This window comes from Antedon bifida, chromosome 4 (genome assembly GCF_963402885.1).
Source record: "Antedon bifida chromosome 4, ecAntBifi1.1, whole genome shotgun sequence".
Lineage (NCBI taxonomy): Eukaryota > Metazoa > Echinodermata > Crinoidea > Comatulida > Antedonidae > Antedon > Antedon bifida.
The window spans coordinates 2,267,776-2,389,671 of NC_136229.1; the positions used below are offsets into that span (position 1 = coordinate 2,267,776).

Genomic DNA, 121,896 nt, shown 5'->3' on the forward strand with positions numbered 1-121,896 from the left:
ATAACACACAGCTGGTCAAGATTGAAAGTAACAGAAGAATATTGATCCAGCCCGAGGTATTCCTCATTACCGGGAAAATGTAGAACGTTAACAAGGCTATCAAGATACTGATGATGGACAGAATAGTGCCTATCAAAGTTATTACGTATGCCACGTCACTATACGCAGCTGTTACGCGCAGTTCAATTGATGGCGTCGTATCCGTATTTGGTGATATGGGCGTTTCTGTGTAATTTTCAAATAACGTTAAATTATCTGTTGGTAATATGGCGTCGTAGCCACTAGTTTCAACGTTATCATCAGTGTTCTTTTCTGAATTAGTTGGGTAAACTCTGGTTAAACCTCCGGAAGAGTCGATAAAGATAGCAAAAGATGGTTTAGTAATATGATTTGTACTAAATACAAAAGGACAGAAGTTATCGTAATTGGTTGATGGATCAGAACATTTCTCACAATGTGGGTTAGAGGAGCAACCCGTAATCCCTTGGTAAGCCAAACAAGCCCTGGATAATTCTTCACTAACTTCAACCTCACAAGCGTACCTTATACTTTGACATTTACTGTACGTGTTCAAAGTAGGAGGTAAAACATTCTGTTGATCTTCTTTACTAATCGCTTTTTTTGCTTTCGGTGTCTTATTTTCTAGATCCTCGTCAGTAAGATTGATTTTATTTCCTACATCTACCATCTTTACAAACGGTGTAATGTTTTTAGGTTCAACAAAATTGCATATTGCACAGTCACGATTGCGATACACCAGTTCTGAACCGGAATCGTAAACAAGGTCATAGCCTCCATCCTCACACTTTGTAGCGCGGGAAAACATTTTATCACACGTCTGAATTGTTAGAATCTTAAACTGATAACAAAATGTATCTCTGCAATCCACCACAAGAGCATTACACGAGAATTCATCAAGGTTTTCCTTTCTACTCATAATAAGAGTTTCAATTTCTCGAAAAGTTGGTTTTAATGTTTCTACATCCAATTTCTCCTCTTCGTTTGATTTGACAGCACCAAAGAATTCTAGCCAACCGTTAAGAGTGTTAGTGGTAACCAGAGAAGGTGATGTCAATACAGGTAGTGTAGATGAAAGCCATATCTCATAATCAAGACAACATTCCTGATGTTTGATACAAAATTGATCACATTCGCAACTCCTGTCAAGAGGATCAGAAAAGCAGGAATCGTTGCCAGAAAATTCCACAGTTGTGTTGAAAAGTTCGATCTCAATAGAAACTGTAACGAAAAGTTTAAATAATTCACTTTTTTTATAGTTCAATGTTTTTTATGTCATATACTTATGCAAATTAAAAAGCAAATACACATAAGTGCCTACGCGGTTAGATGACGTTTTCTTTGTTTTCTTTATGTGTTATTATTATTATTATTATTGAAGGTAAATTATTTATTAAAACAAAATTGTAGTGGCAGCAAAGTGTTATATATATAATAATAAATATTTACATTTATAAAATATATAAAATGAATAAAATATTAAAAGTTATAACAAACATTAAAAACATATTTAAAAATCGAGAGTGATAAAAAATAGTCTCCTTTTTATTCATTTGTGGAGCCAGTTTTGAATAAATTTGTAATTTGAAAATTCAAAGATGCCTCCAAAATGGAGAGAAGAAAACATTACAATAAAATACAATACAATTCCTAAATAAAAGACTAAAATCTAATTTATAATTAATCTATGTTTTATTAGAATGAACAATTGTATTATTTGATGTGTGTGGAAAATTTAATAAATAAACAAACCAAACAAACAATATGTCCACCTCTATGACGTCAAGATTTAGCCTACTGGCCTAGTTTAACCTATACTTAGTATACTTAAATGTCTATACTTACCAATAATTACAGGGAAGAGGATCATAAAACACACAAATAAGTCAACCAAATGTGCCATGCTTTCAAGTAACGCATAAGTTCCACTGAAAATAAACACAATCATTTACTTGAAATAAGGATATGTATATCCGATGTTTTTAGCTTCAGCAACAATGCAGCTAACAAAGATTCAAGATTCAAGCAATTTTATTGGTCCACTTTAAAATGGAAATTCGTTTTGCTTGAAAAATACATCAAATTGCAAAAGGCAATGTTAAAATACTATTTATAGGCCTATGTTAAAATACTGTTAAAATTCTGTTAAAAAACTATTAAAAATGCAGATTGCAAAAACGCCATAAGCCCTGTAAATACTGTAAATAATGTTACTGTAATAGTATAGTAGCTCGTAGGAGGAAAACATTTTTATTCATGCCATTTCCCCTTATTACAATATTTAAATAAGGATAGAAAATGTACTAGTAAGTAGTATATTTAATAGACTATCTAGTGTACGGCTTTATGACGAACTGTGTCATGGTACATAACACCCCTAAATTAAGTCTTACCTGTAACGTTAGGCCTAACCACTCTGCTAACTTGATGTTCATACTGACAACTTCAAACATCGAATTCACTTATATACCACGTTTGTTTATCCAAGGGCTTGCCTACGACAGTTAATTTATCCGATCCGAGAGAGGGCTTGTACACGGTTTCATCCAATCCCAGCAGTGATCGATAGCTTGGCATCGTGCGTGCATTCATAATGATGGTTTACACGAATTCATGGAAAAACTACATCACTTTGTCAATAATTCAGCCTACATCATGAAAACCTCATCCCTTCAGTATCAAATAATGGAAACCGATTGATGGGCCAAGTCACGTAGTAAAGCTTGGTTCCCACTAGAGAAGGACGTAGACGCAACGCAAGTCAGTTGACCAATGGCAAGCGACAGTACGAATAATTGCGATTGGTCAAATCACTAATGATTGGTTCCCGCTCAAAACGCAACACAAGGACGTAACGCAACACAAGGACCAATTACAAGCGATGGATTATTCGAACTGTTGCTTGTCATTGGTCAACATGGTTGCGTTACGTTTACGTCCTTGCGTTGCGTCCTAGTAGGAACAAAGCTTTACGTTGTGCTTACGTCCTTGCGTTGCGTCCTAGTAGGAACAAAGCTTTACGTTGTGCTTACGTCCTTGCGTTGCGTCCTAGTAGGAACAAAGCTTTAAGCTTGGTTCCCACTAGAACGTAACGCAAGGACGTAAACGCAACGCAAGCGTTTTAACCAATGACAAGCGAAGTTATAGACAGTTAGCAATCACAAGCGAATAAGCCATCGCTTGTGATTGGTCAATTCACTTGCGTTGTGCTTACGTCCTTGCGTTGCGTCGCCAGAAACCAAGCATACGTTCATACAACACTTAATGCATTATGCGTGGTAACTTAATTCTATACTGCTTTTTGCTAGAATGCGTAACTCATCATTAACACATTTCAAAATAATGTTTGCTTAACGTTTTATCTTCAACAAGCACAAAATGACATCACTGAAATGTTAAATCATTCACATGGTAATACAGCCGCTTACTTATTGCTTTGCCATTTAATTACGTTACATTATATACGGTACATCAGTTCATGTTAATGACATTCCTACATTTGAATGTTTTCGTAACCAAACAACGCAACGGCATAAATGTATTAGTCCTAATGTTTTGGTCTTCTTTAACGGTTGTTAAACATTCTGTAAATTGTATTATATAGCATAGAGATATATTCATTCTCACAAATTTTCTTCATATCGTTTCAAAATTAATTAACTAATATTCAGTATATCACCGAGTGGGTTCGAATTTATTCTGTGGCTGTTAATTATTAATATATAGAAAATAAGAAAGGATAGTGTATACAAATGCCAATGTAGCACAGTGGCGGATCCAGGATTTTGAAATAGGCGGCGGGGGCAAGGGCCTAAAAATTGTGAAATGAAAGGCTGAGCTTAATTTAAAGGCCAGGTGCGGGCAAAAAATTTCTATTGATCATACATTCCAATAATTATCGATCTATAGTTTCCCCTATGTTTCATAATTTTTGGGATTTTATTTGTGTTACACAAGCTTTTTGAAAATTAGCACTTTCTTATCAGTGGGGGGATAGTTCAAATTACACAGTAAAATCTCTATTCTTTTGTACACAAATTTTGGAAATAGAGAGGCATTTTAAAAAGCTATGAAAAATAAATGGTATGGTAAAAAATGTTATCAGATGACTAAATATAGGTAATATAACTTGAATTTTACATTTCTGGTATTTTTATTCAACTTCAGAATTTTATTTTCATGCTATAGCAAAAATTATCCACCGTATATCCACTATCTTTTTTCACCTTCTAGGGAGTCACCAGACATGTTATTACATTATGTTAACTACCTAACTACTGAAAAAAAGTCTTCCTAGTTTATTTGGCAGAATTTTGCCAAATTTTGTATTTGACCATATTAGGGGAAATTCATGTTTTTTCGTCTTGATTTCTGTTACAAATATTAGATTTATGTACAATTAACCAGATATTATGTTTAAAATTCATGCCTGTACCTGAGCTTTAATGTCCTATCTTTTGCATTAACATTTGCGAAATTCTTTCAACTTGGATCCGCCCCTGTAGCAGCATGTTAAGAGAATGTCGGCCTAAAATTCTTCTCTGGGTATCGGAACTTTAGTTGCATGCATTTGGCGCGCCATACCGTACCGATAAGAATCTACATTTTTCCCAACGGCGGTGCGTATATCCAAATGAAAATCTATCTGCTTCACGCGGAAAACCAAAAGAAAACTCATGAATACGGGGAAACTACTTTTAAATTGTCATGAACCAATTTCTAGGATTGTTTACCATGGTTACAGAAAATATTATGAGATGCATTTCCACGGCAAACCTTTTAGTAAACTAGCTCTTCCACTGGGACAACAGATCACAATTTATTTTAGCAATTAGTAAGTTGGTTGAAGGGGCGTTCGACCTTCGCAGTTCTTGATGTTACATTTCAAATAATCAACATATCTGCCGACCGAGAATTGTACGTGAGCTCCGAAGCATAGTATAACTTACATTATAATATATTAAAGCATTCATTTTAAATATTTAGAACGTCTGTAAATGCGATTAAAACTGAAATGTATATAATGACACCAACAAAAATTTGCTTTTTTTTTAACACTGAACGAATTCGTTAATTGTCAATGTTTATATACGCGCGTTAATGGGTAGTTCCGGTTTAAAATGTTGTTTATTATGAAATTTACACATTTAACCTGTCTTCACTATCAAACTAGTTTGACAAAAAAGTGTGATGTGCCCAAATATGGTAGTGATATGCCCAAATATGGTAGTGATATGACATCACCATGTCCATATATGGGCACATCACATTTTTTGTCACATAGAGTTTGATAGTGTAGACAGAGCTCTACAACCACATTGATTATAACCAACCCCACTGGTTTTCCGACCGCCGCGGTGAAGCAGAACGAACATCGTGGGGCTACATGACGTTTTCGGAGTTCCCCTTTAAGTATATGTTTCTGGTGATACTAATATACCAGGGAAGATGAAGATACAGTGAAGATGTTCCATTAGTGACCTCTAAACATATATGATACTTGGCTTTTACACCATCGGATCGACTGGCATGTGTTCTATGACATGTCGCATATAATATCATTTACGTGCACACGTACTCATAACCGTTTTACAATGCCGGCGGGGTTGTTTTTGCTCAGCAGTGTAAAATTAGGTATAATGTGTTGATAGCAGACGACACACATATCAGGCGATGATGAATGACGTGTGCCCACATCTTGTGTGATGTGCCACCTTAAGCTCTGTCTTCAATATCAAACTAGTTTGACAAAAATATGGTAGTGATATATGTCCAAATATGGTAGTGATATATGTCCAAATATGGTAGTGATGTCCAAATATGGTAGTGATATATGTCCAAATATGGTAGTGATTATTATATGTCCATGGTAGTGATATGACATCATCATGTCCATTATATGGGCATATTTTTTTTTCAAATAAAGTTTGATAGTGTAAACAGAGCTTTATAGGCCTACTAATATAAAAAAAAAAAATCAAATTGGCTGCCCGCCAATGTTTTTTTTTTGATAAATTTCTTATTATGTCTTTATAAGTGAAAACATTATTAGTATTTTTTTCAACGTTAAATAATTAACTACAAAAAGTCTGATATAATAATCTTTATTGAGTGTAGCGAAATAGGGTATTACCCTCCAATTCTGTAACAAATATGATTATATTATGAGTGATGATGCGGTTGATGAATTATTATATTTTCTGACGATGCCGTCGTTAATTGAATTATCATTTAATGTATAAGGTTCTCGATTGTGTATCATGAATTGAGATGGGGAGTAGGCACAGTATATGATAATCATTGCAGCATTGTGTTAATACAGAAAGAAAGAAAGAAAGAAGACGATAATGTACTTTGGCAATCGATATCAAACTAAGATATAATATAAACGACTTTTTTTTAATAGGATGATATTTCAATGTAAAGTACAAAAGTTCCAAGGCGATCGTGACAACGGACGATCGGACCCATAACGATCGGGGCAAATGAACTCACTAACCACTAAAATAATCAACATACATGTAACTCATAATTAAGCTACCTAACTCTTTAAATATACTGAAACTAACATCTAATTCTTTCACTGAGCAAATTCGATCGTCAACAATCTAGGTCTTAAAAACTACGTGGTCCCAGTCGTCTTGATAGTGCGTGGTCCCGGTCGTCTTGATAGTGCGTGGTCCCGGTCGTCTTGATCATCCGTGGTCCCAATCGTCTTGGTCGTGCGTGGTCCCAATCGACTTGATAGTCCGTGGTCCCGATCTCATTGATAGTAGTGCGCGCGTAGTCCCGATCTCTTTGATCGTCCGTGCTCCCGATTGTCTTGATCGTCCGTGCTTCCGATTGTCCGTGCTTTCCGATCGTCCTGATAGTCCGTGCTCCCGATTGTCTTGATCGTCCGTGCTTCCGATTGTCCGTGCTTTCCGATCGTCTTGGTAGTCCGTGGTCCCGATCGCCTTGATAGTGCGCGCGTAGTCCCGATCGCCTCAATCGTGCGTAGTCCCGGTCGTCTTGATCGTGCGTGCTCCCGATCGTCTTGATCGTCCTTGGTCCCAATCGTCCTTTTTTCATGTCTTTCTCTGAAATTCAACAATCTGACTTAATCTAATTTAATCAACATACATCACACAGATGCAATATAGATGGAATTAATTACTCATTGTTTCATGTATTTACCTTCCGGACATAAACTAATATTTAATAAATATTATATGCGATAGGTACTCAAGGGACTATTACCCAACCGGATAATAACATTCTCCGTTATACCGAAAACCAGAATGGGATTAACTGTGTGATACAATAGACGGGTTCCGGTTGTTGGTCAAAATACCGGTCATTTAATAGAGGTAAAACATTATGAAAATGTGACATCATTATTATTTTACTCTGTTTGTTCATATATTGATGTCAGATGATGATATTGATAACAAGATAATGACGATTAAAGGGTATATTAATGAAATAAATGTTACACCTACCCCCAGCCTGATTACAAAATTACAAAGTTGGAGAGCGACTTAGGCCTAGTATTTGATTATTGCTTACAACCATAAGGTTTCATTCATTATATGTGATCACGTTCGAAATTAAGTTTTAGTAAGACTAATATTGCGATAAATGAATCGTTTCGCAGATTTTCAAGTGCAAAAGCTGTTTTTAGTCGATAGAACATATAACCACAAAGCGTTTCAAATAATGTCTAGTGTTCAATATAGTAATCATTTTATAATTACAAATTAAACAGATAAATGTCGCCAGCTTTATCACGTGGATTGTTTTTACTTCATTAGTCATTGTCATTCGCTGGATTCATGTTATGTGTTCGAATTTGGTGCAGAGCCTTACTATTCGTCCCGTTTACTGTTCGTGTGACGTGTCAACCTCTGCTGTACTTTATTCGTTCAGTTTAGTGCTAAAGTGTCACAATGTGGCACTCTTTCCTGTACTATTCGTCCCATTTTATGTCATTTGCTTTACTATTACTATTAGTCCCGTTTACTGCATGCATCACTCTTGCTGTACTATTAGTCCCGTTTAATGATCGTGTGTCAACCTCTGTACTTATTCGTTCCGTTTACCGCTAGTGTGTCGACCTTTGCCTTACTATTCGTCCCGTTTACCCCTAGTATGTCCGACCTTCGCTTTACCATACATCCTGTTTACCCCTAGTATGTCAACCTCTGTACTTATTCGTTCCGTTAAGTGCCAGAGTGTGTCGCTCTTTGCCTTAATATTCGTCCCGTTTACCGCTAGTATGTCAACCTCTGTACTTATTCGTTCCGTTTAGTGCTAGTGTGTCGCCCTTTGCCTTCTATTCGTCCCGTTTACCGCTAGTGTGTCGCCCTTTGCCTTCTATTTGTCCCGTTTACCGCTAGTGTGTCGCCCTTTGCCTTACAATTCGTCCCGTTTACCGCTAGTGTGTCGCCCTTTGCCTTACTATTCGTCCCGTTTACCGCTAGTGTGTCGCCCTTTGTCTTACTATTCGTCCCGTTTACCGCTAGTGTGTCGCCCTTTGCCTTACTATTCGTCCCGTTTACCGCTAGTGTGTCGCCCTTTGCCTTACTATTCGTCCCGTTTACCGCTAGTGTGTCGCCATTTGCCTTACTATTCGTCCCGTTTACCGCTAGTATGTCAACCTCTGCTGTACTATTCGCAGTGCAACAGACCCTCTACAGCATTCGTGTAGTACATTGGCACAAGTTTAAATTCATATTCCATCATTTTGAACTTTATTCAAAGAAACGATAAACAAAAAGTCTGCTTAAACGATTAAATTAAGTTGCACGTGGATGTCATATCATTAGCATTGTTACATCTCTTTTAATAAAGTCGTATATAGGACAGTTGTAGTATTCAGCATTAATATCCTGGTTTTATGCAATATGATACTTTCATGTGTTGGTTATTTAATATTGGATATTGGATTGCCATTCCCATTTCGTCAGACACCACGAATAACTCAGTGACGTAACGTGACACATACACTTAAAATAATAAATAATAATAGTAATTGAATAAATAAATTAAAAAATAATAATAGTAATGTTAAATGATTACAATACAAGTTTATTAACATATTTATACAGGAAAGAAATTGTTTGTATATAGATAAAACAAAATTGTTAATATTGGATATTGAATTGCGATGCGAGTCCTATTTCTTCAAGCACCACGAATAACCCAGTGACGTAGTGTGACACATACACTTAATAATAAATAAAATTAAACATATATATATAAAGCTTTGTCTAACACTATCAAACTGTAATTGACAATAAAATGGACATGATGATGTCATATCACTACCATATTTGGGCATATGACTACCATATTTGGGCACATCACACTTTTTTGTCAGTGTAGACAGAGCTTAAGACAGGTTGAACACCTTCCACCTCAGAGTTTCTGTTGTCGGTGATTACAACTAGTCTATTTTTTTAGACACACGCAATGGGCCTATTAAAGGCTATACAAACGTATGGTCTATTCGACAGTTGTTCTAATGGCTATAGGTCCCTTGGGATTTTGTAAATGTCATCAATTGGGAAAAACGATACCGTCACGTGACCAACTTGTATCTATTTCTTCAGTGTTGTGTTGTCTTTTATTTCGTAGCGTCGAGTGGGATGATACTCATCGATGTAGTGCGTGCACACAGGGGGTGGTCCTATGGGATGTGTGGGGGAGGGGTGTACACACAAACTTGATATGTGCGGCTCTAGTCTACTAAATCTACTTAAGCTCTGTCTAAAGCATATATATATTTGCCTACAGATTATAAAGTATGAGTGCCTACTATACTAAAAAATATATATCTAAAGCTCTGTCTACACTTTAAAACTTTATGTGGCAAATACATGTGATGTGCCCATATATGGACATGATGATGTCATATCACTACCATGTTTGGACACATCATACTTTTTTTTCAAATGTGTTTGATAGTGTAGACAGATAACAGGTAATATACAACAATCGAAACGCCGACTGGTGGATAATACACAAGAAGTAGGCTAAAATAACTAAAGACTTGGGGAAAGTCTAGTGTGGCTTCCTGCCTTCTATTCTGAGCTACCAAATATTGATGAATAGGTCTTTGTGTATTTTAATCGTTCTGTCAGTGAGTAGTTCTTTCTGAAAAATGAAGGACTTTCCTCATTCCACATATTTTTCGCATAATGCGTGGTTATGCTAACCAAATGAATTACATTTGTTATCGTGTAGAATAAATCACATTAGATAAAAGGTGTCATTTTCCAATCTTAAATAATTCCAAATTACGGAAGCTTGAAATTGAAATATTATCTGGAGACAGCGTACAATACAACAATAAATGTTGAGATTAAGTCACAATTACACAGGCAGACACGAATAATACACGCGTGCGCGTCAGTAAGTCACGTGACTGGTATGTAGTCACTTGACATTTTGTAAAAATTTACTCTAATATTGAATATAATCACAAAAACAAACTGAATTCAAATTCTATTAAATAAATTAATTTATTAATTAACTGGAAAATTATTATTTGGTTCCAACAATAAAGTAATAATTTTCCAGTGAATTCAAATTTTTTTAATTGGAAACACTATTGATTTGGACTTAATATAAAGAATTTTGATATAAAAAAATCGCCTGTAGATATTATGTAAATATAAGGACTCATTAGCCCAGTCGTTCAACTGAGCGAATCGGCAAATAGGCAGCAGACGATCATTAGAGTTCTCATAATCTGTATTGCGTTTACTAATCTCTACTGAAATTCTACCGGAAAGCCCCGGAGGTAATATTTACCATACTAATAAACACAACGAAATATGAAATGAAAAAAAAAAGTTTTATTGAAGATAAATCAAATATAGTACGATTCTCTGACAGGGTAATTTCTAAGATTAAACGTTAAGATTAAATCGTTCCAAAGTATGTATTTCATCTTCTAATGAATCGACCTAAATAAAGATATGAGATTTTGTACATACAGTATTCCAGAGTAGGTTCTAACATTCATCAAGAAAGTTAGCCATTGAAATAGAATATATAGCCGACCACTGAGTGTCATTTCAACTCGTTAGCACAGGGGGTTCTCTCAGGACATTGCGGCGCCGGCGGACAGAATTGGCTCGCGAAGAGACTGCTAAATAAAAGTGAATGTTAACAATGCGGTCAATAATGTCCTTAAAGCGAATGATATAATAGGGTTTTGCCCCATGGTCCTCCTCGACGTAACCTGTGATATTGTACTATATGCTCTATATCTAGCCCGTACAATTATTTTTTAATCCACAATCTGGTCCACGGTAGAAAGCTATTGGGAACCACTGTTCCCTTTCAAAAAGCAGGCCTAACTCAATACATATTTCAACACATCTAGCATTCTATAGCAAGTGTGTCTTTGCTAGTTCAGTTCAGCTTTTTGTAAAAAAAATTGAGATTGTGTAAAATGCAAGATAGGTTGGTGAGTCGACTCTACATAGATATTTAGTTTAGTCAAAGTATGTATACTGCTGATCATACGATTGTTTATATTGACGGACGGATACTAATAATACGTGCTCAGTTGTTTACGACTACACTAATCAAGGTAGAGGGCGGATGACCCAGAAGTTAGCAGAGACCATAGAGATAATAAAGGCAGTCTATAATACCTCAATGGCAGGAAAGCTTTTTCAGGGATCGGAGCACATAATATGAAAAATGCATATGAACAATTATAGGGGGCGCTAGCATGGAAATAGGACTTCTGTACTCTTTACACATTGATAATAATTTCACCGTTAAATTTTTGAAAATATAGGAAAACGTTGAAACTAGTTTGTTGCTCCTATACTTTACATGCATTAATGGAGACAATTTTGACACAATTTGCTCTAGTGTGGATCACGTGACATTAACCCAATGTCGTAACTCTTTATATAATATGGCTCTGCATAGGACCAAATAGGACCTGTTATGTCAACATTTCTTGTAAGCCGGTTCTAAAATATTCAACGTGTGCAACTGGAGCCCTCAAAACCAGTCTACCTGGTTAGGTAGAGATTATTTAGACTCGGAAATATCATATCTAAATAGGGCGGGGGGGATTTCAAGAGTTCGAACTCTGAATCTGCCTATTTAAAATTTATTTTATTTCCTTTTAAATTTTTTAAATAAATGCTTATATAATATACATTATAGATATAGCCAGATAGAATAATTAACAGATATTTATTGCAGTCCAGAAACGATGACGACACAGAACTTAATAGCTCTCAATAAAACACCTGCAAAAGGAACCCGATTTTGGTGTCGATATAGAGGGCGCACTAACTTTCGAGATAGCAGAGCCATATAATAGGGAAATCTTAAAAGTACAGATTTACCTTTAGATAGATGTCGAAGTGTCGAGCGACCTCAACTTGTGCATTCGGACCTCGTCGTCTAGCACTTCAACGTTCCATACGATGCTGATGAAGAAGGATCCATAAAATGATAAATACATATCATATTATTGTCGTAATTTTTAAATGTTAAACTATCATTTTGATTGAAAATTGTGTTCTAAGAAATACTCATACATGTCACATGATTCAATTTATGATTTTAAAAAATTATGATTTTAAACCAAAATTTGGTATTGGTTCATGATGAAAATTGGAAAGTCAATTTTGGCAATATCAATTAAATGTATAGGCCTACTGCGTATATGTATAAAACAGCACATTATGGGTTTATATTTAAGATGATTAAAACAGATAGGTCGTATACTTAAGAAGTATTATTTCGGAAAGGTAACATAATATTCTAATTTTAAGAGTATTTTTAGTAGTCAGCAGACGCCGCCGACCATTACCAAAGGATAATAATCAGCATTAGTCTGTCTCCACTCTGCTTTGAATAACTAGAAGTCGTGTAGGTAAATAAGTTATTCGTTTTAGCACTACCTTTCGATCAAAAGCAATTCCGCGCTAGTATATAATGTTATAAGTTAGCCCGTAAGTGTATCTCTGCCAATTGAATTGTTTAGTTCATATCACGTGTTTAGCTTTAATTTCTCACATCCTCTCATGAATGGAGTTACTACTGCACACTCGGCTCTTTGTAAACATTTTGTGAGTTTTGAGCAACGCGAGGCTGGTGTCCAACCTGTTGTTGTGTGCCGTCTATTACTGTCTAGTACTATTTATTAGCTAACTACGAATTACTGACTCCTATGCTAGGATTACTACTGTACTTACTGTCTCCACAGCCAAAATCCGAGCGCCATTTTGAAATGGTCTAACAAAACATGTATGCGTTCGACATTGATTATTCAAAATGGCACCGGAATAATATACACACATTTAATAAGGATACTATTTTCAGTTGTCTGACTGTCGTTTAACATGGACAGTCATTTGACCTTTCAACTCATGCAAGTATTCAACCCATTCAAACATTACTTGTATAATTCCTCCATGTGTGCGCATAGGGGTGTCATTTTGGAACCTCGATTAATCATATGATTCTTGATCTATATTCTATTTAATTGGTACGAAACAATTATATAACTTAGAAACAAACTACTTCTAAACAAAAACAAATCCGATTTATTATCCATATTTCAGCTTTGTATAATCTGCACTGTAAATATTAATGTACAGCAATACACTAATTTAGTATCTAACTCTTAAAACCTTCATCAAAGACTTAAGCTCTGTCTACACTATCAAAATAGTTTGACAAAAAAATGTCATGTGCCCAAATATGGTAGTGATATGCCCAAATATGGTAGTGATACGACATCATCATGTATATATATATATATGGGCATATCACATTTTGTTGTCACATAAAATTTGATAGTGTAGACAGAGCTTTATATACTATTTATACAACGTTAAACCTAAGCACGTAAAGCTAGCGAATAACAAATCCTTGGCATAACATAAAGATTCAGCTTTGGTACATGATATAATAATAATTGCAAGGCATTTCATCTCGTATCGAATATATTACGCACGCGTACGTAGTGAATATTGCGCATACAATTATTGATGATTATAAGAACAAATGTGCTTCTGTGTTGTCTTTGTGGTATCACCGAATACAAACGCACCCCGTACCTTTTGTTTTTTGTGTGCACACAGTTATAACATGTGCATATGTTTTGTTTTAGATTATTTAAAACTTAATTTAACAGCTTTCTTTTAAAAGCTTTCTGATTATGTATTCTATGTACATAATATATATAGATTATTTTATCTATCATTAAATTATTATAATAAACTTATTTAAAGAACATATTCAACAATACTGTGAAGGCAATTTCATAACATCAAGTAACTTTTCTTCCTGACGATGACGTTGTACTAAAATGAACTATTCTATATTCAATAAAATATTTTTAATTCATCATTAAATGTAATAAAATGTGATACTTCATTTCAAGAACGCTTTTAAATCAATTGCTTAATTCTGCGAATACGTAATCAGTTATAATAATTATATGTTAATTTTAAGAGAATAAGCAACATACGATTCAAGAGCTTTACTCAAGCGTGACGAACCATCGTGACGTGTCAGAATGTATTATTATATTGTTTCAAGCACGTGGTATGCCAACGACGTGATTGGTCGAAAGTTTTCTAATTCTCAGAATGGCGCCTCCTTACAATCGGCGCACACAATTGCTTCTTGTCGTCTTTGTGTCACATCATTTGTTTTCATAACTGACCTTTGAACTCCGAGAATAGCTGTATAGCAAAACTGCAGACGAATGCTTTGATTCTCCAACTTTTTATGAAGTTCACGAATCATCTTTTTCAGACGATCACGACGATGAAGATTTAATTGTTGTCTTAGTTTTTGTTTCTCCATTCGTCTGACATTATCCTCAATCTGCGCCTGTTCAATTTTGGCGCTCGTTTCTTCTTTCTCCTCTCGCAGACGTTTCACCTTTCCTTCTAAACTATTACGAATATCTCTCAATGTTCTAAGGCTTAAATTGGTATACACGGTAGAAGTACATTCCAGGTCTTCAGAAGCTGATCGATGCCTTGGGATTACACCTCTAGTAGCAAACATGCCTACGTTTGGGTTACATTCACCGCAACCAACGTCTGCCTTCATTTTACTGTCTGCAAACTCCGGTGAGCAGCTTTCGCGCGAACTGCATCCGCACGAGTTCAAACCGTCTGACATTGTTCGTTTTTCGCGCTCAGTTTCAAGGTATAATTTCAGCTTTTGTGAGGTCTTTGTGATGTTTTTATCTCCTTCGTTGTGTATATTCGAATGTGACATCTTAAGTAATTCTTGTTTGAGATGAGTGGCGTTGACAACACGCCTGTCAGTCATAGATCCATCGGGATTCAGTTTGTGTTCGGTTTCCTCTAGAACTGTTTTGGATTCTACACAATATTGAAGTCGCATGGTGATGGATGAAGATAAGACACGCAATTGCCGGCTGGGAGACTTACAACTATCTAAAATAGAATAAGAAAATATCATTAATGTAAAAGTAATTTCATTAATTTTTTCCTTTGTTTGATTACTTTATCTATAAACTGCACACTTATTACTAGTCTGGGTTTCAGGCGGAGTTTTGCCTTAATAATTAGTAAAAATATAAATATTTTTGCACATATGGCGTTTCATACGTGTACTACTTGTGCTTGAGAAACTATTTCCAGACAAAAATCGAAACGTCGACTCCTGGACTATAGAAGACAATAAATAAATAAATACAGATTTGGAGAAAGTCTAACTTATTAACCATTACAATCATTTTCATTTAAATATTTCAAAATCAGCGCGGTTGAAAGCAGTGCAGTGAAATAAAAACACTATTCAATGGCAAAACACAGCCTCATCTCGCATATTGTTTTGTAGCAAGAGATTATGGTTTAACCCATCAAACCTTAATGGTCTAAATCTAGCAAATCAATATTGAGGATTCCCGAATCACAACGTTATCATCAATTTGAGTTGAGTAACTAAATCACAAACGTTTTATCTAGTTATCATTAGCATTAATTAGAGCGCATGATGACTCAATTACAAACAGTAAATCACCGCAAATGGTTATAAGACGAACTCTAGTGAACTTCTCATCGATTACATGTAGATAGGTAACATAAATAAGAACCGATTATTATTGTTGACGCAATTGTCAGTTGTTGACGTATTTTGTTATATTTGTTGACGCATTATTCACAGCTAAATGTAAATAAATCGTGGTATAAATCGAGGTCAGCTGATTATAATCCGTAAAAGCTAAACAGCTAAATTACATTATTTATGGCATTTCAAACAATTGAATCCTTAATTATCAATTTTGCGTCCATCCCATTCAATTACTATAGGGTAGTATCAAACAGAATTTATGAATTGACTTTTAATTTGAAAATACTTTGCATGATAATTAAATGCTTTGTATTAAGTCATCCGCAGGCACACACGCGATGATGACGTAAAGATGACGCGGCATATAGCCTATATATCATGGATAATACGTAAATATTGTATCCATGTCTATACACACAAACATACACAGGTTTATTCCCGCCTTAAGCCGAATACCACTTTATTGGTCAATTCAGGTTTTATAATGGACAGTGTATCTAATCAGATGCACATACGGATGTGCATAATGTGATAGGCCGAACAAGCAAAGCAATTACATTCGTCATCTAACATAGTAATGGTTACTGTCTGATCACAGGCTTTGCTCTGGTGACAAATATTGTTTCGACTAAAGAGTGTGCTACTTGCACTTAAACTAAAGCTCTGTCCACACTGTCAAACTAGTTGTTGTGTCACATAAAGTTTGATAGTGTAAACAGGGCTTTAAACATCTAAAAGTACCTTAATTTGCAGTAAAATTAAACATACGTCAGTCGGGGTGACGTGACGTATACTGCTTCGGTGTCGATAGATTGATACAATTGGATATAATATGAAGCTAATACTGTTTATAGTTTAAGTTAACAGTGGTTGAATTGCTAAACAGCGGGACAGATTAGAAATATTAAGTTAGTATATAAAACATGTCCAATGCTACACAACATCGGAAACGATGACGAAACATGTTGAAGCAGCAGCAGAGAATTCATAATTAATAAGATTAGATTCTGTTGAAAACGGACAGTGGTGATAATGAAATACTCTTCAGATAAAATAGTGCATCTACTAATCAAGCAATGGCTGCAATTTGTCATAGAAGCACTTAAACAAATTAAGCTCCGTAATATGTCAGGTGGCATAGATACACAGGGATGAACGTTGACATTTCTCATGGCAAGATCGAAAAATGGCAACAAAAAGAACATATGCCGCTTGGTGAACACCCACGTCATTGTATATTGTAAGAAATTATATTTATGTTTGTGTATAAATGAAGGGAATAAATGTTTTGATTGATTGATTGATCGCAAATAATGTTTATTATAATAAAATAATAATAATATAATATAACAATTTATATAGCGCACATATCCACTAAAAGTGCTCAAGGCGCTATGTGTTACTAGTATTCTTTGTAATATGTCATATTTAATAATTATAATAATAATAGGTAGATTTATATAGAGCAAATAAACGATGTCTCTATGCGCTCGACAATAAAGAGAAAGAGTGGAAACCAAAAGGAAGAGAACAAACAGACAAAAACACCAAGCTACCACCCAAACCGGAGTATGGGGATACACCATCACCGCTAACTGGGGATCAGTGTGTAAGTACCCCAGTTAGCATCGGTTAAGTCTTGATCTTTTCATGGATCCTGTGCCTCCTAGCCTAGTCAGAAAACAACAACAGGCAAGATATTTCATTTCATAACTCATCATTAATGCAGAATAAATTACCATCCTTTCTCCTTCTTCTAACCCTCACCACACAACCCTCCCCTCTCCCCACCCCCCCCCCCCCCCTTTCACCCTCACACCCCACACCAACATTAGCAGAGTGATGATACAGTAACGCACCCAGGGTTTTTTCTTTACATCAATTGTAATATTAAATCAATAATCCCCAAGGCTCGTATATCATCTCTTATTGAACACGATAATTAGATTATCAACAATAATTTTGGTTACGGTTGCTGGAGATATGGATTATTATTCCCTGGATCAATTTGATAATCAAAATGCAAGTGCATGAGGTAGGCTACTCATCATGGAGACTCTAACTGGAAGGAGAAATGTCACTAAACTAATTCACTATGGCTATTGTGTTAGACGATCAGAAGGTCATGTTTAAAGTGAATTAAACGAACAGGAAAAACTATCGATTTGGTAGCCCCAGTCACAATGTCTTCAGCAATATTATGGCTTAACAAGAGAACAACACTAATGTTAATCTAACCTTCCTTGATACAGGGAACTCATGTTATACACATGTGATGATGTATTAAGGAGTTTGTCTATGATACTGTACACAAAGGCCTATTGTCACGTATATGTGGATACAGCATCATACAGATACACCATCATACAAATAGCATTTAGCCTTTTCTATTTTTTACGAATATATGAAATTACATGTTGCTTGACAAAGTGATGATCTCAGAATGAATAATGTAAAGAAAACATCACGCTATTCAAATAATAATAGTGACGTCAGCAGATGTCAAAATAGAGCGGATTCTGGACAGAATAATGGGTATAGACACGTAGTCGTTTAGGCCTATCAGTATCCACGTTAATGTGTATTAACTCAGTGATGCTGCGAGTTATTTTCGACCCGAGTCGTCTGCGTTGAAATCATCTCCTTCAAGTATCTCATTATCGCTGTTATAATGTGAATGGTTTTTTTTTATGACAAGAAGTCCGCCATGTTGTAAAATGTTTGGGCTGAGACTGTTGGGTGCATGTTCCATCATAATTAATCCAATTTAAACGTTTTAAAAAAATGTTTCAATTCTAGGTTCCTGTATCACATAGGCCTACAACCTTTTTGGGTGAGAAATCGATTTTTGTGGACGACGATTTGGGACAATAATTTAGGTAAAGCTCTGTTTACACTATCAAATGTGACAAAACAATGTAATGTGCCTATATATGGACATGATGATGTCATATCATTACCATATTTGGGCACATCACACTTTTTTTGTCAAACTAGTTTGATAGTATAGACAGAGCTTAAGTCCTGGGTCCCATGTCTTCGCAAATCGAAAGCTTCCAATATCACGAATGATGACGATTGTTGGTTGATGAACATAACTGAAACGAGGATGATGCGTTGTAACGATGAAAGGCGTTTAACGCGTTCACAAAATATAAGCATATCGTCCAATTACATGAATAATGAAGGAAACGATGTTATGCGGCATAAAAACGATAAAAATAAAGATCGTTATGATCAGCTAACGCGTATGGATCAGATATCTAACGCGTTATGATCAGCTAACGCGTTATGACCAGCTATCTAACGCGTTCACAAATGAATTCCTGACTTGAAGAATATTAAATAAAGCCTTTTCTAATTATTTCACCTAGCACGGTGCATCGAAATAATAGTGTCATTGCTATGGGGAATTCTGTGATCAGTGTTCCTGAATAAATGCCTTGCAACCTTTGAATAACTAATGATGAAAACAAACATTATTCATCTTGGTAATAACATATAGGCCTACTAACTGTGCGTGAAGACGAACCTAGATATAGTAAACTGCGTTTGGATTGTGCAATGCTGGTATGGGTCCGGAACATCGTAAAATTACAAACGATTTATTCATAAAACAGAGTAGATTAATTGAAACAATATAAAATTTCATTTTGCTGCAGACTGAAGCTACCGCAGCTGATTATTTTCGGCGCCATATTACACATAGTTACGTAAATCTAGTACTTTACAGGCTGTCTAGTCTGATATGCTTCTCTTTATTATACTTTATCGTTTGAAGGTTTTTAATCAAAGACGTTTTTATCGTTTGTAATTTCTGTCGAAGATATCGGAATAAGGAAGAAGATGATTTTAACTTTAGTGGGTTAATCAAATTGATGTGTATGGAAATGTTAATGAAAATAAGGTACTGCAGTAATGATGTGTTTTTAAAACATCATTGCAGTAACTGTAGTTAGGAAAAGAGTAGAGTATGTATTTTTGGTTTTGGTTACATTTTGAGCATGTCAGGACATAGCATACCTAAAAAGTAACGTGAGAAAGGACAAATACAAAATAGCCACCTCTTTGTTTTCATGACGTGACACTACAAAACTGTCGAGGCGTAAAGTCATTCTAAGAATGACTGTTAGACTCAATAGCCGCGTAGTCGTAAAAAACTAAAGATCGCTGGTATGTTTTTTTACCCGAGTGTGTCATCTTAATAAATATATGGCATGAGTATTACGTTTGTGTCGAGTAACAATACTGTATATTAAAGCTTGGTTCCCACTAGGACGCAACGCAAGGACGTAAGTCGCAACGCAAGCGAATTGACCATTCAAAAGCGATGGATTATTCGAAATGTCGGTTGTGATTGGTCAATTCGCTTGCGTTGCGGCTTAATTTCGTGCGTTGCGTCCTAGTGAGAACTAAGCTCTAGAGAGGAACTGCGCGTGCAAGTAGTGAGTATTTATTCCGGATCAACCCAATATATACAGCGTTTTAATAAACCGTAAATAATTAATCCAGTTATTCCCAACGTTAATCATTCGTATAAATAAGCAAGTCCGTCGTGAGGCTTCAAATGGCAATAATCACGGTAGTTATATTGACTTAACGATACATGAATACTTAACGTTTGGCATGATGATTAAAATATACATTTCATTAAAAAGGGGAAATTGAATCTCTAAATTTAGTTGCTAAAAATAATATAAAAGCGTCCGTAATTGATTGATTATTGAGTAGATTTTTAAACTTTACATTGCTAAAATGTACGCGCGGATAATAAGTTGTTTTTGCTTGAGTCTATTTATGAACTAGGAAGCGATAACATATTATATGTATTAAGTTTAATCTTCCTCTCTGAAAAAGAGGCACAGAGGTTGATGTTATGCTTTAGGTAGATTCATCATCACCTACGTAGTAGGTTACGTTCACATACAGATGTATGTATGTGTGTATCTATCGGCTCGTCATTTTTCCGGGGGTAAGTTTCATGGGTACTTCACGTCGTAATCTATAATTCGTCGCAATTCGCGTATGGTACCTACGCGTACATTTCTACGTACGCGTAGCCTACGTCAACACGTCAGATAGTATTTTAAAACATTTATTTTATTCATGTGTAATGACAACTGTATATTAAGATGTAAAATGCAACTATATTCGACTAAGTGCATTTTTTAGCGTTTTATGTGAATATTTATTTATAAATTAACGTAAATAATATCATTATCTTTGTAATAAGTCGTAAACTCGAGTTGTAAGCTCATTTTAATCAGCGAAGCCTTTGGCGATTATTTGCGTGAAATAAAAACATGAATAATTTGGCAGGCTGTTTCAGGATCTTAGTAATTCCATGGCAATGATTAAATAGCAGATTCTGCAAGCTTCGAATTTAAGATCACAATAATTGTTTACGTTTTTTCCCAAGAAAAGTAGAAGTTAGTTAAACACGGGCTTTAAAATCGAAGCTGGAATCGTTGAAATCCAAAACTATTTTTACAAAAATCTACACCATAATAACGTATTTTTGAGTATACAATTATATGCTGGTCCTCGCGTGTAAATGATCGTGCGCGCAAGTGCACAGTCAACTAGGGATAGCACACGCGTGGTACACGCGAGCAATCGATCTGTTTATCAGCAATAAAGCAAGGTGACTCATTGGATAATGTTATTCGGGTTTAACTTGTTATATCGAATCTCATCTCATGAAACCAGATAGTGAGTTCACTTATAACATTATGCTGTATGCATACTATCATGGTTAAGGTTATGTCAAAGTGATAAATGACTTTAATGTTATAGAATTTACTACAATTACTGCAGTAATTATTATGAATACATGAATTACTATTGATGATTATGTACGCGTACCAAGCTATATTTGTTTTGATAGGCCACATGTAAAGTATACATAATATGTGAAATGTATGACATAATACAACATACTATTTCCTACAGTTACTGCAGTAATTATAACTTTATATTTATCATATATACAACGGGCCAGCACATAAAAGATTTTTACCCTGGGTTCCACATACATTGACTATAGTGCAATCGCATTAATCAAAATGGTCCGAAACATTATACATGAATTACTAATGATGTTTATGTAGGCCTACCAAGTTACTTATTTGTTTTGATAGGCCACATGTAAAGTAAACATATTATGTGATAATACAACATACTATTCATTTTAAGTACCCCGGGCCTATACATAAATAATTTAACTGCAACAAATATTCATTAAAATATAGGAATCTGCAATAGGCCTACATGCAAAACATATCTCAAAATTGTAAAACTTTGACAATAAAGTAGACTTGTATCTTGTATATTGCTAGCATAATGATAATGCTCTTCAGACTATGAATATACATAACCTATGACTAAACTACGCCTGGCAATTAAAATATAATATAATGATTATGTTAATTACAGAGCCTGACATTTCACACAAGAATATCAATTGTATACAGTAGTACAATATTAATAATAATAATAATAAAAATAAACAACGTACCTGCTAAACATGCACACAATTACATGGAAATGCTAGGGGCAGACGAATAGGCCCTACCTATTGTAAGGAGAAGGGGGTATAAACGCCACCGTATCGTCGCCGTGTAAACAGTCAGACGCGTTCGAGTATCATCGGGTAATATCTTTGAAGGGCGCTGAGTAGGCTATAAAGATGCAGCGTGACTATAGAACCGGATCGATATGAACACTACTACAACGTCGTCGTAGTCAAAGGCGCTCTATCATCATAATTTTCTATGCGATGATTGGAATGTTCCACTGTAATAAATAGGTGTTTTGCTTTTTGTTTTGATGCATAATTTATTGTACTTAGCCCACTCAGACATTTAAACATCAGTGTAAATTCACTAACCAGTATACATTTTACGACGAGACATAATTTAAACGCGTGCGTAGCTATAGCATACGTAGTGACACCAAAATAGCCCTAACGGAATTGTGTATCTGATTGATTTTTCAATAATATTATAAACGTTATAGATTTTCACATTGAAAATATAATGTCATCAACAATAGACCTATGCCTACATTACCATTGTATAGAGTTAGTAGGCTCAGGCTCTCTAAAACGACTTAAATGTAGTATAATGTAAAGACATGTAAGAAAATACAATACAATTTACGTAGATTAGATACTAGATCAAGACTTAAATACTGTACGCACATACGTACACGACACACTTCGTATAAAAGAAGTAACTTCTACCCAATCATCAAACGCCGTCGCGCCTCCTGGTGGTACGTGGCAACAACTACAAGCAGTAGGCCTTCCATCGATCATCAACAATTTTAAGTTGCTTAATTTTTCTTTTCTTTTTTTAAAATAAGACTATGTATGAATCTAAAAAACTACGTAGTGTAAACTTAAAGTTTAATTATACGTCATCCAATCTTAGGTCTTTTACCCAGACCAAGAAGACACTGTGGATTGGGGTGAAGGGGTGGGGGAAAGTAGGTGCATCTATCGTGATATTTACAGCAGCTAATTTGCATAATGGTTCTAGAAGTTCAAGCATGCCCTCTATATATTGCCGGGCTTTCAACTTTATTTCTCATTGTTGGAAAGAAATTGTAAAAACGATAAGCAAAATATTTCACTAACGAATTGTTTAATGAGAATAAAAATATAAAATTATTATGCAACTTACATCAAATGCTATGAAGAGTTCACAGGTCACGTGTTGCGGATGTGGAGATGGTCCATCAAATGAATATTTCGTAAAGGTGTCTACACTATCAAACTTTATGTGACAAAAACATGTGATGTGGCCATATATGGACATGAAGACGTCATATCACTACCATATTTGAGCATATCGCTACCATATTTGTGCACATCACACTTTTTTTTGTCAAACTAGTTTGATAGTGTAGACAGAGCTTTAGAGACTGCATCAGAAAGGACATAATATGAAATGATACTATAATAGCTGTCAGCTGTGATATTCTGATAAAACTATCATTTCAGTAGTTTTCTCAAAAATAACTGTAGCTACTAGCAAAGAACTTATAACACAAGAATCTCCTGTTCGTCCGAAGCGCGTAACAATTTCGAAAGGCATTGTGGGATAGAATAGAGCTATGGGTGGCGCCATTGTGAGCCATGGAGTAGGGCGCCCGCATCAAATTAGAAAGTCAAAATCATAGAGGGGATCTGCTAATACTCTAGGGGGGGTCGAGTAATTGACTGAGGAGTAGGGCGCCCGCATCAAATTAGAAAGTCAAAACCATAGAGGGGATCTGCTAATACTCTATGGGGGTAGAGTAATTGACTTCCTAGTTTGGAGGGGGCGCTTCTCCATGCTGTGAAATGGCGTCGCCCAGTTTGACCTTTTAACCCTGTACTTCCGATACTGTGTTTTGAATGCAAATTGAAGAACAGGAGATTCTTGTGTTATAAGTTCTTTGCTACTAGTTGTAGGCAATGGGCAATTACAAAAACTGTGAAATGCAGGTAATGTATAAGATGCCAACTGCCATAATTTCAAATTATACACAAAGGTCCAGCGACGATGATGTAAAATGTTAATAAGTTAAAACTTAATAATAAAGTAATGCATACGCATGGTACAGTAAGTTTTTCCACAAGATTTAGTTTTGTCAGCGAAATCACAAAGAAACACAGTTGACATGGGTTTACAGAAAAAAGCTGTAAAGTTGTGTCTGATATTACTACTATACCATTGCAAACTATACCGAACTTTGAACTTTTGTCTATTTGAGGATCACATGAAAACAAAAAGCATCCAAAGACTGTTATTAGATTCAAAAACCTCTCAGCAAATTAGCAAGAATGTGCAAAACATGTTAAACTTCCGCGAACTCGTATTCTGCAATTTTCTGAATTTTACTAACTGGTCAAGCAAACTTTTGCCATTTTTGTCTATTTAGAGGATCACGTGACTGCAAAGCGCCAAGAGACTGTCACTTGATTCGCTGAATTCACAAAACGTCACCAAACTAGTTCGTCAATAACGTGTACAACCAAACTTCTGCAAACTAGTTTTCAGCAGTTTGCTGACGTTCACCATCTGGTCTAGCAAACTTTTGTCTATTTGGGAGCATCCCGTGACTGAAAAGCAACCAGAGACTGTTATTTGATTCGCTGAATTCACAAAACGTCACCAAACTAGTTTGTCAAGAATGTTCACAACCAAACTTCTGCAAACTAGTTTTCTGCAGTTTGCCGACGTTTACCAACTGGTCTACACTTGGGAACTGCAAATGTGCTTGCCAAAGGCTCGGAATTTGCTCCAGCTTGCAAACAAAAGTTTTATGTAGACTAGCTTTAGGTTGAGAAGACAGTACAGTAGTGCAACGGCTTCTTCCACCAAAACAATCGCTAAAGATTGGTTCCCAACAACAAGTACGTAACGCAACGTAAGTGATTTGAATAATCACAAGCGATGAAATATTTAAACTGTCGCTTATCATTGGTCAACTCGCTTGTTGCGTTGCGTCTACGTTCTTGCGTTGCGTCTCTAGTGGAAACCAATCTTTAAGATCTATCTCTTTTTATTGGTAAAACCACACGTCTTAGATTAAAGGCGAATTAAAAAAAATAAAAAAGAATTGAAAGACAATAAGGAATATACTTTGTTATGTATATTTGTTTCCGTTATCTACAATATATAACACGGCATTACGATTTCTGAAATATACCTCAACTACAGTCTAATATTAATCAACATTATAGTCACGGCAAATTCACTTCTGTACATATAACACAGTCAACAACATAAATAACAAATATGAAAAGATAGTCTATTATCTAGACTTTCGAAAGATCTTTAAGATCGTAAACACGTTTTTGACGATATAATTATATAACTTCATACAATATATGAATAATATAATATTTGAAAGCTACAATGCAATGAAGGATATTCAAACATAATTATAAAGGATTATGTACATTTTGGATTCTGTAAAAAAAATCTATTAAATCATTACCGTAAATCATCTTTGTCAACATATTCTTCAAAATAAACCTAATGTTATATAGATACTTCCAACAGTATGCCTTTATTAAAAACACAAATCTTTGAAAAATATCGTAAATATTTAAAACCAAGCAAACACATCTCAAAATATAAATTAAATAAACATAAAATGGCTTGAGTATTTTTTTTTCTGTACATTTCTCTGTTTACGCTTACATACGCGCATGATACTTTTTCTTTTCTTGTTCTTTTATAAAACTGTATTTTTGTGTAAACCCTGTTACCATATTTTTAAAATAAAAACAAATTTGTTCAATTCCCTGATGGAACTCCCTTGTTTAAACTACATTCAAGGTGAAAAATAGACGTAAAAATGCTAAATATGAATAAAACCAGGATAATATTAGAAGCAACCATACAAAAACGCTCGAAGTTACTACAGTAGCATTATCATGAACTGCTATGACAAAACATTGTGCAGTAAAGTATTATACCAAGTTTTTTTTTTCATATGATTTGAATTGGGAAATGCTACACTACAAACTCAAGTACCACCAACAAGTTGTTCAGCAGTACAAGCCAATCGAACAACAGGATGCTGCACTCCGGAGATCAAAGGGTTTATCTGTGGCTGCGTTCCACGCCCATTAACAGACCCAGAATATGTACATTGTACAGTACTGTTAGTATTTGTCGCAACCAGACATAAGATCAAAGGACTATTACGAGTTCCTATCTTGACAAAAAGAGCTCAGTGTCCTGTTGTTAGATTGCCTTGGTCAAGCAAATTATTCATTGGTTACTTTTAAGAAGTCTTGACTAGGAAGCTGCATTGGTTTATTCTATAAGGTGTAATAGTCCATGGGCTGGAGGGGGTTACCGTGCACCCCCCCCACAGTTAAACTTCTTTGGTATCATTTTCTTCCCACGGACATATAGAGTGAAAAAATCGATGTTAACAAGAAAAATATAGGGATGCATTGTATGTACTTGCGTCATTTGTAATGATCATCAGTGTTTTATCTTCAAATATTTTTTGGGGTAGGGGGTAACATTTATCCTAATAACCCAAGAATCCAACATCTAATTAGTATTATCTTAGTAACATTGTGTAGCATACATCTTTTAAAATCTTTTAAAATTTAAATAAAATTAATCGGAAGATTATTAAGGTCAGTAGAGGTCAAAAGGTCATTGACCTTTTGCAAAATGTAAATTTTTCCCAAAATATAGATAAATTTCAATATCGTATCTACAATTTTCAATATTTTTTATCTTAATTGTGTTTTACTTGTGCTTACTGACATATTGAATAAGAAAATATATGTTAACAAGATAAAAATTGCAGTTCATTATATACAAATTGTTATTTTTTATTGTTAAAAATTGCAATAAAAATACATTTTTTGGGGTAGGGGGTAACAATAATAGCAATAACCCAAGAGTCAAACATCTAATTAGTATGATCTTGGTGTCGTTGTGTAGCATTCATGTTTTTTAATCATATAAAATTTGAATAAAATTAATCGAACCATTTTTAAGGTCAGTAGAGGTCAAAAGGTCACTGACCTTTTGCAAAATTGCAAATATTTGCCATAATGAGATACATTTCAATATCAAATCTCCAATTTTCAATATTTTTTATTTTAATTGTGTTTTACTTGTGTTTACTGACATATTGAATAACAAAATATGTGTTAACATGAACAAAATTGCACTGTATTAATACCATTATCATGTAATGTTGTTATTCTTCAAAATTACAATAAAAAGACATCTTTGGGGTAGGGGGTAACATTTATCCTAATAACCCAAGAATCCAACATCTAATTAGTATTATCTTAGTAACATTGTGTAGCATACATCTTGTAAAATCTTTTAAAATTTAAATAAAATTAATCGGAAGATTATTAAGGTCAGTAGAGGTCAAAAGGTCATTGACCTTTTGCAAAATGCAAATTTTTCCCAAAATATAGATAAATTTCAATATCGTATCTACAATTTTCAATATTTTTTATCTTAATTGTGTTTTACTTGTGCTTACTGACATATTGAATAAGAAAATATATGTTAACAAGATAAAAATTGCAGTTCATTATATACAAATTGTTATTTTTTATTGTTAAAAATTGCAATAAAAATACATTTTTGGGGGTAGGGGGTAACAATAATAGCAATAACCCAAGAATCAAACATCTAATTAGTATGATCTTGGTGTCGTTGTGTAGCATTCATGTTTTTTAATCATATAAAATTTGAATAAAATTAATCGAACCATTTTTAAGGTCAGTAGAGGTCAAAAGGTCACTGACCTTTTGCAAAATTGCAAATATTTGCCATAATGAGATACATTTCAATATCAAATCTCCAATTTTCAATATTTTTTATTTTAATTGTGTTTTACTTGTGTTTACTGACATATTGAATAACAAAATATGTGTTAACATGAACAAAATTGCACTGTATTAATACCATTATCATGTAATGTTGTTATTCTTCAAAATTACAATAAAAAGACATCTTTGGGGTAGGGGGTAACATTTATCCTAATAACCCAAGAATCCAACACCTAATTAGTATTATCTTGGTACCATTGTGTAGCATACATCTTTTAAAATCTTATAAAATTTAAATAAAATTAATCGGACGATTAGTAGGGTCAGTAGAGGTCAAAAGGTCATTGACCTTTTACAAAAATGCACATTTTTGCCAAAATATAGATAAATTTCAACATAGTATCTACAATTTTCAATATGTTTTATCTTAATTGTGTTTTACTTGTGCTTACTGACATATTGAATAAGAAATTATATGTTAACAAGATTAAAATTGCAGTTCATTATACATAAATTATCATTTTTTATTGTTAAAAATTGCAATAAAAATACATTTTTTGGGGTAGGGTGGAACATTAATAGCAATAACCCAAGAATCAAACATCTAATTAGTATGATCTTGGTGTCGTTGAGTAGCATTCGTGTTTTTTAATCATATAGAATTTTAATAAAATTAATTGAACCATGTTTAAGGTCAGTAGAGGTCAAAAAGGTCACTGACCTTTTTCAAAATTGCAAATATTTGCCATAATGAGATACATTTCAATATCAAATCTCCAATTTTTTCAATACTTTTTATTTTAATTGTGTTTTACTTGTGTTTACTGACATTGAATAACAAAATGTGTGTTAACATGAAAAAAATTGCAGTGCATTAATACCATTGTCATGTAATTTTATTATTCTTCAAAATTGCAATAAAAAGACATTTTTGGGGTAGGGGGTAGCATTAATACCAATAACTCAAGAATCTAACATCTAATTAGTACGATCTTGGTATTGATGTGTACCATATATGTTTTTGTAATCATGTAGAAATTAAATGAAATTAATCGACCGATTACTAAGGTCAGTAGAGGTCAATAGGTCACTGACCTTTTGCAAAAATGTAATTTTTTGGCAAAATGAGATATTATATTACCCGCTACCCCAAAAATGTCTTTATATTGCAATTTATAACAATTAATAATTGACAATTTTTATACAATGTACTGCAATTTTTTATCTTAACACACATTTTCTTATTCAATATGTTGGTAAGCACAAGTAAAAGACAATTCAAATAAAAAAATATCGAGAATTGGAGATCTGATTTTGAAATATATCTCATTTTGCCAAAAAAATTACATTTTTGCAAAAGGTCAGTGACCTTTTGACCTCTACTGACCTTAGTAATCGGTCGATTAATTTCATTTAATTTCTACATGATTACAAAAACATATATGGTACACATCAATACCAAGATCGTACTAATTAGATGTTAGATTCTTGAGTTATTGGTATTAATGCTACCCCCTACCCCAAAAATGTCTTTTTATTGCAATTTTGAAGAATAATAAAATTACATGACAATGGTATTAATGCACTGCAATTTTTTTCATGTTAACACACATTTTGTTATTCAATGTCAGTAAACACAAGTAAAACACAATTAAAATAAAAAGTATTGAAAAAATTGGAGATTTGATATTGAAATGTATCTCATTATGGCAAATATTTGCAATTTTGAAAAAGGTCAGTGACCTTTTTGACCTCTACTGACCTTAAACATGGTTCAATTAATTTTATTAAAATTCTATATGATTAAAAAACACGAATGCTACTCAACGACACCAAGATCATACTAATTAGATGTTTGATTCTTGGGTTATTGCTATTAATGTTCCACCCTACCCCAAAAAATGTATTTTTATTGCAATTTTTACCAATAAAAAATGATAATTTATGTATAATGAACTGCAATTTTAATCTTGTTAACATATAATTTCTTATTCAATATGTCAGTAAGCACAAGTAAAACACAATTAAGATAAAACATATTGAAAATTGTAGATACTATGTTGAAATTTATCTATATTTTGGCAAAAATGTGCATTTTTGTAAAAGGTCAATGACCTTTTGACCTCTACTGACCCTACTAATCGTCCGATTAATTTTATTTAAATTTTATAAGATTTTAAAAGATGTATGCTACACAATGGTACCAAGATAATACTAATTAGGTGTTGGATTCTTGGGTTATTAGGATAAATGTTACCCCCTACCCCAAAGATGTCTTTTTATTGTAATTTTGAAGAATAACAACATTACATGATAATGGTATTAATACAGTGCAATTTTGTTCATGTTAACACATATTTTGTTATTCAATATGTCAGTAAACACAAGTAAAACACAATTAAAATAAAAAATATTGAAAATTGGAGATTTGATATTGAAATGTATCTCATTATGGCAAATATTTGCAATTTTGCAAAAGGTCAGTGACCTTTTGACCTCTACTGACCTTAAAAATGGTTCGATTAATTTTATTCAAATTTTATATGATTAAAAAACATGAATGCTACACAACGACACCAAGATCATACTAATTAGATGTTTGATTCTTGGGTTATTGCTATTATTGTTACCCCCTACCCCAAAAAATGTATTTTTATTGCAATTTTTAACAATAAAAAATAACAATTTGTATATAATGAACTGCAATTTTTATCTTGTTAACATATATTTTCTTATTCAATATGTCAGTAAGCACAAGTAAAACACAATTAAGATAAAAAATATTGAAAATTGTAGATACGATATTGAAATTTATCTATATTTTGGGAAAAATTTGCATTTTGCAAAAGGTCAATGACCTTTGACCTCTACTGACCTTAATAATCTTCCGATTAATTTTATTTAAATTTTAAAAGATTTTAAAAGATGTATGCTACACAATGTTACTAAGATAATACTAATTAGATGTTGGATTCTTGGGTTATTAGGATAAATGTTACCCCCTACCCCAAAAAATATTTGAAGATAAAACACTGATGATCATTACAAATGACGCAAGTACATACAATGCATCCCTATATTTTTCTTGTTAACATCGATTTTTTCACTCTATATGTCCGTGGGAAGAAAATGATACCAAAGAAGTTTAACTGTGGGGGGGGTGCACGGTAACCCCCTCCAGCCCATGGACTATAAGCTGTAGTTTTAAGTACTGACATGATTACACTGTAACCGAATGCCCTTAATATTCTTCAAGATTAAGCCCACTGGGCTTCTTTCTTTCGAAGTTTTACGGTATACTGACGGTGTACTAGTGAACTTTGAAGATAGAAGTACATTGTTAGCGAGGTAGTGACGAAAAATGTCCATGAAAATAATATACAGCTTCCAAAATATAGTAAAACTTTTTCAATTGAAAATAAAATAACAAGACTTTAAAAATCTATTGAAGATCTCTTCAAAATCTAATATGCATAAAATAGAATTAAGATTATTGATCTAAAATATTGGTTACTGCAGTAGTCTTTCTAAAATCTTAATTACTGCAGTAGTAGTATTAATCAATGATGGATTTGAATGTTTTAATCGATTGTTCTAAAACAATAGTCTGTAAACTGAAAAAATTGAAAGCTAATTATAACATTAAGTATTTAAAAAAAACCAATAAAACAAGAAAGTTAACTATATAATTCTACAGAGTCGTTGCAATAGACCATTTTCTGTTAACTATGTAACAATTGATTGATTTTAAAAATAATGAGAAAAATAAAATAAATTGTTTAGTTAACAGCCTTTTTGACTTAATGACTTAATTTGTTATGGTTATGTTTTGTTTCTTTGGACAACATATAATGAATACAAACAGATTCTTAAATACATCAAATAGTCAATAGGCCTAGCCATACATGTATACCATAAAGTAACATATGTTATATATATATTGGTTTAAAAGAAAACAAATAAACTATTACTTTTAGACATTTCTCCCATATACATATATATTATTATATTACTGTACTGTACTTTTAATATTTATATACTTATATTACTTTGGGAGATACCGTGGATTGGATGAACACTTTAGTACATTGTTATATGCATAAATTATTAAATAATATTTAGTATTTCTTTGGTGGGCATTGAACTGACATATAGTTTTTGTTGATCTCATACCTTTCAAATTATTTTTAAAATTTGAATCCATTAAAACTTTAGTTATACATCTTCAGCTGAATGAGTACAATAGTTAATAAATCAAACTTAAAAATTAAATTATAATAACTTTTAAAATACTGTAGTATTGTTTGTATGCCAATATATTTAAGTATATCCTGTACTCTATATATGATCTACCTTTTTTGTAAAATCAAAGTATTTTAAACTTATCTTTCTGGTCGTTCCAACCTTGTATTGTTTTACAAAAACACATAGGTAGAAAATAAACATTTTCTAGTATTTTATTGTTGGAAGATTAGCACATCCTAATACCTTTTGAAAGTTGAATAAATAATAATTGAAAATAAATTTAGTAATAAGTGGAATGATATAAGAAGGAAGGTAAATACTAATCAGAATGATCAGGTTGGTGGATGTATTCAACCTGTTGGACATGTTCTACTACAACTTTCTCATGTTCTCCTTCACTGGCACTATCGGTATTCTCATCCTCATGATCATCCAGCCTGTCGTCTTTCGTCGGTGATCCATCCATACTTCCTAACCGATGTCGCGGCGATTTCCCTTGACGTTCCATTGCCATGATGTGTCCTTTCGAACGCAGGTGTTTGGCAAGATGTCCGGGAATTCTAAATGCGATTGAGCATTCTTTACATTTGAAAGGTCTCGGATCGTCCGCGTTTTCAGTTGATAGTTCGACCGCTTCAACATGGGAGAAGTGAATGGGAGAACGCTCATGTTTTTGAAGCAGACCTCTTGTGCGAAATGACAGTGAGCACTCTTCACAACTAAAAGGATGTTCGTCCGCGTGAGTTCTCATGTGGATGCGAAGTTGACTAGGTTTTGTAAAATCCTTCAAACAAACATTACATTTGTGAAAACCACCTCTTGTGGCTGTGGGTGACGGAATGCCTTCAGCATCACTGTTATCAATTTCGATAATTCTTTTGTGAGCTGTGTCCGTTGATTTACTAACTTCACCAGATGATGAAGATGGCATAAATTGTTTTTCTTTGTAAGACTCGAGTTGTTTGTGTTGCACTAGAGGGGCATTGACCTCTGAAGTGGTCAGAATCGTCGATGGTAGTTGAGACATTCTTGAAGGCGTCATTGGAGAAATTAGAGGAACTCTTGATACATTGCTGACATATGAAGATGTAAGTACTGGTGAGTGATGGCTGGATAATTCTGGGAGTGGTGGTGGTATAAACTGAGCTTGCGGAGCTTCTATAATATGGTGAAGTCCAGATTTTGACAGAGAGATCCTTGAAGTGTTCACTAATGATTGCAGGTCGGAGTTCATGTCAGGGTTACCATATTTTAACCTTTTCAATGTTTCATCAGGTATTTGTTCATGGCGTGCAAATGCAGATGAGATATTTTCACTGGCCTGTAACCGTTTTCTTTTCGCTACTATTCCTGAAAATGGCATTTTATGAAAACCATGGCTTCTTTCATCTGTATTGTGTGAAGTGGAGATCTTCGTTTGTGCTGGTGAAAGGTCACTCGGTTTTGCCGATAGTATCCTTGGTGATGAACTTTGAACTTCCTGGATTAATATAAAAATAATACATTATTAGTATGTAATAAAGTAAATTTCAAATCCCCCTAAAAAAAATAATTCTTGACAAAATTTTTGTTGAATATGCCATTTTAATGTAACATAATAGTTATCCACTTTGACCAAAAATTGGGGGAAAAAATGTATTTACCTGAAAAAATTTAATTTAAAGCAAAAAAATTGTCAAATTTGCTGCGTGCCAGCCAATGGGTTTTTGGTTGAATTTGTAACTTGATTAAAACTACAATATTCAAAGTCAAATTTAATTAATCTTCATTTTTCATGTTTTTGAGGGACAATACATCTTTAAGATTTCTCAAAAGCTGCTCATTGTACTCTTTATAGTGAAATCTAAAAGGATGCAGTACAAAGGATCTGTATTCTGTTATCTTTTGTGTTATATATATTCAAAAAAAATATTTAAAAAAAGTTACCTTTACTTTTGCATGGTGACTTGGTAATACAACATCAGGCTCAGCAGAACTTGTGTTCGGATGAGAAACAGGAAATGTGAAAACAAACTGTCCCGAGGAATAAGGTGCCGTTGTTGGAGGAATGATGCCGCACTGGAGAACAGAAGACACAGGAATATAGACTGATCCTACACTTCCAGGTGGAATTATTTGAATGCTTTCTGTACCTGGTACACTCTTCAAAGGCACCTCTGAATGTGCTTTGAATCTGTTGGGTTCTGCTGATGCAGCTTCCATATGTGTTTTCTGAAATGGTGTGTGCATTGGGAGGGCAACGTTTTTTCTGGTAGCAATGTCTGTTTCTTCTAATTTTGATACTGAATTTACCTGTGAGCTCTCAAATTTAGCAGCCTCGTGGATCTTTGCCGATATCCTGTAATTTGATCCCATAGGAATGGAATGTGCCGGCTCTTGATTCCCAAAACTTGGAAATCCAGAATTAATATTTAAGACCGACAAACCGTAGGTTGGTTGGAATGTTGGCATTGGCAGGATTCCTGTACGTGGCAGAGGTAACTGAGTAATATCAAATGATTTATTACTACCACTTTGCATGTTCTGAGGTGTCACCAAAGGCTGGCTCTGAGTTTGAGCTCTTAGTTTTTCTAGGTTCTTATTGGTTAGATGTTGTGTAAGCTTTCCAACGACCTCTGATCTTGTTGGTTTTCGTTCTTCTGCTTTGCCAGATTCTACAGTAAAATAATTGAAATGAGATTTCAAGGAATCTTGAAGATTGTCGGATTTTCTGATTTTATCTAAACTTTCACTGTAAGACCTTTTCAAAGAACGTCTAGCTGGTATTCCATCAGATGAATCTGAGTTTTGTTCTGCTCTAGTTGAATGAAGAGACGGTAAACTACCTGCATCAATAGATGAAAAGTGGTACTCACTACTTCCAGCAAAACCAGATATGTCTGGTAAAGAACCATGACTTCTTTTCCTTCTAAGAAAAGAATGTTCTAAAGCTCTGGGTTCCACTTCATCATCCTCTTCTTCATCATCTTCTGATGAATCTCCATCAGCAGAATCAGTATCCTCATTCTCATCTGCATCAGAGAACTGATGATCATTATCATAATCATCTTCATCGATTCTGTCATCATCATCATCTAGATTACCAAGATCTGCATCATCCCCAGTTGAGACGGTTTTTTTGTTGTGTGCTTTTGATTTCATGTGCTTTGTAAGATTTCCTTTGGTTTTGAAAGCAAAGTTACATATTGAACACTTATATGGTCGCATATCTGTGTGTGTCCTTATATGCTTTTTAAGCATGCTAGGCTTTTTACAACGAATTCCACATTCTTCACAAACATACTTTCCTCTTCCTCTACCTCTGACATAAACATATTCCTCATTAGATTTAAATCCTCCTTCAAAGATTGGAACTCTTAAAGGTTCATGCTTTCCTAGATCTTTCATTTTCCTTTCTTTCGATTTGCAATCCATCACAGCAGACTCACTTTCTGTTCTTCGATGGTGTGTTCTGCCGTGACGAAAGAGTTTATGAGGAAAGCTTGCATTAATTTCTCTTCTGGAGGACGACTCTGTTTGCTGCTGTTTAATATTTGGAATGTGATGCTGGTTTGTGCGATGGTCTTCCCTTCTCCACATGCTAGAATGCGTCAAGATACCATTTTGATCTTTCGATAATGGAGACACCATGTAAACCATTCTTGGTCTACGGTTACGACTGGAGTCATTAAGTCCTAGATGAGCTTTCCAGCTCATACCAAGTGGATGCAGGCTGTTCGATCCAGATCTCCAATTAGAATACATGGACACTTTGTAGTTTGATTGCTGTTTTACATACATTGGCTGAGTACGATACAAACAAGTAAACATAGGTGTTGTATTGCTATGACTTCCGATTGCATTTTTATACAGGTACTTGAGAGGTGTTGGAATAGTTTTAACTCCTTCATTGGTAATAACCGTTTCATCGATCTTATGTAAAGCACTTGTCCGTAGTCTGGGCTTTGTTTGGTAAGTTGGTAAACCATGAACAAACGCTATTGTTTGACCTTGACTTGAACGACTTGGTTGAAAAGATTTATTGATAACTGTGTGGTATTCAGTCTGTGGCACTGTTGATGATGAATGTGGAAGGATTGGTTGAGATCTCATTTTTGGTGAAATCACCTGCGATGATGTCGGGCTTGTGTTAAATAAAACAGGTGGCTTCTGAGGTGTCTGTACAGGAGTCTGAACACTAACTGAAGGAGATGCAGTTGAAAAAGTTGTTATAACTGGAACCTGTTTTTTCAGTAATAAATTATCATATGGTGAAGGAAAACCAGGATTGTGGGTTTTCGATGGAGATGGTAGAACAAAGAATTGTTTTTGTGGTCCTGATGTAGTTGGAGTTGTAATAGGTCCCACAACAATAGATCCTTGCGAAGTAGTCATCGAAGGAATCATTGGACTCAAAATGTTTTCCACCTTTCCTCCAGCATTGGCAAAAGCAGCATGAGCAGCTAGACGTCCCAATTCTCTTGCAGCCTCCACTGGTGTAGTAGGAGTACCATCTGGTTTAGTTTTCATGGGAGATGCCAACTTAACTACAGATTGTGCGATTGAAAATGCCTCTGGTGAAAGTAAAGTCTTTGCAACATACTCAATTGGTGTTGTGCATTTACTAGCCTTGGTAACTGTCGGATGTTTCAAGCTTCCAAAGGATGGAATGTCTAAGGTAAGATTTTTTCGACTAGGTTTTGATCCTAAAGTTGGTCGGCTCAAACCATCTGATCCCAACTTCGGCCGACTCAAACCATCTGATCCCAACTTCGGCCGGCTTAAGCCATCTGATCCCAACTTCGGTCGGCTTAAACCATCTGATCCTAACTTTGGCTGGTTTAAACTGTCTCCTCCTAAGTTAGGTTGAATTAACCTTTCTGACATTTTTAATAAGCCAGGATGAGGTAAAGCTTGTTTAAGTTCAGGACTAACAGTTGATTCAATGTTGTGTCTTGCATTCTTGTCATCTCCATCTCCTCCTGATCTGGGTGTCATATCAGAGATTGGCATAAGAGGTCTAGGCCTACCATAATCTTGTGTTTTAGGAGATACACCTCTTTGTCGTTTTGGCCAACCACTTATTGAAGACGATGGGCCAGGAAGTGGTGACTGGAGGCTAATTGGATGATATGTTGGAACTTCAGGTGTCCTTGAAACCTCTTTTACAATTTTAGAATAGTTCTGAACTCTTGCAGAAACTCCTTGTGTTCTTGATGTTACAGTTGTAGAAATGTATGATGTATAAGGTGCACTCTGAACAGAAGTAAACTGCGTTGTCCCTGAGAACATTGATGATGGTGTATTCGAGCGAATATTTGATGATGGTCCGGGAATTGAGAGACTTGAAGAGATTCGTGTATTTGTATTAATTACAGAACTTGAAGGGGAAGGCATGGAATGTCTAATTGATGCATTATCCAGTGAAGGAAAATGTGCAAAATGCAGAGATGAAAGCATTGGTGTCTTGACTGTTGTACCTGCTGTTGATATAGCAAGAGGACTTTGAGGTACTGGTGGAAGTGTCGGCAGAAATGGAACAGGTGCCATGGGTCTTGTTGGTGTAGGCACTCTATCAATTGCAATTCTTTCATGCTTGGGCTTCCTTCCACGTTTCTTCGGAAGATTCAACTCAGAAGGCATCGAGTCTCCTTCAGATTTATACTTTCGTCGCTTGAATAGTTTTGGTTGTGCTGCCCTCAATGCTGCTTGAGTTTCTTCCAATGTTTGATACCTTGAATAACTTTGGTTACTTGTTGGTTGTTGCCGAGAACCTTGTGAAACCATTGTTTGTGGCAGAAGAGTATGTTTATTTGTTCCTGCTAACAACAACGGTGAATTTTCATGTGGCAGAGTTATAGCAGGATAAATTTTGTAAGGAGGTTTATTGTGACTGGAATGAGAAAAAGATTCAGTCACTTTGTTTGTAACTATACTTGAATCTAAACCAGTTTTATTGTTCTTTGTTTCTGAAATGCTTGGAGAATATTGTATAACTGGACTTGAAGTTGCTATCTTTCTTGGTGAGATTAAGTTTGTTTTTGGTTGAGGCCACATTTTATTACCCTCAAACATACTGCTTGCAATAGTACCATGTTGTCCTAATTGAGAAGTTACAACTGAAACCTGAGAAAATGGTGTTGTTGAAAATGGCAGGCCCTGTGAACTTCTTGAATGTGGTTGAGTACTCATAATAATGCTTTCCGATATCGATCTAGATCTTGGTTGAGTTTGGCTTTCATTACTTACAGTTCTTAAACGTGAATCTGTTGATGTATAATTAAATTGCGTTGTTTTCAATGCGTCTCCAACAGAAAAAAATGGCAGATGTGTCTTAACTTTATTTGACACAATTTTTTCAGCTGGTGTTCTTTGAATTATTCTTTCAATGTCAATAGAGTCTCTTTTCTCATGAATACCAGAAACATCTTTTGTTTTATCTGCTAGTAAATTCTCGGATTCCTTCACAATAGCAGACTCTAATATTCCCTGGACTGGTATTTGCACATGAAACTGACCACCTGATTTCACAATGCTAAAGTTTGTAAGTGGTATCATTAGTTTTGCAGAGTCTATATCATTATTTGCTGAATTATCATCAACTTTTTTTTCAGGATTTTCACTAACTGCATCAGGTTGATCCGAGCTACCAAGTTGTGTATGAAGTATAGGCATTGCACGTCCAGTTTCCATGTCAATTCGGAATCCAGCCACATCCTTTGAGCGGAGGTTATCTAACACCTGTCCACAACCTGTATCTCCTTGCGATTGCTCTCTTGATAACTTATCACTGTCAGTTTTACTTCCTTTATTTACAACTGGTGAAAGACTTGTACAAGGTGTGCTTGACATGGTTAATAAACTCTGATTTTCAGTAACTGAGTTTTTAATTATTCTTTCTCTGTTCATATAGATTTCCCCTTGCATTACTCGTGCCTCTGAAGGTGATGGATTACTCAATGGAAACTCTTGTGTCAAACGATGTCTTCCAATCGTTGCAGGTGTGTGAGGTGCCTCACCAGAGAACAATGATGTTTGTCCAGGAATGCCTGACAAATTCTTCCCAATATATAGCGATTCTTCCACAGCAGCTTTAGCTATATTTTCAAAGTGTTTACCTTGATGAAGTCTTTCATCTAACTCATCATTTATTGTATCGACTCCTTCATCAATTTCCATTTCATCTTCGCTTTCTGTTTCTTCAGAGTCATTTTCATCATCCTCAATAACTTTAATGCCTTCAAGATTTGGAGTGATTCCTGCTTTTATTGCATGAGCGTGCGACTTCCGATGTTTATAAAGATTACTTTTTGTTTTGAAGGAGAATCCACAAGGTATACACGGATATGGTCGTTCTCCAGTGTGAGAACGAATGTGTTTTTTTAACACACTGGGCTTCAGGCATCTTCGCCCACAAAACTCACAAACATGTTTTCCGATGCGTTTTCCTTTATCTTTGTCAAACTCTGAACAATCGGTATCTTGTTTATCGAGTGTAATAACAGATTTAGGTCTATTTGGCCTGTAAACACCATAACTAACTGGATTTAAGTCGTAATCAGCTGCAGTTGGTGCAGTGTAGGTTAATTTTAAACCTTGCTCTTCTAAAGAGTCTGATTTCAATTGGTATTTCACACCAATTTCTGTTTCATCAATTCTCAAAACATTGCTAGATTCTGAACTAGCATTTGTTTCTTGTTCAGGTGAATCAGCCTGTGTAAGCGGAACATCATTTTGTTCCTTGACAGGCTCTTTGTGCTCAGTATATTTTTGCTCCGTTTCTACTACCTGTGGTTCTTTTTTCTCTTGAGAAAATGAGTTCAATTCGACACCAGATATATGAAGCAGAGCTTCCAAAGCTTGCTGTTTGTCTGCTGCTTCTTGCTCAGTGTCTTTCTGCACAACTGCAGTATTTACAGCAGCATCTTTATCTTTTTCAATAAATTGTCCAGTGTCTTGTGGAAGATCCAGGCTTCCTTTCTGAGGCATAATAACCTTATGATGTCCAGTTTTAATAGGACTTTTTTTTGGAGAGTTTTCCTTCGGGTGAGTCTGTTTTGTTGTCCGTGCACTCCTCTCCTTTATTAAATCATACTTGTCCTTCTTAGCAGGTTCAGTTGATAGTTGTTCAATTAACTGTTGATTAACATCAGTATCTTTGGTTGGAATCTGCATATTATTGTTTCCTTTATCTTGTAATTGCGTCACATTTTTGTCAGTGCTCTTTTTTTCTCTTAATCCATGAACCATTCTTTTGTTTTTAGCTTTTCCAGAAACTTTCATATGCTTGGTTTTTCTCTCTCCGGTATTCCGATTTTTTGTTTTTCTTTTACCGCCAGATGAAGATGGTTTTCCAGTGCCAGATTCTATATAACAGAAAAAAATATTGTTAGAATTATTTTTAATTTGTATTTACTTTGTTTTTACTTTGTTGTTGGGCTTAAAGCAAGGGCTTATATGCCCCTCTGGATGTTCCTTCCCACATTCTCCTGTACGCATTACTTTTATAATAAAATCTTAATAAATGCAATGGACTATTAATTACTAATAACATAAAAATGAAACATGAATTTTATGTTTAATAACTTTAAGATCCAGGAAGTTATGAATTGCACTAATGGATGTCACATGACATGTAGCATGACATTCATACATGCTGCTTTCTGAATCTCTAGGGTAAAACATTGTAGCTACTGCACAGTGTAATTAAACGAAAGTATAGGAAGTTGTAATTACTGTCTGTAGCCATACGGTTAGGGACAAACTGACCACAGGGTTCTCCCAAGCAATGATAACCTACATATAGTTATGGGGTTACCATCGCACCAATTATAACCCATCAGAATGAGTGTTCTGAGAAGGATAAAAAAAGTTAAACCCGGTTTTAATTAAGTGAAAGTATTGGGTCCCGAAAGACAATTTGTATCCATTTTTTTTCTAAATTTATGACTGCCTAGATGGCAGACAAATTCCAGACAGCAGGAAAAGACACACTCTATTGAGAACAGACTTAATAGAAAGGATCAGCCTTCTGTACACTAGGTGCAATGACAAAAATGTTTAAGATTTTTGAATAAAAAAAGCTTCTTTTCTTCATCTCATTACAGTTCTGAAATTCAGATCGGAGTATGGTACTTGTTTAATTTATTTTTTAATAGTAGACCTCATAGTCGTTGAAATACAGTATAAGTGATTTTTTAAAAATTAACATTACTTAAGTTTAAAGATGTATTGTCCTCTGAAAAATTGGATTGAAAAGAAAATGTATTCGCCTAAAATAAAAAACTGTAATTTAAATAGTCAAATTGGCTGCCAGCCAATGGGTTTTTGGTTTAATTTAACCATTTATTGTGTCATTTTATAAGTGAAAAAAAAAATTAACTAAAAAAATATAAACTATACCAAAAACCTATTAAAACTACAAAATAATCTGTTCAAAGTCTGACTTTATTAATCTTTATTTTACATGTTTTGGGAGACAATACATATGTAACTGCCAAATTGTCACTTGGACACTATGTACACTGTGACAAATGCTGGTGTGACTTCACAGTGTATTTATAGATATGATTCTATATTCTTAATTTTACATTGAACTCTGAGTACATAAACTTTGACTTAATAATATCAATTTGTCTTTAATACTATACACAATCACAATAATATCATTGGAGATCACTGAAGTGGTTCAACTACAGTTAGGGACGGATTCAAGGGGTGGGGGAGGCCAGCCGGCCCAGTTCCCTCTAAATTTCACAAATTGTAATGCAGTTCAGTACTTCATTTCACTACGTTTAGGCCCTGGGCACCCCTATTTCAAAATCCTGGATCCGCCACTGACAGCATACCCTCATATACTGTACACACAAATTAATACCTAAGTACAGAATACCATTTTTTATTTATTTTGTGGATTTGAAATTGCAATAAAAAGTGAGAATAATTGCTAGATAGGATGAGACTTTTCGTTAATTCTAATTTTAATAATAATATTACATTAAAAATGATTTGAGCGTCTGCGAACTACTAGAAATGTATTTATACTTGTAATCCTGTGGAGCCATACTGTATAGCTTACTGACATTATAAATAAAGTTGCTACGAGATTTAAAATTAGATTCGCACTGGTAGATCAAATGTCATTATGATATTTCTGTCAATACTCATAACTCTATAATCATTATTTTCACGCCATTTTGGTGCCATTTTTTTGATAATAAATACATTCTTCATTGGATTTTTTATTATAAGAGTATTTTCCACAATTTCCTAAGGATTTGTGTGTCTTTTAAAATCAAATTTTTCATGTTTGCTTGTCAAAGCAGGTGTATTTGGGTTTATTTCTTAATTCATTATTTAATTCCTGTCAATTATTCTGTCTGTATTATTTTTTACTGTAATTTTAAAGATAAATATTACTTTAACTGTATTTTATATCTTATCTTTAAAGATGCATTTTCCCCCAAAAATATGAATTGCTTTAAATTACATTTTGCTTTCAAGTAAATAATTTGTTTTTCGATCCAATTTTTGGTCATAGTGGATAACTGTATGTGACATTAAAATGGCCTAATAAAAAAAAATTTGAAATAAAAAAAATGTTTTTTAGGGGGACAATATATCTTTAATGACAATAATATCAATATTAACTGGTGAGAAAAAAAATACTGTACCTTGTGTTGATGGCCCATCTTTAAGGAGCAATTTCACTTCTTCTCGTTGCTCTGAAAAATAAAATTATAAATAAATTTAAAACAATGTTTTTAAGATTCAAAAGACCAAAATAAACAGAAGTGGAAATTCGGTAAACCTAAAAAATAAACAGATTAAACATTAATGTTATATATTGTTCGCTTAATTAATTTTATCCGCAAGTTGTCGTCTTTTCACTCTTTAAAATTGTTATATTTCCTGAAGTCCAACTTCCTTTGCATCGTAAGCCCTTAATTAGGATCATTTAATTGATTCAAAGAGCTCCCGCATGTCAATTCCAACATCAGTAAACAACTCCTTTGGCTTAACGGAAGCCTGTCTGTCAAAGCTGGCAACTGGCCTAGCTATTCTGTCAAACTTTGACGCACAGGCAGAGGGTAGAATTACATACCGTAGGAAGGCATGATTTAAGTAAATGCTTGCCAACAACGGAATAGAAGTTGCCACAAGACATAGGACATTGTGTAATACAGTAGCAGTGTATAACATATATACAGTTTAATAGGTTAAAACAACGTAGTTAGTAGAACACAATAGTTAGTGTGACTACAATAAGTTTATGACTAAGTAGTATAATTTTTACATAGAATTTGGACATTAAAAAACTTGATTTGGCTCATTTTATTGTATCGTGTTTCTAAATTTCTCGTTATAATTAGTTCTTTATTTAGTTACTGGCAAAATTGTGTTTTAAACACAAAAATCGTTTCCACTGCTTGACTATGTATTTGGTATTTTACCTATATGGCCTCCATCAATATCAATATTTTCTTTTTTCAACTAATCACAACAATTACAAGAAATATCCATTAACGATTGTGATTTGGGAGAACACTGAAAGAGAACACTGAAAGAGAACACTGAAAGAGAACACTGAAGGAGAAAACTGAAGGAGAACACTGAAAGAGAACACTGAAAGAGAACACTGAAGGAGAACACTGAAGGAGAACACTGAAAGAAAACACTAAAAGAGAACACTGAAGGAGAACACTGAAGGAGAACACTGAAGGAGAACACTGAAAGAGAACACTGAAAGAGAACACTGAAAGAGAACACTGATGTTCACAAACTTTTTTGCTTTGTATTACATGGAAATGGGAAACATTTTACCTACTAGAACAAAACTACATTCCAGTCATTTGAAATTTGTAAAAGCTTGCTGCCAGAATCAATATAAGTTGTAGAAAGAAGAATTAAATGAATAAAACTTGTTTAATTTTTAAATTAAGATTTTAATTCAAAGAATTTGCAGCAGGAAAACCTGATTCATACATTTAGAGCAAAGAAATGGATTAACACTTCGAAATGAGTCAATAAAATAGGTCATTAGTGGAAATAGTGAACAGAAATATTTTATACAAAACATTCTTACTTTTTTAAAATTTATTTTTGTATTTCATATGCATTCAACAGCGAAAAACTGTATAGATGATGGATAAACTACTTTCTAATTTATCGTGCTTATAAACTAAGTCTCATTTGCGACTTAGGGAGTGGCGTTGAAAGGGTTGTGAGTTACAACCTTGCACTAGGTCAGGATTGAACCCTGGACCTTGGGATTGGACGGAAAGCATGTTAACCACCAACCTACAGCTTCACTACTACTTTTTTAATGTTATTGTTAAGCAACAAAATATAATACTGTATACATACTTAAAATTAAGATAGCTAGGATATAATAATTAATAGGTACTAAGTTTTCCTACTTTTCTAATTAATTTTTATTTCAGAAAGCTTGTTTCATAAGTTAAAGTTCTGCAAAATATTATTTGCCATTTAGAAATTGAATGGGTAGAAAAAACATTTTTAAACTTAAACTAACCAAACTAACTTTTAACTTGAAAGAATTATAAATGTTACCAATATTATCAGAAAAACTATTCCTTCATACTATTCTAAACTTAAACTCACCAAACTAACTTTTAACTTGAAAGAATTAGGAAATATAATGTTACCAATATTATCAGAAAAACAAATTATTTAAAAGACAAAATGTCCTGACAATTATAAATTATAAATATAATATAATATATAATACTATACCTACAGTAGTAATGCAAACGAACTGTTAACACAAGGCTAGAAACACATTTCCTAAAATCCTAGCAACTGTCGATCTACTTTCATAAAAGGCTTCCGTAGTGAAAAGTGGAAATGAGCCCCACGCTAACACAGATTATAAACAGCGTTCAAGAAAACCCCACGGAACTACTAAGCGAGTCATGAACACGCACTGCGAACAGCACACAGACAACGGTAGACATGCCCATCCGGAGAGTATCGGCAAATCTTTGCCTATTTCTCGTGAGATAACGGAATTAAATTAGTTATTTTATAAATTCCTGACCAGAAATTGAATTTCCCGTTATGCATGACCTTACTACTGTTTACGCGTAAATATCAAGTACTAGTAAACAAACAAATCAATGATAGACATTTTAATATTACAGTAAGTATCAAAGCGTAATCAGATGGCTGGGTTTACCCAGAGGGAATAAAGAATGATCAACAATATTTAAATTGTTCCTACAGTCTGCTAATCTGACAGTTCATTTTTATATTAATTTTTAAAAACAAATTAAATTGCATGAAATTACTTTAAACATATTTTATTAATTTTGTTTAGTAATACAAAATAACAATCAAAACAGAATTGGAAAAGCAGATTAACATTTCTCTCACCACTTTTATTCAAAGTTCAAACATTTATAATTATTCATTTTGATATCTCACAAAATACACCAACAAACAGTGGTGTACCACTTTACCTAAATAAACCGAATTTAGGTCTTCTCTTCCAAATAAAAGAGAGAACAATACAAAAAAAAGAGTTTGGCAATGTAACTGGTAGAACAAAATATAGTAACTGTACTAGTAACTTTACTTACGTAAAACTTGGACTAACAATGGAACAATCCAGATATAAAGAGTCTACACCCTATTTGATGCGTGCAATGTATGCAAATAAAAAAGACGCCACTTACGTCTAGATATTAGTGTCTCCGTGTTTTCTATTTATTTCATCTAGCAGTACAATGTTGAATAAATATCTTTGAATTTAGTAATATTACGTGTAGTGTACACTACTATTTTTTATCAAAAATATGCATACTGTAGTGACATTATATTATTTCAAATCATCATACAACAAATAATAGTAGACCAAAATAATGTGTTTGTTTTGAATAATATGCCCTTACCTTGTAGACATCCAAGAAATTCAAATTAGAATTTCAGAGAAAAAAAAATACATGGCAATTTAGAAGCAATGTGGAAAGCACTGATAAGACTAGTGATGATGAAGTTAGTTGAGCGCAAACGGACACCTTCTGTGATATCAAATTTAACGTTTACGTGAGAAATCAAAATATATTCCTAAAACCTAGACTTTCTTGAAAAAATGATTGTGAAAGTTCAATTAAATTAGGTCACAGAAATATTTAAATAAAATAAACTTTTTTAATAAAAGGATTCCACATTTATGTTTATTTTCTATTTTTTGTTATTATTTGTTTCTGTTTTAAGAAGATGAAGTTTAACTAACTAACGTCTTGTTTTCACTGACATTCATTAGCAAACAAATTTATTTTTTTATTTATTTATTTTTTTTATAATTATTCAAAATAAAATATATAAATACATATATATATAATTTTAATTTATAAAGAAGTCCACATTTATGTATTTCTATTTTAGCTATTATTTGTTTCTATTTTAAGCTGCCATCTTTTTTCACTGACTTAAGTACTTTCATTAACAAACAAATTTTAAAGCAGTATCTTAAAAATGTTTTTTTTTTATTTACTTTTAAAAACAACAGATTATTTGATTATTAATATCAAGTAAGGGTTTGGGTTGGTTATACTAAAAATAGATTTTTTAAGAGAAATCCTGCAATAAACTAAACAAGCTACAAGGACATGTTGTAAACATGAAAGGAAATATATTATAATTAATTAAGCTCTGTCTACATCATCAAACTTTATGTGACAACAAAATGTGATGTGCCTATTTATGGACATGATGATGTCATATCACTACCATATTTAAACATATCACTCCCATATTTGGGTACATCACACTTTTTTTGTCAAACTAGTTTGATTGTGTAGACAGCGAGCTTTAGTATGTCTAAAAATAGGATTTAACTTATGTTTAATTAAAATGTAATAAAAAACTTGAACTTGAACTTGATTAAAATGTAATAAAAACATCACTATAATTGTGGACCTTTCTCAGAATCAATGCACATGATTATTACAGAATTTAAACATTTCCACAATATTGCAGGGACGCAAGATGTACTTTCAAATGTCCAGGATACTGAATTGCAAAAGACCTTGATTAATAATTTTTAAAAATCCAAAATTGGCTACAATATTTGAAGAAATTGTTTGAAGGAAGGGGGGGCAATGAAATTCTTAAGAATATTGAAGCACAAATGAGATACTAATTTACATACTGTGTTTTCAATAAGATAGAGTGAAGCATCATGGGTACTGTGTACGTTTAACAGTGACAATCCAAAATTAACTACAATATTTGAACAAATTGTTTGAAGGAAGGGGGGGCAATGAAATTCTTAAGAATATTGAAGCACAAATGAGATACTAATTTACATACTGTGTTTTCAATAAGATAGAGTGAAGCATCATGGGTACTGCGTACGTTTAACAGTGACAATCCAAAATTAACTACAATATTTGAACAAATTGTTTGAAGGAAGGGGGGCGATGAAATTTTTAAGAATATTGAAGCACAAATGAGATAATAATTTACATATTGTGTTCTCAATAAGATAGAGTGAAGCATCATGGGTCCTGCGTCAGTTCATCAGTGACAATTCAAAATTGGCTACAATATTTAAACAAAATGTTTGAAGGAAGGGGGAAATTTTTATGAATGCTGAAGCGCAAATGAGATACTAATTTGCATATTGTGTTCTCAATAAGATAGAGTGAAGCATCATGGGTCCTGCGTCAGTTCATCAGTGATTATCTGCAGGAAGTTCCTCAGACTCTTGTGATACAAGGCTAACAGTTAGTTTCATTTCAAGCAATAAAACATGAGAAAAAGCCAATATTATTCACATTTATTACTTAATAAAATTTCATTAATTAATTAAACTGAACTCAGCAATATTTATAGTTATAGTGTAATTATATTTTACGTTTTTTATGGGAAATTTATTACATTTCTTAATACTGTATCTTCATTGCATTCTGAGACAGCATTTATTCTGTAACAAAAATAGCTAAATATATATATTAATATTTCTGCTTATGTTTACATAATAATACCAAAGGATGCAATTTATATTATATAGTATGCACCAATCAATAATTACTTATAATTGCATATTTCATATAATCCTACAATTTTAGGATTATATGTTATATGCACAATATCAATACTGAGCTATGGCTATACAACGCAACAACAAATAAACAATTACATTAACATATCTGATAATAATTTTACATTGCGTACAATGCTATTAATCGGCATTGATGTAAATCAGCCTTGGTCATTAACGTAACATGACGATGATAACAGATCTGTTGAACCATATTAAAACTTGGTTCCGATCCAAGATGTAATTTGAAATTTTAATTACGGTAGATCCTTGCGTTAATTTAGTACGAACTAAGCGCGTAATTAAAGGTGCATTAAGTAATGTTTACCGACCTGATCACACGGTAGATGTCGTTGCTGTGCGTTCGCACTTAAAATAAAACCTAATGTTTACTTTGCCAAATATATTGAGCTTGTGCTGGTACGAAGCATTTCCCTATTTAAGTTTCCTGGTTAAATACACAAATTTCCTGTCATCAATCAGACTTCCGAGCGGATCCCTGAATACAATCATACTCCAATAATATTTGAAAGAATCATAACCATCACAGGGACCATCTCATACAATTATATTTAATACTGAAAGTAAATCGATCGTATTTCAGTATTCTTATCATAATTTAATCATCAAGGATTGAAAGCGAAGTACTGAGAATTTAAAATGTGACCTATAATAAATATTTCTTGGTTTCAGAGTGGTTGCCAGATTGTTTGTAAATTCTGAAATGTCTGGTCGAGTGGCAAGATGATCCCTGAACTATGAAACAATTCCAGGAAGTTCTGGAGCGATGCTTTGGCTGCTGACACATGAATACATGATAGAATACCAGCTTGGAATGTCCATGTCTAGAAAAACCATGTGATTACATAAAAAGGTTATTTTTGCACAAAACTGAGATCCTTTTTGTGCAAATAAATCAAGACAAATGAATGTAAAATCAAAAATACCATCAAATGCATCTGCAAATAATAACCACTACAATTTACGATTAAAACTATTTATCTACAGTATACCATTATTTTAAGTCTTTTCAGAATCAGATAAGGTCTTAAAACTCGGCCGTTCCAAGGCAAAACAACGTAACTACAAAATGTTGCCTTTCGAGAAAAATTGAATTGAAGTTTGAGTGTTTGCATTTCAACAACAAATTATCGTAATGATGTGAAATTTTGCATGAGTATATATAAATAATAATTATTATTAAATACAAAATGTTAAATAATTTAATCAATTTGATCAAAAGTTATTACCACTTTTAACAGATACGTTGTTTTGCCTTGGAAATGACGTGTATAGAATGAAAGTCATTTCTAAGGCAAAACAACGTAACTGTGATATTCTGTGGCAAAAAAACGTAACTGTGGTCATTCCATGGCAAAACAACGTAACTGTGATGATTTTAAAAACAATGGATTGAAACTTTTTTGAACAACAGGGAGGGCTGCGATCACTAATGATGCCTACGAACTAGGTTGTCTTAACAAAGAGTGCATTTGAAGCTAGGCTTAGCCTTTTGGATCTACTATTTATGATATAGACTTACTTACTTACATTATTATGTTATAGCCTACCCCCTAGCCTGCTACTAGAAGGCCTATGTACAACAATGCAAAGACGGCCGTCCTACTAGGCTAGGCCTAGCCTAGTTCCAATGACAGTACTGGGGTACTAGGCGTAGGCTAGATTAGATAGGTCTGTCAAAAATAATAGCCTAGCCTAGTTTCAAGCTTGCCTGAACTTTTTCGTAAATATAGTTAATTCTTAGAATAAATTTTAATACATTAAATTAGTTGTCTAGCCTAAATAAGCCTAGTATTGTTTAATATATCTTTTACTTTTAGTTAAGATCGTTGCTATGCATATCGTCATGCATCAGCGGTTTCTGTCTCAAAATTACGTAACTTAGCTGATTGTGAGAATTTAAAGTGAAAATCGTATGCATTTCCGTGGCAGAACAACGTATCTGGTAGATACGTTGTTTTGCCTTGGAAAATACCAGAATTATTTGTTTTTTGCTTAAAGATACGTGGTACTATCTCTAAAAATAATGATCTCTGAAACCTGAAATTTTTACAGGTTGTTCATAAATTTGTAATAATTCCCCAAATGTAAAAATCTCAAAATTGACAAAAATGCGAGTTACGTGGTTTTGCCTTGGAACGGCCGAACTGGAGATGTCCAGTGTATACATCTGGCTTGTGTGCACATCATAAAACCCATTGCATCTTTGAGAAGAGACCAGTAGTGGTCTACCTCAGCCCCCTGCCTTTTAATCATGGTAGGCACTGCTGCCGTGGGTCTGTAGAGGGCATAAATCCAAATTTCCTCAATTGAGGACAAATGATGTAAAACAAACAAATTTACTAAAATGCTAATTTAATAAAGCATAGTATTTTAGAAACAAAATAACTTTTAATAATACTGTATTCCATTTGTGAACAGTCCCTTTAAAGCAAAATTAAAGAATTACTTTAATAAATGATTAAAGATACAAAAACAAAATAAATTGTGATTAACTGCCTGAGTTTGTTGAATGAATTAGAATAAGCCATGGCAATTACAGTATTTTATTATGTGTGAATTTCACCATAGACTATGGTCAACCTTTGACCCCATTAGTAATGGTCAGGAGTTAGTGAATGGATGGGTTATCATGTCATTGAATCCAGCAGACTATTATCCAATCAACCAATCAGCATTCCTTATCTGCAGCAAAATCACAACCCATCAAAGGGTATTCCACCATGTACAGTATTGTACAGTATTTAAAATGTGTCTACGTCCTTGCTGTACTACAGTACAACTAAAAATCCCGTACCCACGTTCCAGCTTCGTGGCTACTTTGTGGCCACGTGTGGCTACGAGGTATTGTATATATAAAAATTCAGGCGACAAGAATCCATTTTTAAGAGGGAGGAAAGTGGTGGGAGCATGGAGCTATAAATTCTAATTCATAGCTCTATGGTGGGAGGAAACGCAAATGAACAAAATTAATGAATTATTATTTTTATTTATTTATTCATGGTCATAATTAAAAATCTTTTTTTTATATATTTCTCAGTCACATTATTTTATAAATTATGTGCAATGCAGTTGAAATGTTACTAAAAAAAGAAAAATAATGTTACCTTTAAAAAAAGATATATTTACTCATGGTCATAATTTAAAATGCAGAAAAATTGAAATCCACATCAAACGGTGATTTAAAACAAATTCCTTAAAAACTATCAACATAAGCTCTGTCTACACTTATCAAACTTTATGTGATGTGCCCATATATGAACATGATAATGATATCACTACCATATTTAAGCATTTCACTACCATATTTGGGTACATTTTTTTTGTAAACCTAGTTTGATAGTTTAGACAGAACTTTAAATATGTTGATAGTTGACAGTTTCACAAAAAATCATGAAATAAAACCTGCTATGTATTGAATTTCAAAAGTATGAAAAGCTGTCATTTTATTAGCATCAAAGGTGTTTGTCACGGTAAACAGTTTTCAATGGCAAAATTGTTATTTATAACTTTGCTATAATTAACATAAGAATATTGTATGTACTGTACGCATTTATTCTTTAGTGGAAAAATGCAACCATAATAGCCTGACACCCACAATGCATTGTTATTTATAGGAAATACTATCAATTGTGTCTGACTGTGTAAAAGGTAAACCTTGTATTGTACTCAAACTTTATAACATGGTACACTGAATAATGTTAAAAGGTAATATATTGACAGAATTATGATTTACTTGCATGATCCAACAAATATAGTTAAATACTATGATTTTGGGTGTTTCAAAGAAAGACAAAAACTATGACTGTGACACACATTGTTCCATTCCAAGAACCGCATCACAAACACTACATACACAATTACAGTACATTTATACTGTACAAATAATTTCATAATGTACATCATAGACATCATAGTAATTGCTACAATTGAACACATTAGTTCTGAGGTTGAAAAATATAGTATGGAAAATACAGTATTATTCCCAGGTCATCAAAACACTGTGGTTTCAAAATACTGTATACTCTACATACACAATACAGTACATTTATACTGTAAAAATAATTTCTTTTTCTATGTACAGCATAGACATCATAGTAATTGCTACAATTGAACACATTAGCTCTGAGGTTGAGCAAACGGATTCCCAGGTACTGTATATGGAAAACACTATATTATTCCCAGGTCAGGAAAATGACCAATTTCTGTATTTTCCCAGTTTTCAAAACAATAGTGGCTATGTCTGGAATATCCCCAGGTAGTGATGACAACACTACACAGGTCTGAACTCCATGCCAAATACTTCTATAAAGAGTGAATTCTGCATTGTTCCTATTTAAAAAAAGACTATTTTGTCTGGATTATTCCCAGGTAAGGAAAACACGGATTTAATTCCCAGGTTCACAGACAATAGGATAATCTGCAATAGACCTTGATTAAAAAGATGAGTGACAAGAATAATGATGATAGTATCTTGGCTGTACACTAGAAGAAGGTTAAGGGTGCTTTTAGGAAACCACCACTAGACAATGTACAGCAGACAATAATGACTAAACTGGTAGATAATGTATACAATTTAAAAGCAGATGGGAAGGCGTGGGGTGCTGGGTGGATGATGGCTGCCAAGGTTAGTTTCACAAATGTTGACAACTAGCGTTCATGACCCCAACAATACATACATTACATTCATGGAAGTACTAAATGAAGAGAGCCTACACCAGCTGCAAAAGGAAATTGTTCTAGCTGTAGTAGTTATCCTAATGATACGGTACCAGTGCCACGGTACTAGTGCCACGGTACCAGTGCCACGGTACCAGTGCCACGGTACCAGTGCCACGGTACCAGTGCCACAGTACCAGTGCCACGGTACTAGTAGTATGGTAGTACTGTAGTTTTTCTACTGGTACAGTATTATTAGTCATTCTAGTGGTATGGTACTAATAGTAGTACTAGTAGTTATCATAGTGGTACGGTAGTAGGTATCCTAGTGGTATGGTAGGTAGTAGGTAGCAGTAGTTATCCTAGCGGTACAGTAGCAGTAGTAATAGTATCCTATCGGTACGGTACGGCACTAATTATCCAAGCAACAGTAGGACTGTGGTTATCCTATTATTCTGGCGGTAGGTAGTAGTAGTTATCCTATGGATGTATGGTAGTACAGTAGTTACCCTGGCCTAGCAGTCAGGAATTATCTACGGTATTTTGTTGTACATGAGACTTGGAGTGGTATTGCAGGCTAGGCTTCAACAATACAGCAATTGTAATGTTACTTACAAGTTACAGTTTATACAGTATTTAAAACCAACCACAACTACAACACTTACCTCTGTGTTTTAATAGTACTGTAAACTACACAAGGAAACCACATATTCATCAGAATGTAGGAGGTTCTACCTCTACCTTGATACTGATTGTACTATCCCAAGTGAATTGTGATTTATGACAAACAATGTGATTGGTGTATACAACTGTTTATAGTTTCCACTAAACCACAATCTGCAATATGAAGTCAGCCCATAGGAGGACTCTACCATTCTTTGCATGGGTAACCTAATTATGTAATGTTGTGGTTGTGTGGCTTGGTGTAATATTTATTCTTCCTTGGTATTCACAAGCAAGATAAGAAAATAAACAATCATGTGGAGTATTATAGGAAGTAATGTTCAAGGAGGACAGAAAAAAGAAAGCAAAAGTCCATTTGTATTTGAATGAAAAGTTTTTTTTTGAATATTTTAGGGAATACCTGAATGAAACAAACAAAAATTGCTGATAAAATAAAAGAACAAAATGCTATAAAAAAAAATTGCTGATACAAATCTAGACAATCTATCTAGAAAAACAAATTGCAAACAGAGATTTTTCTTTTTTAAATGGTCACATATGATGAGGAGATCAAAACTTGAGAATCACAACATCACACCTCTGTTACTCATCCCGATATCAACAACAACAACAAATCAACATTGATGTGAAACTACAGGGTCACCATCCCAACATTACTTTGCAAAGCGATCGAATGAAATTTAAACTAATGAATGACACTATAACTAATTGTATGAATCTCAATTTCGAGATCAAATATTGTATTATATAGTCTATACTATTTACCACAAAACCAAACATACTTCAAGATTCTTCAAAACTATACTTTTTCTAAGTTCATAAAGTTAAAGTACTTAGAAAAAAATCAACATTGATGTAATCTAACTGTTCCATGCAAACATGTTCTAATGTTACTGTGAACTTTATAAATGTTATCAATAAAACATTTCCTAATGATATCTTCCTACTAGGAAAACTCGCAACAGGAAAACCCATAACAGGAGCTTTAATCGTCCTATCATCGTCATACGACCATTCTTTAATCTCCATAAGGAATGATCCACCACAAGAGTCAAGCATATCCTGAGCACATATCCTTCCTGAGTCCTGATGTTCTAAATGCCTCTCCATGGAACCAGCAATCCTTGACTCGTTTGACCTTCCTAGATTTGGTTGACCTTCCTCTTACCTTTTATGTATTTAGCATCTTGCTTGTTAAGTCCCCTTTTGAACAACTATTTTTCTAGATCTCAACTAGCTAGCACCATGACTAATCAACTATAAATGACAGACTTTAAAATATAAATACTGTACGGAAATTTCATAAATTTTTACATCTGGTAAAAATATATATTGTACCAGGCTACTGGAGTAGTAACTTTACTTTTTTTTTACATTGTTAAACTTACAGACACACTACTGTATCTTTATTATTAGTATCGTTATATACTGTGCTACTTTTTTTAACTTTCTGCAGAGCCATAGTATTTTTTTATCTAAACTAAATATTTAACTGATAGTATTCATATATTTTTTTCTTTTGGGTCATCCAAAAGAAAAAATTATATGAATACACAGAGATCCAGATGAACCTTTATACAGTACTAATATTTAACTGAGTGATACTTATCACACAAACTTATACTGTATTTACTAATTCAAGATTTAAACAACTTTATTATCCTCCAAAAGAAAAAAGAAAATTCCTTTTCTACTGTATGTAAACTGCTTTCAACCACTACACCTTTCAATAAAAATATAATATATGTCATAGTAAAATACTTCAGCTTTGTCAACAGTTTTTGTCTCATCCTAATCACTTAAATCAATTACCACTTGTGGTGACAAAATTGTACTTTAGTTTGAATAGAATATAACTACTTTACAATATTATTTATTTTAGTTTGAATATTTGGAATAACTGTATTTGATTTTGAATATTCAATTTGTATCAATAATGATTTCAAAACCACAAACCAAAATAAACATTATTTAGTAAGTTTATTGTAAACAAATCTCATTGAAATTGCTTTTTAAGAAAGAAATCTGTTATTTTATTATTAAATTGAACGAAAAATATAACACAAACGCTTATATACACTACTACAGTACAGAAAAATAGGCAAATCTAAAAAAACACTAACTTGAAAACTTGGAACTTGATAGCAACATACAGTAGTAGGTACAGAACAGTAATACAATCAGGGAGTTGTACAATAGTGTAGTATAAATGTACCTATTCAGTCGTGTGATGGTCTTCTAACAATAGTATACAGAATTGTATTGTATAGCTCAACAGAATACAAAATATGACATGCATGTCATCAATAAAGAAGTGCAATATGGCATGTGATGACACAGGTACAGTAATACAGCTCCAGTGTTCACCTCCAATAAATTGGGCAATTCCATTCATAAAACAGGTACAGTGTACTAGAATAACTTTTTAAACAGTTTCACATGCTAATAAATTAGGTAATTCCATTCATAATGGAGGTAAAGTAGAGTTTCACCCTTCAATGAATTCTGCAATCCCATTCATAAATCCAAACTTTTCTTGACAACAGATTAGTTATTACTAAATAAAATCTGCAGATTAGATTTATTAAAGACTGGCTTTAAATTAATTCAATAAAGATAATACTACTATAGTGAACTTACAATCATATACATCGGTGCTTAAGTCTTATGTAATGTTAATACCATTGTGCAAATTTATTTTTTTTTGTCAAAAACTTAAAATATTCCAGATTAGACCAACTACAGATAACATCAATTGAAAAATTTACAACACCAAAAATGATGCCAATTACTTTTACTATAATATTAGTGACCAAAAAATAAACTAATTAATATAACAGTACTGTACCTCCAAAGCCTGCTTTTTTATTAGGTGATCATTTAGAATTCTAAATGATCACCTATTGTTATTGTATGAAATCTTTATTTTTTTTCTTTTTATTGTTTCTGTACACTATTTTGTGTAACAATTATCTCAAAAAGTTTAATGTCAATGATTACAAAAATTTCAGAATATCTTTCAAATAATATAACTTAATCCTAATAAGCTTTCCAGCGTGATCACTTATCCGTGACGACATTTATACGCCATTTTGCGAAATCACATTATCAATCATATCTCCATAATTCATTATCACATATTAATGAAATTCACTACACGTAAACTTCAGATCAAGGGTAAAAATATTAGCAAATAAAAACGCACGCGCACGTAGGTTCATGCGCGTGATATCGCGCGTTAAAAATTTAAAACGCTCAAAATTAAGTTTTGATCAATTTAGAGCATGAATTAGGCCATTTGCGTGTTTCAAAAAATTACTGCGCAAAAATGCGTTTTTGCGCGCGCGATACTTAAAAAGCGTAAAAAATATGAATTTTTTTTACAAATCTCATTCTACTCACCATCCTTAGTACATTCACCAAATTTGAGTCAGTTCTGACTTAAAATAACGCTATACGAGCACGTTAAAAATGACAAAATGCGCACATTAATTTTACAAAAGTTCTGAAAATGGTGAAAAATAGGTCTTTTTTAAAATGAAAATAATTCTTCAGAATGCAAGATGACCCCCGATTTTTTTAACTTATTCTGGAAGCCATTGAGTTGTAGATATGAATTCATGTACACATTTTACGTACAAAATGTTTTGACGTCATCAAATGGCCACTTGAATTTAAAAATTAGGATTTGTTATCTTTTTGTGTAGATTATCACATTCAACAGAGCGCATCTTGGTTATGTGTGCTCGAATTTCGCACAACTTTCAGTATGTGCTTGCTTAATTAATTAGCTTTATCATGAGTTGACACTATCTTCATTTTAATGACGTCATCACGCGTAAAAACTTGAATAACGTAGGCCGTGTAATTTCACCTTCGCAGTAAATTTGAATATCTTACAGCTCTTCAGAATTGAAGGTTACCTTCATGATTATAATTTATTATGAAAGCTGATGAAATGTAGATATTAATTCATATAAAAGTTAAGCCTATCGGATGTTGTGACGTTAACATATGGCCAGTTGAAGTGAAAAAGTAGTTTTTTCATATTTTTCGTCAAAGTTATACACAATTCAAAGAGCGCGCACAGCGCTTCTACGTGCCAAATTTTTTTCCAAATCTTATATTTTTTTGCTCAATTAATTATCTTTCGAAATTGTCATCTTAAAGTTTAGTTTGATAACGTCATCATGCCAAAAAATTAGAACATGTGTGTCCCGTAATTTCACCTATGCTACACTGTATATAGATATACAGTATATACTGTACATATTGTATATGGCATATAGGCACAACTCAGCACTATAAGCATATAATAGGATGGCATACATCAACATTTTCCGATCGTATGTTAACGTACGTGCATGTTTAAAAAAAATTAATTTCAGTAAAATGATAAAAATGATCACCTATAATTCGTCAAAGTGACGAATTAAATTCTAGTTTTTTAGTTGTTTTTATAATTATTGTTATCTATCTTAATACTGTAGTTCCATTTTAAGATTAACATGAAATTATATTCATATACAGGTAGTGTTTTTATAGATGTATTATCAATTAATTAGGGAAGAATGTTATGTTCATATAAAAAATCTTTATCATAAAAGCTATGATGTTTTCCACGAAACTGCAGTATGTAATTATGCATACTCTACAGTATTTATGTACAGAGTTAAAAATGCACTAAAGTATATAGAAATTCTGACCACATATAACCATGACAATGTTGTGCCTCCCAGTTCATTCTTGCTAGTCAGAATTAATCAGTTATCAGGATGGCTTTTGTAAACACTTACAACAAGAGAGAGTGCATTAATATCTCATAAATATTACAACTTAACTGAAAGTAAAGATTATATTAATTCTTAGTAAAGCAATAATACAGATCTCACTCCAAATTGGATCATAAAGAACAATAAATTATAATTAATTAAATAACAAAAAAAGCTCAAAGAAAACCAGAAACTCTCCGAATCTACAGTTTTATTTAAAGCCTTAAACCAGATTGCAGAAAAAGAAGGGCTTTCTGGGTCAACCCAAGCTAAGGCAAACAGTTGAGCTTATTAATATTAATAATTTTATAAAATGAGACTTTAAATACTGTAGGCCATTTTGCAGTTTTAATAAAGTTATTCACTTCCGTAAAAAAAAAAAAATTATTTCGCTTATTAAAAAGACAAAAGAAACGTTTAATTTTATTCAAAAACCTTTTCTGACAGACAATTTATGTATTTTTTGCTTTAAATTACATTTTTTCAGGTAAATCATTTTTTATTTCGATCCAATGTTTGGTCAAAGTGAATAACTATTATATGAAATTTAAATGACATATTAAAAAAAAATTTATTTTTTATTTTTTAGGGGGACAATATATCTTTAACATTTTTAAAAACCATTTTTTAAATTATTAAAATTTATCAAAGGTTTGTTTTCCATATTCTTATTTAATTTCATGGTGAATTGAATTGAACCGAAGCCAAACAACAAGTCAGGCCAGATAATTGGCATTACAAATGCTCTGGGAGTCCAAGAGGGAATTCCCCAAAATTCACTGCAATATTCCGTAGGTTGAAATTCTATATAAGTACTGTAGGTTTTAAGACACACTATACTATGTATCTTATAAAATTAATCATTGGTAGCAGTTACTAAAGACACTGACAACAAAATTAAAGATATATTGTCCCCCTAAACAATTTTTTTTTCACATTTTTTGTTGGATATGCCATTTTAATGCCACGTAATAGTTATTCACTTTGACCAAAAACTGCATGGGAAAAAAATTATTTACCTGGAAAAAATATATAATTTAAAGCAAAAAATACTTAAATTGTCTGTAGTGTCAGACAATGGTTTTTGGTTAAAATTAACCATTTCTTTTTACTTCAAATCATTATTTTATTGTTTTTTCTATGGAAGTGAATAACTTCATTAATACTGCAAAATGGGCTATTAAAATCTGATTTTATAAATCTTTTTCATGATATTTGTGGAGATTATGCTAATTGTGATCATGTTTTTGTTAATTTCATTTGTGTACAGCTATAACAAAACAAGTGTTTGGTGAAATCATAAACTGGTACTAGACTACTACACTCTATTTGGGCTACATGTCACCACTTTTTTATCCTAACAACACTCATTGGTATTTAATCCCTCTTTATATAGGTTTATTATACACACAATGTAGTATTATAATATAAAAGAAACCACAAAATGAATGGGTCGGATTTGTGAACGCACAATGGTTCATAACAAGGACAAACGATGAAGAATCTGTTGTAAAAATGGGTGTTTATTATGTCTCCTGCGATTCTTTAGAGTCGTGAGCGGATATGAAGCTTTGAATTTGTTATTTCTTTATACTGGGTAGCCTCTTCAGTCAAAGACTGGTCTCCAAGAGGGTCCAGTTATGATCAGTGGCTGTGTGTGTACTAATACACCAGGGTAACCCCCTACTTGTCTCGAAAGATGTACTAGGTTCTTTAAATTAAAGTGCATATGAGCTAGATGTGCTTTGACGTACCTTTCCCTTGACTCACTGCTCTGTAGTACTGTAAGTAGTAGTATACAAGAAGTTCACTTTTGGGGTGCCCTATCTCATGTTCTGGCTGTTATTTATTATGTTTGTGTATTTTATTGTTTTGAGACGAATAAATGAAATGAAAAAAAATGAAATATACTAGATTTTTCTAGCCTAGACTGTGTCTTACATCCAAACCTATGTGCTGTTAAATGGTAACTAATCATGTAAATGTACTGTAGGCCTAAGTATCTAGCTCACTGGGACTAAGCAAGATAAAGCTAGCTATAACCTGTATTTACTGATATTCTACGGTAGCTACTACAGTACACTAAATGTGATGATTCTATTTGTTGAAATAACTGATTTCCCGTTTGAATTAAAGATGAGTGAAAAAGATGGTAATTTAAATTACAGATAGTGCTTGATTACCCAAAAAAAAATAAATTTGACAAACGACAAGAACGGTTACATTTTTTTTGCCGCCTAGGATACTGTTTACTAATTAGGTCTTGAAATTTCATGAACAAACTTGGGATATAAATAGTGTGTGTTAGGATATCATGCGAAATGCACTCTTTATAAATAGCATGTATTAGGATATCATGCGAAATGCACTCTTTATAAATAGCATGTATTAGGATATCATGCGAAATGCACTCTTTATAAATAGCATGTATTAGGATATCATGCGAAATGCACTCTTTATAAATAGCATGTATTAGGATATTATGCGAAATGCACTCATCTTAATTTGCCAATTAGGTAAGTAATAGACATGAAAATAACATTGAATCGACGATATGAAAATAATCCAAATGTAGATGCCTGCCGTGAATTTGAGGACAGCTTTCATAAACAATTTAAAAATATTGGAAAGTATTTCCAAAAATGTGTGTAAACCCATGTAAATTTGTCTATGGTAAGTTTAAACCGTCCTGCCCAAAACAGAAAAATATAGAAACAAATCGTGGAAAGTGTAATGTCGGAATGACAGAAAACATTTCAAGGGAAGTTTAAACTTGTCCTGGAAAAACTAAGAGCATTAAATTGCCTTATTCCTGTATACAAAACACTACAAATATTGATTAATTTGTACACTGTATTAAACTAGAATTTAAAAGAATATATTACTGGAAAAACCCAATGAAAATCGTTAAAAAGCATTATACAGTAGGCCTATTAGAATGTGTATATACTATAGTACTGAAACACTGGCAGTAGTAATAGCTAAGCTTAGCATATTATGCCTTACTTTTCTATTAGTCACCTGAATCAGGCTTAGGGATTGCCTCGGAAGTTCATTATTTCCGATTGAAATCCTCTCGTAGACACACACAGCTTTGTATGAGAGAGAGAGGAAACTACATGAAGCGATTGAAGCATTGTGCAATACCAATTCAGCTTTATGTGTACTCATTTAATTGCGGCTTAAGTAGACACGCTTGAATGCTTGCTATGGCAGCATACGTTCGTTTACGTTTAATGACGTTCTCTGTTTTGTTTGCTGGAACTGTCTCCAATTGAATTTTTAATTCTTTTTTCTCTGTCTGTTCTAATGTTTCGTGTGCAATAACACTACTGTTTATCAAAATATATATACTTTCTTTTAAATTCTTTATGTCAATGTTTCAGTGTACAAAATTGTAATGTTCATTTAATTATTTTGACAATATGAGTTTGATATTTGAATTTACTTTTTCACAGCATTTAAAGTAGTATGAAAAAGTACAGTATTAAATTAAAACAATATGTTTTTTTATATAAAACTGAATATCTACACTCCTCTTGTAACTTTAAAAGATTGATAGCTATTCGTTTATATATTAATAGAAAAACCAAAATGCAAGCACATATTAAACAATTATATTTTACAATTATGACATAGAATAAACATTTTTTTTAAATAAGAATGATTAAAAAGTAAAGCTCATTTCACATGCTGTGTTGAAGTTAAAGAACAACAGCCGGAGATATGTACATTTTATTATATAATTAATAATACATTTAAAATGATGACATAAATACAATCAGTATATTGTACTACTACTGTGGTATGGATAGTAAAACCATATGGCGTGTTTGGTGGAAACCTACTGTAGCTAGATATTCACCTGAATAAAAATAAGGCTTGAAAATTAAATTCTCAGCCATCTTAAGCTCTGTCTACACTATCAAACTAGTTCGACAAAAAAAGTGTGATGTGCCCAAATATGGTAGTGATATGCCTAAATATGGTAGTGATATGACATCATAATGTCCATATATGGGCACATCACGTTTTTCACATAAAGTTTGATGGTGTAGACAGAGCTTTAAACCTAGTAAGAGTATAGATAGATCTTAAAAAGTCTGCACTATCTCATTGGTATACTACTGTATATAGGTAGTACTGAGAGGTGAGTGAAGTTACCAGCCCAAATTGCTTACACTACAGTGTAAAGTTTATCACAATATTTACCTACTTTGTACAGTAGTATGACAAAATCAAGGAAACCACTTTACAATCACCTAGTATAAACTGACTATACCTTGTCAACAGTCACTGAAACAACTGAAATATTACCATCACTGCTTCTACTGTACTACAGTATCTTTATCCAATACTACAGTACTTATTGTACTGTGTCGTTACCATAGTAATACTAAAGTGTACTTATTATAATAATGTGACTTCATAAATAAGTTTATTTCCAATGTCATTAAAGAGTTTTCATCAAACGCACGTCGAACAATGACGTTGAGTCGATTTTCTATCTCTTTTGCAACAGAAGGCGCTTTACAATAAAAAATTTGTATAATTACGAAATCAATGACTACGGCAGGATCACGCGAAGCATTCAAATTGAGAAGCTAAACTAAAATGATAATGTACGATGTTAATACAAGGCCAGGCATTATCTTCTGATACAGCTGAGTATAAGTATTTGTAGTACTTGAGTTGGAATAATAATTTATGATTAAATCTAAAATACATGTTTTACTGTGCATCACTTTCTCCTTCATTTAATGGAAAAAAAATCATCATCTGAATTAAATTTCCGAACATGATGTGCTCAATGCTCATAAGAAATGCGCAAACATGTTCCACATGCAGCCATCTTTTTACAAAAAAACAGTAACATAGACAACTGACATTGCTTTAATTGACAAGAATAAAGCTCTGTCTACACTATCAATTTCAAACGAGTTTGCCAAAAAAGTGTGATGTGTCTAAATATGGTGGTGATGTACTCAAATATGGTAGTGATATGACATCATCATGTCTATGGGCACACCATATTTTTTTGTCATCTAAAGTTTGATAGTGTAGATAGAGCTTTAGTGTGTGTACAGGAATTATTACTGATCCAGTGTTGGCACAATATTATTAAAACATTAAAATACATAACATACAACAATACTAAAAACACTATAGAAAATTTCATTTAATTTTTACAATATTCAAAAGAATGCACATATATTTGAATCTTATAATTATGTGTGACTGTGTGTATGTATGCTAATGCTAAAAAGCCAGATTGTAAATCTAAATATGAAGATAAAACCAGAAAGATAAACGTGGGTGTACTCCCACAAAAAATTGAAACTGTTATCTGGTTAATATTAATTGATACTGTTGCGTATGTAAAAATATGACCAGTATTGTACTAACATTACATTAACATCGACAAAACATAACAAAAGTTGTTTAATGACAATAATACTACTGTACTAATAAAACTGTGTTGACATTAAATTAACATAAACAGTAATTAAACATTCATAAACAAAAGTCAACACTTTTTTTTAAAATTTACTAATACTAACCTCAGTTGTTTTAATGACAATAATACTACTGTACTAATAATACATTAAATTAACATAAACAGTAATATAATATAACATAAATAAAAAGTCTGCACTTTTGACTAATACAAGTTGCTATAATAGTATAGCACTGTTGACATTAGATTATAGCATGGCGCTTGTTTGCACAATGAGTGAGGTCATCCTATCAGTACAAACACAATTACTACCAGTTTCATTCAATATCCTCCATAAATTGTATACGCCTAGAATTCTAAAAGCCCTGAGTAACGTCGTCGCTTTAATTAAACGAATTCACTACAACTACTATTCATTATGTTCAATTTATTGTATAGAAACTGTTTTGCATTATAGATTATTGGGGGTAGATACGGTATCATCTACTTTCTATGTGGGGGTGTTTCTCAACCGGTAAATTATGTGATTAATTAAAATAAATCTAAATAATCAAACAATTACGTTAAATAATGTACACAACCGATGCATTTACCTTACTAGGTTTAAATTTACCATATACTTGGTTTGGGGTAGATACAAGAATGCAATCTATTTTTTATGTGGGGGTGTTTCAACGGATAAATTAATGTGAATTTGTGATTAATTTTAAATAAATTTTAATTATTGAAAAAAAGCATATTAAATAATGCAAGTACAACTTGGATTTTTCATATAATTCAGTCTGAATTTAATTTTAACTTGGTTTGGATTTATCTTGGTTTGGGGTAAATGTATAGATAAGAGCAACATCTATTTTCTACTGTGGGGGTGTTTTAATCAGGCAAATGAAATGTGAATAATATTAATTATTAGAGTTTGCCATTTAAAGTTACATAAATCATGGAAGTATAAAATATTAATGTATTGTATGTACACCTACCATACACTTGTAACACATACAGACAGTATGGTTTGAAAGAAATGTTTATGTAGAATACAGTACAAGATTAAAACTAACTTGCTCACATCATCTACAGTATTTTAATTTTCAACCCCAAAACAACAGTGAATTAAATCTGCTACATTTTAAAATAAATTGAGACAATTTTCATTTTTCAATGATATTAAACTATGGTAAAAATGATAATAATAATATTCCACAATATAATTATAATTATTAAATAAGCTTTATATATGCTATGTATATGCTATATGTTAGGCCCTTACTAATGGCATTTTGAGTTGATTTATTAAAACATATTTATTCCAACAATTTTAGTACACAATTCCATATCCATCCACACAAATATTTAACTTTCTTTTTAAAGAAATTTGAGAATTAAACGTTTTTGACACTCGGAAAACGCCCCTCCGATTTTGCAAAAATGGAATAGCCCAAGGCTTCCCCAAATTCCGCAGGCAGCTTGGAAAATGTGTATGTAGAATTTCCCCTTCATATGCATAATAAAAACAAAAAATTACACATAACAGCCAACTAGTTTGTCAAATGATATATAATCTTGAAAACTTTACATGTATTAAGTAATTAAAGGAATGACTTACTTGTGTAAAAAACAGGAAATGAGAAGGCTGAAACGTGAATACGTAATGAGGGAACCCCTAAACATGGACGTCTGCTCCGGTGAGGTATTTCCCCGAAGATTCGTGTTTCCCACATAAACAAACTTTATTTTTCATTAAATATAGATTATTTACAAAAAAGACCACAGTGGGAACATTATTAAGTATTAAGTAGTGATTCACAAACAAATTTGCGGTGAATTTAAAAGAAATACTTACGTTTTAGCGCTTTCGGATTGGATTGTTTTTGACGTGGCATATCTGTCCGTCTAGCTGTTGTGTGGTAGTGCTGGTGGTAGCCCCTGTCCTTGTGTGCGTAACACACTACGACAACATAAAAATAACTCGCAGGAATGGATAGCTCAGACAATAATTTCTACGGCCTCTCGATAGAATTTCTTCGTGAAGTAACACAATTCACGTGTTCAGCAATTTAAATATAATACTTTGAATTTACGAACACATGAAAATACGTCTTCTGTAAATTATCATATTAATCGAAGAAATCCCTAACACTAACAACAGAAACAGGCTTTCTATCGCTGTGAAAATTATAATGCTGCCAAACCAACCAAACACAGCGTTTGTAAATGACGTCATCGGAGCTCAAAAGGCGCGAAAGCGAGGCCATTTGGATTTTCCCAATAGTATGGCTACAAAACGAACTTTAATAAATTAAAACATAAATAAATTATAATCAGTATTTCAAACAGTATTTGAAAAAAATAGCAAGTGAAGGATAAAACACTAAAATTGATAACTTTAAAAAAAATGCCTCTTCCGAATCTAGATATGCCAGAATTTACTAATAGACTAGAAAAAGAATGAAAACAAACATAATGTCATTTATTAATTTATTATATGCTAACCTTTAAAACTTTAGTTTCTTAAAATATTACTATTAATGTGGACCAATTATTGTCAGTAACAATATTTTCCCCGAAGATTATTTATTTTACACTACATACTTCAGTAGAGAACCCAAAGAAGGGTAGATATTGTAATACTATATACTTTTTACTTTTAATTATTTTGTTGTTTTTTTTTTCTTTTATTAATATTGTTTTTATTATTATTATTTTGTATTATTTTTAATATTATTATATATTCAATATCTGGAAAAATTCGATGTGAAGAAAATGTTGTCTAGCGCCATCTCCAGATTCAAACATTTTAACAGATAGGTGGCGCTCGGTCTCTTCTTACCATAAGAATTGAAGACCGTATACATAATTTTATTCATGAGGCAACTTCCTGCATATAAATAATGAAACATTTTTAATTGCATTTTTTTCGACGAAGTAGATATAAAATGAGACAATTTACATAATGAGCATATGAAATCCATGTGAATACAATTTAATAAATGTAAAGTTAGCTATTTGAATTATACCAATGGAGCAAAATTCAAAATACTTTGTTGGGAAACAGAACTCTTACTTCTTTTGCCTACCTGTCTGTTGTTTGTATGATAAGAAGAGACACTCTTGGCAATCGCACACGGTGGGTTTAGCCTTTAGGCCTAGCTTTTTCAAAATGGTCCATAATAATTCAACTCTAGTTTTTTCTACATTGTTCCATTTACTTGGATTTTCTGTTTATGCATATACATGGTATTATGATCATATGTACGTACGTCACAAACTACCACATCAGCATGAATATGGAGGAAAATTCAAATTTCTCACCATTTGGTGTTTGGTAAGTTTGCAAGTGCTTGGCTGGTGATTTTGATGGAGAGAGTGTCGGGACCTGCAGTGGACGTACCTGTGGGCCGCCCCCGATTAGGCCTAAGCCGGCTAGGCCTAGCAGCTAGCTGTTATGCACAAATTAAATACAATTGCGCAAGGTTAAATTTGAATTTTGGCTAGACCTAGACATGATTTCAAAATCGATTTTGACAATTTGACAAAGTAATATAACAACAATTGACAAGTCACAAAAAAAAAAAAAAAAAATTAAAGTAGGAGGCTAGGCCTAAGCCAGGCCTAACTAGGGCAGGGCAGACAGGGATTGCCCCAGACAGTAGGCTTATGGATGCCAAAAACAAAATACTAAATAGCCATAAATTATAAATAAAATAGAAAGTGGGAATCGTTGTAATTCACTCTACATTCTGGCTGATCGCACTTTTCTTGTCAATGTTAGCCATACAGTAGATACAGTGGATGCTAGTCAAGTCGCCCCATCGCAAAGTCGCCCCATACAAAGTCGCCCCTTACACAGTCGCCCCATCGCAAAGTCGCCCCAAAACAAAGTCGCCCCGACACAGTCGCCCCATCGCAAAGTCGCCCCATCGCAAAGTCGCCCCAACGCAAAGTCGCCCCATCGCAAAGTCGCCCCATCACAAAGTCGCCCTATCGCAAAGTCGCCCCAAAACGTTAAAAAATAGTTTACAAGTGCGTAAAATGTCGCAATGATACACAAAATAACACGGAACGTGTATGCATAAAAGGGGAAGTCCCGCCATGTAGTCTCAGGTTACACGATCGTCACGCACCCCCATCATCAGAGAGGAAACCCCGACTAATCACTCCGCGGTCGCACTAACGTGCTAGCTTACCAGAGGGAAACCCCCGTAATTACTCCGCCGTTGTCGCACTACAACGCATCATCTGAAGATGGGGAAACCCCGCCGGAGTTTTACGATATCAGTCGCGTTCGAAATCGGTCGCGTTTAATTTTGGTCGCGATAAAATGATGTTATACGATCTAGATTATTTTTACTTTGGTCGATGAATATTTATTATTATTAGGCCTATATTAATAATTGATTTTTGTTTTTATTTTACAGGTCAGTATGATGAGAAAGATGTGTGCCTTAAAAAATGACAATTTGTAAACATAGTTTAAGATTATAGTATTATCCAGCATAATGTAATGTCATTTAACAGTACACTACATAATTATTTAAATGTGAAATATTTTATAGGAAACGTAGGCTGCGTCTGTGTCTTTTATTTTATATGCAACAAATTACGTAAAACAATTTATTTATAAACATTCAGTTTACTATTATATACATAGTATTACAATGAACATTGATTGTAAGCCTGGAAAGGCAATCCCATCATTATATCCATTATAAAATTGCATCATATCACCACTATATGTCGTAAATGATGACGTGCGTGTGTGTATTCGTCGTACGTCCGTGTACGTATTACTCCGTGCCTCTGTCTTGTTTAATTTAAAATTAAATAAACACCCGATATGAGGATATTTATTAGGCATGATAATTAGAATGTTCTATAACCAAAAGGGTTGAAAAGAATTTCTTCAGTAAAATGATCATTGTGCTGTTGAATAAAAGGCGACTCGCCATCTGAAACATTCTCTGAAACCAATCGGAGCTGCGCCTTCTGGTATCTGTTTCCTCACAGCTGCTACGTCTTTCTGCTGACCGTCGGGGACTCCCCTTTTTAAAAAACACGCACACGATACTGTACGATGGTTTTTCCATTGTCAATATGTAGCGTTTTAAATTTTACTAAAATACCTGCATGTAAAACAATCATATCGGCGATGAAATTTTTTTTTTTTTTCTTCATTTTGAAAAGTCATAAAATTAAGACACATAACTTGTCAATAAATGCAAAATGATTAAGTAGCCTATAACACTCATTGTCTTACAACACTGTTATTGTTTTAACTACTGTAAATCTATACGAAGGCCTACTACACATTTATACATTTATTATATTATCCTAAAAAATGAGCTGGTATCCACGCGTAGGTTGAAGAAAGATTCGTAATTGTGGCTCTGGTAACTAATTTTAAAATCATATTAAATTAACATTTTCGAAACTATAAATCAGGGATAATCTTTTTAGAACTTTCAAACAAGGGAGTATTTTTTTAATGATTTTTAAAAGCACATCACTCCATTAAAACCTGTAAAATAAAAATTAAAACACAAATTATGTATATAATAGGATAAACATTATAATGTATGCGACATTTAGCGCGACCAAAGTAACAACGCAATCGATATCAAACGCAACCGATATGATTAAAACAGCGTACTACTAGCGGCGGCGCTTCATAATCATACAGAAATAAAACCGTGGGCGACTTTGCGATGGGGCGACTTTGCGATGGGGCGACTTTGCGTTGGGGCGACTTTGCGTTGGGGCGACTTTGTAATGGGGCGACTTTGCGATGGGGCGACTGTGCCGGGGCGACTTTGTTTTGGGGCGACTTTGCGATGGGGCGACTTTGTATTGGGCGACTTTGTATGAGGCGACTTTGCGATGGGGCGACTTGACTGGATCCCGATACGGTACCATCCAACCATGGAGGTACCTCCATGATCCAACCGTCTTGCATCGTACGGGTGGCACCCAGCACATTTCAAAGTGATTTTCTTAATTATCACTATTTGGCATACTGTATGTAGTAATCACAATTCTTGATTTATTTTTAGTTTTTCCAGGCAGCATATTTTGCTTTTGCTACAGTAACTGATCTAGTACAGACATCAGGTCCTACCATAGTTGGCAGAAAATGCTGTGATCTCCGAGATGGGTTTCTTGCAAGTATTGCATTTCCTTTTGCCGCAGTAAGTGAATAATTTTTTCCCCTTTTTAACTAAATATGATCACTGGTGTTCAATTATAAATATACAGTTATTACCGTTTATTTCCTATTACTACCAGCTTGTGCAAACTGTGTTTTGGAGTCTGTATGCCGTCGATCGAGAACTTATTTTTCCAAAATGGTTGGATGGCATCTTTCCCAGTTGGATGAATCATGCCATGGTAAGTACAGTATTCCTTCGCTAAAATTACACAATTAATAATTTTATAAGCAAGATACCATTACCATGAAAATGATGTAGCCACAAGAAATTAAGTGGTGTGGTTGTCGCAAGAACAATCTCTGTTCAAGTCACTCTGTTGTCAAAGACTTCCGTGAAAAGTGTCCTTGATTCTTCAGGAATAATTTAGAGTCCTAGAACTTGTCATGCCATGGAGCCTTCAAGACTGACTTGGAGTCCTAGAACATCCCCTGCCATAGAGTCTTCTAGATTGATTTGGAGTCCCTAAAACTCTCCATGTACCGTTCACCTTGCCATAACAGTTGGAGTCTTTATGGTTTTCCTGGAGTCATCAATCAAGATTGCTACATGTTTGATAAACTTTTTTATTTTATCCAGCATTCTATCATACTTCCGATGCTTCTCGTTGAAATGTTCATTGTCCGGCATCACTACCCATCACGGAAAAAAGGAATTGGAGGCTGCCTTGTGATTGGTTTGTCCTATCTTGTATGGTAAGTTCTTATCTCGCCAGTGAATTGAAAATATGAATGGTTTCATACTCTCTCAATCAGCCAATCATATTTAAGGTATCCAAACATTAAAAAAAACCTTACATAGATTTTAACTAAAAAATGCTAGATCATGGGAAATATGCTTCAGAATTGGTTTTTCAGAATTATGCCACATTAGACTAGATTTTCCAAAATTATAACTAGCATAAATGATGTCTTAAAATTATGCTAGATAGCATAATTATGCTAGATTTGGCCACTATGAACCAAACCAGTAGACAGAGGTGTTTTTACGATTCAAAAGAACCCTTTTTTTTCTGAAATGCCCCTTCCAAAAGAGAGGATAAGCGAAAGTTCTAGTAAATAGGCCAAACGCATGACAATTTTGTCCAATCCTATACCTAGCCAGCAGACCAATTTCTTTCATCTACTAGACTAGACCTAAAATTTATCTTATTCAGTTACTTTATGCTTATGCCTCTTTTTGAGGAAAAAGAATTCTCTGTAAAAATCCTGGATATGGGCTTGACTGTGTGACATGAATAATGATGAATATAACCAGCAAAACATATAATAATTTGCGTATTTGGGTAACCTTTATGCTCAACAGAAAATCTACAAAACAAAACTCAACCGTATTCGAATGAATACTCCAGCATAACGTATACTGTACTGTATTTGAGTTCTTTAATTTAAATCTCTGTCTACACTACACTATCAAACATTTTATGTGTCAAAAAAGTGTGATGTACCCAAATATGGCAGTGATATGCTTAAATATGGTAGTGTCATGACATCACAATTTTTGTCACATAAAGTTTGATAGTGTAGACAGAGCTTTAACCTATTAATAACTCGTTTCAAATTTTCGTGCATATTTATTTTTAGGATCCTATACCTAGGCTTTGTGATGGATATCTGGGTATATCCTGTGTTTCGTGTTTTATCTGGTGCCGGATTTGCTGCATTTATATTGATTTCTGCATTCGTCCTTCTCTGCTTTTATTCAATTGGACAAATGATCACAACCAAATTATGGAGTAAGTATAGTAAGCCACCATATCTATTTAGAAATATAATTTTTAAATGGCAATATATAAGTTGCGAATGTCTTGAATGTAGGTATATATGACTTATCGTTTATAGAAAACAATCGCATTTATATGCTCAACATTCTGAAACGTATCCAAAGTTAGGCATGAGTGAGTAGGGAGGTGTGATTTGAAACTGTCGTATCTGATTGGCCATTTGATGCAGCCATGTACAATGGGCTCTCTCTCTCTGCTTTTTCGCTTTTTGAGCTGTGATTGGGTTCGACTATCTTTACTGATGACTAAACATAAAAGGCCCTACAGAGTTCAAAACTTGTATTGGTCTCAAAGTACAGTAACAAACCCCCACAAAAACAGTATAGGAACCCATAACTTTGTTAGGCAATTTTTTGAGAGTGTGTGTTAACTTTGAAGTAAATTTCCCTGTAGGATGAACTATTATCAAATATTTACATGACATGCACTTCTGAAGGTGTAATGGAAAACAAAATTATTACAATTGTCCGCACATAGTTCCTTGTTTAATAGTAATTTCTTACCCATTCTAGTGTAACCTCTATATGTACTGTTAGTATGTTACAGATAACTTTGTTTTATCTGTAAAACAATTTATCCTCATACACAGAACTTCCACTTATTATCAAATCAAATTGTTCTGCATTGAAAACAAAGATAAAAATTAAAAGAAAATTAAATATTGATAAAAAAGTATGAATTTCAGAAGTCTAATAATACAAAGTGCAGGCTAAGTTCAGTGTAAGAAATGCATTTAGTTAGATATTGGCTTGCAGGTGCTGCTGGAGCTAGATGCTACTGGTATCTGAAAAACCGTGTACTTTCACTTTTACACTACTGTTGAGGTTACGAAACAGGGCCACAACACTCCTTATTAAGTGCATGCTCAATATTGAAGGCCATTTAGAGGTTAGCAAATCATAACTAAATATAGAGCTATTGCCAGCTATCTGAAATATTGGCAACTATGATATTTCACGAAAACCCCATTTGTTTACTGTCAGCGTTAGTCACAATGTGAAATAACCCTGTTTTTCTATGTAACAATGTCACAAACTGCCGTTTATTGCTAGTGACAACTTCACAAACCCCGATTTACAGTTTGTGACAATATTTTCACAAACCCCAGCTTACAGTTAGTGACATTACTAAAAGTTGATTGTCATCGTTGGCAACGTGCCACATTTTGTGAAGGGACAATTGCGCTAATCAACCCTGTGTCTTCCTTTTTATAAAATCTATTGTCAGTAGATACGTTCATCACTTAACCAGTGACATGATCGGTTCAGATGATTGAGTATGGCCGCGTAAATTGCGCAATCCCGAATTTGATACGGTAAACAAAAAGTTAACTCAATTTTACATATTTTTTTTGTTGCAAAAACTATGAACTAGCAAAGTGTGTGATAGTAAAACGTGGATAAAGAACTATAAAAAAATTAAATTTGTTTAAATTTTGAGAAATCACAAGCCCTTTACAAATCAGGTCATCTCCCATATGTTATGAGATCACTTCCTGTAGAAAAAATACCAGGACAGGTGAAGAACGTGTGACAGGCAAATCTTCCCCACAAGTGTTGCAACCATCAATAAATCCTGGGCCTAGCCTCTGTTGTGCAAAATGAGTAAATTGCTTGGATACAACGTAATGTTAGGATTAGTAATGTGGATAGTTTAGATAAATGATTTCATATTTTCAAAACGTACATGGTGGGCATGTTTAGCGTCAATCGTGAATGGGGGTTGTTTATTGAGGGACTCTATGATTGGATAAATGTGGACAGCTGGACAGTTAAATTAGGTCAATTTAATAACCAATATTGTGGATTCATTTTAATATGAGTGTTCAATATTAGAGCTCTGAACTGCACGTATAAACTGCTGGTGGAATAATGTTTATTGAGTGTATTTATAGTTTAATTGCTGTGCAATTTCCAACAAGTGGTGTTGTTGTTTAGCAATGTATGACACACATTGAGAGTTATTTATTATTACCCAATCATAGAAAGCCTATTTGCAACCTTAAGCCTTATCTACACTATCAAACCTTATGTTAAAAAAAAAATTTGATGTGCCCATATATGGACATGATGATGTCATATCACTACCATATTTGGGAACATCACACTTTTTTTGTCAAACTAGTTTGATAGTGTAGACAGCACTTTAGTGAGAATCCAGCCAACGCTGGTTTGGTCTGTGTAACATTTATGAAAGTTGTATATATTTATCTTTTAATAATAATTTCATTTTATTTATATTCTTGCAGGTAAAGTTCCTGAAGAAAATTTTAAAATTGACTAATCTATTCTCTTCTGCATATATCAAGTGTAAGCAATACATAAAAACAAATAAATAAATAAAAATGAAATAGAAATGCAATCATTATAATTTACAATTAAAGTACGTTACTAAAACATTCCTTTAATTTGAACAAATATGGATTAGATGTTAAAGAATTCTTATTATACAGATATTGCCTGCTTAGAGGTGAAATATAAGATTTGACATCCCCGAGGGAATGATATTATGTTCGAGGGAATATATATATCCCGAAGCGGCAGCTGAGGGATATATATAATTCCCCGAGAACATAATATCATCCCGAGGGGATGTTAAATCTTATATTTTACCGATATAAAAGGCGATATCTGTTATATTACATAGCCAAGAACAAGTCTGGGTCGGGTGAAGCTAGGCTAGGCTATATCTAAGCCTCCTTGTTGTATTGTATGTAAACAAGCTGCCTAGACACCTTACCTTGCGAAGAATAATATACAGATAATTACTAATTAATGATTCCTTGGCAATAAAATATTCACTAGCCTAGGTCGTTTAAATAATAACAGAAGAATTTCCATCAATAAGCCTACATTAATAATAATGTTGAATAATGATGTTCAGTTGCGAGTATCGTGCGTCGCGCGCGTACCGGTTACTACTGTGAGTATTAACCAATCACAAATGGTCTTTCATCACATCTAGGGAGGACTAATAACAAATGAGGGCGCTATGTATGCATAGTTTAAATAGTTTAGTTGATTAATTTCTTCAAGCAAGTTCCGTGGCGCAGTGCGTGAAGCGTTGTCTTGTGATGGAGGTGAATTCCACCGCATTCCATCGCAGGTTCAAGATCCAGTAGATGACTTTTGTTTAACGCGAGTGTTGCCACACGAAAATTACACAGTCAATATCATCGAACTCGAGAATTTATATGATTAATGACAGGGACACGATAATTACGCGAAAATTACTCAGTCAATATCATCGTTCTCGAGGATATATACGATTTACGATCCTCGCAGTGGTTGTCATGTGATGCAGTTTCAACCAATCACGTTCACGTATTTACATAGGCTATGTAATATAAGTTGCTATTAATGCACTGTTTGCGTGTCATGATTTGCAACAACCTACAAATATGTTGATCCATCAAAACTGTGTTGAAGAATCAACTGAGGGAACACATCACATGTCCATTGCATGCACACATAATGCCATAAACCTAAAATAACTAGTTCCTAGTTTTTCACTAAATCGAAAGTGCTTTAATATGAAAGTATAATACGGACATACTTACATCTTAAGCTCTATCTACACTATCAAACTAATTAGAAAAAGTGTGATGTGCACAAATATAGTAGTACATTTTTTTGTCACATAAAGTTTGATAGTGTAGACAGAGCTTTGGGATGCAATATTTATTGCATGGAGTCAGTGGCGTAATGCAGGGGGAAAGGCCCCAGGTTTAGCACTCCTAGGGGCCCTCCCACACGTGGTTAAGCTCTTGAAGCCCCATGGTTTAGCCACTGTTCATAGCCGTTACACTGTATGTACAGTATTATACCTTTATGCTTTATGTTTTAATGTTTTAATAATTTTAAAGCATTTTAGACCTAGACCTAGTTCATATGAAAACAATTAAAGTACTACCTCTTGCAGACTGGACTGCAGACATGGCTATTATTAACATCTGTATTGTGTAATTACTGTAATGATTAGGACAGTACAGAATTGTGAAATATATCTACTGCCACCTATAGTTTATACTAACTTAACTTTAATTAAGCTAACACCTAAATTATTGTACTACTACTACTACTTACAATATATAAGCATGTCCAATTTGTTTGAAACTATTATTATTTACCAACTAAAAAAACAACATATCTATAAAGGATATACTTACCTTCAATTTAATCCGATAACTTACTTGAAATAAAATGTGAAATTGTTGATACTGTTTTAGTCTAGTCATCCAATTCAAGTCAATTCTTCTTTTAAATGTTTGGTTTACAATGTCAATGCCTGTGCTCCTGAAAAGTATATAAAGGTTGATAAAATAATATTTAATTTCTGTAAAAGTAAACTTTAAAAGTTAAAAAATATGTATAACTTTATGATCCACAAAAATCATAATATATTCATTTCAAAGTATTTTAATTTATAAATACAATTATTAAACATAATGAAAGCTGATAATTTAACATTTTAATGATTGACCAATTTTAGACATTTTTATATGTTAAAAAATAAATCATGGGATAAAAATTTGTAATACATTTTTAATGTATAAATGTATTTTCATTATTTAAAAAATATACACTAATATGGTACAATTTTTATTTTAAATATTTACATTAGGAAAAAAAGGAAAAATTTCAACAGAGAAATGATTATGTGTAAAGTAATTATATAATATAAAAGGAATTACATGTTGAAAGAAGAATAAAATAACTATCTATAATATTGTTTATTTCTCTTGCATTTGTGTAGAAAAACTTTCAAGTTCAACATACATCCTTGTTCTTTAGAATCAAATCTCATTTAAAGTATTTTTACCTTTCATTTTTGTTTCCAATCCAAGGTTACAGAAATCAACTGGATATTTCCGAGTTTCTAAAAATTGGAAATAATGTACTTACACTTTTAAAATTGCAAGTTTATTTTTAATAAGTGTTTTTCTATACACGACTATCTCTATTTTCACTGTTCATTTTCTAACTCTCTAAGGGGTTATCCAATGGCTCATTGACTCGATATTTTTTCAACGAGCGTTTCCCATCGTTTCTATCACCTGCTTATTGTTTTTCGTTCTTTCCTTTGACTAATTTATTGAATTTCATTTAACTTCCTGTCAAATTGGTCATTGTTTTTTTTAAGTGATTGGCTCAGAAAAAGTGATAAGCCATGTGATTGACGTTACAGGTGTTTCATGGCTTATGGCACCATTATGTTACAGTTCCCAAACATGGAAGGTGAAACCCTGGACAGGTTGTACCGAGGTTGGCCCTTATTAGCGCTACCCAGCTTTCATACATGTTCGTAAACAGACTTTGTTCTCAATCTGCCGTAGTCTGTATAAAGGTTTGGAGATCTGTTGATGTCATGATTTCATTACAAAGTATAGCTGCTATAAAGAGAATTAATTATGGAGTAATTGATTATCTTCATATGTTAAATTAAAATCAGATAAAACTTGTCCACAAATTAACTTGTTTGTCTTTTAATACAGAGGCCATAGAAAGTCTAAAATAAACCTCAGACAACAAATCCAAATACAAAATTAAAAAATGTTTTTTTATAAAATATAGCGTCTGTAGCATTAAAAGGACCACCTGACAAACGTGACAATGTTTATTTGCGAGAAAATGACGTGTTCGACCGTGTGACAGTTTCAATGTACTGCTGGAGAGTCGTAACGTACATTATACTTATACGTGGGTGTACCAACAGGTGGTAGCAACCAGACTTTAAATGTCGAATCATCAAATTATCTTTAGAGCTACCAATCCTAGGTGCTCGCTGACTGTCCTTCAAAACCTGGATACGAATGCTTACTCTGCTGTCTATGACTTAAGCTCTGTCTACACTATCAAACTTTTATGTGACAAAACAATGCGATGTGCCCATATGGACATAGATATATATGGGATAGATACAGGCTCTATGTGGGACTCGTCTGTGTAAATTGGCATTAAGCAATAGAAAAAACTGAATACACGTTCAGTGTGAACAGACCTTAAGCAATAGAAACACGTCAATAGCACAGATTACATAGTGAAAATCACTTTATTGGGTCATCAGAGTTTAGTACAAAATAAATTATTTTTCAAAGAATGCCAACACATTCTTTGACTATTCTAAAAAATGGAAGATACTCCTATATTAACATTTGCTAATTGCACCTCTGAATGTACATACAGAGCACTAATACCATTCACCAACTGTACCTCTATTCAGTGTACTGTTAGCTAGCCATTCTCTGCCTGCACCTTGCAAATACAACAATTTACCGAATGGTATTTAAAATAAAATGTCTAAAAGCTATATTGCTCCTTATACAAGTGAAATAAAACTTTCTTTTTCTTCTTCAAATATAAGCACTTTATTTACATATATTATCACCGAAAGCGCAATAGTTTTAAGATTTAAAAAGAACAATTACTATTCACAAATAAGTTGTCCAATGAAGTAGAGTATATTCAGTGATACTCACCAGAAAAATATTGTAAATTGTAAACTAAAACCCTGTCAAACTATTTTGCACAAACAATACGTTATTAATTGATTTGAGGAATTTATAAATAAACAGTAAAACAGATTTTGTTCTATCAAATTTTGAGGACTGCATTAAGCTCTGTCTAGACTATCAAACTAGTTTAACAAAAGAAGTGTGATGTTCCAAAATGTGGTGGTGATATGCCCAAATATGGTAGTGCTATGACATCATCATGTCCATATATGGGCACATCACATTTTTTTGTTTTATCACATAAAGTTTGATAGTATAGACAGAGCTTTAGTTTGTTAAAAATTTAATTGTAAACACTTTAAATGATGTATTTCTTCTTGAACTTGACTATGATGAAGTTTATATAAAATCCTTAAGCATTTGAAGATATGATCTGCCAATGTGTTCAACTGGATATATGTTTCAACACTTAGGTTGTTATAACATTAAATGTTTCCAGTTGTACAATAACAGTCATCTTCATAGAATGCATTAAGCTCTCTCTACACTATCAAACTTTATGTGACAAAAAAATGTGATGCACCCATATATGGACATGATGATGTCATATTCCTACCATATTTGGGCACATCACACTTTATTTGTCAAACTAGTTTGATAGTATAGACAGAGCTTTAGTTTATAAAAACTTCAAACTATTTGATACAGTATTATTATGATTAAATATCACAGTAGAACCCCTATTAAGGGGACACCTTTGGGATTCACCAAATTCGTCAGCGACACCATGAAGGGCAAAAACAATATGGTAATTCGATATAAATACGTGTTTCGCGAAAAATGTGGTTTAGTAGAGCTTCACGAAACACATAATTTTAGATTAAAGAAATTTTCATTGATATTTTTTATTTACATGCCTGAAAAGCTAGACAATTCAGCTATTAAAAGGTGTAGTTTTATTGTAATCTTGTTAATAAATGAACTAGTATGTTAAGGCTAAACATTGGTGTCCCTTTTGTGAAAACGCAAACTCAATTTCACGTGCGTAGTGTCTGTAGCCACTTAGTGTCACTTTATGGCGTCACTGACGAATTCTCCCCTTAATAGAGGTTTATATTGTATTTAAATACATTTTTATTATGAACTTTGACCTATATTACATCTCTTTAAACATTGTTCAACTAACTATAAAACATAAATACATGATACTAAATGTATCTGTTACAAGAACATTAACAAGAGATACTCATCTACTCATCATCTATCTACATACAAACACTTACATTCTACAAAGATGTACTTAAATTATTTTACAGCTTTTAGAAATAATGATAATAATATTCTACTGCAGTTACTGCAGTAATTCTTCATTCTTTTGGTTAGTTTTTTATCATATTTTGTTGCAATTTTATTATATTGTATAAGTTGCATATAATCTGGTCTCATTTGACCATAGCTTCTAACTTTGGAAGTGGTTTTTATTGAATAAAAGTAAATTGATATTATTACTGCAGTAATTATATTGAAGTTGTTGCAGTTACTGAAGTAGAAAATCTTGACATGCTTATCTACAATGTATACAATAATAATTACTAATTATCAATATTTGATATTTATCACAAAAATAAATAATTTGTATTTAATTTCAGCACCATTTAAATCAATGACTTGTAAAATTCCAACGAATTCTACTTATATAAAATTATTTTATTAAATTTTTCATCAAAAATATTTTGCCTATAATTTCACAGAAAATACATCTCAGTTTAATCATATGTATATTCATTTAAAAGTATGTTGATGAACTTAGCAGCAATTATATTAATTTTTTTTATTATAAATTTCTTTTTATTATTTTTTATATAATAGCACAAAAAAAGTATACTTTGTTTTAATTAATAACTTTTTTAAATTATTGCTATACTTTAATAAATTGTAAAGTATGAAATAGAATAAATATTATTTGAAATGAGAGGATTTATTGTAAAAAGATTTATAACACTCAGAATTTGGTCGCAGTTTAAAGCTGTTATAGACAGCATACACTAGAAGTTGGTTTTCCTTACGTGAAACATTCACCAACCTTTCGTTGCACAACATTTTCAAAATGTTTACAAAAAGTTGAGTGTGCAATAGAAATATTAATTAGAATTGTTACCATGCAATAGAACTAAATAATGCATGGCACATGATACAAATTTAACCAATAAAGATAGTAAGGATATACTCAGGTGTATTATAATTAAAAATAATCCACCAATCACTCAATCAGAATTTTAGCACCATTGTTTATTGGTATAGAATATACAGTATAGATTACATAGATTTTGTTAGAAATTAATTTTAAATAATTGTCATGATATTTCAATCAATATCTATCCATTCTGTATTTACAACAATATACTAAACAGATAAAAAGTTGCACTATCTATTTACAATACATAAAGTTAAGATTCATTTTACAAATTGGGTTCATAAATTGATATTAATAAATAGTGTTGAAAGAATGTAGAAAGAATTAAACAATAAAATACAAAACTGTTTTTCAATAAAAAAAATGCAGTAATAAATATATGGTTCAAATGTATGAATCTATATATAATAATTGTAGTATAAATGTTAAGGTTTTTTATAGCCTTTTATCTTTTAATTAATATAGAATCATTGTTTTAATGTTTTAAAATGTGATTACAGTTTTCTTGGACAGCTATTTTATTTACTATTTTAAGCTCTGCTGTCGTACACTATCAAACTAGTTTGACAAAAAAAGTGTGATGTGCCTAAATATGGCGGTGATATGTCTAAATATGGTAGTTATATGACATCATCATGTCCATATCACATTAGATTTTTTTGTCACATAAAGTTTGATAGTGTAGACAAGGCTTTACATAACCAAATAAGGCCTATATAGTTTAAAAAACCATTTGAATTTAAATTTTAAAATATGTTTTAAAGATCGGTTAGCTTGATGGGTATCATAGATTAGACATGGGTAGGTTAATTTATTTGGGGGAAAGCAAGTGAATGATAGACACTCAATAGCCACATTAAGGAAGTGATCATGAAGTATAACTTCCCTAGCGGTAGGCCTACACTATACTGCCTGCTGGCCACCATGTCTGACGAATATAAATGTTTAAAGTTATTTTGGCCCATAAAGAAAGTAAGTAAAATAAAATTTGAATAGGAAAGTGTGAAATTAAATATTTATATAATTTTACTCTTCCCTGGTTTGTTACAAATTCCTGGTTTGACTAAATCAAGATTAAAAAGGGGTAATTCTGTTGGCCCTTAGACAATTAGATTGACTGAAGAAATTGAGAGTTTGTCTTTAAAAAGCTATCTAATAAGAAATCGTACAAAACACATGGAAGCTACCACCAGGAATAGAAACAACATTAAACTCTTCAAATTTCAAATACGGAGGTGATTTGGATAGGTTTGGCTACTTGAGGGAGTGTCCACCATCAAGGAGTTTATCATGAAAAGAATCCTATAGGAAGTAATACAAACTACATGGAAGCTACAAGTAATAGAAATAACACTCAAGCTACCAACGAAGGTAGCAACTTTGGATAGGTTTGGCTACTTGAGGGAGTGTTCTTTACAAGGCGATTGTTTTATCTTGGAAGCAATCCTTAAGGAAGTCGTAGAAAACACATGGAAGCTAATAGCAATATTATAACTATGCTAACCTTTATTGAACACAATGAGCACACCTTTATCCGTAGGTGTGGATAAGGATGTATAGACTAAAGTACTACAGGTCCATTATAGATAAAATATCTTTTATAAACAATTGGATTCAGACAGGAAGACCTCCTGTGTTTTCAACCAATATTTCCTTTGCCTGTTTCAAGAACATGGTTCTTTCCCTTTTTATTTAAAAAGAATTTTTTACATATTTTTACAACTAACTAATTTTACGTAATTATTTTTTTATAAAATATACAATTTATTACAATTATTTATAATCATAAGTTTTGATACTTTCGCTTATTAATTTCAAATTATTTAATTATAATATGTATTTCACACTTTTAACTCATTTTAATGGTATATTCTTTCAAAATCATTATTTTAAAAACTGTTCACACAAACAGTTTTTACTCCCTCTATGTAGGCTAAACTAAAGTAAACATTAATACTTAAATCTACTGATTTTTATACTAACTTATTATCTCTTCATAATTTTAAGTAAGGTAATCGCTCCACCCACCCCGACCATGACAAAACCCTGAGTTGGAATGCATAAAATGTGTCTTTATCTTATAGACGCTCATGGAATTCTGTGTGTGAGACTGTGACGCCGCAGATCGCAATTCCGTCTGAAGACCTTGCCGCAATGCTCGCAGTTGTACGGTTTGATGTCCGTGTGTGTCAGTAAATGCGTTTTAAGATTGCTACGTTGGTTGAATGTCCGACTACATGTCGGGCACTTGTGCGGCGATTCCTGCAAGTGTAGCGTCTTGTGAACGGCAAGCGTCCGTGACTGACAGAAGCCTTTGCCGCATTCCTGACATTTGAATGGCTTCTCTTTTGAGTGGATATATCTGGAAAAAAATAAAAGTAAGTTGATAGTTATTTATTTTTTTTTTATATTTTCAAAATATCATATTAACAGTAGTTTAATAGTTTTAAATTTATATAGTGCAAAATACAAATAGTCTCTATGCACTGTTTAGCAAAAATGAAAAAGATGATGTAAAAATAAACCAGGAAAAAGCCTAATAAACCGAAAAATTGGACAAGACAAGTAGTAGTACTCAGCTCTACACTATCAAATTTTATGTGACCAAAAAATATGATGTGCCCATTTATAGACATGATGATGTCATATCACTACCATATTTGGGCATATCACTACCATATGGCTCATTTCCCTACATTCAGAATGAATACAGGACTCACCTCTACCTTTGCTTCTACAAGCTAAATCTTGATCTATCTATTCGTCTATCTATGTGTCTACGTATCTATGGATCTGCATGCAAACTAATTCTGACAAATTTCGGATAAAAACAGACATTTTGATTGTTCCTTCAGAACAAGACTACTATACGTAGTATGCACACACTATATATATATGTTAAACACAGTGGCATAACGGCTATGAGCGCTCACTGGCTAAACCCAGGGGCCCCGGATCTTATGGGGCCCCTCAGTAGTGCCCAGAGGAAAAACAGGCATTAAAATATGTCCAAAAAGGCTAAGAACGCCCGAGGCCTCCAGCGTTGGAGGGCCACTTAGGGTTCTTAAACCAGGGGCCTCAGGCCTATGCGTTACGCCACTGATGTTAAACAAAAATACTAGCAAAAATAAAATGCAACTTAAAAACAAACAATTAATTTCTATAAATTTTTGACACATTTAATCTGGTTTTCGAGGACACTTCTTCGAATTAAGTGCTGGTCGAAAAAAACCAAGCCATAAACTTTACACTGACCAACTGTGTATTAACGCATCATCAGTAAGCATGCCAGACTACTACCAGCATACTGTATTAAGTACGATCTAGTTTCAGCAACAAACAATAACAAAATAAGTGGTATGAAATAATACAAAGGTTACTGATACTAATAATTACATAAAACAATACAGCCGTGTTGTCTTATGCTTCATTAAGACATCTAGGAGCCAATTAGGAAATTGATCATTATCTGGGTAAACTTTTACTTTGTAACTTTTTTGTTATGAAATTGAATCTGATAAGATTTCTCATATCGTATTACTGTAAATAATAAAAATTAAAAATAAAAGAAACATGGTAATGTTAATGTTAACTCAGATGCTTATTTGATGATTATTGCTTGTTTGAACATTTAAGCTCTGTCTACACTATCAAACTAGTTTGACAAGTGTGATGTTCCCAAATATGCACAAATATGGTAGTGATATGACATCGTCATGTCCATATATGGGCACACCATGTTTTTTTGTCACATAAAGTTTGATAGTGTAGACAGAACTTTACATGTAATGAAATTTAAAGCAATATGTTCAAATGATACCACATGATATTTTAAATTAAAAAAAAAAAATATTCCATAAAATGTTGAAACTACCCATAGCAAGTTTAATCATACACAATTTATTTATAAAAATCAAGAATGAGAATTTTGAAAAAGTTGAGGCTCATGGATACTGCAAGTCACGTTTGGATGTCGACTAACATGAATATAGATTTTCTATTTATAAAGTTATTATATAATAAATATTATTATATAACTAACATATGATTATGATCTATGTTGATTAAAATTTAATTCAAATTCTAACATATTTATATTATTTACAAATAAATATGATAAACTAATATTAAATTATATTATCGGGTTAACCTTTGTTTTAAATCAGTTTATTTAGCTTTGATCATACTATAACAATAATGATTGTACGACAATGATCAGATTCTTAAGCTGTATCACGTAAAATATCTGTAATCAGAAGACAATTGAAATCTGTATACTTTGCCACGAACACCACAAAAATATTCTATGGGTCATTCCAAATATTTAGAAGAGGCAAATAAACACTTGAGATATCATATATTCTAGCCAAACTTAGAAAAGTGATGTTGACATAAAACGACACAAGTAAAGCCAACACTGCACATCGGTGCGTTAATATACAGTGGTTGAATGTAGCATCTATATGGAATACGTGACCATGCATTTTAACAACGTATCAGTCAATCCTACGTACGATCATCAACCCATCTGCCTTCGTTTATCGTGCGGTTTTCTCGTGACGTAACCGTTACCAAGGGTGTGGTGATACTTAAGCTTCTGTTCTCAATGTTATGCTGTTTATTTGCTTTCGGAGGAAGTGACCAAATGATAAAAATAAAATTCCTATTATAGCAGTTTGCATGGCTGTTAATATGCCGATGTGCGTGTAGAGATGAATCGATATTGTTTCGTGTGGACAAGCAAACTAAATGTCAATATGAATACCACATAAGGTCAAAATGTCAAATCAGCTGCAGAAGAAGTATTAACATAGGTCAGAAAAAAAGAATAAGCCTACTCAAATATTACATTTACTAAATTAACATAGGTCAGAACAAAACAATAAGCTTTTCAAATATTACTAAATTGGTTTCAAAGATACCAAGAATATTTATTTTAGAATTGAATGAATCTGTGTGTAAAACACTTTCTATTTTATCTATCCTTTTGTCCACAACGTAATACATGTCTCCAACTCAACATTTCAAAGATAATTATGTATTTTGTCCCTCTTGTAACCATGTCATTTTTCTAATAAATGTCATGTTCGCCTTGTTGTGGTCATAACAATAGGAAGAAAAAGAAGAATCTGCCCATAAGCCAACTAAAATTTCAAATTTAAGATTTAGGAACACTAAAAGATATAGCAAAGGATAGGAAACACTGTTTGTGGATCTTCATCAAGTTGAGCAGCCGAAGCGCAGATATCGGAAGACTTCTTGGCGGAAAAATCATTTAGCTGAATTCCCTATGGCTGGTCACAAGGACGATTTAAGTCTTTTCTAGGTTGCTCTATGATGTTAATAGAATATTAAATAATATTAGGCTTTATATTTACCATGCTATTTAGTTTTACATCTTATTGTTCGTTGGCAGTAACAGAAGCAGTAGTTATTTGATTAATACCTTAAACTTTTACGAGGATAAGTCACGGTTACGATGTTTAAATGTTACGAAATAATCTGAACAAAAACTAGAACATTTCGAAAACCACTTTTTATAAATCCTTTAAAAAAACATGAAACAAACATGAATAAGATTGGGGCCTGGGAATAACAAATGTCACAAATCTCAATGATTTCACAAATAATTCACTGTAAAATTTCAGCGGGAACATCTGTAAATAGTTATAAAGACTAAATATGAACGTGAGTCATGGGGAGTAATCTGTATAGAAGTAACAAATAAAGCGCGTTTGATAGTTTTGAGATGAGTGGCGATTGACTCTATTATCTAGTAGGCTTAACTCCCTGCCACATCGTATCAGCTTCTGCCGGCCGATGCTTTGTCAAGATGCAACATTTAACATTCAACCAAAAGAAAAATCACCTCTGCTGAACATGACACCGATTTCAGCTGTAGTATAGTATAGGGATTGTTCATACCTATGAATTTGTATTATATGTGCCGAATAACTCCTGAAGGTCTGAATTACAGAAAGATTAGCGGAATACAATTAAATGCTCCACTAGTGTGAACAGCTTTAAGAAGATAAATCTCAAAACATCACTACAGTATATGCTAATGTTTTTTCAATATGATACCATGTCTGAACATACAGTAGGGATTGTTCAAACCTATGAATTTGTATTGTAGGCCTATGTGCCGAATAATAACTCCATTGGTCTGAATTACAGATAGATTAGCGGAATCCACCTGTAGTTAATCACTAGTGTGAACAGCTTTAAGATAAATCTCAAAACATCAATATATGTTTTTTTCAATATGAAACCATAACTCCATAGGTCTGAATTACATATAGATTAGCGGAATCCATCTACAATTAAATGCTCCACTAGTCTGAACAGATAAATCTCAAAACATCACTATATGCTATTTTCAATATGAAACCATAACTCTATTAGGTCTGAACATACTCTTAATATACCAGTTTATTGTAATCAGGTTATATCCTATAGGCCAAACACAGACATTGAAATATACCAGTCATTTTTTAGCAATTTGGAAGGTAACACCCTTTTCTAAAGGTCTACATTTGGTCCTGTCTTTATAGACTGTAACAAAGAATTATTGCTCATTTTATCTTGATTTTCAAAGGAATGTTTATAATATAGACACAAAGAAGGAAAACCTCCCTATTAAGGGAACACCTTCCGTGCCCAACCCTGCATATCTCATTAATACGATTGTCCTATAAAAAGTATATTATACCTCATTGTTTCACAGGAAAGTATCATCTTGACAAAGATGTTCCCGAAATAGGGGTGTCACAAAAGAGGGGTTCTATTTTACAGAATTTATAAATATATATCAAATTAAATATCCTAGTAATTGTAATTGGATTGTAATGTAGTTACATTGGTATTTATTGTCCTATTAGTTGCTATCTGTATGAATGCCATTGAGTTCTACATAAATTTATCATGAAATAAAGAACTATTAATTTCATAAGTAGATCAAAAGATAATAGATTTCACGCTTTTCATAAAAACTTCAACTTCATTGTTGACAAACGGCGTGGCATTCAAGTGCCTAAATTAGTTGCTCGATGATTATCAATAATTTTCCTTCGCAAACAATTACAATATTTCAGCGATTGTTTGTCGTAAACTTATTAATAATTTTCTCAATAAACAATCAAATTTGTGAATGACAAACCTGCCATTTCATTGTTGAAAAATCGTAAATATTCGAGCCACCATGTCACGCACGTCCAGACGCGTTATCTAGCAACGCTCTAAACTCCCACTCAATCAAAAACTGCCTACATGATTCCAGTTATCATTAACAACTCTTGAAAACAAAAGCCTTGTCATGATAATTTTTGACTGACAGATGATAAGAGACGAAGAACTGTTGTTGGTGTAAATATGATGATGTCAAACTATGTGAGAAGTGCCGTGACAGAGGGTACACAAAACGTCAAAATCATTGTGATCGCCAATCAGCTACTAATATGACAGGTGATATGCCTATCACAGTTATGCTAACTTTCTTTTAATTAATCCAAAGCCAGCTTCCGGTACTTACAGTTCCTGATAAGTTGATAACGATTCAAGTATGAACATACTTCTTTCTCTTGTTGGAATATTTATCATATAATGATTGATATATCAAATATTTTTTTGTTATTGAAATTATCGTAGACTCGGGAATAAGCCCACACTACACAAGTATAAGCTCACTTCCATATTTAGAATAATTTGCCTGCAAAATGATCAATGTATGTACGTATTACAAAAATGTAGACTCAAGAATAAGCCCATACTACACAAGTGTAAGCTTACTTTCATATTTGGAGTAATTTGCCTGCGAAATGATCAATGTATATATACATTGCAATCCTTGCATTAATAATCAATAAAGATTCTGCAAAAGTTTTTCTTAATAATAAAATTAGAGTATGTGCTACAACATTATATTTTCCTACAAAGTTTGACCTGCATCAAGAATAACGTGAGATTACTTTGACAAATATCTTTAAAAATCATACAATTTGACACATCTATTAGAAAAATAGCATCCTGTGTCAGGTACTATACTGTATGATCATCATTTACGTGTCAAACACACGAATGGATAGATACTCCAAAATCTAACATGTGGTTTTTATTTTTAACAGTGAAGTATTTTAAATCGTTTAAAATTCTTGGATCCATGTATTGTAAGGTTAAGAAGATTCTCTTTTTTTTTCAGCATAAAAATATAATACAAAAAGCAGTAAAAGGATTAGGGTTAGTACATATATTGTATCATGTACATATTAAAAATAAAGACTAGTATTTGATAAATGCCAAAAACAGAATTTTGTTTACAGTTTATTTTTTGTAATAGATAGTTGTAATGTTGCTCATATGGCACCATGGTGTTAGGATTCAGACTCTTAATGTCACTAGAAATAAAACTTGTCGCACCATCTTTATTTTATCATCAGGCAAGATGCTTTATTATTTCCGCCATCCTCCCACCCCTCTGTGACTAGTCCTTTTGTTCTAAATTTTGTTGTAACTATTTGGTAGAATTCGGTACATTTTAATAAAAAAAAAAAGATGGGATGTCCTCCACGTGATCATGGTAGTAGAGTTTGTAGAGTAAGTTCCAGTTATGCCAATAAGGACGGTCCATATAGGCATTTACATTTAATTAATAACAAAGCACTACACAATATTACTAAATTCTGTTTTATGTGATAGTTATGTAATAAAGCCCCCCCCCCCCAACCCCACCCACCCCTTCCCCTTGTGTTCAAACAAAAGCAGATGTGAAACTAAAGCTCTGTTTACAAACTTTATGTGATGTGCCTATATATGGACATGATGATGTCATATCACTACCATATTTAAGCATATCACTACCATATTTGGGCACATCACACTTTTTTTTGTCAAACTAGTTTGACAGTGTAGACAAAGCTTAAACCGTTGTGGAGCAGATCTTAAGTATGAGAAAATAAGATGTCATCAGATAATAGTAATGTTTGTTCAGCTTAAATGTTTGTCAATATGACGAATGGTTCAGGACACACCTTCAACACGTACTGGTCAGTACTGGACAACATGGGCTGTCATGGTTACCAGAATTAAAGATAACATTCCATCCGTTTCAATCCATTCTTAATATAGAAGACTTTTGATCAATGTTTGCTCTATCAAATCCCATTGTCTTATTGGTTTAATCTTTGTCTGGTACGGTATATTACTAAAACTTATATTTCTTTAAAGATGTATCGTCCCCCTGAAAAATTAATTCTTAAACAAATTTTTGTTGAATATTCCATTTTAATGTAACATAATAGTTATCCACTTTGACCAAAAATTGGATCGAAAAAAAATGTATTTACCTGAAAAAAATGTGATTTAAAGTAAAAAATGGTCAAATTGGCTGCCAGCCAATGGGTTTTTGGTTGAATTTAACCATTTATTTTGTCATTTTATAAGTGAAAACATTTTTTTTTTTTTCGTTTTTTTTCTATGAAAGTGATTAACTTTATTAAAACTACAAAATAACATATTCAAAGTCTGATTTAGTTAATCTTCATTTTTCAGGTTTTTGGGGGACAATACATCTTTAAGCATGTTTTGAACAAGAAAACTATGATGATGCCATATGTCCTTTCTGAACATTACATGGTTGTCATACCTGCATTACTTCCAACCCAGCTAAACATTACAACGATATGTTCATTGTTCTTACACACAAAACCCAATAAAAAGTAAAGGTATATTGTTCAAGTGTGATCATATGGTAGAATATAATATTAACAATATTGCCATCTTCTCATGCAGTTTTAAAGTCTAACTAACTTAACAATGAACTTCATAATTCACAACATTTATGAAAAGTCTGCAAGGGTGTGCTGACAAACCCGCAGATAACTTGATAATTAATAATTTCATAACAAGTTTTTAATGGCTGTTTTTTGTTTCTCCAGAATAAAAAGATGTTGTTTTCATTTTATTTTACTAACTTCAAAACCATAGTTAATTTTTTGTAAATACTTGAAAATTGGTAAAATATTTATATAGCAATTAAAATTCCTTTGAAAAAGGTGTACAAAGAGTATTCATAACTTAAAAACTTTTTAAAACAACTAAATGTTTAGAATTGTGATCATTAAAACTAAATTAACTACTGTACTCAACAAGTCTACAAACTGTGCGAGAGCCTCAATCTTGTACCTGATTTTATAATTTCATAATATTTAGTCTACTTTTAATAATTAATTAAGTAGTTAATGTTCTCTATTGAACCACTTTGGAAATCAATGCTTTAGCACTGAAAGTGTCATTCAGTATAAAGACAGAATAAATAAATAAATAAAATAAATAAATAAAATAATAATCGAATAAACCTTTCTTTAGGCCTATCAGCACTCAAATCTTATTAAATCTATTTCAACAGAAATTAAGTAGTGAGCATCATCCTAAGCTGGCACTTAGTACAAACCTGGCTTAGTACCTAATCAAACTAAGCAGACGACCATCATTCATTGGGCGGTACGTGTGTAACATCTCTCTCGACATGCTTGTTATATGTGGCGATGGGAAATAGCTTGCCAATTAATTGTTCCTATGTGTGTATTTGATACTTTAACAGACAGCTGAGTTGGGAGTATAGTCTGTATCTAAGATTTCACTACCAAATCTGTAGTTTATGCTAAACTTTGTTTACAGTCAAAAAGTTTTATTTTAATTTAATTTTAATTCATTAATAGAACTTTTCTAACATTATAATTATAAAAAGACAAAATAGTTTTAATTTAATTTTAAAAAAACCATTAACTTCCAGACTATTTTCAGTTCAAATTAATGGTTTTATCAGGTAATTTTTTTTTTTTTCGATCCAATTAAAATGCTTAAAACTAAATTTAGATTTCTAAATGTACTTGAATATACTATAACATATTTCTATATTTCTTTGTAATTTAGTACAGAATGGTGTTAGAGTGAAATAGCATAAAACAAAACAAACATTGACATTCTTGTAAGGGTAAAATAAATGAAAATAATTAAATTACCCCCCTTCTAATAAGTTGGAAACATTCCAAAAATCATACCTACACTTTTACAGGAATTAATTCGCTAAATTGTAGTGAGTTTACTGTTCAAGGGTAGAGGTAATATTGTCCTCTGTGTTTAGTCATAAAAAAACAGGAACTCAAGGGCTATACAGAATAAACCTTGATATATGTAATATATATTGTTATAATAATAAAAAAATGAAAACTAAATTAAGACAGTGATTACATATTGCAATTACCATACCATTGCTGGAATAAGCCCATCTTCGTATATAAGCCCATCTTTATATATAAGCCCATCCATGTGGGTATTAGCTGATCTACTCCAATTATTTTTGGATACAGTTTTAGCCCCAGCACCCCATAATGTTCTATTATAATGCAGATATATATCTTTTTGGGATTCCTTTCAACTCCCCCCCCCCCCCCTGATTTATTGTTATTTGTCTATGTATGTTTGAAGTGTATGGAACAGCTTACCAGCAACAGTTAAATGCTCGACTAGTCTAAACAGTTTCAAGACCAACCTAAAGACGTCGCTATTCGCTGATGTTCTCGCACGTTGTTAATGCACAAAGCGCCATGAGCGCCACATGGGTGGAGGATACCGGCGCTATATAAATTTTCATTTATTATTATTATTATTATGTCATTTTTTATTTATTCCATTAGTAAATAAATGTGATTTTGAAATTTTGAATTGAATTGAATTAACAGTAAAATTCAAAGATATCGGTCAGAATTTTACAAGGTGAGAGGATAATTTAATTACAAAAGAAAAAAAATCATATTGAAGAAAACTTTACCTGTGATCCCTTAGATGGTCCTGTCGCCTGAAGGCTTTATGGCAGATATCGCACGAGTACGGTCTTTCATCAGTGTGGGTTCTCTCATGAATCAGCAAATTGTATGATTTAGTAAAGTGTCTACCACAATATTTGCAGATGAATTCTTTCTTCGCCCTCGTCGGTCCACGCCCTCGCTTCCGTTCTTCTGGTCGGGAGACATGTGGTATTTTCGTCGAGACTGGGATCAATAAATTCTGATCAGCATTGCATGGCTTCGTCGCCGAATCCGCAAGGTTAGCAAAGTCAAATTTAGGTGCCTTATTTTGTGGCGCTCTGAAAAGCGGTACTACGGATGATACTTTGGATTTTCCCGAATCTATCTTTGTCGTTATCGTACCCGGGATTAAATCTGATGGTAATCCTCCAGGAAGCGAGCCCGGTATAACGGGATACCCCGAATACCCGTGGCTCCAAGCTGCGCTCAGTGAGAAAAACGGAAGTTGCTCGGTTGATTTTTGAAGGCCAGGTGGTGAGAAGCCGAGGTTACTTACTGGAGTGAACGCTGACGAAGCTAGCGCTTGACTCGTTGGTGTCAAGGGCGGTGTTGGTGGGCTCTGTCCTTTTACTCTTTTTAACTCTGAAAGATAAAGAACCAAAATGCAAATTTAAATTGAGAAAAACTATTTAATCTTCACTACAGTTTTATCAAAAGATATTCATTCATATACCAAGTTTAGCTCTGTCTACACTATCAAACTATTTTGACAAAAAAGTGTGATGTGCCCAAACATGGTAGTGATATGCCCAAATATGGTAGTGATATGACATCATTATGTCCATATATAGGTACGTCACATTTTTTTGTCACATAAAGTTTGATAGTGTAGACAGAGCTTCATATATCCTTATTACCATAATAGAAAAATATATTTTTGTCTTAAAGCGAATAAAATTTAGGAGTGAGATTATACTAGGTATACAAATAATTATTTATAATATATAAAATCATTCTATATTGAAATATTATGATTATTGAATTTTTTAAATTGAATACAGGTTTTTTTTTTTGCATCATAAATAAATAAATAGAAAAACAGCATTGATCTTTATAGAGATTTTTCAACTATAAATTACTAAGTCATTGGAGCAAAATAGTTTAGTTAAATTTTATTGCGTAGTTTGAATACCAGCTTTTTGTAAAAGAATGAAAACAATACGACTATTAAAGAAGCCTGAAAATGTACAGAAGTCACACTTGACATTAAAGTGCAGTAGTACTCTAGCAGAAAGTACAGAAATAGGTAGCACTTTTCCAGAAACTACAAATTTCTTAATGGTACAGTATATTAAACATAAATCGTCTTCACAATAAAACTAAATTGCAATGCAAAAATGTACAAATGGATAAAAAACATGAGAAAATACTAAAACACTAACAAAAAACAAATTTTAATTTGTTTTAGAATGAATTTCTCAGGAGTTTTGGATATTAAAGTTTTATCATTGTATTGTATTCCTTTTTGGACCATCTTTTCTTCTTTGTCTTAACAAATGCACTATAAACTAACTCAAAAAACATTTTTTTTTAATCTATTATTAATCGTTGGCTATTACTAAAATTGATAAAAAGTTCTATCCACATTATTTACACATCATACTTCATTCTACGTGTTTCTGTGTTTCATATTTTAATATGTGGTATCGCAAAAATAGCATTGTTTTTAAAATAAATGTTTATTGAATTTAATATAAACAGGATATATATATATATATAGTTGATCCATATGCATTCAAAACAGATTCAAAATTAAAAGGTGCGGTCAGTAGCAAAGAACTACGGAAGCTAAATTAAAATGCACGTTTCCGCTTTCGGGTAAAGGGCGCAGCATAATCCAGCAAACTTAACCTTTCGAAATAGCTACCGAGGTAAATTATATCGTGATTATTTAACGTACATACGTTACCGCGACCTATGTACAGAGAGCATTGTCCACCGATACATAATCAGGAAACAATGAGTTTGGAAATAAAGCGTTAGCAGATCTTGATGAAATAGATTAAACAAGCAATTCTATGCATGGCAAACATCTTTAGCAAAAGGTACACAGATGGAAAATTGTCTAACGGTCGGTACCACAAACGTGGCTGAATATGCAAATCGATTGTAATCATGGTGTGTTTGTGCTTGTCATCATCTAACCTACTACGGACGTGATGTTAGAATTCAGGAGACTTTAAGACTGGTAGCTCTCTTTGAACCGCCGGTGACTTTAAGCCAATATCAAATAGAAAATGGACAATGACGTTCTTAGTACAATTAACTCCAACTTCACCTTGTGAATTCAACAAATAATGATCAGGAATTCTTAATTGCTGATCAGCAGAGTATCTGTTCAACTTAATTGTGAACCAGTAATAAAAGATATTTAATTTTACTCAAATATTTATTATTAAAATATTGCTATTTTAGGTTGCCAACTATAAAACAAATATTTCAAATTCTAAATATAAATTTAAAAAAATAAGTAAATAAAAATAAACTTAAATATGTGTCTATATATAGTTCCCTCTTGTGTTTCCTGCCACTTACTTTGTAGTTGTTTGTTTGTTTGTTGTTGTTGATTGGCAATAAAGAATAAGAATATTTGAAAACAGTGAATTCAAATGATACATTTCTCAGTTCTTCTTCCATTCTCACATAAAACTTTGTGTCTATATCGTTTTTGGAAATGGTGTGAAAGTGAATTTAATTTAAATAAATGTCTCAGTTCTTTTGTCATTCTCATGCTGGTTATAAAATGATTAAAATACATACAGGTGGGGGATGTTCCACAGTCGTGGCTTAATAAAGTTAAGCAAACGTTTATATATGATACATTTCTGCTGGACTTGATTTTAGTATGACTGTTCTAGGGTTACACCCTCCCCCTCGCCTCCCGACACATCAGATCCAATACACGCCATAATATCCAACATATCACAGACTCTACCATCACCTGTAAAGACAAACTTTTTGTTTTTACGAATCATGACAGTCAGAAACAACTGGTAGGCTACATTTGTAAGGAGAGGGTAATCAATCGGCCGTGGTTACTCATCACGTGAACGTGACACGCTGATCACGCAGGAAGCTAGATACATATGAATAGCAGTAATTCAACTAATCAACAACATCAATTGCTCGAAATATTTCACGCTAAACGCGCCTGTCTTATTTACCTCAATCAAAATTTTAACTAATTGTATCTCACAGGTTAATAGTCTATTGGTTACAGAATATCTTCCGTGTAACATCAACGGCGCGCTACTTACTCAAACAGTTCCTGGTAAAGTTAATCACTGCACTATTTTTAACAAAGAAATATTTATATCATTATAAACATAAACAAACTACATATTTTTCCCCAAACATTTATTAATTTTTTAGATAAATCATGAATGATTCCACCGAACTTACGAGTTAAAATAACTATAATTATTATTAATTTATTTATTTTTAAACAATATTGTTTACACCATTTAAAAAATAAAAATATTTTGATTCTTTAATCATTTTTATTATTTATTTAGATGCAAATAAAAGTTTAAAAGATTTCTTGAACTATTCTAAATTTAAAATAAAAATGTGTAGATAATGTTTAACAGTTTTCCTCATATGTTTAATAGGGTATATCTTATTAGTTAGATAGAAATAGAATTATTTTATTAAAATGAAAACATATTTATATTAAATTTTCTGATAGCACAAAACATAATTTAAATCTAATTCAGCACTGTAGGAATATACACTGCTACTGTTAGCATCCAAAACCAACAGATAAACCATACAAAAAGAAGGCACTCAATGAGTTTTAAGTTTACTCTTGGTTTTAAACTATTGTATGGCACGCAACTAGTTGAAATAAGATATCTTGGTTTTAAACTATTGTATGACACGCAACTAGTCGATACGATATCTTTATATTTTATCAGATTCCACTTATTTTTAACGATATTTTCTTCACTTATTTCTAATTAAAAGAAATTTCACATTTAATATTCAAAACAAATTTTTGTTTTGGAGAAGTGACTTATAACAATTTTTTCAACTCAAAGTCTAGAATCCAATTTGTTAGTTTTAGAAATTTGCCTGTTTTAAAATTAAGTTTCTCCTTTGATATTATTATATTATTAATATTTTAAATTGATTTTTGTTTTATTATAAATATTTTATAGAATTAAATATATAAATTACTTATAATTCAATTTTTTCTTTTTTTTTTAATGGTATCTTTATTTTTGGTTTCTTCTACACTATATCAAACTTTATGTGACAAAAAAGTGATGTGCCCAAATATGGACACATGATGTCATATCACTACCATATTTGGGCATATCTCTACCATATTTGGGCACATGACACTTTTTTTGTCAAACTAGTTTGATGGTGTAGACAGAGCTTTAGTGACATTGGTCTGTGTTCCTTGGCCTCATAATGAGTAACACAGTCAACGACTCATCCAACAAATGTAACCAAAATAAAATAACACCACATCTGTACAAACTACACATCTAAAGCTGTCTACACTATCAAAAAAGTGTGATGTGTCCAAACATGGTAGTGATATGCTTAAATATGGTAGTGATATGACATCATCATGTCCATATATGGGCACATCACATTAAGTTTGATAGTGTAGACAGAGCTTTAGATAGGTTTGAATTTTAATCTTGGTTTTTCTTTCTTCTGAAAACTTAACACATACTCTTCAACTTAGGCCTATTCAAAATACACAATCTTTTATGGGATTTTAATCTTTTACGTTTTAAATCTCTATAATAAGTATTGTATTTCAGTTAAGATTGAAAGTGTCTATTTACTGATTATAATCATTAGTTCAACTAAACCATTATTGAACACTTGCATACACAATTAAATCTGTATAATACATAAAGAAAAAAAGAATCAACCATAATAATATTTATCTAAGACTTATTCACTTTTAAGTTGACTTTTTAGCCCGAACAAAAAGTGTTCACAGAGCGAGTGATTTCTTTTGTTGTACGGTGTTTAGTAATCTTTAGGTCAAACAAGAAGGTAGTGCTATTTTAGTTCAAAGTGTTTGCCTTTCTTTGTGTAGTTACGCTACTGTACGTGGATTTACTGGTATTTTTAAAGGCATAAAAAAATTAAGGGTACACAGTATGGTTGACTTGAAACAGAGAGATATTTCACTATATCGTCTCTATGCTTGAAATAAAGACACTACTATTCAGATTATGACCATTCACTAAAACAATGGAGAAGTAACCTCCTATATATTTAAGCTTAGAGTTTGCAAATTTTCTTTTTCTGTTTGTACATTTGTTGATATGAATGAAATTTTTCCGAAATTAAAGAAATTGAATAAATTTTTACTTAACAACTACACAAAATTCATATAATAACTAAAAACAATAAAATATTAAAATTATGATTATGATATATATTTCTTTAGTTTACCTGTTTTACTTTATTGTTTTGATTTAGCTTTTTGCTTATTTTATTTTGTATCTCCATTGAGATCTAGCCACTGATACTCACAGCATTATCATTTTTTCAGTAATTTGTTGAATTTATATATTTCAATAGTGATAGATTAGTTTGGTTTTTTTCAGTATCCTTTTATGATTATAATGAATGTCTATTATAAACAGAAAAATAATAAGATATCCCTATGTTACAAAATGATTTCTTTTAATTTAAGCTGGTTAGAAAATTAAGTTAAATATTGAATGAAAGATGTGTGTTATTAGATTGTAGATTTTAAAATGTAGTGAATTGAAAAAAAATGTTGGGAACTACTAGATTGGAAACGAAATGACATGCCTCATTACACGGCAACTGTCATTCATTTATATAAGTGTGAAAACAAACCTGGAACAAGATCAAACTTAGTCTACTGAGTTTGTGGTATCAACAAAGAGATCAAACTTAATGACCACCGAAATATTTCAACTAATCAAAACGATTAGTTCTTAGCGACTTTTGTAAAGGTCAGGGGTCAAAAGCGGTACTTCCATACGACATGTGGACTTGGTTAATCTCAAAGACTCATCTTCATCTTTGTGATGTGATGTGGAAAATCAAAATGATCTACAATCTGTTTGGGTCACTGGTAATAACTTTATTTGCCGGGTGTTAACTGTGACCAATTAAAATAAAGTCGTTAAATAGAAGTATTTAGAGGGATGAGTTAGGACACTTACACTTGATTAACTTATCTGACTCCATGATTAAACATCTAGTTTTCTTAGTATAGGATTGTTGCCAGGTTCTGCCACTGATTACACCCAATTAATTTACGACACTATTTAATTAAGTTGATGAACTGAATGGAAGCATATAACATCAACAAATCTAAAAGCATATGTTTCGTCCGTCTTTATAGATTGATAAATAAGCCTATTATCTTTGATAAAATCTTTCCGATTGCAAATGTTTAGATTTTGTTTACAGCGTTTAGTACTAGAGGTAATTTAGTAAATGAATTGAACTTCAAGACATACTGTTTCGCCAAAGTTTTTTTTTTAATTAAGTGGCTGTAGACCGAGTTATCTAAAGTTTTTTTTACAGGGCTAATCAAGTAATTGTACAGATACTTATATAATCAGAATAAATTTCCAATTTTATTTATTCATTCAAAATCAAGTATGTTAGAAAATATAAAAGATTTTTAAAAGTTTGACAGATTATTAAAAACAGAATAATAAGCGATAAATACAAAAAAATGAATCATTTGAATTTCAAAACGTTTTAAATGGCCTCGTATTTTTAACTAAGAAATGAAATTAAGTTATCGTTGAAGAGTGGGATTATTTGGAACTTGCCAATCAATTTTAACAGGGTTGTCAATGCGAATATTATTTATAACGTCAGAAACAATAAAACTCCTAGAAGATTATTCTATAAACACAAATAGATCTGGTCAAATTAATAAAACGCTCAAAAAAAATTTCATTTTTGCAATATATATCAAATAAAAATATTGTTAAAATGTAATTTAGTAATACTATAATATTCCTTTCTTCTTTTTTTTTTAAACAGAAGAATTAGAAATGTTATTTAGTATCAGTTTCAAGGTTTTAGGTGATTGTGGCAATGGCTGCATTCTAAAGTAATGATTTAAAATCATTTTAATGCATTTTTCTTCTTTTATAAATTAAAGTAAGTTTACTTTAACTACCTTCACCTTAACTTAAAACGACCAAACAAGATGACAAAGTATTTTTATCGTATTTTACCCACGGCTATCGAGAGCACAATAACTCCTCGCCTAACTCTACACAAATATAATTGATAACAATATTATGGTCGATCATTTAAAGTATATCTCTAAAATCTATGGTGGTGACATCAACCTTTCTTAAGGATGAATTAGATGAGACACTAGCGTCTGGACACTGTCATGGAGTATGCGTTGAGTGACCCGGTGTACGAGTATAACGTAGCATACGAAGAAAATACGATGAGACTTGATTCAATTTGTGCAACAGGAAGTAACCAAACGTGATCTGTAGAATCATCCTAGATGTCTCAAGTAAAATAAAAAAGACAATTGTTTGACCAATCAGAAGCCATAAAAACAGGATTATATTCATAAAACAATGACTAAATGGTTTTACAAAAACAAGCCATTTGATAATTTAAAGAATAAGATATTACATAGGCCTACATTATAAAAAAATACATTATTATAAAATTCTATAGCCAATATCAGAAGTGTGATCAAACTGCATATCCGCATAAAAGAAAATAATTTACAAAAGTATTTAGTACTTATTTGTTTCTATTTCGTATTAAACAGTATTATCAGACTGTGTGTCCGCATGAAAGAAGATAATTTACAAAAAGTGTTTGGGAATTTTTTTTTTTAAACAAACTGTGTGTCCGCATAATTACATAATTAAATAGGACATTTTTTTAAAGTATAGTAAACTTTGTATTACAGTAAAATATTTGAATCAAGCATTGTTAGATTGATATTAAGATAACATTTGGGAAGATGGAACATTGATCGCAAAAGCATGAAACATAAACATCACCTACAGGTAGGGTGGCCATAATCCTGGCAACATTTCTTATCAGATGTAGAAACATTATCAATTTCACCATCTCTACATAAACATCATGCTGAATTCGAACCCATTCATAGAAAATAGTGACCATGAATAAGCACCCAGAGAACCAACCCAAGTATTCATACAAAATACACAACATGAAAGAACAATGGCAGGGACACCACAATCTGTGCGGGGAATCTACCCAGTAGCAACCATAGCATCGCACAGCATTGGTAAAACGGTTCCTGGCGATTGGCGGGTGAATGACACGCCTCGACGTGAAGACCTTAACATGTCGATCGCACATCAGAATTTGAAAGGTGTCCTGATTGGTTCGATGATGAAGTTTTCGTCTAAAAAAACGAGGGCACATTGCATCTAAAGGTTACACAATTAGGAGGAGATAACATTGTTAACGAAGTAATGTGTGACACGCCAAATCTCAAGCTCGGAAATCGGTGAGATGCCTGCGGGTATCGGCTAAACGAGTTATATAGGGCGAAAAGTTGCAACCAATGACCAAAATAAAATAAATATGATGTGAACGGTAAGGTTTCTTTTTACCCTAATAATTTATTTGGCCTACAAACACAGAAAAAACAAATTGAATCATACAACATATATTTTGGTTTTGTAGAAATTCATTTCAAGTTCATATGTCTTGACATTGATGTTCTTATACAGTGTAGACATATAGTCAAAATAGAACCATAAAACTTTGAGGCATTTATATTGATACAATGTCAAATAATGATGACTTTATGTGACAAAGAAAATGTGATGTGCCCATATATGGACATGATGATGTCATATCACTACCATATTTGGGAATATCACTACCATATTTGGGAACATCACACTTTTGTTGTCAGGCTAGGTTGATAGTGTAGACAGAGCTTAACCCACTGCAATTACTTTTACATGAAATAATGTGTAAAATCATAAGTAAACTTTAGAAAATAAACTTAACAATATAACAATGTTTAAAAGTTTCATATTAAAGATGATATTGTCCTTCAAAAACATGAAAAATGAAGATTAATAAAATGAGACTTTAAATAGGCCATTTTGCAGTTTTAATAAAGTTATTCACTTCTGTAAAAAAAAAAGCCAACAAAAATTATTAAACTTACAAAAAGACAAAAGAAACATTTACTTTAAAAAAAAAAACTTTGTTTGACAGACAATTTAAGTATTTTATGCTTTTTTTCATGTCAATAATTGTTTTTTTCGATCCAGTTTTTGGTCAAAGTGAATAACTATTATGTGACAATAAAATGGCATATTAAACAAAATTGTTTTGATATCATTAATTATAGTAGTCTACAGTAGCTATTTTCTATCTCATCTTATTTTAGATACCTATTTTTGACAAATTCTAAAAATATTTATTCACCGGTGTCTAAATTTAATCCCAAAGATTATACAGTACAAATAACATTGGTACCGTGAACACAAAACACAGAAGAAACAGAGACACATTGGTCGGGCTATAGTCATGGTCCATATATAAAGATTAATGTATATTTAATGAGCATCTCATCAATGGCATCATTAATCAAAGCTTATACTACCAAAAATAAACTAAAACAGACATTGTCGAGCACACTGCTACCCAAAAGCAACAATAGGTACAAATTTGGAAGCAATTATAAAATGCTTATACAGTGTTTTCTTATCAAGGAGCTCTTCTCTAGAATGAACTGAAAACAAACAAGGTAAGAAGGGAAAAGTTTTAAAGAAACTTAAACTTTTTTTCTTGTTCTTAATTTTGAAGCTGCACTTTTGGAACAGTAAAAATGAAAAAGAAAAAAAGAAAAAAATGATTTTTAACAAACAAGGAAACTTGAAAATTAGTAATTCCTTAACCAACAATTTAAAATTAGGACTGTATTTCAGTACTACAGTGTATAAAGTTACATACTGTACCAGACAATACTTGTGAAAATCAGCATTTACACATTTTTGAGTTTTCCTAAATGGGATGATGTTAATCAGTTTCATTTATATAATTATACTATAATTTTACACATTTATTTACAGTATGCATTGTTATTAAGTATTTTTTTGTTTAGTTAAGTTTTAGTTAAGTCCTTTTTATTGAGTGTCACTGACATAAAGCTGTAAAATATAATTACAAACTTCACAAAAGCTTAAGATATTTTCAGTTAATCTTATGTCAATTATTAGTATCACTTGCTAACCACTATAAAGAGGCTAAGGTCCTAGGCCGGGGGAATAAATGGGACCAACTGGAGAGGATCAACATGAGGATGACCATTCTGGGTGGTGTTGAATACCTAGGGAATAAAGGGAAACTGCCGGCTTAGCCGAGTAACCTGGTGGTTTCCTGTAGTATAGGCCAACTGTGTAATATAACATTACAATGTAATGTAACATAACAGTTAATAAATGTGAAATAACAGTATTTTTTAAAGTTAATGGAATCATATACATTTATTATTATTTATTGGGAAAAAAAATTATTTATCAATCATGTTAAAATGTTCTCTACTGCAGGTTACTGCATGTTGTAATACCATAACATATGTCTTGTTTGTTACAATGTAGAAGTTTGTGAGGCAGTCTCCCAACCCCTGCATTACCCCAAAACAGCTTGCTAATTAATTACCTCAACAGGTTTAGAACGTAAACAAAATATATTACTGCAGCAACTGCAGTAGAATTATTTGAACATTACCTTATTGAAAGAAAGGCACATCTTTCATTATTATCAAATTATTGAAACACAATAGTTACAATCTCAAACTAAAACATTCTGAAAATCAGTGTTTTGCACTAGAAAAGAATTGTTTTAAAGAAAATATAAATAAAATATTTAAAATCCAAATTGTATACAAAAATATAATTGAATAACATTATAAAAACATTGATTTTAAGACTAATTAATAATGAATAAATCAATTAATTCAATCACTCAATTACTAAACTTGTGTTAATTGTTGTCTCTATGATTAATGAATACTAACACCAGAAAAAAAAGTTCAAACTTGATATTTTGATAATGATCTAAATCTACTAGAGCTAATGACAGGTCTTTGTTTTGTTATCATTATACTTATCAAAACCAGAAGTCGAACACTGGGAGCGAAGTCTTACCCTTTAACATAGGAAATGATTCAGGGGCCAAATCAATTCTGACTGGTTGCTGCAGACCTGAAGTGCCAGCCATGCTGGCCTGCGGCCTAACATGCTATATACTTTATAATATATAAGCTGACTTGGCATATTTTGAATAGGTCTTCAAGATGATACTTAATAATTTAATATACTGTCATTTAAGCACCTGAACTTGCTCATCTTTTAACGGTGGTGTCTTGTCAGTTTTGACATTTTTTAAAAATGGGTGACTGATTTCGTTATTTTTTTCTGGTGATGAGAAATTGGTACGCCTACTAAAAAACTGGTAAAGTTTTTTGCTTGTCATGCGGTTATTTTTTATTTCAAAAGTTCATATTGTTTAAATGTTTAATTATATAATTAGTATCTACTAAGTTTTAAATTAGGAGATAAAGATGGTAGAACACATAATTATTTAATATTATATAATCACAATTATTATAGTAAATTATATAAATTATAGTAAAAATAAAACCCCTTTTAAAATGTTTCTTTCAAATAAAATGTATTTAATTTATGCTAAACAAAAACGAAATATCTTCATTATGTGATTATAGAGAAAATATAATGCTTTAAAAATATTTCATTTTACATAAAAAATTATTTAATTTCTGATAAATAAGAAAAAATAATATCTTTGTAATTTTAATATCTTTGTTTAATATATTTCACTCCAAATACAAGTTGAAGCTATTAAATAATTTCATCTGGTTCCAAATTCAATACAAACTTGAAAATTTACTTTTTTGTTGAAACTAGTTTTAGAACTTATTTGAAATTTCATAAAATCACTTATCAATGCAATAAATTGATTTCATGCAACCTAAGTTAAATTAAACTTGCAAGAAAACAATTAAAATGACAATAATAATTATATTAATATTTTAATAATAATTAATAATTTAAGATTTATGATATGAAGTTTGCACTTTGTTCGTCACAATACAACAATATATATTACAACATGACAGCAGACATCAGAAGCCTGTGCTATTTTCAAGCCGTCTTGGAATGCTGTAATATGTAGGACAAGAATATAGTATTAAGAAGGCATACCGCAGTGGGTTAGGATCTCTGGTAGCAAAATAGATTGTTGTATTTAGGCCTAGGAATTAGGTTAGGCAAGTACAGTTCACATCAATAAACGTACATCATGTCTTGGATGTTTTCTTTATATCACACTATGTGAGTTTAACCATAGAGATATTGTATTCCTCTATGGTATAACTGGCACACTTAACTACACTACTTCAAATTAATATTATTAGTACTATTTACAATGTATATAGATGGAGAAGCATTCTATATACTTAAGTTTAGAGTTTACGATTTTTCTGTTTATAAGTTTATTAATATGGATGATATTTCCGAAATAAAAAGAAATTCAATTGAATTGATAAGTCTATTAAAGTTTATTCATACTTAACAGGACCATTTTCAAAATCATTAATATCTATAGAATAAATAATATTTATAAATAAATAATTATATGAATTTAGTTTAACTTTTGTATAAAAGAAATTACTTTACCAAAAATTTGAAAAGCTTAGTCTTAATTTCCGAAAATATTTATTTTGTCAAAATGACCATTTAATAAAGAGTCTATTTACAGTATGTTCATTCTTATTAAATAATAATAATAATAATAATAACAGTTCATTCTTGTATAGCACATATAAGCAAGCTGCTGCACATGTTAGTTTTGAACATCCAATAAGTTTTGAAAACTGTTTAAAACTAATTAACCAAAACAAATATAATTTTTACAAACGAAAATTTCAGTTATATTTTACTGTATTTATTTAATCTACGAAATTTAAAACATTATTTTATTAAATTAAATATTAGTTATTGAAATGGTTGAAAATTTGAAATATAACTGTCTAATAATTTTTCCTTTTACAGTGTAAACCTGTTAAAGCATGTATAAATACATTTTATAATAATTGAAATATAAAATAAATTTAAATAATAATATTTAACAGACTTTTGAATCCAAATAAAATATTGATATTCAATATGATATCATTCAAATAAACTTATTTTTGAAATTGTAATTATGATGGACAATTTATCAAGTATAAGTTTGTTAATTGGGTACTGAGGGGAGAGTAAGCCTTGGTAACTTAGTTTGCAAGTGCTGTTTTAGTTTTCTTAGCATAAAAATCATTAAAAGCAAACAGAGAAAATGCCTAGGGTAGCAGTCACCCATCTTGGGATAAAATCGCCTTTAGGAATTAAAAACATAATCTAAATGGCCTGAAGGTAAAAAAAGATGACGATCAAAATTATTATTATCGTTTGTTCCCTGTAATCTGCATGGTACCACCATCTTAAGAAAAGAAAAAAAACAACGCGAGAATCTAGGTCTGGTCACAGTCGGTAATTTGATCTCGGCTTATGTACCTAGTGAACGTAATAAGCGAGTGCCCTGAACGGTTAAACTTACGTTGGCACCTGTCCGGTTATGTAACCTAAGGCGCGGACCTCCTTGCATTCCGTGCACAAACGAATCTTAATTTCCATTATGTATCAAAAAAATAAAATAAGCCCTAAAGTGTTTTAAAAATGTTAATAATCGGTACCTTTTTGCCACAGAAACAAGCTCTGGTCCCGGCATGCTGACATGTATAGTTGCCAACTGTAATACATGGGCAAAGCTCCAGTGTCCATCGTTGATGAGTACGATCCAGTGTTTCAACAATATAGTACCTCACGTATATGCAGATGTTCGCTACACCAGTAGGAGGTAGTCAGCGTTATTTTTTTTTACTCCCAAAATCGGTGAGAAGAGTTCCCACTAACAGTGACGGATTTCTCAACTGTGTGAGACTTTTAGATCAAGGGAAGGGATTTTGGTCGGTTTTGTTTTTAGGCCATACACCAGCCTAACCATCAAAAAGCTATTTCTCATAAAGCCACCTGTCATGTCATTGTCTCTGATAGGCTACAGATATTGGATTAAGCTCCACCCACTTGGATCTCATTTGCCAGTAAGAACAGGGCATAGATCCTATTATTTAGATGGCTATCTTTAACAAGTGTTTAGCAACCTTTATTCTTGTCACACACCCTACTGCCAGCCACAACCAACCACAAAGCTACCTCAAATTTCTACTTTTTAAAATTCTTTTAGGCAATTTTATAACAATAGATTATTAGTCTATTATTTCTATTGTCCCTTTGGTAATGTTTAATAGAAATTAACAATGGAAATCTCATAATCGTGTAGATAAATTTGAAACAAAACAGACCCTTAGGCACATTTAATTTAATTTTTCTCAGATTACCTGAAACCATTTGAAGAAAAGAAACACATGTTAGTAGTAATCACAAACTTTGTATTTAGAGAAGTAAAATGGGGTTTTTTAAATAGTTGAATTTCAAAGTAATGTTTAAATTAAGGAGGTACAGTAAATATATACAAACAAACAACAGAAAGACAGATACTCTAAATTAAATGAAATAAGGAACCATGTCAAAATGTAGTTTACTGCAGGTGCTGCAGTAAACTACATTTTGTTTACTCTTTACCCTGTTTATTCAATTATTTAACAAGCTTTAATGGGTACTAATCACACACATTGTTATTGCAATGACTGCCTTATAAACATCTACATTGGAGCAGACTAAAATCATACATTACTGCAGTAAAAAGTGTGGTTACTGCAGTAACTGCAGTAGAATAGTTTGGACATGAACTAGAATACCAGTCTTAATTAAAAATCTTAATTAAACTAGAATTCTGTACTCATCTGTATCAGTTTTTTTTTTAATTTGCATCAAAAAAATTTGATAACACAATTTTTGCACCAGCTGATTTTTTTTGTTGCTACTGTTTTTTGATTCCTTAAATAAGTTTAAATGTCGTATTTGTTATATGTTTCCCGTTTTTAGTTTATATTTATGTTGGTGGTGGATTAATTTATCTCAATTTTGGATATTTCATATTGAATATTTTGTATATAGATATTTTCATATAATTACATATGATATTTTTTATATTATACTACTATTTTGTATATAGATATTTTTATATAATTACGTATGATATTTTTACATTATACTATTTTTTCAAACATCACCTGTAAGTGGGAACTAAGTTCCTGTTGGAAAGTTTTTGTGCAAATAAATAAATAAAAATATATAAATAAATCAAACACATTGGAAACAAAATTCAGGGCATTCATTATATAGTAATACATTGAAAACAAATATTTAGAGAATATAACATATACAAGTGGGAATAAAAATACTAAAAATAGATCAGAGTGGTAGTACCATGTTTCACGAAAACACTGACAAATTGGAAAATTCTGGCAAGAGCATCATGCATGATACACACTGAAATAAATTACACTATTTCTTGCCATCACTAATAAAATTGGACTAAATAGTCCCTGATTCACTGGCAACTAATAAAACTTAGTAATCCCAATGGCAAAGTTGTTCACACCGCTGAACGGTAGTAAATGCGAGGGTTACTAGGCCAGCACGGACCCATTGGACAAAACAGGAAGCTTTAAGATGACTTTACCCATGGGAATCGAACAACTGCCAGGGCGAATATGCCGATTCTACCAGTGTACAACCCGTTGAAGAAGTTAGCGCAGAAATCCATAAATTAATATCAGCTGTGGGTCGTATGTGGGACTTGTCATCAACAACGGTTAAAATGACAGGGGGATCGACCCACAAAAATTGATAACCTTGTAAAATCAGGAAAATTGAGTTGGCTATGTTACAGTCATAACAAGAGGATTATACATGGGGAAAACGACGTGTCAACAAGTTTGGACATTGATTTCATTTTGGTTAATTGTCGCACCAGCTTATAACGAGCCAGCATAATCAGTAGAGACCTGATCTCTAGACGCAAAAAAAGGTTGGAATATGTGGAGAAAGGAAAGTGATACTTTCCTAACTATAAGTGGCCACTTGTAGTGCATTATAAAACTAAATTAGACTTGAGTAAACATTTATTTTCCCTTTGTTCACAAGACGTTGCAAGCCAATTTAAACCAAAATGTTTGGTATTTAAATCTACTTTTTATATATCACTAGCGAAAGTAAGTATCCTATGGTTTTAAATCTATTTTTTAAAATCTATCTATCACTAGTGAAAGTAATTATTACATAATAAATTATAACTATAGTTTTTTTCACTTCACTCATGCAGATCTAAGGGGGGAAAGGAGAATCAGCGATTTGAAAATTACAATGCAAAAAATATGGAAAATCCCGGATCCACCATAGTCACTTTATCACATTTTTGTTTTATCTATCTTAAATGTTTTAAACTGTTCTCTCTTATAAACCTTGTAAAGTGTGTCAACAATTAATATCATTTCTGGTTTTACTTTTTAACTTTTTTATTTTATAATCAAATCTCTTTTTTATTCAATCACCCAAAAACGATTACTGAGAATTACTTATTGGATAACCTCTCCAAAAAGGCCACATGTTTAAAAGTATAATATTTCAAAATAATGTACAAACAAGTAACTGGCGATTGTCCAGAATATTTTATCTGTTCATTGTTGGGAAAGTACAGTATTAATGGACAAATAACAGTAGACAAACGTAGAAGCAACAATATCAGAAAGATAGAGTGAAATGAAAGAACATGGATAGAGCCATCTCTAAAGTAGAGACTTAATGTTGTATAAACTGTTTGAGTGGAGTGGATAGCACGCGATTTGATCATCGTCGCATAAACCTATATTAAGCAACCGTATTGAGCATAATTTAAACTCGGAATAAAGGTTACACGCTGTTAGTGATGTCGCAAACCTGAGTCAACCAACGAGAACTTAGGTAATTAAAACAAGTCGAAAATTTCATGTCATTATCGAAAATTGTCAATATCAACAAGTCGGCGGCCTTTGTGATTTTCGGAACGGAGCGCGTTCGTTTGATTCACAAAGGGGTGTTTGTTCACGCCTATTCTTTATAAGCACTCTTGGATGTATGCTTGTGTACTGTAGGTCTTACGTGAGTCAACTTACTTAAGCTCAACTCTGGCACAATGCAACCACAGCAGTTAGTAACATAATCGATTGCAGCAAGCAAAGCTACTTGGCAAACCTCATTTACATAACATGTCAAACGACGCATCTGATTGGTAAATCCAATGTAAAAAGCATTTTCAACAACTACAGCTATTGGTTGGTCTTAATTAACTCTTCTATATGATTGGTCAGATCTGTATTCACTTTGTAATAATTGGGCAAAATCTTTAAGTGTAAAGTGAGATAGGTTTAATTATAAGAGTCATTAGTTGATCAATAATCTTCACTTTACATACAAATATTGTGGATTACAAACTAATTTCAAATAAGTTTTAATTAATTTAAAGGGCCTTTTTACCAAATTTGATTAATTTCTTAGTATGTTCTTAATCTTAGCAAAGCCCACAATGACGGTAATACACTACTTCACACACAAAAAAAGAACATATAAATAGCCAATAGTATTTTGTTTATAATTAATTGCGACAATGAGTAAACAAGGACGTACAAGGAACAGGCTATATGCACAGAGAGACATTGTCAGTAAGCTACCAATGGCTGATCCAAGATTTTGAAATAGGGGGGCCCAGGGCTTTAAAATTGCAAGTTGTAGGTGCTCAACTGAAATTAGTGTCCTATCTTTTGCATTACAATTTGCAAAATATAGGGGGGCCCGGTCTGGCTGGGCCCACCCCTTGAATCCGCCTATGGCTACCGACGTAAAAAAAAGTTAAGTGCCTAGTTAGCAGGTTAATATAGTAGGGTAATTACTGATTTTGCCTTTTAAGATGTTATTACCAATCATAGTAGTAGTAGTAGTAGTTAAACAAATAATGGTAAAGCTATATGGTAGTGATATGACATCATCATGTCCATATATAGGCACATCACATTTTTTTTTTCCACACAAAGTTTGATAGTGTAGACAGAGCTTAAGTCCTAGCAATGTAGTATTTTTACATTGGCTCATCAAAACCATTAATTGTCACAGGTCAACAATAGAGTATACATAAAAATGATAGCATACAATCGATGACTATGTTGTATTGATAACAGATTGGTTTATGGTTGATACCATGGGTTAATGGTTTGTTTTATAATGAGTGGCGTATACAGTAGTTGCCCACAGAACCATCATATACAATAAAACTATAATATCTTGCATGCAAATATCACAACAATAAGTGATGTTTCTTCTTTGTGTACATGGTAGGTAATGGTGCAAACATTTTTTAAATCCACCACTGACTACAGCATGTGGCTGCATCCATCCTCGTCAGTTATAATTGTACCCATTAACTCAGTCATACAGAACATTACTATTAATTTAAACATATGTTGTTATTAATATGTGGATTTTTTTTAAAAATTATTATATACTAATATAATATTTAGATACAGCGGCCATTTTGAGGAGTCCCATTCCTGTTCATTTTGCTCTAATGGTATAATACTTCTATGAAACCATGGTGTATATTAATTAGGGAAGTATTACAATGCAAGAAAAAAATATATCTAACGGTCACTATCTGGTGTTGTGTAAATCAACAACTCTTGACCAGTCCGGTGATGTCCACTTGTCGATAACACTTTAAACAAATTTGATAGTTGTTTTTATGACTTGTAAATATAATGTACCTGATAGTTAGAGTCAAACACAAGGAATAGGCTTACTTGCTCTTTTATGACCAGAGATTCATTTACATATTTTAATATTTGGAATAAATATTTCCGGTCATAATTAAAAACCATGTTTAAACTTTCAAAGAATTAGGCCTAGTGGTGTATGGTGGTTATAAATTATCTTACTGGTGGTGGTTTTTTAGGGAAATAACACGGTAGATAAAGATTATGTACCCTGAATTCTATAATAAAACATTTAATACTCTTCAGCTTATGATGGTCAAGTTGATAGGATCAATAATTACGGGGGTAATTTGCAGATAGGATGATAGTTTTGATTGTTACACATCATAAACTGGCAATTAATAGATTAAAGACCTCTCGTCAATATTATCATTGTGAGGTCATAAAACAAAAATGCAAAAATAACTTATGAGGTTTCTACTGATATTCTACTTATTCCTTAAAACAAATTTCCTACAATTAGTATTATAGAAAATAATATTGTGATTTCAGGTTCTAAAATGAAAAATCTCCAATGGAAGATGGTTTTAATAAAGGTATGGTATTTGGGGGCAGATTTAGGAGAGAACCATGGTAAATAGAAAATAAAAATGTACTTATTTTGGTCCTCAACCTTAACTGGAAACTGAGGACATTCGGATTAGGTCCTCCACGGACCCACGGCAGCCAGCAGTGCAGCACCTACCAGATCAGCACACCGGGAATCTACTCTTTTCAAATAGTGTACAAAGTTCTTTAACGTGCACCAATGGCTTTACATCCCATCCGAAGGACGTGGCAATGAGAGTAAAGCATCTTGCCTAAGGATAAGGCTAAGGTATAGGCTGAAGGGGGTAGATGTCCTATTTACCATTTCAACAAAAAAGAGCTGTTTTCCTTTTCCACCTTTTGAAAGGGAGAGGCAGAGCCAGCGTGGCGGAGCCAGTGTAGACCATCTGAAAATGTTAGACGATTGGAATGAAACAGTGAAGAAGAGGGAATACATCCTACCACAAAGTGAGGATATATCCAGGGGAGGATTCAGCATTATAGATAAGGGGGGGCCTAAATATTTTATATTAAATATCAGGTTGCAATAGATATAGTCATTATTCTATTTTAAAAAGACATGGCTGTAAAATTGGAATCAAGTATGGCCTTGAATGAACTGGACATTTGAAGTCCATTAGCAATCAAGTGGGGTCACGAGGTGACATGTTTTACGACCATTACTACAATAACTATTGAATGAATGCAGGTAATATTAACTTAAGAGATTGTTTTATGGTGATATAGCTACTGAACACTAATATTTGAATTGTCAAATGCTTTGCTTGTTTTAATTACAGTACAAACACTGATTACAGTAGTACTCATATTTTATGTGTTTGACCATGGTATTATGTTCAATGTTAAGCAATACAAACAAGACAGATTTAAATCTGCCCCAAACAAGACACTTACATTTTTTGCTACTACAGTACTAATGTAACGCTAGGAATATAAATGGTTAAATGCTAACTTAAATTAGAAAGTATTTTTCATTTTTTTTCAATGTTAATTTAAAGATATATTGTTCCCCTACAATTTTTTTTTCACATTTTTGTTGAATATGCCATTTTAGTGTCACATAATAGTTATTCACTTTGACCAAAAACTGGATCAAAAAAAAATAATATTTACCTGAAAAAATGTAATTTAAAGCAAAAAAAAAAAAAATTTTGGTTAAAATTAAATTTCTTTTGTATTTTTATAAGTGAAATAATTTTTTTTTTACAGAAGTCAATAACTGCAAAATGGACTATTTAAAGTCTGATTTATTAATCTTCATTTTTCATGTTTTTGGGGAACATCTTTAAACGTGTTTGATGAGATTATTCCAGAATTAAGGCGAGTTTCATTGTACCCAAAAAACACTGTGATTAAATAATTAAACAACAAAAATTCACAAAATATCCTTTAGTGTCATCCTCTGATATGAGTACCAAAGGTGTGTTTGCTCCTGTAGCAATAAAGATACAACTATACATGATTTATGGCACACTTGGCGCAGCATAATAAAAACACAATTAAAATTGGCGACAAGGTGGTGAAACTTCCTCAAAACAGTGTAGTTTTGTGACATTGGCTTCCTGGAAAACACCATCTACATTTCCCCAACACATCATATTTCTTAATCAAGTTCATACAGTGTAACAGACAATCATTTTATGTTGCCGGATTCCACTATATTGTAAACAGCTAGGTTTATTGATGTTAGAGGGATGTCAACAATTGTCATTAGCTAACCCATCCCAATATACATCCTCATCATAAGGGTTTCCTTTACCACTCCTTTTCCTACCTTACTGCAATTTCCAAAATACATTGCATGAAATTAATATAAAGCTCTGTCTACACTATCAAACTTTATGTGACAAAAAAAATGCGATGTGCCCAAATATGGTAGTGATATGACATGAAATTAACATAAAGCTCTGTTTGATGGTGCAAACACAGCCTTATTTATTCTGAATAAAACCTTACTACTAGTTCTATGTATTATTTTGATTGACAAAAAAAAAATACAGTAGGCCTACACTCCATGGATATTAAAATCTATCAAGTACCTACTCTAAGCACGTACACAAAAACTAAATATAAATTCACACTGAGGAATTCAAAATAAACAGGATAAGACTGAACTTTATCAATACGTCCTTAGCAATAAATGTGCTCATTTTCGTTCACAAGAAGTGTAAAACAAAATATCATCTCATTTACGAAGCATGATAAGGAGGGTAAATCATACTTATCGCGTTATGTCCACATGTAAATGACTTGCGAATTGATGCGGTAAGATTATCTCAAAGGGGGTGAGATTACCTGAAAGGGCTTTCAAGGTGCCAGGAATATCAACAGAAGCTTGTTAGTTTATTTATAATCTCTTTATCAACTTATTTCCAATAATCTGATCAAACATTTGCTTTTTCATTATTGTATTCCTACTCCAGTTACATTGGCATACGGCTAGGCCCTACAATGGTAGAAAACCTGGGTGGTCCAGTGCAGGGGAACCACAACCTATAGCCATAAAATTGACACAGGTTCAAAGGTTCTCTCCTCAACCATTAGTTCTGGTGGTAGAACAAGCCTTCTTGGATCAGCTTCAAAGGTTCATTCAGAAGAGTAGGGTTACTCCAGTGTTCTGGTGGTCCACTCTAGCCCATGTTGTGGACAGATGAGTGCCATGTAGGGACCCTCAAGCTCTCTCTACAATACCAAAAAGTTTGGAAAAAAAAGTGTGATGTGCCCAAATATGGTAGTGATATGCCCACATATTGTAGTGATATGACATCATCATGTCCATATGGGCACATCACATTTTTTGTCACATAAAATTTGATAAGGTAGACAGAGCTTAAAACTCTAAAATGTTCTGTACACTAAACCACTGGATTTGTAATCCTTCTCTTATATTTTATGACCATTTTCTTTAAAGGCATGCTAGGCTGAAAGTTGGTCGTTGGGATTTCAATATTTCAATTTTCAAGTGTAGACAGCTGATTTGGGCCACCTCTCAACCAAATACTCTCATGAGGCTTAAAAACGCAAAGAGAATTAACACCAACGGTCCCTGATGGCCTGCAACCATGTTTTTAGGCCACACTGCTGAGAGACCAATATATGTTGGACCCGTGATGATTGCCGCAAAATGATCTGATAACTTGAGTTATGATTTAACAATGCCACTCAAAGATTTGCAAATTTATATCAAGACATTATATCAATATTTCAAATTTATAATTAATTAAAGATAATTATATTGTCACGCTAAAAAAATTTTTTTAATATGTGAAATAATTATTTTTGTTTCTACAGAAGTCAATAACTTAATTAAAACTTAATTTAAGAATTTAATAATTTTTTTCCTATTATGGACATATTTTTTATAATATATTAATATATTAATTATTCCTTTTGTTTGTTGTCCTTTTCTTTTACTTAGCCCTTTGACAATAAATATTAATAGTATATATTTCAAAACTTTCTTTTTAACATTACATAAATGAAAACATTATAAATCAAACTAGAATAGGACATGATACTGACTGTGATACTATAGTAATAGTAAACTTTCAAAAGTGGAATATATATAGAGGGCGCTAGTTAAACAAATACACAAGTATGAAAATCCATGTACAGTATGTACTGATTATTATAATTATATATACTGTACTGTCAACCCTAACACTGTTTTGTGTTAATGTTCAGTTTCTATGGAATATATCAATACTATTAGCACTGATGAATGCTGTTACTGTTTTTTACACTTGTTGCCTTTTTTGTTGTCTGATGTAGGCCTAGACCTATGTATCTTTTTAAATCGAAATTGCTGTACAAACAAAATGTCTTTGTATAAATTTTTATGAAGACATAGTTACAAGTTTATTATTTATTTATTTGTTCTTTCTTTAAACTGAAATACACTTTCAATACAAATGTACTGATTTCCAAAGTGGTTCAGTAAACATATTTACAACAAAAATAAAATATAAAAGAAAAACAAAAAGAAAGAAAACAGATATAAAAACTATTTACAATTGTGAAGGCAAAAAGGTTAATAGATATATGTTTTTTATAGTGAAGATTTAAAAGTTGCCAAAGACATATTATGGAGTTCTGATTTTATGTTATTTGGTAGAGAATTCCATAATTTAGTTGATCTATAAACAAAAGTTCTTTTACCCTGAGAGTTATTCCATAACGGAATAGATAAATCATTATTACTTTGGGAGCGAGTGCATTTATTATGGTTGCTTCTATGTTTTATGTAAGACCTTTAATATAAGGAGGTTAACAGTAAGTTAATACTTATAAGATTCAGGTCAACAAGTGACTGTAATAAAAATACATTTCTTCAATTAAAACATATACAAAAGATATAATAAAAATATACAGATCAATATAAAAATATGAGTTAAAAAACCGGCTGTTTTAATGAAGAAAGAGAATGAGAGTAATAATTGAATGTGGGATGCATACCATCTTTGTTAATTTGGCCTATATTATAAGTTTATCACAAGAAAAATGATGTGGAATAATATATACCATAAAATATTAAAGGATCTGCTATGATGACTGAACTTTAACATTCTTTGTTGAAAGTTTTAGGCTAGAAGGTTGAATAAAAAACTGAAAATTGAGAAATACTGTATATGTTTGAGCACTTTGGCCAACTCTCTCTCATTTGAGGCTTAGGGAGTGGAGTTGAAATAGTGATAAGTTACAACCCTGGCACTAGGTCACGATTAGAACCCAGACATTGGAAAGGCAAGCTCATTAACCACCAAGCTACAGCTCCACTCCATTCCAATTTGTAATGAATTTAAGGTTTTATTTACTGTAATATTGAGTGAGTACAGAATTTGTTTGGGATTTAGCCTATTCTCACACTGGTTGCTATTTGTTGGGTGCTAGGCTCTGAAATACTATATAATTAAATTCTGTTAAAAGTAGTACAAACTCCTTATTTAGCTTGTAAAGTTTCCAATCCAAAAACTAAGGTTATTAAAGCGTATCTGAAAATAATTTCTTCCAAAAGTGTCCTAGTTCAGGACAAAAGATGCAAACTAACTTGTAATACCCAACATTACCACAACTTTCTAAAAACATAATAACCTTAATATTCAGGATTATACTAAATGAATACAAATACCTCCCTGTGGAACCAGGGTATTGAACCAATATCCTACTTAAGTAAACTTACAAGATTTTGAGTAAGCAAGTACGCAGAGTGAACGCATGAATCAAATGATGCCGCTAATATTTTGCGATCATCTTCAGCCTCCCTAATTGGAAGATTATTTCCAAGGATCAAACGACTTCCTTATAAGACAAATTTGACGTTGTCATGGGACTTGTGTTCATTGGCTTTTAAAATGTCCCTTATTTCAACCCCTGGGTTCAATCTCTTTTTAGTTGATAATCAGTAGGCCTATGCAGTTTCATAGCAGAAGTAGAACAACCAAATCATTTGATTTTATACAGTTAAAACTATAGATTATAGATTAATTTTTATTTACTAGCCAACATACCATTTGCTTGCCTTAGCTAATATCACAAAATACTTTATTTTAAATAATAAATTGTAGTTCTTGTTGTTTTCATACGTTTCATTTTCATATTCAATACATATATTCCTTATTATTTATAAATGTGGATGGTGGTCAAAATAAATCTAGAAATAGACTTTAAGCAGAGACCACCATTAACAAAATAGAAAACATTACAATGAGATTACTGTACAATAAATAAATATATAGAAATAATAACATCAGAAATTGGTGTATTCGAAGGCCTACATTTTTAGTACAGTTAACATGGTAATTATTTTGTATTTCATATAATACTATACATTTTATATAGACTATGATTTATGAATTATATTATGGCTGTATTAATGGTACTAATGGCTTTGACTGGGTCCAAGGGTTAAGCTCTGATAGAGCACTGTATTATCAGATTGCTTATTACACAGTAGCAGCTATGTAAATCTAGCCAATCAAGTCTACTGTGTACTACTGTGATAGCTGGCTGATAGTAGTTTTAACAGCTATCATATAAATATATATATATATATATATATAATATATTTTACTAGATAATTGTTTTAATACTACGGCTTTATGTCCCATCTGAAGGACTATATACAAGTTAATGCAGCAAACTATGAAGATAGTGAAGTTACAATAAACAAGAAATATTTCTTAAAAAAACCCTGCTTGACTTGTTGACGTAACAGTTTTAATTATTGTAGTTATTGTTCTTTCTTCAGAAATTTCTTCAGATTAATGATTCAATTATTTTTGTTTAACAATCCTAGAAAACATTTTGTGTAATGTAAATATAGTCTTGTAGCAGCCTACCACATGATTTTTAATGCATTTTTACTTTTATACTTTACTTTTAACTTTATTTGTACAATCCTTTTGATAAAATTGTAAACATATTACTTGTATCATCGAGTTGAACAACAACAAAGTCTACAGAACAAAAATATAATCATAAACTAAACTATAGTACAGTATACATATTCAGGGTAGGAGTATTACAGTATTTACTGTAGTTTAGAAATCATCAGTAGAAAACATTTGACATGGTTTTACTATAGGACAGGAACCTTGCAAAGTACTAGTAATTGCAACCAATAAGTGACAACAATTGTCAGATCACAAAACTTGCTTAAGGCAATCAAGAATTTTTTTCATTCAATTTAAATTTCAACAAGCACTACTTATTCCTGGAAGGTTCTTTTTTTTACCAATCACAAGTAATCGTGCATAGAATGAAGCTGACCTGAACTTAAGTTACAACATAGATATTCTGTATGGTTACAACCAACATAAGTGCTTTTTCTTATACCCTGTCTTAACTCTGATATACAGTAATAAATCTGATGTACCTCGATAACTCTCTGATAAATTTCAGAGGTACATCTGATGTAACTTTAATCTTATTCTAAGTGTTTTAGATTTGTTGAATGTCTCATTTTGCCCTCCATATGTTTGGTCCTCCAAGCTGGGACCTGAGATGTTTGTACATTATTATGTTTTTTATTTGAAATAAAGGATGATTTTACTACGATAGGTTTCATTAGACAAGGTAATTAAAGAGCCAACAGTATCGGCAAGGGTTTGAGAATGACTCACTCCAAGTTCTGGTGGTGGAAGTCTTCTTGGATAAGACTATAAAAAAGAGGTCTGGCAGTGTACATTGTTTATGAACCCAGTCCATCATTCAAGACGAGTAGGGGGTAACCCCTCAGTGAACTGGTTCACAAAAAAGCCCCTGTATCAGGGGGATTACCACCTTCCTGATAGGACAGTGATTAATTATACTATTGGTAATCCTTGGACACATGTGCCTAAAAGACTAAAATGAAAAAAAAATAGAATATCAAGATTTTTACTGTTTACATTTTAACTTCAGAGCACTTTTTTCTTTTCTCCACTCAAAAATAATTGTAATAAGGAAACTAGATATAGATACAGATTTGACACTTTGAATTCATCGAAATGTAGTATAGGAAGGCCTTTTAAATTAAAAGTGATAAAAAAAACAAATTAACATTAGAAATATAAACCAAATTGATTTTACACATTTACTAATCATACACCGACAAGTAACATATTACCAGCAATGTAAACACACCATAATAGTGTACTGTTAATAATTAATATTACATTTAATTATTTGTCCTTTGTGAAAATATTATAATAATATATCTCTTAAATAAATCTCATCAAATACAAAAACAGTCTCTGCAATTAGTAATGTTTTTTTTTCTTTTCAATGCAAGTTCAAGTTCACAGTATTTTTTTTTTCTGTTTAAATCACCAGTTTTACTTAACAAAATCAGCAAGTTTTAGTTGAAAATTAAAATTTTCAAAATTGCAGTCAAAATGAGTCACATGGGAAAGATTATCTATGACCTAAATTTTTGTATGGGATTTTTTTCGAGCAAATGCATTTCAAACGACCATTAGTAATTGATTAGAAGAACGCAGTGCTCAGTGTTAACTCCGGTTGCTCAATTTGTATCTGTCCTTTTATTCATTGGCTGCAAAAATTTACTATGTAAAATATAGTATCTGTTTTACAAGTAAATAATATTACAATTGTTTTTAAAACACTAAAAAGGAACTATTGATTAGAATTTATTCATCAACTGCAAAATCTGCAGATGCAAATGCAAAATATAATTTGTGAATAAATAAAGAAATTTAAACACTATTGAAAAGCAACAAATCTTGAGAATGTAGAGCGTGATGGTTTGTACTACTGACAAAAGGTTGTAACAAATTTACTAATCTTTATGGATACTTTTATGGTGAATAGATAGGCTAACACTGATAGATGAATCCGAATAGATAGGCTACCACTCTACTAGTTAACGTTGGATGCACCTTTCTCCTTTTCAAAAAGTGTCATATAATAACATTTCTATTTTAATTATTAATAATGAATGACTCAATAGTACAATAATACAATGATAAACATTCACAAGATTTTGGTAAATAAATTTGTACAAGGCGGCAAATATAGAAGTGGATTCTGCTCATTGTGGATAGGACAATAGATTTCATTGTTTCCATCCCTGTAAGAATATTGAGATAAATTTATAAATGAGGTAGATTTTGTATCCGAAATCAATTTAAAGCTCTGTCTACACTATCAAACTAGTTTGACAAAAAAGTGTGATGTGCCAAAATATGGCAGTGATATGACATCACCATGTCCATATACACATCTTTTTGTCACATAAAGTTTGATAGTGTAGACAGAGCTTTAGGAAATTACCTGAATGAAATGAAATGAAGAATGGAAAGAATAAATTATTTATAGACAATGAAGATAAGAGCAATGGGAAAGATTGAAAATAAAATGAATGAATTTAATATATAAACACTGAATGAAAAACAGTAACTATGATGAATAGATGATGTTTTTATATACAGAAAACCATGGCAATTATTTTCTCCATGATCTTCAACATTTACATTTGTTTTCATTTTGTTTCTTTCCCTTGGTTTGTTGTGATATGCATTAATATTACTTACAATATTAGTCAAATTTTATTTTAAAAAAAATAAAGACCGTAAATTAGATCTATCTAACCATGGAGGTATTATACCTCCATGATCTAACCACAATATCAATAACCAAACATGTCGCATTTCTAATTATTTAAGACTTTGAACCGACAAATTATAAAAACAACTCGATACAAATGTTACCAGCGATGCATCCGTGTGGTGACCCTCTCACAGGCGGCCAACACTCGGGCAGCAGATAAACGCGAAGCATGACTTTCTCTACGGTTCCCCATCACTACGCTACCCTACCTGTTTCAGATGTTGTTTCTAGCCCAGATAAAATCTTTTCTTCAAGGTCGACTTCTTCTGTTTCCAGCTCTGGCTTGAGCTGTTTTATCATGAAAGATCTTGGCATGATTACGACACATAAAACCACAACAAAACAGTAAAAACATCACAGCAACTTTGTATCTCTAGGTTTCCTCATCTTTGCCATAATCAAAGTTCGTACTAAAAAAAGATAGTCTGCTACCGAATTGAGCATAGTGACGTCATTGATTTAGATACGCACGCGCACATTGCTGTTAGTTTTAATTAGCCTTTGTTTTAGAGCTATTTGGTAGATAGGAAACACGGGTAATATAAACAAAAGCTGAGTTTAATTCAATGACTTATAAATCATTACTTCGCAATCATTCAATGTTTATGTCAAAA

At 32.5% G+C, this 121,896-nt stretch overlaps 5 protein-coding genes across 9 annotated transcripts in view; 1 reads left to right on the forward strand and 4 right to left on the reverse strand.

Moving 5' to 3' along the window:
- Window positions 1-1,946, reverse strand: part of LOC144840387 (uncharacterized) — a 3,982-nt gene extending 2,036 nt beyond the window's left edge. The window contains exons 1-2 of the mRNA XM_078696192.1: window positions 1,864-1,946; window positions 1-1,239 (exon numbers count right to left, since the gene is read on the reverse strand). The exon at window positions 1-1,239 is cut by the window's left edge and continues 467 nt beyond it. Coding sequence (XP_078552318.1) covers window positions 1-1,239; window positions 1,864-1,921 — 1,297 coding nt within the window. The 5' untranslated portion in view covers window positions 1,922-1,946. The remainder of the gene's footprint in view (window positions 1,240-1,863) is intronic.
- Window positions 1,947-13,678: 11,732 nt separating this feature from the next.
- Window positions 13,679-23,858, reverse strand: LOC144840200 (uncharacterized). Of its 2 annotated transcripts, none has more exons than XM_078695928.1 (2): window positions 23,787-23,858; window positions 13,679-15,461 (listed from the first exon to the last, which is right to left on the reverse strand). In XM_078695928.1, exon 2 carries the CDS (start codon window positions 15,406-15,408, stop codon window positions 14,632-14,634), a length of 777 nt encoding a protein of 258 aa, XP_078552054.1. In that variant the 5' UTR covers window positions 15,409-15,461; window positions 23,787-23,858; the 3' UTR covers window positions 13,679-14,631. The 2 variants fall into 2 exon arrangements, with proteins under 2 accessions (XP_078552054.1, XP_078552053.1); XM_078695927.1 differs by lacking the exon at window positions 23,787-23,858 and adding an exon at window positions 22,619-22,784 and having other exon boundaries at window positions 13,680-15,461.
- A 7,757-nt stretch (window positions 23,859-31,615) lies between these two features.
- On the reverse strand, window positions 31,616-66,494 carry LOC144841099 (uncharacterized). 3 transcript variants are annotated; one of them, XM_078697284.1, is made up of 4 exons: window positions 66,145-66,494; window positions 43,315-43,365; window positions 34,595-41,007; window positions 31,616-34,142 (listed from the first exon to the last, which is right to left on the reverse strand). In XM_078697284.1, exons 1-4 carry the CDS (start codon window positions 66,182-66,184, stop codon window positions 32,982-32,984), a joined length of 7,665 nt encoding a protein of 2,554 aa, XP_078553410.1. In that variant the 5' UTR covers window positions 66,185-66,494; the 3' UTR covers window positions 31,616-32,981. The 3 variants fall into 3 exon arrangements, with proteins under 3 accessions (XP_078553410.1, XP_078553409.1, XP_078553411.1); XM_078697283.1 differs by having other exon boundaries at window positions 34,589-41,007; XM_078697285.1 differs by lacking the exon at window positions 66,145-66,494 and adding an exon at window positions 54,056-54,292 and having other exon boundaries at window positions 34,589-41,007.
- Window positions 66,495-67,419: 925 nt separating this feature from the next.
- On the forward strand, window positions 67,420-76,918 carry LOC144840103 (androgen-induced gene 1 protein-like). The gene is made up of 7 exons (XM_078695765.1): window positions 67,420-67,626; window positions 70,352-70,486; window positions 70,584-70,685; window positions 71,084-71,199; window positions 72,088-72,239; window positions 74,536-75,151; window positions 75,273-76,918. The coding sequence occupies exons 1-6, from the start codon at window positions 67,462-67,464 to the stop codon at window positions 74,568-74,570; spliced, it is 705 nt and encodes a 234-aa protein (XP_078551891.1). The 5' UTR covers window positions 67,420-67,461; the 3' UTR covers window positions 74,571-75,151; window positions 75,273-76,918.
- Window positions 76,919-81,661: 4,743 nt separating this feature from the next.
- On the reverse strand, window positions 81,662-121,661 carry LOC144840412 (uncharacterized). 2 transcript variants are annotated; one of them, XM_078696222.1, is made up of 3 exons: window positions 121,492-121,661; window positions 92,763-93,381; window positions 81,662-83,297 (listed from the first exon to the last, which is right to left on the reverse strand). In XM_078696222.1, the coding sequence occupies exons 1-3, from the start codon at window positions 121,595-121,597 to the stop codon at window positions 83,024-83,026; spliced, it is 999 nt and encodes a 332-aa protein (XP_078552348.1). In that variant the 5' UTR covers window positions 121,598-121,661; the 3' UTR covers window positions 81,662-83,023. The 2 variants fall into 2 exon arrangements, with proteins under 2 accessions (XP_078552348.1, XP_078552349.1); XM_078696223.1 differs by lacking the exon at window positions 121,492-121,661 and adding an exon at window positions 106,553-106,777.
- Between the last annotated feature and the right edge of the window lie 235 nt (window positions 121,662-121,896).

Excerpts from the sequence above, each read along its gene's own strand:
- LOC144840200 (XM_078695928.1), bottom strand. The coding sequence starts at position 15,408 with ATGCGACTTCAATATTGTGTAGAATCCAAAACAGTTCTAGAGGAAACC.
- LOC144841099 (XM_078697283.1), bottom strand. The coding sequence starts at position 66,184 with ATGCCACGTCAAAAACAATCCAATCCGAAAGCGCTAAAAC. Across the intron at positions 41,008-43,314 it reads AGATGGGCCATCAACACAAG|AATCTGGCACTGGAAAACCA; the intron begins GTACAGTATTTT and ends TCTGTTATATAG. Across the intron at positions 34,143-34,588 it reads GTCACCATGCAAAAGTAAAG|GAAGTTCAAAGTTCATCACC; the intron begins GTAACTTTTTTT and ends ATATTAATCCAG.
- LOC144840103 (XM_078695765.1), top strand. The coding sequence starts at position 67,462 with ATGGTCCATAATAATTCAACTCTAGTTTTTTCTACATTGTTCCATTTA. Across the intron at positions 67,627-70,351 it reads TTCTCACCATTTGGTGTTTG|TTTTTCCAGGCAGCATATTT; the intron begins GTAAGTTTGCAA and ends ATTTATTTTTAG. Across the intron at positions 72,240-74,535 it reads GATCACAACCAAATTATGGA|GTAAAGTTCCTGAAGAAAAT; the intron begins GTAAGTATAGTA and ends ATATTCTTGCAG.
- LOC144840412 (XM_078696222.1), bottom strand. The coding sequence starts at position 121,597 with ATGCCAAGATCTTTCATGATAAAACAGCTCAAGCCAGAGCTGGAAACA. Across the intron at positions 93,382-121,491 it reads AGAAACAACATCTGAAACAG|AGTTAAAAAGAGTAAAAGGA; the intron begins GTAGGGTAGCGT and ends TTTATCTTTCAG. Across the intron at positions 83,298-92,762 it reads GACCATCTAAGGGATCACAG|ATATATCCACTCAAAAGAGA; the intron begins GTAAAGTTTTCT and ends ATTTTTTTCCAG.